This window comes from Lithobates pipiens, unplaced genomic scaffold (genome assembly GCF_037356315.1).
Source record: "Lithobates pipiens isolate NorthernLeopardFrog02 unplaced genomic scaffold, aLitPip1_a1.2 Scaffold_18, whole genome shotgun sequence".
NCBI classification, from domain to species: Eukaryota; Metazoa; Chordata; class Amphibia; order Anura; family Ranidae; genus Lithobates; species Lithobates pipiens.
In genome coordinates this window covers 524,506,403-524,650,581 of record NW_027507758.1, presented here as the reverse complement: position 1 = coordinate 524,650,581, position 144,179 = coordinate 524,506,403, and the positions used below count along the sequence as shown (strand labels likewise).

Below are 144,179 nucleotides of genomic sequence, written 5' to 3'. Positions count from 1 at the left end.
TGATTTTTTTTTTTTTGCATCTTTTTTTGTTTGTTTAGCAAAAAATAAAACTCCGAGCTGTAATTAAATACCACCAAAAGAAAGCTCTATTTGTGGGAAAAAAATGATAAAAGTTTCATTTGGGTACAGTGTTGTATGCCTGCGCAATTGTCATTCAAAGTGCATCAGCACTGAAAGCTGAAAATTGGTCTGGCCAGGAGGGGGGTTTAAGTGCCCAGTAAGCAAGTGGTTAAAGAGGAAGTAGACCCTGATGTGTTTTACTTCCTGCAAAGGTAAAGCATAATGGGCTACTATGCATTGCATAATAGCCCATTATGTGTCACTTACCTGAAACCGAAGCCCACAATGTCACCATTGTTTCCACTAGCAAGGAGTGTCCATCTTCACCCCTCTTCCTTCTGCGTCAGCGAACTCCAGCTCTGTGACTGGCCTGAGTCCTGTGACGTCACTCCCGCGCTTGCGCACAGGAGCCGCCAGTCACGGCATGACCCCTATTAGAAACGGCACTATGTGCCCTTTCTAAAGTTTGCATGTGCCAATGACATCAGCGAATGTGCCATAGTCATCGATGCTCGGCTCTTTGGTAAATATCTTCTAAACTGTGGAGTAAGGATGAGCTGAACACCCCTGGTTTGGTTTGCACCAGAACCTGCGAACAGACCTAAACTTCATGTGAACTTTAGAACCCTATTAAAGTCTATGGGACTCGAACGTTCAAAATCTAAAGTGCTAATTTTAAAGACTAATATGCAAGTTATTGTCCTAAAAAGTGTTTGGGGACCAGGGGTCATGTATCAATGCAAAAAAAAGTTTAAAAAACGCCAGTGTTTTTGGGAGCAATGATTTTAATAATGCTTAAAGTGAAACAATAAAAGTGTAATAATCCTTTAAATTTCGTACCTGGGGGGGTGTGCCTGTAAAGGGGCGCATGTTTCCCGTGCTTAGAACTGTCCATGCACAAAGTGTCATTTCTGCAGGAAAAAAAGTCATTTAAAATCACTCGCGGCTATAATGAATTGTCGGCTCCCATTATACAGAGAACAGCTGTTGAAAGTCATTAATAAAAATAAAAAAAAAGCGTGGAGTTCCCCCAAATTCAATTACCAGGCCCTTCAGGTCTGGTATGGATATTATGGGGAACCCTGCATCAAATAAAAAAAAAATGACGTGGGGTTCCCCCTAAATATCCATACCAGACCCTTTAGGTCTGGTATGGATTTCCCCCTAAAAATCCATACCAGACCCTTTATCCGAGCACGCAACCTGGCAGGCCCCAGGAAAAGAGGGGGGATGAGAGAGCACCCCCCCCTCCTGAACCGTACCAGGCCACATGCCCTCAACATTGGGAGGATGCTTTGGGGGTCACAGACCCCTCAAAGCACCCTGTCCCTATGTTTATGAGGACAAGGGCCTCACCCCCACAACCCTGGCTGGTGATTGTGGGGGTTTGCAGGCGGGGGGCTTATCAGAATCTGGAAGTCCCCTTTTTTAACAAGGGGACTTTGTTAACAAAACCAGTGTCATGACGTTCCTCCCTCCCCTCTCTGTATCGATCAGTACAGTGTGAGAGGAGAGGGGGAGAGATGGCAGCAGTGCTGTGGGCTGGATGTGAAGTGCCCACAGCGCTGCTCAAGTGACAATCCTCTGCCCATACTCTTGCCCATACTCTGCAACACTGTGCAATACTTTGCCAATACTCTGAAACACTGTGCAATACTCTCCCAATACTTTGCAACACTGTGCAATACTCTGCAACACTGCAATACTCTGCCAATACTCTGCAACACTGCAATACTCTGCAATAATCTGCCAATACTCTGCAATAAATTTTAAAAGAAACTGAATTTTTATTTTATTTTTTTACCAAATTTTCAGTCTTTTTTGATTAATAGCGCAAAAAAAAAAAAACCCAGTGGTGATTAAAATTGGTCTGGTTAGGAAGGGGGTTTAAGTGCCCAGTGGTCAAGTGGTTAAGCATTATTAAGATCACTAGTCCTGAAAAAACTGCCTTTTTTACATCGATACATGTCCCCTGGGGCAGTACTCAGGTCCCCATACACTGACAATAACGTGCATATAAGCCTTTAAAATTAGCACTTTTGATTTTTCATGTTCGTGTCCCATAGATTTCAATAGGGCTGGCACAATTTTTTTTGCCTGTTCGCATGTTCTGGTGCAAACTGAACTGGGGGGTGTTCAGCCCATCCCTAGTGATTAGTCTGGTCATCTCAGTGCAGTTCCATACATATCTAGTCATGCTTGTTTTGCAGGATACCCACACCCGGGGTCCTGACAGACAGCATTAGTCTGGTCATCTCACTGCAATTCCATACATATCTGGTCATGCTTGTTTTGCAGGATACCAACACCCGGTGTCCTGACAGACAGCATTGTTGTGTACACCCATGTTAGAACATCAGAGAAGTTTCAGTTCACAAAAGTTCACTTTTGTGAGAAAGATATGATTGCGCCTCTGCATTAATTATACATTCCTTGTGATGGTGAATTGGAGTAACTGGTTTAAAGAGCTGGAGGCCAGACACCTGTAGAGAGCATTCACAGAAGGGGAGATATTAAGAAGTATTCATCTCCTAGGATTGGTAATATAAGATATATTATTGGCTGGTTGAGATATATTTGGTTTCTGCTGCATATTATGACATGCTGGTTCTTACTATGTTGTTTGAATTTATTGCATTTTGATGGCTTTATCATGTAGAACACCAACAGCCCAGCAACAAAGAACAACAGATCCTTTGTTGGAAGTACATTTTGTGCTATCTGAGGGGCTTCTTTTTCATCGTACAACCACCTTGGGAGCAAAGCTGAGGCCCTCTTTGCATGAAACACCATCTTACATGCCTGTCTTCTCCTTTACAGTTTCTTGCATTCTTCATTAATTGGGCTTGTAACTCCGAGAGAATGAATAGCTTTATCTTTGACTTTAGCTTTCTTGAGGAAGGATTTACTGCCCGGGACATCCTGGAACAGAAAATCAATGCTGTTTCCTTCTCTGTAAGTATCTCAAGTAATGTTGTATAGAGGCTTGGTTGCAGATGTAATGACTGTCAAAATGTCTAACCTTAGTAAATGGCTTGGATTTTTCCAGGATGACAAGGATGCCTTTTATGTAGCTGATCTTGGTGACATTGTAAAGAAACATATCCGGTGGCTTAAAGCACTTCCACGTGTAACTCCATTTTATGCTGTTAAATGTAATGACAGCAAAGCCATTGTGAAGACAATAGCCATTTTGGGGGTAGGATTTGATTGTGCCAGCAAGGTGTGTAATAGAACACGAGCCAAGAGAAAAATCTATATACAGTTTTTTCTTTTAATAAATGCCATATGTGTTCCAATGTCTCCATTTCTCCTCAGGCTGAAATTCAGCTTATCCAGAGCATTGGTGTCCAACCAGAGAAAATCATTTATGCCAACCCATGTAAACAAATTTCAGACATAAAATACGCAGCAAGCTGTGGTGTTGAGAAGATGACATTTGATAGCGAGGGGGAACTAATGAAAGTGGCCAAGAATCACCCCAATGCCAAGTAAGGTCTAAATTATATAAATGCTTTAAAAAAACATTCTGTCTATTGAGAAGCCTTGTATTCTACATTTGTACATGTTATTTACCTACAAACTCATTGTATGATACCTTGTATTATATATATGTTTTCTCAATAAAATATTTGAACAAGGAAAAAAAACATTCTGTATATACCTGTATTATATAATACAAATAAATGGCATCTTAATCTATTGAAAACTTAAAGTTTTGTCTTTAGCATATGAAATGTTTAGAACCTATGCCACTACTTATTGTCTGTTTAGAAAGATTTACCTTACAGTATTAAAGTGGTTGTAAACCTTTACAAACCACTTTGACCTACACGTAAGCCTAGATTAAGGCTTACCTGTAGGTCCAAGAAATATCTCCTAAACCTACACGGTTTAGGAGATATTTAGTAAAAAACAGTGACAGCTGTCTACGGCGCATGCGCCGTAGACAGCGGCATGCAGGTGCACTATCGCCGTTAGCAACATGCCGCTGCTAACGGCGATATGCCCTTAGTGGCGGCTCCCGTGCGCATGCGCGGGAGTGACGTCATCGCTGCTCCGGCGCTGTGAGTGGCCGGAGCAGCGATACCCGGAAGAAGATGAATGCTCTGGACTTCAGGGGACAGCGGTGACATCGCTGGCTCCTGTGTCAGGTAAGTGACACATAATGGGCTACTATGCGATGCATAGTAGCCCATTATGCTTTACCTTTGCAGGGGGACAAAGAGGAAGTAAACCCATCAGGGTTTACTTCCTCTTTAAGTTCACCCTTTAACAGAAAAATGAATGAAAATGAGAACTAACAGCTTACATTCTCCACAACCCTCAGTCCACACTGCACTTACCTTTTGTGGATGATTAGCTGTCGGTGCCCACACAGCCAGTGTAGTTGTTTGGGAATATGAAATCCCCCACTCTCCCTCCCCCTTGAGATTCTAGAATGGATCAGAGTCATTCTGATTGGTCAGTGCTGAAATGTTAATGCTTTGACCAATTTGAATCGGTCTGGTCCGTCCCAGAAGCTCTACAGAAAGGAGGGGAAGAAGTGGGGGGATTTCAAATCTTCAGACCACTACACCAGCTGTCTGGGCAGTGACAGCTAATGTGTAGGGTGTAGAGGTCGTAGGATGTTCTTTTTTTTTGTAAAAAGGTGAACTTACACTTTAACTCCTGTCCTGTGTAGACCATCAGGAAGCGAGAGGATATATGATGTAAATTCAGCTGTCAACAGAACGCACTTCCCTGACATGTCCAAAATTACAAAAGTGTTTGCTTTATAATGATTTTATTACATTTTCCAGTAGTTGCTTTGGGAATGTCAATGTATACACTTATTTGGCACAGGCCTGATCTCCTGTGGTATGCTACACTGTTATGTTGGCAAATGGCTGGGGAAATACTACTAAATTCCTGAAGAATTTATGTTGTAACACAACGAGTCAATTTTATTTTATTTGGATCAAAAGCCTAAAAGTGGGATGTTTAACAGTTTTTCTGTGGCTATTAGGGATGAGCTTCGAGTTCGAGTCAAACTCATGTTCGACTCGAACATTGCCTGTTCGCCTGTTCAGCGAACAGTGAACAATTTGGGCTGTTCATGGCAAATTCGAAAAGCCGCAACACCCTATACAAGTCTATGGGAGAAATCTAAAGTGCTAATTTTAAAGGCTAATATGCAAGTTACTGTCCTAAAAAGTGTTTGGGGACCCGGGTCCTGCCCCAGGGCACATGGATCAATGCAAAAAAAAGTTTTAAAAACGGCAGTTTTTTCAGGAGCAGTGATTTTAATAAAGATTAAAGTGAAACAATAAAAGTGTAATCTTCCTTTAAATTTCGTACCTGGGGGGTGTCTATAGTATGCCTGTGAAGGGGCACATGTTTCCCGTGCTTTGAACTGTCCCTGCACAAAGTGTCATTTCGCAAGGAAAAAAAGTCTTTTAAAATCCCTTTCCATTGTCGGCTCCCGTAATACAGAGAACACTCAATGAGTGTTCTCTGTATTAGCCGACAATTCATTCATTGATAAAAATTTTTTAAAAAAAGCGTGGGGGTTCCCCTAAATTCAATTACCAGGCCCTTCAGGTCTGGTATGGATATTAAGGGGAACCCCCGTGTCAAATAAAAAAAAAATGACGTGGGGGTCCCCCTAAATATCCATACCAGACCCTTTATCCGAGCACGCAACCTGGCAGGCCGCAGGAAAAGAGGGGGGGCGAGAGAGCGCCTCCCCTCCTGAACCGTACCAGGCCACATGCCCTCAACATTGGGAGGATGCTTTGGGGGTCTGTGACCCCTCAAAGCACCATGTCCCCATGTTGATGTGGACAAGGGCCTCATCCCCACAACCCTGGCCGGTGGTTGTGGGAGTCTGCGGGCAGGGGGCTTATCAGAATCTGGAAGCTCCCTTTAACAAGGGAACCCCCAGATCCCGGCCCCCCCCCCCTGTTTGAAATTGTAAGGGGGTACAAAAGTACCCCTACCATTTCACAAAGAAAGTGTAAAAAGGGTTAAATAAGACAAACACACTTTTGAAAAATTCCTTTATTAAAAATAAAAAAGATAAAAAAAAAGATTCCAGCGGTGCTAATCCACTCTTGCTATCCAGCGACGGATGATCACCTCTCTGGGGTCCAGCGATGGCTGATCTGATCCAGCGACGGGGGATCTCACAGTCCAGCGCTGTCCATAAATGCATCCGCATGCAGGTGCGTTACATCAGAGGGGGCGGGGTCACCCATACGTCACTGGGGAACCCCATGGCTTCCCTCACCAGCGTCAGAGGGGGCGGGGTCAGGTGATGGGTGGCCCCGCCCTCCTAATATAAGAAACATCAGCGCTGGGATCCCCGCAGTGTCTCCGCAGTGGAGACAGAAGACGGATGCATGTATGGACAGCGCTGGACTGAAAATCACCCGTCGCTGGATCATATCAGCCATCGCTGTACCCCGGAGAGATGATCATCCATCGCTGGATAGCAAGAGTGGATTACCACCGCTGGAGTCTTTTTTTTAATTTTTTAAATTTTTAATAAAGGAATTTTTCAAAAGTGTGTTTGTCTTATTTAACCCTTTTTACACTTTCTTTGTGAAATGGTAGGGGTACTTTTGTACCCCCTTACCATTTCAAACAGGGGGGGCGGGATCTGGGGGTCCCCTTGTTAAAGGGGGCTTCCAGATTCTGATTATGACCCCCGCCCGCAGACCCCCACAACCACCGGCCAGGGTTGTGGGGATGAGGCCCTTGTCCACATCAACATGGGGACATGGTGCTTTGAGGGGTCACAGACCCCCAAAGCATCCTCCCAATGTTGAGGGCATGTGGCCTGGTACGGTTCAGGAGGGGGGGCGCTCTCTCACCCCCCCCTCTTTTCCTGCGGCCTGCCAGGTTGCGTGCTCGGATAAAGGGTCTGGTATGGATTTTTAGGGGGACCCCTACGTCAAATTTTTTTTTATTTGATGCAGGGTTCCCCTTAATATCCATACCAGACCTGAAGGGTCTGGTATGGATATTTAGGGGGACCCCCACATCAATTTTTTTTTTAATTTTACACGAGGTTCCCCTTAATATCCATACCAGACCTGAAGGGCCTGGTAATTGAATTTAGGGGAACCCCCACGCTTTTTTTTTTTTTTTTAATCAATGAATGAATTGTCGGCTAATACAGAGAACACTCATTGAGTGTTCTCTGTATTACGGGAGCCGACAATGCAAAGGGATTTTAAAAGACTTTTTTTCCTTGCGAAATGACACTTTGTGCAGGGACAGTTCTAAGCACGGGAAACATGCGCCCCTTCACAGGCATACTATAGACACCCCCCCAGGTACGAAATTTAAAGGAATATAACACTTTTATTGTTTCACTTTAATCATTATTAAAATCACTGCTTCTGAAAAAACTGCAGTTTTTAAAACTTTTTTTTGCATTGATCCATGTCCTCTGGTCCCCAAACACTTTTTAGGACAGTAACTTGCATATTAGCCTTTAAAATTAGCACTTTAGATTGTGAACGTTCGAGTCCCATAGACTTTAATAGGGTTCTAAAGTTCACACGAAGTTTAGGTCTGTTTGCAGGTTCTGGTGTGAACCGAACAGGGGGGGTGTTCGGCTCATCCTTAGTGGCTATAATGGAAGAAGAAAATTTCTCTGCCTTTTTGTTTTTCAGACTTGTTTTTCAGACTCCAAGTCTATGTGTCGGCTAAGTGTGAAGTTTGGTGCCACTCTTAAAACAAGCAGGTTGCTTCTGCAGCGTGCTAAAGAATTGAACATTGATGTCATTGGCGTAAGGTATGGATTTGTCAGTCGCTCTTTAATTTAACCACACACAGATAAAAAAACTTAATTAATATAAAATGGTAAGGTCCGATAATACTTTAGGACAGTGATGGTGAACCTTGGCACGCCAGATGTTTTGGAACTACATTTCCCATGATGCTCAACTACAATGCAGAGTGCAAGAGCATTATGGGAAATGTAATTCCAAAACATCTGGGGTGCCGAGGTTCGCCAGCACTGCTTTAGGACATAAGATGTTGTACAGATGGCTCTGGACTATTATGAGTTCAAAGTCTTATGACAGGGGTACTGAATTAAAATTCACAGTGTCCGCTCAGTATCATTTTCTTCTTGCAGGTGTCCCATTTTTCCAATCCCATTTTTGTTCTATCACTCAGATCTTTCACATCACAGTCCCTCCTCCCTTTACATGACAGCCCCCTCTGCATCAGTGACCTCAGTACCTCTTTGCCCTTGTACACACGGTCGGAGATTCCGACATCCAAATCCGTCAGAGTAATTCTGGCGGATTAATTCCGGAAGAGGTCCGTAAGTGATGTTGCATACACACGCTCGGACTAAGTTGTCGGAAAGTCCGATTGTACATAACGTGATGACGTTATTTTGTTACGACGGGACTACGTTCAGGCTAGTAGCCAATAGCTTTGGTCTAGGAATTTGATCTGAGCATGCGTGGCACTTTGTCCATCGGAGTAGGCTACACATGATCAGAGTATGTCCGATAGGAGCATTTTGTCTGAAAATTTTACCGGCAAGTTGGAAAATTGGGTCCGTCGGATATTCCGACGGAAACAGTCCAATGCAAACCACACACAGTCGGAATATCCGACAAAACGGTCCGATAGGAAACATTCCGTCGGAATCTCCGACCGTGTGTACAAGGGCTTTCACATCACAGACCCTCCCTGCTCACATCACAGACCCTCCCTGCTCACATCACAGACCCCACTTTCAACCACAGATCCTCCCTCACATCACAGCAGAGCCCTGTCACGCCCTACTTTACATCATATCTCCTTTTACATCGGTGCCCTTGGCCCCCTCTTTCACATCAGGCCCCCCCTCCTCAAATCATAGCTTCCCTTTACATCACAGCCACCTTTGCAATTATAGCCCTCCTTCTCACATCACAATCCCTCTTGCAATCACAACTCCCCCTCGTATCACAGATCCCCCCCCCACATCACAGACTCCCCCAAACACATCTTCCTTACTATCACAGCCCCCCATTAAATCACAGTCCCCAGTGCAGTTACAGCTCTTCCTATTAACAGTCCTACCTTAAACAAAACAGGGCACAGGGTGGGAGGCACAGCAGGATGGACTCCTCTTCTGTATGTACTTGCCTACCTGCCGTTGCCCTTGCTGCTATTAAACTTGCAGCAGGGCAGATGGCAGGAAATATAGAAGGTCTGCACTGAGGGTGGAAGCTGCCCAACTCTTCTTGCAAACAAGCAAGTGATTGGTTGCTAGGAACGTCTAGCTTCCTAGCAACCCTTCACCCACTTGTAAGTTTGAAAGGTAGGGCAGCTCCCGCTCCACATGTAGACCTTCTGTATCCCCCACTCCCCTGCTGCGAGTTTAACAGCAACGGCAGTGGCAGGCGGGCAAGCATACACAGCAGAGGAGTCCACTGAGGCTGCTAAGTGATACAGCAGCGGATTGTCACTCGATCCTTGTCTGGCCCACGATCCACCATTTAGCAACACTTGTCTTATGATATCCCTTTTCTTTATTTAGCTTCCATGTTGGCAGTGGCAGCAAAGATCCACAAACCTTTGTACAAGCTATATCTGATGCTCGCTGTGTCTTTGATATGGGAGCTGAACTTGGATTCAACATTCACTTACTTGACATTGGTGGAGGCTTCCCTGGATCCAAGAATTTCATTCTTAAATTTGAAGAGGTAAAACTACTCTTTATTGTCATTCTTAGCCTGAATAGAAGGGGAGTGTGTGATGATAGAAGATGCATGTAACCCCAAATGGGAGCTTGGATCAGTGGGACCACTAGTGCAGAAAATCACTGTCATAGTCCAGACAGAAGATAGTCCTGAGTCAGTAGTTTGGTAATAAAGCCAGGTGGTCAGTATTTCCAATCTCAATGTGAGTCCACACCTGTAGGAGCTTCAGAGAGATAGACACACATCCAGTCGATCAAAGAATCCTGTGTGCAGACAGCTGCTACCTGAATGCTTAAGGGGGAGGGAGAGCCGACACCCAACGTAATGTGACCATAGGTCCACTCGGAACAGGCCTGCAGCGATTTCCCCCAGGATACGATCTGAGAAAACAGGAACTGTGTGATGTTGGAAGATTGGTGTACTTCCAAATGGAAACTTGGATCAGTGGGACCACTGTATAGTGCAGAAAATCACTGCACCCACATGGTTCAAACTGAAGATAGTCCTGAGTCAGTAGTTTGGTATTGAAGTCAGGTGGTCAGTATTTCCCAGCTCAAAATCATAGAGTATCTATCTCTCTGAACAGGTGTGGACTCTTTTTGAGCTTGGAAATACTGAAAATACAGTGGTCCCACTGATCCAAGTTCCCATTTGGGGTTACATCTATCATCACACAGTCTCCTGTCTCTTCAGACTGCATCCTGGGGGAATCTCTGTGGGCCTGTTCCGTGTGTTTGCATCGGGCTGGGTGTCACGTTCTTAAGCTTCACAATATGATTTATCACTCAAAATTTTAGAATGTTGTCTGTACTCTATATTGAAGACACCGCCTGAAGGAGTCCCAAAACGCGTTAGGTGTCTGTAATTAATCTTTCCAATATTCATATACGGTTGTCATACACCATTTTCACTTAATGTTTTGTATAAGTACAGTTTGTAATAAAATGTGATATTTTTATAATTCTTACTACTACTTAGATTAAAGTTAACCAGTGCCGCTGTAGTCCCACCCCTTGGGGGATTTCTCCATTTCTTTATTAGGGATGATGGCACTCAACCACTGCAGCCAAATTCCACATTTGGTAAAGTAGATATGAACCTTCTTATTTTGTTCCACATATGTTGTAATTCTGTGGTCTGTGCTATTGTCAGGGCTGGGCTCAGCCTTTCCTTCTCTGAGCTAGCCACTCAGCTGTTGGCTAATTGCCAGCTCCCATCTCTCGCCACAGTTACTCAGCTGTTGTTGATATCCTGCTCATCAGCTCTGCCTACTTAAACCATCCAGTCCAGAGGCGCTCTGGCTTCTCCTTGGTCACCATCACAAGAAACATCGCCTGCATTCCTGTTTAAATACTGGCTTTGCTGACATCCCTTCTGACTCTGGATCTTGCTTGCTGTTCCACTACTTTGATCCCTGACTTACGGCTTGGCTGACTATCCGTTCCGGTTACTGAACGTTGGCTATGTTTTGACTACATTTGTTCTTTTTACTTTTATTATTAAACAAGTGTGATTTAACTGTACTTATGTCTCGGTCTGATTTCATGGCTTCTGACAGTAGATGAAGGCCATTAATTCAGAAGATGCAGTCAATCCACTAGTTGGTAATATTTTTTCAGATTGGATGAATTGGATCACCATATGGATCAGTTCGCCATGGCGTTACAAATGCTCCTGAGTCGCACAGCTCACCTGGAGTCTCCCACTGTGGCTAGCCCCGATGCAACCTATGTTGCAGGCAGACCCTGCTGTTGCTCCAGTCTCTGCAGGCACCCACCTCAAGTATTACCTCTATAAGAGGTATGTCTGGTTCCGTCCTACTTCCCCAGCGATTTGGGGGGCGATCCAGTCCAATGTAGAGGGTTTCTCAAACCAGGTTGAGTTATACTTTACAACCAGGCGTTTCCCACAGATAGAAGCAAAGTAGGTTTCATGATATCTTTGCTTTTTGAGAGAGCCTTGAGCCTGGGCAAACCCTCTATGGGAGACACAAAAACCTGTTGTCTTGAGTTACCCTGAATTTGTGGCTTTGTTTAAAAGGGTATCCTTATGTATACTAAATGGCTTTTGGAAAGAGTCAGTTAGAGGGGTTTCTGAATTTTGCATGGAGTAGTTTTTATCATGTTGAAGAAAATGCGTCTATCAGTATGGTTATATTTACTTTCAATTGCCTCTTAAGCAATTTACAGTGGCTATAAAGGATACATTTGTTCAATCAAAATAATAAACAAGTTATGCTTACCTGCTCTGTGCCGCTTGTTATGGGGGCACACCTGCAGGTTAATTTCCAAGCCTGGCTATGTGCATCCATAGACACACACAGCAGGGTTGGCCTTCCTCCTTTCACTCCCTCCTCACAGGATTTGTCTGCTGCTGCAGACATGCACAGTGCTGGATCGGGATAGGAACGTATATAGGAAGGTGGTGGGTGGGGGGAGGGGGAGGGGGGAACAAAAAAACACTGGGACATTTTTTTTACCTTAATGCAGGGAATGTATAAACGCAGTGCTTATTTTATTTAATTCTCTTTAGGTGACATCAGTGATAAATTCAGCATTAGATAAATATTTCCCTGCTAGCTCGGGTGTGCAAATTATTGCAGAGCCTGGGAGATACTATGTGGCATCCGCATTTACACTGGCTGTCAATATTATCGCTAAGAAAGTCATGCTGACTGAACAGACGGGCTCTGATGGTATGTAATGTACACAGATACAACTTGCTGGTGTCATCCTGAGCATGCTTTAAGTCTTATTGCTGTCTCCCACACTCTTGTTTAATAGGTTAATTTTTTTTCTTCTTAGATGAAGATGATGCTTCCAAAAAAACACTCATGTACTATGTAAATGATGGCATCCATGGCTCCTTCAACTTAATCTCAATGTCTAAGACGGAACTGTGCATAGTAAGAAAAAAGGTATGCTTTTACAAGTGTAGCGCCCCCCTGACCCCCAGCATCAGGGACGGCTAACATTTTAACTCAGGGTTCTGGTTCTTCAGCATGATGGGTGCGGACAGTTGCAGAAAATATGGACGCTAGTCACTTTTTGAATGGGAAAAAAAAGTGAGTTTATTGCTCACAACAATAAAATATAGAAAGAGAGAGTTAGGGCACAGATCACACTAAGACAGTAGGTAGACAAATCAACAAACTCCCGAAAACAAAACAGCCAGGTAGCCAGCAATGCAGAACAATAGCCTTAGGTCTACACCTGATGTTCTGTACCTATGTAGCAACAGCGGTCTCCTATAGCAACAAAAACCCACAACACCATGCAGGGTTTGCGGTCTCTCCACAGTCCCCGGCTCATGAAGAGTAACCTGTTACTTCATCTCCGAACTCCATCCTTTTCCTAAAGCCTCCAGGCAACAAGAGGCTCTCTGGCAGAACCTCTCCCATGCCCCCAGGCAGCAAACAGGCACTCTGGCAGAGCCTCGAGCACATGGCCAGGCCTTAGACACCAGGCCTCATCCAACGCAGCTGTTCCTCATACATACACTCCAGACCAAGGTCTGGGTGGGAGAGCCTCAATCGCCTGATTTACTCCAAATATATACTCTCTTCCAGCATGCTCAGTGGCCTAGAACATCTACCGATTGGCTGAAAGAGATATGCATATTCATAACTCTCACTGCAGCACATCATACTAATGCCAAGGGCACCAGTGCCACCTATTGACAGAAGGGTGGAACCACAGTTAAACCAGGCTTAGGAGAAAACCCAAATGATCACAAAGACTACAAATCAGCCAGGTTAGTTACCACCCAGCACAGCTAAATTTACCAGTAGCCTCTGTTTAAGACAAATTGTGGAGTAAATGTAGCAAATTGTAGAGCAAGTCCTTAAACTCTTGGCACAAAGCTGGGGGGTGTGTCAGTATCCCTCCTGGAATAGGGGGGGGGGGTGTCCTGTATGAATAGGGTGGTCAATGGCTTCAGTGAATCCATAATCTTCATGGCTGGTGGCTAGCACCAATAAGTGTTTTTCCAACAGCTGATGAAGCAGTCCCTGTTGAGGTCACATGCAGTAGAGACAGTAGACTGCACCTGCCTACAACCCTTTAGTCCAGTTAAATGTAAAACTAAACATGGTAGAGGAAAGATGATTGGATATCCAGATTCCTGCATAAACCCAGAGACCTCCCTTTTTTTTCTTAATTGCAGAAATCAAAATCAGATGAGAGATTCTATTCTAGCAGCATTTGGGGACCAACCTGTGATGGGCGGGATTGCATTATTGAACAATGTGACCTACCAGAGCTGCAGGTGGGGGACTGGATACTGTTTAAGAACATGGGAGCCTACACCATGGTTGCATCTTCTGGTTTCAATGGCTTTCAGCGACCAACTCTCTCTTACGTTATGTCAAGAGCACACTGGTAAGAAAAGTCACGCTCTAAAGAGACTATTGGAGGAAAGCTGGTATGGGAGTATAAAATTGAAAATGTATTTTCTTTCCTCATAGGAAATTAATGCATACTATCCAAGAACTTGGTATTATTCCTGAGGTGCCGGAGTTGAATGATGTCCCTGTTTCATGTGTCACAAAGAATAGAATCAAGCTGAATTCCATTGCTTGTGCTATGTAGTTGTAATTGTCCAGTGTTATAGTTGGCACAAAACGACCGACGCAGCTCCAGGTCGGTTGACCACTATATATCTCGTACATTCTCTTTCAATACAGGTGCCAGCCCAGGTCACAAAATATCCTGGCTTTGAGTACTTAGACAGGCGTGATAAACCTTCATACCTTCAGCCCCCCACTACTGTTGCTGTGCTGTTGCTATGCTGTTGCTGTTCATTTTTAAGAATATGCTAAAATAAAGGTGGCTTTTATGATCAGAGTGCAGCTATCTGGATTATCCTCCCTTGTTATAGTTATTAGCAGTTATTGTGCTTGAATTAAGTTTTAGGACTGTTTTTACTTAGATTTAGACTCCAAATGTTGAGCTCAAAATAGGCCTGTAATCATCCTAAGGTGCATGGGCACATAGGGGTTGATTCACTAAAGCCATGCTCCATCAGTAGAGGCGCATGGCGAGGCGCAAAGCACATTTCCATATTTGTGACACTGTGTGTCTGTAACAGAGATCAAACTCTTAATTTACTATTGCGGTCTCAGCACACGGGAGGATGCAATCTGCACCCATATATGGGAATGGTGCACGGCATCTCCTATTTAATATTAACAGAAGTTAAGTAACAACTGCATAAGTAACAGACATTCTCAAAATAGAATGAGAAAGTAACTTTTGCAGAGATAACCTGCTGCGCCTGGAAGTACATTTAGAAGTACGTGAGGTTCATATAAGCATTGTGCATGCGCAAGCAGCTCTTGCACACATTCACATGAGATTTTACATTGAGCACCCGAAATCTTAGTAAATGTTAGGCAGTGTACATGCAGTTGCATTAATAGTGAAGACGCACCTATAATCTTAATAGAAATGCGTAACTCTGATTTTTTTTTTAAGCCAGTTCACCTTTCATCTTTTTTTTTCTCTGAGATTTGCACCCGGGTCACCAACATGTGACGTACTTTTGTTCAAATTATGTAAAGAAAACCCTGCTCCTGTAGCTCCTTTTTTAAGACCTAAAAGGGAATGGGCTCCCCCCTCTAATCCATATTATTTCCTTTTGGCTAGCTATTGCTTTTAACCACTTTAGCTCCGGAAGAATTTACCCCCTTCCTGACCAGAGCATTTTTTGCGATTCGGCACTGTGTGGCTTTAGCTGACAATTGCGCGGTCGTGCCCAAACAAAACTGATGTCCTTTCTTTTGGTGGTATTTGATCACCTCTATGGTTTTTATTTTTTGCGATATAAACAAAAAAAAAGCGACGATTTTACAATAATAAATATCCTTGAAAAATATAGAAAAAAACTAATTTCTTCCACAGTTTAGGCCGATATGTAGTCTTCTACATATTTTTGGTATAAAAATAAAATTGCAATAAGTGTATATTGATTGGTTTGCGCAAAAGTTATAGCGTCTACAAAATAAAGGATAAATTTATGGCATTTTTATTCTACATTTTTTTTTACCTAGTATTGGCGGAAATCTGCGATTTTTAAATCGGGACTGTGACAATATGGCAGACAGATCGGAGACTTTCGACACTATTTTGGGACCATTGACATTTATACGGTGATCGGAGCTACAAATAGCCACTGGTGATTACTCACTTCACAAGGTTGCTAGCCTGGCTATCACTGCTTTTGTCTCAGACTGGATCTCCTGGACCTTGGTCTGAGGAAGAGAAACACCACCCTGATCCGTGTGGAATTGCACTCCTAAATACTCCAACATTTGTGTAGGATGCATCAGACTCTTCCGAAAGTTGAACAACCGAAACGAGCTAGTGTTTTGCAGGTGAAATTCCCATGAAGTAGAAGGAGCTTATTTGACAGACGGAGAAGTAGCATGTTGTCTAGATAATGGAATATTTGCACTCCCTTGACCCTGAGAGTCGCGATGACAGCAGACAGTAGCTTTGAGAACATTCTCAGAGTTGCGCAGAGACCAAATGGGGGACATTAAAATTGAAAATGAGAGCCTTATAATGAAAACCTGAGAAATCGATGGTGAGATGCGTCTATGGAAACATGAAGATACGCATCCGCCAGATCGATGGAAACCATCCAGTCTCCTGAGTCCAAACCAAAATGATCGTTTCCAATGACTCCATTTTGAATGGTGGAACTTTCATGTAAGAATTCAGGACTTTGAGGTCAAAAACTGGTCCGAAATCCCCTGAAGCCTCTAGGAGCAAAAACAGAGGGGAACATACTCTTTGCCCCAATTCGTGCCTTGGAATTCGAAGGATGGCCCTTGCTGCCAACAGCTCCCCTATATATCCTCTCGAACATCTGTAGGAAGCCCAGTTCCTATGAACAAGGTCTGAGGCGGCCTTGTTCTGAACTCGAGATAACGTGATGGAATGACGGCTACAATCCAGGCATTCTGTAATGTGTCTGCCCAAACCACCCCCCCCCCCCCGAATTGGGCTAGTCTTGCTCCCACTTGAGAGGGTTAAGCGGAGACACCTTCAGAAGGACTTATTGGCCCTGGGCTTGGAAGGTTGAACCAGCTCCCTTCCACTGTCTGTAAGCACTGGCCTCTCTGAATCCTTCTTTGGATCTCTTGTTAAACCAAAAGGGCTGCTGTTGTCTTTTTCTCTTCTGCATGATTAGGCTGGATCAGCCGCTGGAAACCCGCTAAATTGCTGATTCTAAGTGTTCCCGAAGAGTAACTTCCCGTCGAATGGAACCGAACATAGACTGTGCTTAGAAGCCTTATTGGCCAACCAATGCTTCAACCATCAGGCTCTGCGGGCTGTGACGGAATGAGCCATTATCTTTGCTGTCATCTTGACCTGGTCGACAGCCACTACAGCCACAAACTCTACAGCAGTCTTGAAAACTGCAAAAGAGAATAACTGCCACTTCCCAGATTTTCATCTGAACATCCATCTACCAGCTCCAGCTAAGGGCAAGGGAGATCTGGAATGCTATGACAACAGGCGTCTATCCAGCTGCATGCGACTCTGCGATTTGTCATGTCTAGTCCCTTTTTACTCCTTCAGGGCTGGAATGCTGATTTTGAACCTCTTTGTGGGCATTTAGCTCACACTGGGCCCTTCTCTCTGTAAAACACAGAGGCTGTGCTCTTTTAAAAAAAAAAATTAAAATAAAAAAAAAATTAAAATAAACTTCTCCATCCGAATCTTCGGTGCTAAGGCAGCTAGGCAGGCAGGCAAAACTCCCCAGAGCTATAAAGGCACAGGATAATAAAAACACTCTGACAGACAAGTAACACAGCAGTAAGTAATGAGAGTCCTGGAAGAAGGCTTAGCAGAGCAGAGCAGATTGGTCAACTGGAGGCTGAGATTAGCCTAGAGGACCGAGCCTGCTGCAAATCAGCAGTGAGCATTCTGGTGTTTGCTGGGCAATCCAAGAGGAAGCTACCTCTGACCTCACCTGTTCAACTCTGAGCTTCCTGAAAGGGATACATGTGGAGGTGATGAACTACAGGATGGATGTGGATGGAGAAAAATAAAAATAAAAAAAATAAATTAACCACTTTCAGACCGGACCATTTTGCTGGTAAATGACCAGAGGTCTTTTTACAATTTGTCACTGCGCTGCTTTAACTGGTAATTGCGCGGTCATGCAATGTTGTACCCAAACAAAATTTGCGTCCTTTTCTTCCCACAAATAGAGCTTTCTTTTGTTGGTATTTGATTGCCTCTGCGATTTTTATTTTTTGCGATATAAACGTAAAAAGACTGCAAATTTTGAAAAAAAATGATATTTTCTACTTTTTGTTATTAGAAAAATCCAATAAACTCAATTTTAGTCATACATTTAGGCCAAAATGTATTCAGCCACATGTCTTTGGTAAAAAAAAAGTCAATAACTGTATATTTATTGGTTTGCGCAAAAGTTGTCACATCTACAAACTAAGGTACGTTTTCTGGAATTTACGCAGCTTTTAGTTTACGACTGCCTATCTCATTTCTTGAGGTGCTAAAATGGCAGGGCAGTACAAAACCCCCCCAAATGACCCCATTTTGGAAAGTAGACCCCCTAAGGAAATTGATAAGTGGCATGTTGAGCCCATTGAATATTTTATTTTTTTGCCTCAAGCAATTGAATAATGACAAAAAAAAAAAATTTTTTTTTTTTTACACAAAGTTGTAACTAAATGATATATTGCTCACACATGCTATGGGCATATGTGAAATGACACCCCAAAATAAATTCTGCTGCTTCTCCTGAGTACGGGGATACCACATATGTGGGACTTTTTGGGAGCCTAGCCACGTACGGGGCCCCGAAAACCAAGCACCGCCTTCAGGCTTTCTAAGGGCGTAAATTTTTGATTTCACTTCTCACTACCTATTACAGTTTTGAAGGCCATAAAATGCCAAGATGGCACAAAACCCCCACAAATGACCCCATTTTAGAAAGTAGACACCCCAAGCTATTTGCTGAGAGGCATGTTGAGTCCATGGAATATTTCATATTTTGCCACAAGTTGCGGGAAAATTACAAACTTTAATTTTTTTTTATTTTTTTTTCACAAAGTTGTCACTAAATGATATATTGCTCACACATGCCATGGGCATATGTGAAATGACACCCCAAAATAAATTCTGCTGCTTCTCCTGAGTACGGGGATACCACATGTGTGGGATTTTTTGGGAGCCTAGCCGCCTACGGGGCCCCGAAAGCCAAGAACCGCCTTCAGGTTTTCTAAGGGCGTAAATATTTGACTTCACTCCTCACTACCTATTACAGTTTTGAAGGGCATAAAATGCCAAGATGGCACAAAACCCCCACAAATGACCCCATTTTAGAAAGTAGACACCCCAAGCTATTTGCTGAGAGGCATGTTGAGTCCATGGAATATTTTGTATTTTGCCACAAGTTGCGGAAAAATTACAAACTTTTTTTTTTTTATTTATTTTTTTCACAAAGTTGTCACTAAATGCTATATTGCTCACGCATGCCACGGGCATATGTGAAATGACACCCCAAAATAAATTCTGCTGCTTCTCCTGAGTACGGGGATACCACATATGTGGGACTTTTTGGGAGCCTAGCCGCGTACGGGGCCCCCGAAAACCAAGCACCGCCTTCAGGCTTTCTAAGGGCGTTACAGTTTTGAAGGCCATAAAATGCCAAGATGGCACAAACCCCCCCAAATTGGGAAATTCAGCTTCTAGGACCACCCAGATAGGTTCAGGTAATGCAGGAAGACTTCCGTAGACCCCCAGGCCCGGAGATATCAATAAGTGACACAGGAAACTGGTTTGCAACCGTTCACTTGTAATATCTGTTTAATCACTTCAGAAGTTGCGCTTATATGCCGTCTAGGGATAACAAGGGAGGAGTTTCTGAAGTGTTACACGTATACAGAAGAAATAGCTTCAGTCAATATTTTACTTATTAGCTGATGCCATGAGCCAAATTTTTACATCATCTTTACTACAAAATATATGTATTCTTGAACAGATGTCGTTATCTTATCTAAAACAAACGTAAGCCTGAGCTAAGTCAAACTCCACAGTCTTAATATATATGTCAAAACGACCTCGAGAACATTTCCATAGATAACACTTTAAACATGTGTGAGTTTCATATCTGAATTCAAGAGTTGTAATAGTAACACATAAAATCTAATACAAAATGGAGTCTATCTTGCTATCGTTCCTTACAGACACCCCTAAATTTAGGGGTACACTAGTGAGACTAGGTAATAAATGGCGGGTGCCCTGAAACTATAAAAAAAATAACTAACCAACCAGCGTCACCTGTAACAGTTATATGGTGATCACTGGTGAAAGGGTTAACTAGGGGGCAATCAGGGGGCTTTATGCGGTAGTATATGGGGGTCCCTGGCGCTATAAAAAGCTGCGGCGAACCTAAATACCTACCTGCCTAACTAGCGTCACCTGTGACACTAATACAGCGATCAGAAAAACGATCGCTTATTAGGCTGGGTTCACACTGGAGCGATGCCGGAACGCCACGAATCCGCGGCGGGTTCCCGCATCGCATGCCTCCCGGCGGCAGTTCACACTGCCCTATGCGAACTGCTGGGAGTGTCAGTGAAATGTTAATGACACCCCCAGATCAGTTCGCATATCGCAGTGCGATCTGCAAACTCGGATCGCATGGGTGTTCACACCATGCGATCCGAGTTTGCAGATCGCACTGCGATTCTGCTGCGGACCAAAAAAAGGGTCCCGTGCGAATTTGCGGCGGGTGCGGCGCGAATTCAGCCATACTATCTGTATGGCTGAACTCGAATCGCACAGAGATCGGATGTGATTTGCACTGCAGTGCGGTGCGAATCACATTCGTTCTCATAAACCGCTGCAATGTGAACCCAGCCTTAGTGACACTGGTGACGGGGGGTGATCACGGGGTTAAACCTTTATCGGGGAGGTTAGGGGGGTACATTAGAACTAAAGGGGGCTAACCCTAACTGCCCTAACAGTTATTACAGTCACAAATGACACCAATGCAAAAAAAAAAAATGCAATTGGTGTCACTGTGACTGGGGGGGCAGGGGTAATTGGGGGGGTGATCGGGGGGTGAAGGGGGGGTGTGAGTGTGCCTGGCATGTTCTACTGTGTAGTGTCGTGTTGGTGCAACTCACCGATCCTCTCTCCTCGGTGCCGTAACGAAAAATACCGACACGGAGGAGAGATTACATCACTTCCTCTCCTGTGTTTACATTACAGGAGAGGAAGTGATGTCACTGAGCATTTCTATTCGTCGGGAGCGATCGCGAGGGGGTGGCCATGAATGAATGGCCGCCCCCTCATCCCGGATTGCTCCCGAACGAATGCCGACCGCCGCAGGCACCGGGGGGGGGGCCCGATAGGGCCCCCCACCCGCGGGAAGGCAGGGACGTATATATACGCCCATATGCCTGCCCGTGCCATTCTGTCGACGTATATCGTCGTGCGGCGGTCGGCAAGTGGTTAAAATAAACTTTAAAAAGCGTCCGGAGCGAGGATGAAAAAAGAACACTAGTGTGAGCAGACAGTCGCCATTTATGGGCTAAGAAAAAGATGACCCTGGAGGGGTCAGAGGGGGCGGACATGGGGAGGTCCAGGAAAGGAAAATTACATAGAGGTAAGTATTTAATTTTCCATTTTAGAGCAGTGGTTCTCAGCTTCAATCTTCAAGTACCCCTGACAGGACCTGTTTTGGGATTTTATCTTAGCTAAAATAGCTGTCCAAAATATAAAGCCATTGACTGTGATTTAAATTCCCCTGTCAAGATGAAAGATAACCTGCAAACCTGGCCTGTTGGGGGGCACTTGAGGAGAGGGCTGAGAATAGAGTTACCACCTCATCCCTTTAAACCCAAACATATATGAATTACACAGGTTATGAGATTAAATTTAATGCAGATAAAGCACCAAGTGAGCTTAATTACCACCTTAATCAGCCACAGAACCAGTGTAATTAATATGTGTTCAGTTTAAAGGGATGGGGTGGCAAACGCTGATTTAGGGCACTGAGCTAAAATCTAGCTCAAGACAATCCTATTCTAATTGTGGGCATTTAAGGGAAACCAAGTGAGTGTTAGAACGCCTGCTTGTCTTTTTTTAGGGTGGGCTTTGTGTCCCTTTTCTGAAAATTGGCTTCACTTCCTGTCACAGGAAATGAGGGTAAAACCCTACCAATGTCTTTCCTTGGGGACACACAGGTCAATCTAACTAGTGTTCCCATTAGGCAAATTGCATTCTAGCACTTTGTACACCTCAAATTATTAGGTGTTTTGTAGTTTAAAAAAGGCAAATTCACTCTGCAATACAAATGTACTCACTGTAAATCTGAGGGAAAGCACTGGTGATTTTCTCATCCAATCATGTAGAAGCAAAGATGCTGTTTTTTTATTCTCCTTGCATGTCCCCCTCGGATCTCCAGCAACTGCACTTCCAAGTGCACTTGTAGTGCAAAGTGGATTTGTCTTTGTGAATAAACACCAAAATTCAAGGTACCTAATAATTTAGGGTGTACAGAGCAAAATACTAGAGTGAAATTTACCTAATAGGGAAACTATTTAGATTAAGGTGACCAGATTTTTAAAATGAAATCCGGGTGTGTAAGCTAAAAGCCCAACACCAAGCCCCTGCACAGCACAAACTCTACGACGCGTACGTAGACGAAAAATGGCTTGAAACGGTCAGCTGGTCAGAACGGACAACAGAAGGCACCGATAAACAGCAAGGCCTGAAAGAACGAACTGTAAACCAGAAACGAGCGGACAATAAGCACTGAAAATCAAAGCGTACTATATACCAAGATATAGTCCACAATGACCAACAAATGCTAACTGACTACACGCACTGATAAGCAGATATGCACCGACAAGCACAAGCTGAAGAGCAGTAACGATCTGAAGCACAAATCTGAAAAGCACGAATCACCTCTAACCAAACTTCTACTAACACGCGATAAACACAAGATCAGCAGAATGAGCCGAAGTCCCGTCGTACACGGCTTACGTCACCGCGTTCGTGGCAACCGGAAATTCCGACAACTTTTTACAACCGCGTGTATGCAACACCACTTCTGGACCACTTCCGGACTAAATCCGTCGGAATTTATCTGACGGATTTTGTTGTCGGAATGTCCGACCGTGTATACAAGGGCTAAGAGTTAATATGGGAAAAAAGGTGTCTCCACTGATGCTTTATCACCAATCCTTGTTTCCCTAATAACCCAACATTTTCAAAGTCTAGTTGTCATTGAGACAGAAAGTGAAGTGAAATCTTCTGGACAGGGGCACAGACAGCAAAACGAATGTTACAGGGGTGATGATAACCCTTCCCTATGCTATCCAAAAAGCTTAAAAATAGATTTTTTGGCTGGAGCTACACTTAAAAAATGTACCTGTTCCATCTTACAAACAGATTCAATTTAAGAACAAACCTACAGTCCCTGTCTTGTTTGTAAACCGGGGACTGCCTGTATTCTTGGAATCTTGCTTTAAATGTGTATACATGTCGAGTGTTTAGATGTCCAAACCAAACACCCACTCCACACATTAACAAAGTATGTAGTGTCTTAACATTAGCATGGAGAAGGAACAGGTGGAAGGAGCTGGCAGTGTTGCTAGGTCCCTGAATTTGGGAGACCCAGGCACCAGGGCCAAGATTACAGAGTAGTTGTAGTGTGCATTCCTAGTAGTGTAGGTGTCTGAAGGACAAGCAGGTTGCAAGCAACAATAGACTGGGTAGGTAAGTATTTCCTTAATTTGACTAGTAACTTGACCATAACTCACTATGCAGGGCCTCGACCACTTGACCATCGTTCCCTTAATACTTTTTACTCTTACTGGGTCATGATCTTCCACAATTTACTATTGGCAGAATGAGTGCAGACTTTTACCTGGTCTGAAGTTTATGGTTCCACTTGTCGGCTCCCGTTTGCCCTTACTAATTTTCATGTTTTTATGACTTTTAAATGTGAAAGTTTAGGGACAGAACTTCACTCCTCTAGGTGCACCACCAAGTCCTGTTTTCTAGATTTTCCTCAGTCTATAAACAGTGAAAATGACAACATCACCTGTGCCAAATTCAAGAAATCTTGAAAACATGACCTGCGTTTGCATCTTGAGGAGAGTTGCAAAACACTGCCCTAACTAATGTGAATTGTAATGTTTATGTTTTTTAGAATCTAAAACCCCAATTTTTAAGGTGCCCCCAAATTGGGCCTTAATATTCTTATTTCCACACGATCCCCTGCCTAAAATGTATGTAGTTCCATACATCTATTTTTCAAAAACCCCAAAACACACAGTGTCAACATGTGCTATCTCCCATCACAGGGTATCAATGGATACATTTTGGGGGTGCAACCCCTTCCTCATAACTAAATTAGCTCTGAGGAAGGGGTTGCACCCCCGAAACGCATCCAATGTACCCCATGATGGGAGATAGCACATGTTGACACACTGTGTGTTTTGGAGTGTTGAAAAATAGATGTTTGTAATTACACACATTGTTAGGCCTCTACATGTACATGGCTTAAAATGTTGACTTTTATAGGGGTGAGATCACCCCATCTGAGGAAGGCAACATCCACACGGTCTTGGGATACTAATGTCTCGTTTGGCCTTCACTTTACCTTACTTGAACTTTGTAAGTTGCTGAGTTTTGGATGTGTATCTAATGGTTTAGAACATGCCTGTTTAGCCACAAAAAAGGAGGAATAATGCAAAACATACTTGTTATACACCAAGATGTTGGTTTGTATTAAAACCTTAAAACGCACATGTGAATGTGCTTTGAGTAAAATGTTTTTTACTAAACAATGTGTGGCTTATTATTTCATTGCTCAATACCAGTGTATTTCGTAAGTTGTTGTAGTTACAATGTGCTCTTAAATGTGGACAACGCCTTAAATTTTTAGACCTCCAAAAAATTAACCGGTTCCGGACCAGCCACCACAGGGCAAACACAGCATGGGAACTGATGCCTTTTCGTTCCAGAGAGAGGAGAGAGGACATCTCACAGTAAGTGCACCAACACTACACTGATATCAGTTCACATAGGTACACTTGCCACCCCCGATCACCCCCCCCCCCAGTTAACCCCTTCAACCCCTGTCACTGTGTTACCCAGTGCAATGTTCATATATATTTTTTGATCACTGTACTCTTGTCAAAAAATCAGCATTAGGGTACTTAGTGTAGGCCCAGATAGGTCTAGGGACCCCCCTCCCTAATAAAGGTTTAACCCCTTGATCACCCCTTGTCACCAGAGATCACTGTATAAGCGTCACGGGTGACGCTGGTTAGCTTGTTTATTTTTTATAGCATCAGGCCACCCCCCATATTTTTCCTAAATGCTGCTCTATGGTGAGGTTTCTCATAGGCAACAGCTTCATCAGATGTTCCCCCAGAGCAAATGATTCATCTGCCAGCAAAACAAAATTGAGGCCCTCAACATTCTTGTCATAAACCAGATGTGACCAGAACTGTGTGAATGTGTGACTGCGACAGAGTGAATCAGACATAAATAGGTGTAAATGTATTATTAAAGTAAATGCATATAAATGTGAACATCCCACCAATACAAACAGAGTGAACAAACTGAACAACCAAATAGTGATAATAAACCAACCAGCATATATAGCAAAAGGGAGTACCAGAATCATAGTCAAGCCAGGCCAGGGTCATAAACAGGAGATCAGCAGATGGGGGGGCCAGGAGTAAACAGACAGGGAAACAAGATGGAAGGAATCAGGCTACAGGGCAAGAATCCAGGGCTTCAGGAACAGATACAAACAGGTTCAGGATACAGGATACAGAAATCAAGGTTCAGGATCAGGCTGACAGATAAACAGGCTGCAGGTCAGGGCACAAGGACAATACCAGGGCAAGGTGTGTGCGCACTTGCCGGATATTTATACTATAGCTGCTATCAAAGTCATGTGATACTTGATTGCAGAAGGTAATACCTGCTCCACACTGCCAGGATCCCTTCGCTTGTGGATGCCAGTACTGCGGCCCAAAGATGACATAATTCCAGCAGGGAAAAGTTCTTCTGACAGCTCCAAACTGAAGGTGTCCAGGAGACACCTGCTGATGGATCTCAGTACTGCACGCCAAAATGATCGATAATACCAGAGGAGGGAACCTTTCCTGACAATTCTCTTCGTCAGGTGGCAAGTGTGGCAGCACGCAGGTAAAGTCACCTGGTTGTATCCAGGATGGGAAATGTGTGTGCCCTAGATTCAGGCTTTATGCAGACTTTTACAATTAGAGGGGAAGAGTTAATGAGCCCAGCTGAAGTAAGTGGGCTCATTAAGACCTCTACAAAAAACCCCAGCATGCTTAGGGAGATGCTCCATCCTGGAACCAGTTTTGTGTTTGTATAGACTGGGGAGTGTGATACCTGTTCTGTGCGGTGAGTTAACGCCTGTGTGGCAAACCTCTACAACAGAGACAGGGACTGGTGCAGCACAAGGCTGCACTCAGTTGTTAGACAGGGAGTCTAAGTGTGTAATTAGAGGTCAAGCTGACCAGGATTTATTTTCATGTTTTATTTTGGTTTGGCTGTTATATGTTTCACTGCATGTAGCATAAATAAACTGCATCTTTTGTTTTTTTGCACCTACAACGCTGTCTGCTGTGCCTAATTTTGTGTTGTGAACCTATCCAGGGGGTCACACACACCCGCTTCCGAGCTAACCCCCTCACACAAGATTAAGGTGTCATTCTGGAGCTACTTGTAGAACTCTGTCTGCATAATTACTCCTCTGTAGTGATGAGCTTTGTGTTCGAATCGAACGTATCGAACGTACTACAGGCATCTACAGGCATCTGCAGTAGTTAGTGAGTGTTGTGTGCCTCCAGCACAGTATACACCTGTATCTACCCTTTATTGCTGGTGTTCTCTCATACAGGCACCTGCAGGAGTTAGTGGGTGTTGTGTGCCTACAGCACAGTATACACCTGTATCTACCCTTTATTGATGGTGTTCTCTCATACAGGCATCTGCAGTAGTTAGTGGGTGTTGTGTGCCTCCACCACAGCACAGTATACACCTGTATCTACCCTTTATTGCTGGTATTCTATCATGCAGGCACCTGCAGGAGTTAGTGGGTGTTGTGTGCCTACAGCACAGCACAGTATACACCTGTATCTACCCTTTATTGCTGGTGTTCTATCATATAGGCATCTGCAGTAGTTAGTGGGTGTTGTGTGCCCACAGCACAGTATACACCTGTATCTACTCTTTATTGCTGGTGTTCTCTCATACAGGAATCTGCAGTAGTTAGTGGGTGTTGTGTGCCTACAGCACAGCACAGTATACACCTGTATCTACCCTTATTGCTGGTGTTCTCTCATACAGGATCTGCAGGAGTTAGGGAGGGTTGTGTGCCTACAGCACAGCACAGTATACATCTGTATCTACCCTTTATTGCTGGTGTTCTCTCATACAGGCATCTGCAGGAGTTAGTGGGTGTTGTGTGCCTACAGCACAGTATACACCTGTATCTACCCTTTATTGTTGGTGTTCTCTCATACAGGCATCTGCAGTAGTTAGTTGGTGGTGTGTGCCTCCAGCACAGCACAGTATACACCTGTATCTACCCTTTATTGCTGGTGTTCTCTCATACAGGCATCTGCAGTAGTTAGTGGGTGTTGTGTGCCACCACCACAGCACAGTATACACCTGTATCTACCCTTTATTGCTGGTGTTCTCTCATACAGGTATCTACAGTAGTTAGTGGGTGTTGTGTGCCTACAGCACAGCACAGTATACACCTGTATCTACCCTTTATTGCTGGTGTTCTCTCATACAGGCATCTGCAGTAGTTAGTGGGTGTTGTGTGCCACCACCACAGCACAGTATACACCTGTATCTACCCTTTATTGCTGGTTTTCTTTCATACAGGCATCTACAGTAGTTAGTGGGTGTTGTGTGCCTACAGCACAGCACAGTATACACCTGTATCTACCCTTTATTGCTGGTGTTCTCTCATACAGGCATCTGCGGTAGTTAGTGGGTGTTGTGTGCCTACAGCACAGCACAGTATACACCTGTATCTACCCTTTATTGCTGGTGTTCTCTCATACAGGCATCTGCAGTAGTTAGTGGGTGTTGTGTGCCTACAGCACAGTATACACCTGTATCTACCCTTTATTGCTGGTGTTCTCTCATACAGGCATCTGCAGTAGTTAGTTGGTGTTGTGTGCCTACAGCACAGCACAGTATACACCTGTATCTACCCTTTATTGCTGGTATTCTATCATGCAGGCACCTGCAGGAGTTAGTGGGTGTTGTGTGCCTACAGCACAGCACAGTATACACCTGTATCTACCCTTTATTGCTGGTGTTCTATCATATAGGCATCTGCAGTAGTTAGTGGGTGTTGTGTGCCCACAGCACAGTATACACCTGTATCTACTCTTTATTGCTGGTGTTCTCTCATACAGGAATCTGCAGTAGTTAGTGGGTGTTGTGTGCCTACAGCACAGCACAGTATACACCTGTATCTACCCTTATTGCTGGTGTTCTCTCATACAGGATCTGCAGGAGTTAGTGGGTGTTGTGTGCCTCCACCACAGCACAGTATACACCTGTATCTACCCTTTATTGCTGGTATTCTATCATGCAGGCACCTGCAGGAGTTAGTGGGTGTTGTGTGCCTACAGCACAGCACAGTATACACCTGTATCTACCCTTTATTGCTGGTGTTCTATCATATAGGCATCTGCAGTAGTTAGTGGGTGTTGTGTGCCCACAGCACAGTATACACCTGTATCTACTCTTTATTGCTGGTGTTCTCTCATACAGGAATCTGCAGTAGTTAGTGGGTGTTGTGTGCCTACAGCACAGCACAGTATACACCTGTATCTACCCTTATTGCTGGTGTTCTCTCATACAGGATCTGCAGGAGTTAGGGAGGGTTGTGTGCCTACAGCACAGCACAGTATACATCTGTATCTACCCTTTATTGCTGGTGTTCTCTCATACAGGCATCTGCAGGAGTTAGTGGGTGTTGTGTGCCTACAGCACAGTATACACCTGTATCTACCCTTTATTGTTGGTGTTCTCTCATACAGGCATCTGCAGTAGTTAGTTGGTGTTGTGTGCCTCCAGCACAGCACAGTATACACCTGTATCTACCCTTTATTGCTGGTGTTCTCTCATACAGGCATCTGCAGTAGTTAGTGGGTGTTGTGTGCCACCACCACAGCACAGTATACACCTGTATCTACCCTTTATTGCTGGTGTTCTCTCATACAGGTATCTACAGTAGTTAGTGGGTGTTGTGTGCCTACAGCACAGCACAGTATACACCTGTATCTACCCTTTATTGCTGGTGTTCTCTCATACAGGCATCTGCAGTAGTTAGTGGGTGTTGTGTGCCACCACCACAGCACAGTATACACCTGTATCTACCCTTTATTGCTGGTTTTCTTTCATACAGGCATCTACAGTAGTTAGTGGGTGTTGTGTGCCTACAGCACAGCACAGTATACACCTGTATCTACCCTTTATTGCTGGTGTTCTCTCATACAGGCATCTGCGGTAGTTAGTGGGTGTTGTGTGCCTACAGCACAGCACAGTATACACCTGTATCTACCCTTTATTGCTGGTGTTCTCTCATACAGGCATCTGCAGTAGTTAGTGGGTGTTGTGTGCCTACAGCACAGTATACACCTGTATCTACCCTTTATTGCTGGTGTTCTCTCATACAGGCATCTGCAGTAGTTAGTTGGTGTTGTGTGCCTACAGCACAGCACAGTATACACCTGTATCTACTCTTTATTGCTGGTGTTCTCTCATACAGGCATCTGCAGTAGTTAGTGGGTGTTGTGTGCCTACAGCACAGTATACACCTGTATCTACCCTTATTGCTGGTGTTCTCTCATACAGGCATATGCAGTAGTTAGTGTGTGTTGTGTGCCTACAGCACAGCACAGTATACACCTGTATCTACCCTATTGCTGGTGTTCTCTCATACAGAAATCTGCAGGAGTTAGGGGGTGTTGTGTGCCTACAGCACAGCACAGTATACATCTGTATCTACCCTTTATTGCTGGTGTTCTCTCATATAGGCATCTGCAGTAGTTAGTGGGTGTTGTGTGCCTACAGCACAGCACAGTATACACCTGTATCTACCCTTATTGCTGGTGTTCTCTCATATAGGAATCTGCAGGAGTTAGGGAGTGTTGTGTGCCTACAGCACAGCACAGTATGCATCTGTATCTACCCTTTATTGCTGGTGTTCTCTCATACAGGCATCTGCAGTAGTTAGTGGGTGTTGTGTGCCTACAGCACAGTATACACCTGTATCTACCCTTTATTGCTGGTGTTCTCTCATACAGGCATCTGCAGTAGTTAGTGGGTGTTGTGTGCCTACAGCACAGCATACACCTGTATCTACCCTTTATTGCTGGTGTTCTCTCATACAGGTATCTGCAGGAGTTAGTGGCTGTTGTGTGCCTCCAGACATTGACCCCCCCACCCCTTCAACCTCTGCAGCAATGCTGGCAGAACTCATATGTATATTTCCCATAGACAACCTCTGGATATGATGCTGAGCACATGCACTCAACTCACAGTATTGACTCAGTGACGTCTCGGGTGGGCAAATATATAGATCACTATCTACAACCCCTTGTCCAAACAGTTCCTTCTTATGTTAAAGACACCAAACAGATTATTAATATACTATCTGAGATTACACCCAAGAGGGGACTTTGGCTTCTGACTGCGGATGTCACCTGTCTGTATACCATCATTTGGGTTTGGAGGCAATTAGATTATATTTGGAGAGGGGATCAAATCTAGCCTGAATACAAATAGAATACATTATGGAACTGTTGGAGTTTGCCACAGGGCACAATTACTTTTGGTTTGACCATCAGTTCTATCGCTAGGACAGGGGTGTGGCCTTGGAGGTGAAGTATGCCCCCAGTCTGGCCATCCTGTTCATGGCCAAATGGGAGGAGGATTTCATCGATGTTCCTAGGAGGCCGGAAGTGGTCTTGTGGGCCGGATATATCGATGATGTCCTCCTCCTATGGGATGGTACTGATCCGGATCTACATGCCTTTATGACACTTTTGAATGAAAACGACAGGGGTATCAGGTTTAACTTTGAGGCGAGCTTAGAGCAGATTAATTTCTTTGCTTTGAATATTAAAGTGGTCAATGATAAATTCATAACATCCACTTTTTTTAAGACAACAGATAGAAACTCATTTATTCCCTTAGACAGTTCTCACTTTGAGCCATGGCTGAAGGCAGTCCCTTTGGGACAGTTCATGTGGCTCAGACGCAACTGTACGGAAGTCGAAACATTCGACAATCAAGTAGCCCTACTTTCCGGCAGGTTTGCTGAGAAGGTTTTTGACCCTGTTATGCTTTCCGAAGCACCTAATACTGCTAAAAATAAGGATAGAGCATTACTATTAGCGGATAGGCGTCCCAGTAATACGAACAATCAAGTAAATTTACTTTTATCACCACTTTTTCTGTGCAGCACTGTAGCATCAAGAGCCTGATTCAGAGGCACTGGCATTTATTGACCAGTGACCAGGTCCTTGGTGCAGTGTTGCCCGAAAAACCACGGGCTGTCTTTAAGGGAGTCTTCGTTAGGCAGTAGGATTGCCCCTAGTGTACAAGATCCACCTAAGGTCAATAGATGTTTTTTTTCAAAACTTGACAGGCTATTATATATATATTAAATGCTTACATTTTATTTTATTTTTATGCCCTACAGTAATTTATTTGGGTGTGTGTGTGTGTGCCTGTTAGTCAAGGGACACACACCGGGATCCAAAGTAGAGGAGAATGTTTCTTTCTTCTTTTTGAACTGGATGCCCATTCAGCTTTTTGTAGATATTTAGTTATATAATTTGGGGTTGCAGTTGTCCCCATTATTGGTCTCCGACCTTTATAGCCCGGGGTCCGGGGATTTCTCTTGTAAAATGTTATGAAAACTTTTGTTATGTTTTCTGGTTGGTGAATGGGCTGTTTCTGGGATGACATGGCTGTCCCCGAGATTGGTGTCCTTTTCACTTCCGGTGGTTGAACTATGAGTCACCACCGTGGAGAAATATATTAATGTCTGGATAGCCGTTTTTGGGGGTAGCCTTGATACCTAGATTAGGATATACATATAGGGCATTTTTATGTTGAATATTTTATTGGCATGTATGCCGTCTGGCAGATGCTTGGATGGATCTCGCGTGAGCAAGATCCTATGATTAACATCCGTTCTGATAATGTATTCAGAATGAGGCCTGGTTGAGTGGTGAAGTGAGGCTTGGACAGAGGATGGCAGTGGATCTTGCGAGAGCGAGATTCATGGATCAACTTCCGCGATGTGTGTCCAGAGCGAGGTTTGGACAGAGAGCGCAGTGACTCGCTGACGTCACCTTGTGGTTTGTGTTTATGATCTGGGGAGGACGGGTTTGTGAGGGTGTGCGTCCGGCCTGCGCAACCCACTTAAGGCCTGCTGGTTTCTTCAAGTTTGTAAGTGTGCATTTTTTCTTTTTTAATCATAATAAATTGGGATTTTACACTATTTGGAGCCATTCTGTTTTTTATGCATGGATTTTACACTATTTGGAGCCATTCTGTTTTTTATGCATGGATACCCACCTATGAGTCACTGTTAATGGGAGAGCCATTTGGAAGACAGTTACAGTTGATGTATACATTGGAGACCATTTATAACGGTGGAGGAATGTGATGGTTGGAGAAGCTGCCATAACTTTCATAAGCCAATTCTGACCCTTTGGGGTCTGAATGTTCCGATAAGAAGCCAATTCTCACATAGGTGGTGGTGGATTCTACACGGCTCATAATATTAGAAGATTTTGTGGATGGACTTTTATTCATTTATTTATTTATTTGAATTTTTCATACTTATGGTCACAAGTGCTACACATATCTTTTGTTGGCCTCCCATTTTAGAGGACTTTAATATGTGTTGCTAGTCACGTTTTTTTTCATTTACAGGTTCGGAGTAATGTATACACATCATTTATTGCACTATAGTTTTGGTCACAAATTCATCTTTTTGAGATATTTGATCAGTGTTTATTTTTCACTTTATGATATTAATGCTTTTCATTAATTACCACTGTATTTTGTTCAAAGCAAGTATAGTTGGTGGGGGGGGGGGGGGGGGAGTGTGGCCCCAATTAGTGAAGTTATTTCTCAACCTAATATTACTTTATCACGGGTTAGCGCAGTTCTCATAATTTTTCTGTAGTCAGGATAACCCATCACTGGAGGATGAGTTAACACCTCAATAAGCCAGTTCAGCACTACCTGATGGTGGTCCATCCAGACTATAGACCGATGGGAGGGTAGTTGACCTCTTAGCTTCGGTGATGTCTTCTTCTTCTTCTTCTTCTTGGACTGGCTAGTCTGTGCTGATGTTGTGGCAGGTGCTGTGTCCGCTGACAGTAATGAGCAGGATGAGCACATGTATGTAAACAATAATAGCGCCACACATGTATGGTATCGTCGGGAACATCAGAGTGAGAGCAATTCTAGAGCTATAATTTTGTAAAATGCGTTTTATTTTTTTATTTCTTTATCATACATCACGGGACACAGAGGCTCATTGTAATTACTAAGTGGTTTATATCTCACCTTCAGGTGCCGGACACTGGTGTAATCAATTAGACAGGAAGTTTCCTCCCTATATAACCCCTTCCCTACAGGGAGTACTTCCGTTTTTTCGCCAGTGTCTAAGGTGTTGGTCACGGTTATTGAGTGCTCCCAGATGGCCTGAACAGGGTCAGGGAGCTACACTATCGGATCCATTCAAAGAGCCAAAACAAAAGCTAAAGTGGATGGTACCCAAATGGCTCAATACCGAAGAACAAGGTTTTGCCTGTGACGCTTCTCTTAGGAGAGCTGGGCCCTGAGATCCAGCACTTTGGACACATTGCTATACCACAGGTGTGCTCTGACAGTGGATCCTACGTACAAAGGGGACCCTGTCCTTGAAGGTCTGGCATGACACCAACCCGCCATGATGGGTGAAGATTGGGTCGTTGTGATATTCCAGCAGCGAGTAATGATGAGTTTTCACAAAGCCTTACAATCACAAAATGCAATGGTCTGTCTATTAAAGCGCACATGTTAAAGAATTGGGGCTTTCAGGTTCAGTGGTAACTGCCCTGATTAATGCAAGAAAGCGGGCCTCTAGGACCATTTATTATAAGGTCTGGAGGGTCTATGTTTCCTAGTGTGAAACCAAAAGATGGCATCCTCAGAGGTATGTCATAGATAGAATTCTTGCCTTCCTACAGTTGGGGGTAAAATTGAAGCTAGCCTTGAATACCATCAAGGGTCAGATCTCTGCCTTTGTCATTGTTTTTCAAAGGCGGCTTGCTTTGCATTCTTTGATCTGGGCCTTTTATACAAGAGACAACACGTATAAATCCACCAGTTAGGTCGCACTTGTGCCTGTAGGGCTGAGTCTAGTTTTGTGGGCGTACAAGGACAGCTCCTTGGGCCGATGCACCATATTCCTTTGAAGCTCCTAATGGGGGAATTGGTGCTCTCTGTTACGGTAGCCTCCGCAAGAGAGTTTCAGTGTTTTCAGCTTTCTTTTGTATAGTGCCATACCTAACTATTCCTAGGGATAGGATGATGTTAAATCCTCACCCAGCCTTTTTCTTTTTTCCTAAAATGATCTAGTTGTCATTTGAATCAACACATTTCTTACCTTCCTTTTTACCAGAACCTTGTTCTACGGAAGGAAAGTTATTAATTCCTCTCAATACAGTGAGAGCAGTTAAAGGTATATCTGAATGTTTCACATTCTGACATTTGTTGTGCTGCCAGAGGACCCTAAGCCCCTGTACACACGGTCGGAGCATTCTGGAAACCAAATCCGCTGGATTTTGTCCGACGGATTGTGTCCGAAACTGTTGCATACACACGGTCGGACCAAGTTGTCGGAAAATCCGATCATTCAGAACGCGATGACGTTATTTTGATACGACGGGACTACGTTCAGGCTAGTAGCCAATAGCTTTGGTGTAGGAATTTGATCTGAGCATGCGTGGCACTTTGTCCGATCGGAATTCTATACACATGATCGGAGTATGTCCGATCGGACCAGTTTGTCGGCAAATATTTCAAACAAGTTGGAAAATTGGGTCCAACGGATATTCCGACGGAATCAGTCCGATGCATACCACACACAGTCGGATTATCCGACAACACTGTCCGATAGGACACATTCCGACGGATTCTCCGACCGTGTGTACAAGGGCTAAGAATGGGCAGGTAGCATTCAAATCAGATATTAAATGGTTACACTCTCTCGTTGTAGTGAGAGCAATAAAGGCCTATCTGAAGCAACTGCCCCGGGACACCCCTGGAAGTTCCCCAGAGGCAGGTGATACAGTCCCCTTTGAGGATGAAGAAGGAGTGTCAGCAGCATGGCGCGCAGTGAGTACCCCTAGAGATAATAACATGCCTGAGACACAGATCATCATCTCTAATGCATCTGAAGGAGAGCCTACACTGAGGGACATATTTACTGCTGTTACATCTTGTAATCAGTCCATTACTGCTCTCTCAGAGGATATCAAGGGTTTTTTTCTACAAGATAATATAGACTCGGCCCCAATAGGCACGGTATGGGATGCAGCTAAGGCATTCCTCAGGGGACAATTTATCACTGCCATTAACGGTATTAAAACAAACACTAAGGCCTGGGAAGTCGAGGTATGCAGAGCACTTAGAAAATCGGAGTTGGCCTATATCACCAACCCCTCGGAGGATACTAAAAGGGCCTGGTTGGGGGCGCAGTCTATGTCTAGACAAGTATCATTACAACTAGCAGAGAATAAGGTTTTTTTTTACAACAAATGCACTTTGAGGAGGAAGAGTCGACAGGCCATATGCTGGCTCTGCTGGCAAGGGCTCAGGGATCTGCCCCTATGGTCTCTACCTTATGCAACTCGCAGGGGATGGCCCATACGGACACGTCCAAGATTCTACAGATTTTTCAGTCCTTTTATGCAGACTTATACTCATCTAAGGTACAACCAAGTGACGGGGATATTGTAGACTTCCTGGACGGATGTGTACTTCCATGCCTGTCTGCCTCGGATGGGGAGATGCTGAATGCCCCCATAACAGAGGACGAATTGGCTTCGGCACTGGAACACACTCATAACAACAAAGCCCCAGGGGCTGATGGTCTTCCATCCAAGGTATACAAGCGATACACTGCTGTTTTATTGCCCTCTCTCTTAAAAGTATTAATAATGCCTTGGAGACGGGTGCCCTACCTGACTCCATGAATGAAGCGGTTATAATAGTACTTCTAAAACCAGGCAAAGTAGCGACATCCCCTGACTCCTATAGGCCCATCTCTTTACTCACGATGGATGTTAAGCTGCTTGCAAGAGTATTGGCAACAAGAATGTCCCAGGTAATACAAAAATTGATTCACAGAGATCAATCTGGGTTTATTCCCACACGTTCTACTGCCCAAAATATTCAATGTCTATTTCTAAATATCCAGGTTCCCATGGACAACCCCGGTAATCAGGCCATCCTCTCGCTGGATGCGGCTAAGGCCTTCGACAGTGTTGAGTGGCTTTACCTGTGGAAGGTCATGGAGAGAATGGGGCTAGGTACTACATTTATCCGTTGGGTTAAACTGCTATACGCTAAACCAACGGCCTGAATCCAAGCTAATGCAGAACTGTTTGAGTCATTCCTGCAGTTTAGGGGCACGAGGCAGGGGTGCCCTTTGTCGCACCACTGGCGAACCTCTAGCTCGAACCACTGGCGGCTAGAATGAGAACGGATCGGGAGATTGTTGGATTTAGAAGGCCCACTAGTGCAGATGTGGTGTCATTGTATGCAGATGACACACTTATCTATTTAGGTGATACTCAGGGCTCCCTGACAGCGACCATGCACCTGATTAAACTGTTTGGAACGTTATCCGGCTTCTTAATAAACTGTGACAAGTCAGTACTATTGCCCTTGACCCCACTGACGGTACCTCTTCCTGCATGCGCGACCATGATTCAAACAGTCACGTCCTTCAGATACCTAGGGGTGCTGGTATCTCCCAAGGTCACAAACTATGCCACTCTGAATCTCCTTCCTCTATTGCTTAAATTCAGGGAGAAATGTAAAACATGGTATAAGCTACCGCTCTCTGTTGTGGGAAGGGCGAACCTTATAAAAATGGTGTGGGTTCCGCAACTACTTTATATCTGCCATAATTCCTTGACCTGGATTCCTAAACGGTGGTTTGATAAAATTGACTCCCAGTTTAGGGAATTAATATGGTGTAGAAAGACAGCCAGACTTAGTCTACATACGCTGCAATATAAGAAAGACGAGGGGGGTTTGACAGTACCGCATGCCAGAACGTATTTTCTGGCTTCGCAGCTACAGCAACTGGGTGGCTGGGGATTGGATGATCCCCTGGATCTGGTTCGTAGGATGCTTGACAACTTTGACGATCCGGACACAGCATTAGCTAAGCTAGAAGCAGGTTACACACACACATGGACAGGAGTTCCCCAACTATCATCATGCTAAATACCCTATGGTCCTATGTTAAACGGCTGCTACAGATACGTGTTTTTTTAAGACTCACCCCTATCTGGAGAAATGCTAATTATGGTGAACTATTTAAACTTAGGGGCTTTGGCTCATGGAGGGTGAGAGGTCTTCGGTACCTTCCACAATTGTACAGTGGACAGGTGCTGAAGTCCTTTATGGAACTGCAGGCTGAATTCGGCATACCGCGCAGAGACTTCTTTAAATATTTACAGTTGCGCCATGCACTACAAGTGCAATCCCGTAGTGTGCCACTTCGCCTGACGGACCATGCTGTGGTACAAGGGATACTAATGGAAACTCAAAGAAAGGGTATGATATCTAGAGGGTATGACATTCTCCTTAATGCAATGCAAGACTCGGCAAATCTCCCATGTCGGCGGAAATGGGAGGCGGACCTGGGACCGATGGACGTGGAGACTTGGAATCTTTGCCTGTCCTCCACCCCCTTGGTGTCGGTTTCGGCCTCCCATAAACTATCACATCTCTATCTACTACATAGGGTTTATAGGACACCAGTTAAATTACATAACTGGGGTGTCCGGGATACACCCCTGTGTCCTAAATGCATGAGGAACCATGGTGATCTCCTGCACATGTTCTGGAGGTGCGTGCCCAAAACTAAAGCGATACTGGGATGGGATCCTCGAGACTATCTCTTCTGTATTTTCGGTTAACATTCCAAGGAATCCTTTGGTCTGCCTGTTGGGTGCCCTAGATGAAGAGTTGTTGACACCAACCGCTCATATGGCAATTATCCGGTTATTATATGTAGCCAGAAAACTAATAGCACGATTGTGGATCACACACAGGGTTCCCACCAGGCAGCAGTGGATTGACCAAGTGAATCACATGCTAATCAGGGAAAAACTAACCTACCAGCATAGGAATGCACCACACAAATTCTAGAGGTGGCTAAAGGTTCCAGGGCTAGCTCCTCATCAACTAGTACAGGACAGATTATTAAAGGGTTGAACATGAGTAACTGGTCCTATGCACTGAGGAAATTAGAAAGTAATAAGTAAATAGTATTGTTATTTTTTTTTTCTCTCCCAATGACTGTACATGGGAAGAGCAGAGACTGGTATAGCTGGGTTTTGAGAGTCGAGGGATTTGTCTGATTCTATACATATATGTTATATGTAAAGCATGATGTGGACTCAGAGGGAATATTATTTCTTTTTTTTTCTCTTTTTTGTTCTGTTTTTCTCGTTTAGCCTGCACTCCTTTTGGTTTTTGCTGCTGTTGGATACATTATATGTGCTGTATTGCCATTGTTGCTGATTTTATGTACAACTGTCCCAAGTGGCCTTATGGTCAATGTTTGGCAGAGGAATCAGCATTATTATACTACTACACTCATTGTCTATGTATGGCTTGTACCATTTTATTTTGTAATAAAAACGTATTTGATTTAAAAAAAAAAAAAAAAGTTATGAAAACCTTCATTAAATGGACCATTGTTGCACTTTCCTTAATGTAAAATAATTTTTCTTTATTTTCTATAATAAACATTTATTATGTGTATAAAGAAGTGCAGCGCTGAATATAAATGAAAAAAGTTGCTATGGGCAACTTAAAAAAAATGTGCAAAAACTTGTGACCAGAAAAATGCAGTGCTGAATGAAGAAAGTTGCTACGGGCAATTTACTAAGAAATGTGCAAAACTTATGAGCAAAAAGTTTAAAAAAGTAGTGAACAACACTCCTATAAATACCAAAAAGCTATATGCTTCCATATAACAAACAAAATATCATAAAATTGCATACATTAAAGTGCAAACAAATACAAAGTAATATAGTGACCACAAATGTTTTGTCAAAAAAAAAAAAGTCTTTAAAGTGACAGTGATCTTCATATAAAAGATGTGACTTGCTGTGAATACTTGACCTTGTGAGACCCATCACCGCTAAGAAGATTGAAGGCTTACCAAATCGCCTGTGACCCCCCTTACTCAGGGAGGTCAAGAAGAGCAGATTGGGTCACAGATCCCCACCATGAAACTCTGGGTCTCCTGGACTTCCTGGATCTCCCGGGTATCTTTCGTTAGTAGCCTTTGTGTCACATGTGGTCCGTCACGGCCAGTGTCTCAAGTCTTCGCAAATCATGCAAAAAGATATAATGCTCCAAAAAGTGTATTACCAAACGATTTATTGAGGTAAAATCAGTTACTATACTATTTGAGAGCTTCCACAAGTCACTATTTGCATAAAATGGGTTAAAAGCAATGAATTGCTAGCGAGAAATAAAAAAAGCTGTATAAAGACGTCTAAAAAGCTGTGGTGCATGCGCAAAGTGCGTGGGCATGGCTAACCGACGATCGTTTCGTAAAAAAATGACGTCATCAGGGGTACACCCACATGCTAGCTGACACTCTAAATAAGTTGCTGGCAGAACAAAGAAGCACTGATATAGGTTCAACCACAATATATGCAGATTATGTTGATTGGATACAGAGCAATGGTGGATTCCAATCAATCACAGCTGAAGGCATTATACTTAATGCAATAGCTTTAGCCAACATCTGACCGTATTGCCCAAAGCATAGATCGTCTTTAAATCCACATACATCGCCATCTTGTGGAGAAAAAAACAACTACAATAATCATTTTAAAATAAAGTCTTTCTGGAAATTTTAAAAAAGCCTGCTTCTATGTTTTACCAGCTCAACAATACACAGTTAGTGTTATTGCTAAATCTAAGAAAACCACACAGATAAATGTACAACATTCCCTAAACCGCCAAAGGTAAATAAAGAGGATCATAACACAATCCCATATGCAATCCCCATTCGTTGATCAAATGTGGCATAATCTAGCTTTATATTCTTTTAACAAAATCAGTAAATTATATGAAGGGACATCAACTGTTATTAATAAAACAGTTGATGTCCCTTTCAACGTTCAAGCCCCCAGGTATATGGGACCCCAAACGGAAAATCCAGTTGGTCTCTGCCCTTGAGATGTTTCCATTGTTTTCCATTACTGCCTCTCCAGTGGGGTACATATTTCTCTAGAGCCATAAAGGTAGTTCCCCTGGGATATCGTCCATGTTTTAAGTAATAGTGCCTTGAAACGTTATGTTAATCGAAACCCGCTTTTGATATTGGCTATATGTTAACTCAGCCTAATATGTAGCATGCGTATAGTACAACCAACATATTCCAGGCCACAAGGACACCGGAGTAGGTAGACTACACATTTAGTGGTACACATAATAAATGTTTTTATAGGATACGTAACCCCTGTGCCTGATGAGGTAAATTCTGTTAACCTTCTACCCCAATAGGAGTTACATAGGAGTCTTACAGCCCTGACATTTACCACAGGGATATCCCTTTAGATCTCCAAAAAAAGATTGGTCTCTTAGGGGGGTCAGGGACATTTGGTGCTATGGTGTTTCTCAGGTTTGGTGCTCCCCTAAAGATAACATTCAGTCGATCAGACAGTAGGGGGCCCAGTATCCGATAATTTTACATAATTGACCAGTGCTTCCTAATGATCCTTTTAATTGCAAGTGTTGACTGGAAAAGGTCATAAGGAAAGCCAGACCATAGTCACTTCTGTTGGTCTCCCGAGCCACCCTGTCCCTTAAGAGCTCCTGACGATCCTTCTTGTAAATCTCCACTATAAGTGAATCCATAGCTGAACTGTCACATCCTTTTGTTAGAAACCTTCTTTTTAAGACCAAGGCCTCCCTAAGGAATTCATCTGAGTTGGTACAGTTCCTCTTTAGTCGCAAAAACTGACCCTTAGGTACCACCATCAACCATGACTGGTGATGGCAGGAATCCAAGGGGATAAAACCATTACGGTCAGTCTTTTTAAAAAAAGTGGAAGTAATTATCCTTCCTTCAGATATAAATATCCTAAGATCAAAAAAAATGGATCTCTGTGGGGCTAATCTCATGGATGAGAGTGATTCCTCTATTATTATTATTCAAGTCCGATAAGAAAGTCTGCACTGATTCGACATCCCCATTCCAGATGAACAAAATGTTATCTATGAATCTTTTCCAGATTATAAGTTCTGAACGTTTATTCTGTAAAATCACATCCTCCTCCCACTTTGCCATGAAGACGTTGACCATGCTTGGAGCAAATTTGGCTCATATGGCCACCCCCTTCTTTTGCAAAAAATAGGTACCATTATGCCAGAAATGGTTATGAGTCATTGCAAAATTCAACAACTCTAAAACGTAGTTACCCTGACTCGTTGAAATGGTAGGGTCCTAACGCAAAAAATATTGTACAGCCTCATACCCCAATTGGTGCAGAATTGACGTATACAATGATCGTATAAAAACGTATAAAACGTCTGCCGTCACCAATAGGTAAGTGGACTGCCAATCAATATCATTCAAAATATTAATGACATGCTTAGTGTCTTTTATAAATGAAAGAGTAGCCATCACCAGTGGCTGTAGATAAAAATCTAGGATTGGAGAGGGTTTTGTGAATCTTGGGGAGTGAATGGATAAATCAGTGGGGCCAAAGGCACCGAGTGCTCTTTATGGTGGGAACCCCTCATAATGATAAATTCATCATAACAAAAATTCGTAATTGTTACGAAAAGTTAATGAACCTAAAAGTTAAAACCCCAGGAAGTCAGCACAGGGATGGTGGGAACACTATGGGAATTTCTATGCTTACGAATTTAATACAAAATCCGAAATTTCGTTAACGAATTTGGGAATTTCGGATCCAAATGAACAGAAACATGACTGTTGTTTTGTTCACCAATCAGAGGAAGTCAGCACAGCACACGGATGGTGGGAACCCCTGAGAATGGGCACAGCGGGTGTACACTCAGACCCGGGAACTCAGCACAGAGATGGTGGGAACCCCTCATAATGGACACACAGAAGGTGTACAGACCTGGGAACTCAGCACAGGGATGGTGGGAACCCTATGGGAATTTCTATGCTTACGAATTTCATACAAAATACGAAATTTCGTTAACGAATTTTGGATCCAAATTAACAGAAACATGACTGGTGTTTTGTTCACCAATCAGAGGAAGTCAGCACAGCACAGGGATGGTGGGAACCCCTCATAATGATAAATTCATCATAACGAACATTCGTTATTTTAACAAAAAGTTTACGAATCTGACATTGACCCGCCCCACCCCTTCAACCTCTGCAGCAATGCTGGCAGCACTCATACGTATATTTCCCAAAGACAATCTATGGATATGACGCTGAGCATGTGCACTCAGCTTCTTTAGTAGACCATGGTAAGGCCTGTTCTGAGTGTAACCTTTCCTGTTAAATGGCTGTATGGTCTTAGCCATCGTGCTGCAGCTCAGTTTCAGGGTCTTGGCAATCTAGCCTAGACCAGTGATGGCGAACCTTGGCACCCCAGATGTTTTGGAACTACATTTCCCATGATCCTCAACTATACTGCAGAGTGCATGAGCATCATGGGAAATGTAGTTCCAAAACATCTGGGGTGCCAAGGTTCGCCATCACTGGCCTAGACCATCTTCATGTAGAACCACAATTCTTTTTTTCAGATCCTCAGAGAGCTCTTTGCCATGAGGTGCCATGTTTACCTTTTAGTGACCAGTATGAGAGAGTGAGCGTGATAACACCAAATTTAACACACCTGCTCCCTATTCACACCTGAGACCTTGTAACATTTACGAGTCACATGACAGCAGGATGGGAAAATGGCTAATCAAGATCAATTTTGGACATTTTCACTTAGGGGTGTACTCACATTTGTTGCCAGCAGTTTAGACATTAATGGCTGTGTGTTGAGTTATTTTGAGGGGACAGCAAAATTGCACTGTTATTCAAGCTGTACTCTCACTACTTTACAGTGTAGCAAAGTGTAATTTCTTCAGTGTTGTCACATGAAAAGATATAATAAATTATTTACACAAATGTGAGGGGTGTACTTTTTTGAGATATATATATATATATATATATATCTATATATATATATATATATATATCTATATATATATATATATATATATATATATATATATATATATATATATATATATATATATATATATATATTTTTTTTTTTTTTACTGTATAAGATGATACCCTAATGAGTAAAATCAAAAACCAGAAAACAAAACAAGCGAAAAACTATTGCATGTGTCCTACAAAATAATAAAATTTATATATATATATATATATTTATATATATATATATATATATATATATATATATAGCGCGCGACCATAACCCTTGCAGGACGGCCTTGACTTATTGGGCTTACCAGTTACCTCTTCTTGGTCTGCTCTTTCACGTCTAGGGGTTCCCAGGTTTGATACCCAACAACTTAAACACTAACACAAATAAAGTGCTTTTGAAAGGTTTTATTTTGCAGTAATAATATCCAATAACACAGTCTCTCGTGGCAACAGAGGGCATGGGTGAAGAACTCAAAAACAGAAAAAGAACAGATCTCTAGCCAGAGACCATGGCAGTCAGCACATTGACTCAAAACTTGAAACAATCCTATGAATGAAGTTGCAACTAAGGCCGCGTACACACAAGAGGATTGTCCGTCCAACTAAGTCCGTCAGACAATCCGACAGACAGTCCGTCCTACTTTTGAATGAACGGACTTGACCACACACGATGAACAGACAGTCCGCTGAAAGCTTGCGCGATGACGTGTACAGCACGTACGACGGGACTAGAAATACGACGTCCAATACACTGCAATGCAACCTTCGGCCGTGTAAATCCTTTCTGAGCATGCGCCATACTTAGTCCGTCCAACTAGCCTACTCACGAGCGGACTGTCCGCTGAAACCAAAATTGGACGGACTGTATTATGGAAATTCCGAAAGACTTAGTCCGCCAGACTGTCCGCTGAAAAAGTCCGCTGAAGCCCACACACGAGCGGACTGTCCGCTGAAACACGTTTCAGCGGACTAAGTTGGACGGACAATCCTCTCGTGTGTACGCGGCCTAAGGGTGAACAGGAACCTTTTGCTCAATACCTGGAACGTTCTCTGTCTCCTCAATGGTACTGGAAAAACTTGAATTCGTCAATGTCCTTCCCAACTCAGTAACCAGGCACTTCCCAGGATGCCACTTACCGGCCCTCCTCCGAAGAGTCCTCCCCGGTCACTTCCATGAGCTGTGGAGCCTCTCCAAGCTGAGAGCACACCCGGACACCTTGAATCCTCCCTCAGTTACTGTGCCTTGGACCAGCAGGTTCCGAGACTAGGGAACAGACGGATCCCTACCCCCAGACCAGGCAGGTTTATTAGGGGCCTCCAACAGGAACATCTTGCGGGATGTTGAACACCCCGTGACCGGGACCCCTCTCGGGGCTACCCCGGTCCTGGAACCAGAACAGACCACACGGGCCTCACAAACTCCTCTCCCTCAAACACGTGACCCACACATCTTAAGTACCCCTTCCCAGACTCCCCAGCGGGGCCTGGCACTCCCACTGATTGGTTCCGGGAAGGTTGATACTCAAAAACATCCAGCCAGGCCTGGTTCTGACCTATCATGTGCACCTAACTGCTCACATGACCAGGCAGAACTTTCAACACAGCCCGGCCAGACTGATGTCAAGACCAACCTACGTAATTAACCCTCAGAACCCCTACTGTTCTGAAGCAAAAACTAAATTTACATGCGTATGACATTTTGTCCAAAATGTCATCTGCTACACATCCCCCCAGTCATTTAGACGATGTCCTCATCGTCTATGTAACAACTAGGGTAAAAATCCTACACACAAAAACTTAGTAGTGCCTGAGTTCTTGTTTTGGGTGCTGGGGAAGGGAAAGAAGTTCTGAAGCAAAAACTAAATTTACATGTGTATGAAATTTTGTCCAAAATGTCATCCGCTACATATACATTATATATATATATATATATATACACACACACACACACCCCAAAAATGTATGTTTTAAGTTTCCCACATGTATCCCCAAGCAAGATAAATGGGTCAAAATGCTCAGAAATTTGTTGCTGTAAGTCTACCAAAAAGGTTAAACGAGATGGGTTTTTATTGTGTACGAGTCTGAAGTGGTTCAATACACTATGCGATCTTATCCCCTTTTTTATATTGTTCATATGTTCGTTAATACATTGATAGACACATCTCGTCATATGTTCTACATATTTTAACCACTTCAGGCCCAACGTATAGTCAGTTGATAACTGGGTGGGACTCTTGTCGATCCAAATGGACTCTGTATGATGTCCTCCCGGATTGCGCCACAGCGTGGCACCACCACCGGACATAGCCAATGACTGATCACTGTATGGCCCACTGCTGGTACCATGTGACCTCTGTAACCAATCACAGCAGGTAACATGATAGTTGTAAACAATGGATGGCTTCCTTTCAAGCCATACATTGTGTACAATTGTGTCGCTAGCTGTGATTGTTCACAGTGATCACATGGTACAGACTGGGCCTATCACAGCCCATCTGTGCCATGTGATCATTTGTGGCAAATCACAGCTAATCACAACAAGACAAACTGAATGAATTGATTTCATTCAGTAACATGGTTGCTAATAACAATGGAATTCACTGCTATAAACAAGCATAATGTGTAGAAAAAATACTGATCACTTCCCCAGAGTAGGACAATGTTGCTATGGTAACATTATACTGCTCTGGTCAAAGCGTGTTTAACAAAAAAAAAAATTGTAAATACAAAATAAAATACAAAATAGATTTTTTTTTTTCATACTGTCAGCAGTCAGCTATAGTTGTGTGAACAAAATGATAAAGATTTAGTTTGGGTACAGCGTTGCATGACTGTGCAATTGTCATTCAAAGCGTGACAGCGCTGAAAGCTGAAAATTGGCCTGGACGGAAGGGGGTAAAAGTGTCCAGTATTGAAGTGGTTAAAGTTATACTAAAGCCTTGCTTTTTGTTTAAAAATCATAAACATGTCATACTTACCTGCTCTGTGCAATGGTTTTGCACAGAGCAGCCCGGATCCTCCTCTTCTTGGGCCCCTTACTGGCACTTACATAGATACATAGTTAGCAAGGTTGAATAAGGACACCAGTCCATCCAGGTCAACCTGAGTGGGTGTCTACAATTGTCCCTATCCCTGTACATTGCACACTCACATCGGTCCCTGCCCTCACGGATCCAACAATACAAGGTCCCCATTCATATACTAGGGCCAATTTGGGACAGAAGCCAATTAATCTACCTGCATGTCTTTGGAGTGTGGGAGGAAACCGGAGTACCCAGGGGAAACCCACACAGGCACAGGGAGAACATACAAACTCCAGGGAGGTAGTGTCGTGGGTTGGGATTCAAACCAGCGACCCTTTTTACTGCTAGGTGAGAGTGCTAACCACTACACCACTGCGCCGTGGCCCTTCCCTCCGGCTGAGTGCCCCCACAGCAAGCAGCTTGCTATGGGGGCACCTGAGCAGAGCTGCTCCTCTGTGTGTCCATTTAGACACTGAGCCATGGCTTGGCCCTGCTCCCTCTCTCTCCTCATTGGCTCACTGATTGACATCAGTAGGAGCCAACGCGCCCGCTGTGTTTCTCAGCCAATCAGGAGAGAGAATCCCGAACAGCTGAGTCTCTCGTGCAACATCGCTGAATCGAGATGGGGATCAGGAAAGTATTAGGGGGGACTGAGGCGGCTGCTGCACACAGAAGGTTTTTATCTTAATGCATAGAATGCATTAAGATAAAAAACCTTCTGCCTTTAGAGCCACTTTAAACCACAGGGACACGTTAAAAGGTAAGTTACACACTTGGTCCCACAAGTCATTTATTTCTTTATTTTATACTCTTTACTGTTGGTGGAGTAAAAGGATTCTATTTTTTTTCTTTTGATCCTTTGTGGTCTTGCACGAAATGCATCTCCCACGCTTATAGCATCCCACCCTATCTAAGAAGGCGGTGCTTCTACTGGGTAGGCCAACCATGTTTTTGGCAATTCTGTTCCTCAACCCCCAGGGCTTTCCTATATATGAAGGAAATTTTGTTTGGAAGAATATCCTTAAAGTTATTTTCTTTTCTTTTTTTTCTATTTTTCTTAAATCTTTTTTATTGAATTGTTCATGTACTGACAGTACATACAACTAAAAACAATAGATCGTTGTTGTGTTATCCACGCAGGGCCATATAATAGATGGTGTAACCATAACTTTCACATAAGCATGAGTAACATTGAGATGATTTTGGTTCAACTTCTTGGGGAAAACATACATAAAATATAACATTAGGAGGAGGAGAGCGAAGGCGTTTCATATATTATCAAACAGAAAAAAACAACAAAGAACAACAAAGAAACAAAGGCTCTAAAAAAGGCTCCTGTATGTCCACGGGCTTCGGTGGTTATACCGGGAGGATGCTTGCAGCTATAGGCATCGTCCTGTTATCATTCTTTTCAGCCGGTGATTCTGTTTCAGGCATAAGTTATCTGACTGGCTAATTAGCCATTCAATCACTTCTGCGCGTGGAAAGAACAGGGTTCCACCCCCTGCCGCCTCTCCCAGGTTCTCTTGTCCCATCATGGAAGACAGCGGCAATGGCTGCCCTGTACAGAGAGAGGAACTGACGTCATTCCTGCTCTCTGTAACCCTGGAAACCAGGAACAACGAGTAGTTTGTCAGGCCTGTTTCCGCACCTTTGTTTACTTGGCCACCAGCGGCCAGGAAAGCAGCCGATCAGACTGTCTGATCGGCTGCATGGGGGGCCAGGAGAGATTTGGGGTCTACTAGACTTGAAATCTCTCCATAAAGAGGACCTGTCATTGGCCAATGCAGTCACAACGCATGTTGTTCATCCTTTGTGATAGCAATAAAGTTAGTACAAAAAAAGTGTAGAAAAAAAATAATTTTGTATAAAATAAATAAATAAATAATAACAAAAAATGTAAAGCGCCCCATACTTACGCGTGAATGCGAACGCATAGGTTACTCCCGCACACACATGTAAATGGTGATCACACCACACTTGTTAGGTATTGTCGCGGACATCAGAGCGAGAGCAATAATTCTAGCACCAGACCTCCTGTTGAATTCTAAACTGGTAACCTGTAAAGGAGTTTAAAGCACCACCTAAGGTCACCACTGGAGGCAGTGGAAGGATCTGACAATCATCCAGACCACACTTTATCATATTTAGTTGGGCAGCCACGGTTGGTATAAGTATCTTTTATAAAGTGGAAGGATATTGTTCATTAATTGTTTCCAAAAGGAACTAGAAGGGGGTGCCCCTTTTCCAATGTAAGGCAATAACCTTCTTAGCATAAGAAAGAAGGAGACTGACCATGGGCGTCCGCAGGTAGGGGCAAGGGGGGTCAAGTGCCCCCCCCCCGGAATCAGGGATCGGATCTTAAATTCAGCACAGTTGCGTCGCTATTGGGGTGCGGGCAGCCCGCACCCGGGTGACACCCGCCAGTGGGGTGACACCATCAAGGTGCTGTCAAGCCCCCCCATCAGTGTAGTGTGACCTCTTTTACCTACTCAGTCCAGCAGAGAACTCGTCGGTGCTGTGACAGGAGAAAGGCAGGCTGCAGGTTTCCCCCCGCTTGCACCCCCCTTTCTCCTGTCAGGGAGAAGAGACAGCGGGTCTCACCAGGTTCTCTGCCCAGCTTCCTGCCCACTCCATTCCTTCCCTATTGTTCATAACTGTGGGCCAATCAAAGGAGACTAGGAGATGAGAGCATCATGGGACATGTAGTCCCAAAGATTGGCCCCATTTTCCACAGGGAGGAGGCTACAGGTCAATCAAGAGAGATATTGAGAGGGAGAGAGAGCTACAGGACAAAGAATAAGGAGTGTGCTGGGAGGAAGCCAGAGAGAGTGCCATGCTGCCCAGCGCCACCAGAGAGCAACGCTGCCCAGCAGCACCAGAGAGAGAAACACTGAGCCACTACCAGGGTACAGGCATGCTACACTACTGACTAGAGTTGCCCGCGGGGAACCCAGAGTGAGCAATCGTCCTGTTGGAGGGATCACTGCTGTCGTTTCGCTGGGTCTGGTAGGAGGGCCTGTTGGCCATTATCCATTACTCATCCTAGGGACTGTACTACGTCTTCAGTCTCTGACCATGATAATGTGATAATGACATTGTCGAAAAGGGGTGGTGCATGGGTGACCCTAAAATGATGCCCCCCCCTGAAAAAAGTTCTGCGGATGCCCATGAGACTGACCAAGGTCTTTCCCTCCCTAGTAGGGATAAGGTTATCTACTAGGCCCAATAGGTAGACTTCAATAGCCAGTGGGCCTGGGGTCTGAACTAACTCACTAATAATGTATAGTACTTCTGTCCAGAACTCAACAATAAGTGGACAGGTCCAGAACATATGGTGTGAAATTGCCCTGAGGTTGGCCGAATCTCCAGCATTCCGGGAAGTGAGATGTGTGCTTCTTATGGATTCTGGAACGGGGTAAAGTAAGCTCTGTGTACTATTTTAAATTGCACCATTCTATCATGCAGACATGATGATTGGGATGATGTCCCAGACATTATCCCAATCATCATTATCTAATTGCCAGATATCCCATTGCCACTGGGCCTAAGGGATTCTAGGGGAGGCAAGGAATTCAAGGTCAAGTGGGCATAAATGTGTGAAGTAGGTTTTGTATCACACTCTGTCCTAAGTACCTTTTCCATCTCCGACTGCTGCATCTGGATGGGAGTTTTGAGAAACTGGCTAGTGAAAGCTTGGGAGAGATGTAAATTATAATAATGGTATGCAGGGGGAGGGGGGTGTATGTTGAAATCAGTGCATAGGTGAGTCAAAGGTTGCAATGGACCCTGTGTTAAAACTTGGTGAATATATTTAATTTTGTGTTAAGGTATTTTCTTTTAAAATTTTAGGCCAAAGCGTATTCATGATCTTTCCCCCACTATATTATACATTATACCCCATAATAAAAACCATATCTATTTTTCTTTCTCTCCTTGTTTTTTGTTGGCGTACCTTATCCCGTTTAAGTCTTTTAACCTCATCTCGAATTCTCACCAAATCTTTTTTCTACAAATGTTTGTATTATCATTAGGGATGAGCCGAACAAAAATGGCAGTTTTTTTCAGGAGCAGTGATTTTAACCACTTGCCGCCCGCCCTATAACAAATGGCAAAGTGGTTGCATAATCCTGACCGGACGTCATATGACGTGATCAGGATTATGAGTCGCTGCGCGCCCCCGGGGGCGCGCATCGTGGCGATCGCTGTTGCGGGGTGTCAGTCTGACACCCGGCAACTACGATCTCGGTAAAGAGTCTCCGACGGAGACTCTTTACCACGTGATCAGCCGTGTCCAATCACGGCTGATCACAGTGTAAATAGGAAAAGCCGGTGATCGGCTTTTCCTCACTCGCGTCTGTCAGACGCGAGTAGAGGAGAGCCGATCGGCTGCTCCTCTGACGGGGGGGTCTGTGCTGATCGATTATCAGCACAGCCCCCCCGAGGATGCCCACACTGGACCACCAGGGAAGCCACCAGACCACCAGGGATGCCCAGGACAAGGTATGCCACCCTAGACCACCAGGGATTCCAGTCAGTGCCACAATGGATGCCAATCAGTGCCCATAATGGATGCCAATCAGTGCCCACAATGGGCATCACTGATTGGCATGCATTATTGATTGGCACTGATTGGCATTGATTGATTATAATACAATGCCGCCTATCAGTTCCCATCTGTGCCGCCTATCAGTGCCCATCCATGCCACCTATCAGTGCCCATCCATGCCCACATGTGCCGCCTACCCATGCCCACCTGTGCCGCCTACCCATGCCCACCTGTGCCGACTAACCCATGCCCACCTGTGCCACCTATCCATGCCCATCCATGCCAATCCGTGCCAGCTATCAGTGCCAATTTGTGCCACCTATCAGTGCCCATCCGTGTTGCCCATCAGTTCCACCCATCAGTACCGCCTATCAGTGCCACATATCGGTGTCCATCAATGCCACCTCATCAGTGCCACTTCATTGGTGCCACCTCATCGGTGCCCATCAGTGCCGCCTTATCATTGCCCATCAGTGTAACCCCATCAGTGCCCATCAGTGAAGGAGAAAACTTACTTATTTGCAAAGTTTTGAAACTGAAACAAAAAAAAACATTTTTTTTTTCAAAATTTTCGGTATTTTTTATTTGTTTAGCAAAAAATAAAAACCGCAGAGGTGATCAAATACCACCAAAAGAAAGCTCTATTTGTGGGAAAAAAATGATAAAAATTTCATTTGGGTACAGTGTAGCATGACCGCGCAATTGTCATTCAAAGTGCGACAGTGCTGAAAGCTCAAAATTGGTCTGGGCAGGAAGGTGTTTAAGTGCCTGGTATTGAAGTGGTTAATGATGCTTAAAGTGAAAAAATAAAAGTGAAAAATCCCTTTAAATATTGTACCTGGGGTCTATATAGCATGCCTGTAAAGTGGCACGTGTTTCCTCTGTTTAGAACAGTCCCCGTACAAAATGACATTTCTAAAGGAATAAAAGTGATTTAAAACTGCTTGCGGCTGTAATGTAATGTCGGGTTCCGGCAATATGGATGAAAATTATTGAGAAAAACGGCATGGGTAACCCCCCAGCCCATTACCAGACCCTTTGGATCTTGTATGGATATTAAGGGGAACCCAGCACCCAAATTAAAAAAATAAAAGGTGTGGGGCCCCCAGGCCCTATATACTCTAAGCAGCAGTATACAGGCAGTCCAAAGAAAGACAGGGACTGTAGGTTTGTTTTTAACCACTTGCCGCCCGCCCTATAGGCAATTGACGGCTGCAAAGTGGTTTCATAGTCCTGACCGGACGTCATATGACGTGATCAGGATTATGAGCCGCTGCGCGCCCCCGGGGGCGCGCATCGCGGCGATCGTTGCTGCAGGGTGTCAGTCTGACACCCGGCAACTACGATCTCGGTAAAGAGTCTCCGACGGAGACTCTTTACCACGTGACCAGCCGTGTCCAATCACGGCTGATCACAGTGTAAATGGGAAGAGCCGGTGATCGTCTTTCCCTCACTCGCGTCTGTCAGACGCGAGTAGAGGAGAGCCGATCGGCTGCTCCTCTGACAGGGGGGGTCTGTGCTGATCGATTATCAGCACAGCCCCCCCGAGGATGCCCACACTGGACCACCAGGGACGCCACCAGACCACCAGGGAAAAGGTAATCCTCCCTAGACCACCAGGGATGCCAGTCAGCACAATGGATGCCAATCAGTGCCCATAATGGATGCCAATCAGTGCCCACAATGGGCATCACTGATTGGTATGCATTATTGTTTGGCACTGATTGGCATCCATTACTATAGTATAACACCAATGCCGCCTATGAGTGCCCACCTGTGCCGCCTATGAGTGCCCACCTGTGCCGCCTATCAGTGCCCACCTGTGCCGCCTATCAGTGCCCACTCATGCCCAACTGTGCCGCCTATCCATGCCCATCTGTGCCGCCTATCCATGCCCATCTGTGCCGCCCATCCATGCCAATCCGTGCCAGCTATCAGTGCCAATTTGTGCCACCTATCAGTGTCCGTCCGTGTCGCCCATCCGTGTCGCCCATCAGTGCCGCCCATCAGTGCCGCCTATCAGTGCCACATATCAGTGTCCATCAATGACACCTCATCAGTGCCACTTCATTGGTGCCACATTGGTGCCCATCAGTGCCGCCTTATCAGTGCCCATCAGTGTAGCCCCATCAGTGCCCATCAGTGAAGGAGAAAACGTACTTATTTACAAAGTTTTGAAACTGAAACAAAAAAAAACATTTTTTTTTTCAAAATTTTCGGTATTTTTTTATTTGTAGCGCAAAAAATAAACACCGTAGAGGTGATCAAATACCACCAAAAGAAAGCTCTATTTGTGGGAAAAAAATGATAAAAATTTCATTTGGGTAAAGTGTAGCATGACCGCGCAATTGTCATTCAAAGTGCGACAGCGCCGAAAGCTCAAAATTGGTCTGGGCAGGAAGGTGTTTAAGTGCCTGGTATTGAAGTGGTTAAGTTGAATCTGTTTGTAATTTGGAATTTACATTTTGTAAGTGTAGCTCCAGCCAAAAAATCTATTTTTAAGCTTTTTGGAAAATATAGGGAAGGGTTATCATCACCCCTGTAACATTTGTTTTTCTGTCTGTGCCCCTATTCAGATTCCACCTCCCTTTCTGTCCCAATGTCAATTGGATTTAGAAAACTTGGGGTTTTTAGGGAAACAAGGATTGGTGATAAAGCATCAGTGGAGGAGACACCCTTTTCCCATATTAACTCTTACAGGAGAGAATTTCCCTTCCTGGGGGTAGATTTCCTCTCACTTCCTGTTGTCTCCCTCCATTTGTAAGTAAGAGTCGTTTGTAAATCGGATGTTTGAAAGTAGGAGCCTGCCCTATATACTCAGCAGAAATTTGGGCCTTAGGTGTTGGTGGTGCCAGAACACTGTGAGCCCTCACAGTTACTCTTGGTGGACGCTGGAACGGGCCTTGCTGTGAAATATTATATCAAGAATTGTAATTACATGCCCCTGTTGAACAGGGTCAGAAAAATTGGACCTTTGGTGGTGGTGTTGCCACAACACTGTAAGCCCTCACAGTTACTCTTGGTGGGCGCAGGAACAGGCCCTGCTGTGAAATATTAGATCAAAAATTGTAATTACACACCACTGTTGAATAGAGGCAGAAAAATTGGACTTTAAGCACTGGTGCTGGTGCCACAACACTGCAACCCCTTACAGATACTCTAGTTGAACGCAGGAACAAGCTTTGCAGCAAAATATTACAGCAGAAAATTTAATTACACGCCCCTGTTGAACAGAGGCAGAAAAATTGGGCCTTAGCCACTGGTGGTGGTGCCCAGAACCAAAAATGTTCTTATAAGCTATCAACATGAACATTGAGGAGGAAGAGGATAGTCACTCAGCATAAGAGGATAGTCACTCAGCATCAGCATAGTCAGTCTTGAAGGGATCTCACATTCATCAAAAAATTATTTGGTTACATCAGCATCAGGTGCTTGGCAGCTGGTGATCCAAGACTTATTCATTTTTATTAAGGTGAGCCAATCAACCGAGTGGGTGGACAGGCGCACTCTGTGATTGGTTACAAAGCCTCCAGCAGCACTGAATGTGCGTTTCGAAAGAACGATGGATGCAGGACAGGCCAGTAGCTCAATTGCATACTGTGCAAGCTCTGGCCAGTGATCCATCTTCAAGCCCTAGTAACCCAAGGGATTTTCGGTTGGAAAGGTCTCCAAGTCTGATCTTGCCCCTAGGTATTCCTGCACCATGTAAATCAGACGCTGGCGATGGTTGCTAGAATCGATCAGACCTTGGGGCTGCAGACTAAAAAATTGTCAGAACGCATCTGTCAGACGGCCACCTTCTCCACCGCTCCTTCTGTGACTGACCAAAGCCGCAGCAACACGTTGTCCAGGACCAGGAATTTGTAACCTCCCAGGCTTTGGAAACACGTTTCTGAAAGGCCTCCCAAAGATGTTTCATCCTCTGCTCCCTCTGCGATGGGAGCAGAGGATGACCCTGACCTGACCCTGTCCTGGTGCCATAGTCGCACAGGTACTCATTGATGGCCCTCTGCTGCATGTGCAGCCGCTGCAGCATGGCCAACGTTGAGTTCCATCTGGTGGGAATGCCACAGATTAGGCAGTTCTTGGGCAGGTTGTATTCTTTTTGAAGGTCATCCAGCCGAGCACTGCCATTATATGACTGGTGAAAATGCACACAGACTTTCCTGGCCTGCCTCAGGAGATCCTGTAAGCCCAGGTACCTGCACAAGAACCGCTGCACCATCAAATTAAGGACATGAGCCAATCAGGGAACATGGGTGAAGTGTCCCTGTCGAAGGGCGGAGAGGAGGTTGGTGCCATTGTCGCAAACCACCATTCCTGCCTGAAGCTGGCATGGTATCAACCACCTCTGAGCCTGCCGCTTCAGAGCTGACAGAATCTCTGCCCCAGTGGGGCTCCTGTCCCTTAAGCATACCAGCTCAAAAACTGCATGGTATCTTTTTGCCTGAGTGCTTGCATAGCCCCTTGAACGCTTACAGAGTACCGCCGGTTCCGAGGACAAATCTATAGAGAAAGAGGCCATGGAGGAAAAAGAAGAGGAGGGGATGGAGCAGAGAGGTGTCAGAATCACCACTAGTAGCATTTTGGAGACATGGCGGCAGAACAAGCTCCAACAATACTGCACCCTGTCCTGTATCCTTCCCAGCTACCAGCAGGGTCACCCAGTGTGCCATGAAAGATAGGTAATGTCCCTGTCCATGCCTGCTGGACCATGAGTCAGCGGTAATATGCACCTTACCACTGACCGCCCTGACCAGTGAGGCCAAGACATTGCCTTCTACATGCTGGTAGAGAGCCAGAATCACCTTCTGGGAAAAAAAGTAGCATTTGGGAACCTGCCACTGAGGTACCACACATTCCACAAATTCACGAAAGGAGGCAGAGTCTACCAGCTGAAAAGGCAGCAGTTGGAGTGCTAGCAATTTAGCCAAGCTAGCATTCAGCCACTGGGCATATGGATGGCTGGGACTGAATTTCTTTCACCGGTTTAGCAACTGGGGTAGGGAAATTTGCCTGCTACAATTGGAAGTAGGTGTAGCGATAGCAGATTGCCCGCAAGTACTTGGCACACCAAATTCTACACCTTCATTACTCTCAGTGCAGGTTTCTGAGAGAACTGAAGGTATAGTGGGGTTGGAGATCCCAGCTGATGAGGAGCAAGGAGAGGTCCACCTTGTTCTTTGGTGTGGGTCTTTTAAGTACGCTTGCCAATGGACTGCATGGGAGTTCGACATATGTTTGTTCAAGCATGTGGTGCCCAAACGGCTGCTGATTTGGCCACGCTTGATACGCTTCAGACATATGTTGCAAATAGCAATGGTGCAATCTGCTGCACGTCCCAAAAAAGGCCCACACCAAAGAACTTTTGGAAAAGCGTGTGGAGTCAGCAGCGTCCTGCACATGCGCAGCTCTGCAGTGTGAACATGATTGCCAGTTTGTTGTCCTTCTTGGGCACCCCCTCTCTCTGAGCTCACATTACTGCCTTCCTCAATCTGGGTATCATTATCGGAGCCTTCAAAACGCTGTGCATCCTCCTGCAGCATGTACCCAACATTGTGGTCGAACAGTTCGGGGGACTCCTCAGGGCATGATGGTGGGGCTGGGGAAGCAGTGACTGATGACATTAAGCTGATGGAAGAGGCCACTTTGGCAGCTGCATTGGCAGCCAAAGTACTCTGAGCCTGGGTTGAGGAGGATGAGGACGGCTTGGTCATCCACTCTACCAACTCTTCTGCATGTTGTAGCTCAACATGGCCAGCTGCTGAAAAAGAGGACAAGCATGCCCCACGGCCACATGCTGAAGATGTACCATGTCCAAGACCAGCAATGTTGGCTGTAGACACAGAGCCTGCTTGCCTGCTTTTAGTGGCCTGCGAGCATCTGCCTCTCCTTGTTGGCCTTGCAGACATACTGTATTTGTACTGTATTTGAATAGGTACACCAGGAATAGCCTGCAGTGAGATGTAGCTGCACAAAGCTGGGATGTATATATATATATATATATATATATATATATATATATATATATATATATACTGATTCTGAATATACTGTAGCTAACTGAACCAACTGACTGCCTGTAGTGTATTAGAAAAAGAAAAAACAGGAACTGTCTGCAGTGAGATCTAGCTGCACAGGATACAGTACTGATTATACTGCAGCTAACTGAATCAACTGCCTGCCCGCAGTATATGAGGAAGAGAACAGTAGGAAAGGTCTGCATGAGATCTAGCTGCACATGATGCAGTACTCAATATATACTGCAGCTAGCTGAATGAACTGCCTGCCTGTAGTATATTAGGAAGAGAACAACAGGAATGGTCTGCAGCGAGATCTAGCTAAACTAGATACAGTACTGAATATACTGCAGCTAACTGAATGAACTGCCTGCCTGTAGTATATTAGGAAGAGAACAACAGGAACGGTCTGGAGTGAGATCTAGCTGCGCAGCATACATTACGCAATATATACTGCAGCTAACTGAATGAACTGCCTGCCTGTAGTATATTAGGAACAGAACAACAGGAACAGTCTGCAGCGAGATCTAGCTGCACAGGATACAGTACTGAATATACTGCAGCTAACTGAATGAACTGCCTGTGTCAGGATTAGCGGCTAGGGAGACCAGACACATAGCTACACAAGGGAATTGAGACCAAACAAAGGATATATATATTAAAGTGATATTTATTTATAGTGAAACACAGCAAACCATTAACACAGCAAGCACAGCACATAGTAAACGTGAACATAAACAAACCCCAAAAGACAAATAACAAAGGAACCTAACTACTAACTATATACAAAAACCATCTAAAGCACAAGGGTACAGAGAATGCAAGGTTGCAAGGAAGGGGACTCTCAACAGGGTACTCAAATAGAAACAAGGCAGGAACAAGGCAGAGAGGTACAGACTGGATCAAGCTAGGCACAGCCAGCAAGGAAGGGACCAGAATCATGCCGGACTGGGGGGAAGGGAGGAGAAGCCTAAAGTAGCCCCCAGGCAGCTGAACAATAATTAGCTTGATTACACCAGCCTGCTGGCTCCTGGGTGACACCTGCTGGTGGACACTGGAACTGCAGCAAACAGCCCAGAGCAGGATGGTGCCACCAGCAGGCGAACTTAATCCTAACAGCCTGCCTGTAGTGTATTAGGAACAGAACAACAGGAATGGTCTGCAGTGAGATATAGCTGCACAGGATACAGTACTAAATATACTGCAGCTAACTGAATGAACTGCCTGCCTGTAGTATATTAGGAACAGAACAACAGGAATGGTCTGCAGTGAGATCTAGCTGCACAGGATACAGTACTGAATATACTGCAGCTAACTGAATGAACTGCCTGCCTGTAGTCTTTTAGGAACAGAACAACAGGAATGGTCTGCAGTGAATGGCCTGCCTGAATCAGATTACAAATAGTACAGCAGGAAAGGTCTGCAGTGAGATCTAGCTAAACTGGATCAACTGCCTGCCTGAAGTAGATTCAGCAGGAATGGTCTGCAGTGAGATCTATTTAAACTGGATCAACTGCCTGCCTGAAGTAGAATAGAAGCAGTACAGCATTAACGTTCTGCAGTGAGATCTAGCTAAACTGGATCAACTGCCTGCCTGAAGTAGATTACAAATAGTACAGCAGGAACAGGCTGCAGTGAGATCAAGCTAAACTGGATCAACTGCCTGCCTGAAGTAGATTAGAAACAGTAGAGTACGAACAGTCTGCAGTGAGATCTAGCTAAACGGGATCAAATGCCTGCTTGAAGTAGATTAGAAATAGTACAGCAGGAATGGTCTGCAGTGAGATCTAGTTAAACTGGATCAACTGCCTTCCTGAAGTACCGTATTTATCGGTGTATAACACGCACCCCAAGTATAGGAGGGAATTTTAAAGAAAAAAACTTTTAGGAGGGAAGTTTAAGGAAAAAAATCTTACATTTAAATGCCCATCAATGCAGCCCTGTCAGTGTCATTTGCAGCCTTACATTGCAGCCTTGTCAGTCATTTGCAGTCTTGTCAGTCATTTGAAGCCTTCCATTGCAGCCTTGCATGTCATTTGCAGCCTTCCATTGCAGCCTTGCATGTCATTTGCAGCCTTCCATTGCAGCCTTGCATGTCATTTGCAGCCTTGTCAGTTTCTTTTGCAGGCTTTCCGTTTAAAAATGGCGCTGCTAAGATACAGAGCGGATGTCTTGTGTATCTCGGCGGCACTCGGTAGCTCTCGGCCGTTCTCGGCTATTTTCGTCTATTTTCGGCCGCACTTGCCCATTCTCGGTGGCTTCCGAAAGCCGCCGAGAACGGCCGAAAATATCTGAAAGCTGCCGAGAACGGCAGAAAAGCTAGCAATCGGGGGATCGGCATATAACACGCACCCACGTTTTGCCCCTGATTTTAAGGGGAAAAAGTGCGTGTTATACGCCGATAAATATGGTAGATTAGAAACAGTACAACAGGAACGGTCTGCAGTGAGATCTAGCTAAACAGGATCAAATGCCTGCCTGAAGTAGATTAGAAACAGTACAGCAGGAACGGTCTGCAGTGAGATCTAGCTAACTGAATAAACTGCCTGCTCAAAGTAAATGAAATTACACACTCTCTCTCTCTATCTCTCTCTCTATAATGCCAGCAACACACTACACAGGGCCGACGTGCAGGCGGCATTATATAGTGTGGGGCGTGTAATTAACCCCCTGAGCCATAATTGGCGAAAGGCACCCTGTCTTTGGCCAATTATGGCTCTGTTTGCTTACAGCACTGATTGTCCAAAGCATGCGGGTCATAGTGCATGCTTGGCCAATCATCAGCCAGCAAACTACTGCGATGACGCCGTGCCGTGACGCTCAAATTTGGCATGAGCGGCCCATAATTTTCAATCTTCGACGAGCGGTCGAACAGCCGATGTTCGAGTCGAACTTATGTTCGACTCCAACTTGAAGCTCATCCCTAATTAGCATGTCAGTTTGTGTTATAAAATCTACGTCATAATCACAGATTTTAGTAGAAATATATCATTTTTTGTTTACATCTTTAAATAGAAGCTGTCCTACAAAGTGAAGCACACTAAAAGATCTAAAAAAGCAACGTATTATGCCCTGATCTAAAGAAATTCAAGAACAGATCAGAAACAAAATCATTGATTTTTATCAGTTTGGAAAGGATTACAAACCCATTTCTAAGGCTTTGGGATGCCAGCAAACCATGGTGAGAGCCATTATCCACAAATGGAGAAGTTTGTAACTTCAAGCTCAAGTGCCCTTGTGTTTTGCAACAGGACAATAATCAGAAACACAACAGCAAGTCCACCTACAAATAGTTCAAACAAAGCGCAATTTAAGTTTTAGACAAAGCCTGGACTTAAATCCAATTGAGATGCTGTATTATGACCTTACACAGGCCATTCATGCTGGAAAACCCTCCAATGTGGCTGAAATAAACAATTCTGCAAAGAAGAGTGGGTCAGAATTGCTCCACAGCAATGTGAAAACTCATTGCCAGTTATCGCAAATGCTTGATTGCAGTTGTTGCCGCCAAGGGTGGCACAATCAGTTATTAGGTTTAGGGGTAGTTAATTTTTCACATAAAGCCAGGCAGGCTTGGACAGCTTTTTTGCATTAATAAATGAAACCATCATTTAAAAACTGCATTTTGTATTTACTCAGGTTTGTCTAATAATAAAATTTGTATGATGATCTGAGTCATTTAAGTGTGACAAATATGCAATAAAAAATCAAAAATCAAAAAGGGGGCAAATGCTTTATAACAGCATTGTAAGTACTGCTGCCAAGATTTCTCTTAGGCCGCGTACACACGCGCGGACTGTTCGCCCAACTTTGTCCGTCCAACAGTTTCGGCAAACAGTCCGCTCAAAATTAGCATGGACGGACATGGCCACACACGACGAACGAACAGTTTGCTGAAACCGTGCGCGATGACGTGAACGGCACGTACGACGGGACGAAAAATACGACGTCCTATACACTGCATTATAACTTTCGGCGTGAAAATCCTTTCTGAGCATGCGCGCAACTTTGTTTGACGAACAAGCCTACACACGAGCGGACTGTTCGCTGAAACAAGGTTTCAGCGGACAGTTTTACGGAATTTCCGAAAAACCTTGTCCGTCAAACTGTCCGCTGAAACTGTCCGCTGAAAGCCCACACACGAGCGGACTGTCCGCCCAAACACTGTTCAGCGGACAAAGTTGGGCGAACAGTCCGCGCGTGTGTACGCGGCCTGAATGTTGGGTTAGAGGTGTCAGTCTTTAGCGTATCAGGAGTAGGGATGAGCCGAACACCCCCCTGTTCGGTTCACATCCAGAACATGCGAGCAGGCAAAAAATTAGTTCGAACACGCAAACACCGTTAAAGTCTATGGGACTCGAATGTGAAAAATTAAGTGTTCATTTTTAAAGGCTAATATGCAAGTTATTGTCATAAAAAGGGTTTGGGGACCTGGGTCCTGCACCGGGGACATGTATCAATGCAAACGTTTTAAAAATGGCTGTTTTTTTTGGATCAGTGATTTTAATATTGCTTAAAGTGAAACAATAAAAGTGAAATATTCCTTTAAATTTCATACCTGGGGGGTGTCTATAGTATGCCTGTAAAGTGGTGCATGTTTCCCGTGTTTAGGACAGTCCCTGCACAAAATGTAATTTCTAGAAGGAAAAAAAAGTAATTTAAAAGTACTCGCAGCTATAATGAATTGTCGGGTCTTGGCAATACAGATGAAAGTCATTTAAAAAAAGGGCATGGGGATTCCTCCCAGTCCATTACCAGGCCCTTTGGGTCTGGTATGAATATTAAGGGGAACCCCGAACCAATATTTAAAAAAAAAATATGCGTGGGGGTCCCCCCAAATTTCATTACCAGGCACTTCAGGCCTGGTATGGATATTAAGGGGAACCCCACACCAAATGTAAAAAAAAAATGACGTACGGGTCCCCCTCAAAAGCCATACCAGACCTGAAGGTCTGGTATGGATTTTAAGGGGAACCCCGCACCAAAATTATAAAAAAAATGGCATGGGGTTCCCCCCAAAAATCCATACCAGACTCTTATCCGAGCATGCAACCTGGCAGGCCGCAGGAAAAGGGGGGACGAGAGAGTGCCCCCCCTGAGCCGTACAGGCCACATGCCCTCAACATTGGGAGGGTGCTTTGAGGTAGCCCCCCAAAGCACCTTGTCCCCATGTTGATTGGAAGAAGGGCCTCATCCCCACAACCCTTGCCCGGTGGTTGTGGGGGTCTGTGGGCCGGGGGCTTATAAGAATCTGGAAGCCCCCTTTAACAAAGGGGACTTACAGATCCTGCCCCCCCCGTGTGAAATGGTAATGGGGTACATTGTACTCCTGCCATTTCACCAAAAAAAGTGACAAAAAAAGTAAAAAATAACACACACCCAGCTTAGCACAAATCCTTTAATAAAAACAAAACAAAAAAATTCCATCGATTTAATCCTTCTATGGTCCATGAACGATACAGCCTCCTCCGTAGGAGCAGAATGATGCACGACTCGGACGACCCGGCATTCCCCCCTTGCGTCAGAGGGGGCGGGGGTCACCCATCCACACGTCATGGGTGGCCCCCGTCCTTGGTTATGTATAAACTATCATCCGAGTCGTGCGTCATTCTGCCGGGTAGTTCCTAAGGAGGAACTCTGTATCATTCATGGATCATAGAAGGATTACATCACTGGAATTTTTTTGTTTTGTTTTTATTAAAGGGTTTGTGCCAAGCTGTATGTGTGTTTTTTTACCTTTTTTGTCACTTTTTGGGGTAAAATGGTAGGAGTACAATGTACCCCATTACCCTTTTATAAGGGGGGCGGGATCTGCGAGTCCCCTTTGTTAAATGGGGCTTCCAGATTCTGATAAGCCCCTCACCCGCAGACCCCCACAACCACCGGGCAAGGGTTGTGGGGACAAGGCCCTGCTCCCCATCAACATGGGGACAAGGTGCTTTGGGGGGCTACCTCAAAGCACCCTCCCAATGTTGAGAGCATGGGGCCTGGTATGGTTCAGGAGGGCAGGGCGCTCTCTTGTCCCCCCTCTTTTCCTGCAGCCTGCCAGGTTGCATGCTCAGATAAGGGTCTGGTATGGATTTTTGGTGGGAACCTCGCGCCAGTTAAAATTTTTTTTTTTCGTGGGGTTCCCCTTAAAATCCATACCAGACCTGAAGGGCCTGGTAATGGAATGGGGGGGGGGGGCATGCCGTTTTTTTTAATGACTTTTATCTGTATTGCCAAGACCCGACAATTCATTATAGCCTCGAGTACTTTTAAATTACTTTTTTTTCCTTTAGAAATTACATTTTGTGCAGCGACTTTTGTAAACACGGCAAACATGTGCCACTTTACAGGCATACTATAGACACCCCCTAGGTACGAAATTTAAAGGAATATTGCACCTTTATTGTTTCACTTTAAGCATTATTAAAATCACTGCTCCTGAAAAAACTGCAGTTTTTGAAACTTTTTTTCTGCATTGATACATGTCCCCTGGGGCAGGACCCGGGTCCCCAAACACTTTTTATGATAATAACTTGAATATTAGCCTTTAAAATTTGCATTTTTGGAAGAGAACAACAGGAATAGTCTGCAGCGAGATCTAGCTAAACTAGATACAGTACTGAATATACTGCAGCTAACTAAATGAACTGCCTGCCTGCAGTATATTATGAAGAGAACAACAGGAACGGTCTGGAGTGAGATCTAACTGCGCAGCATACATTACGCAATATATACTGCAGCTAACTGAATGAACTGCCTGTGTCAGGATTAGCACTTAGGGAGACCAGACACATAGCTACACAAGGGAACTGAGACCAAACAAAAGATATATATATTAAAGTGATATTTATTTATAGTGAAACACAGCAAACCATTAACACAGCAAGCACAGCACATAGTAAACGTGAACATAAACAAACCCCAAAAGACAAATAACAAAGGAACCTAACTACTAACTATATACAAAAACCATCTAAAGCACAAGGGTACAGAGAATGCAAGGTTGCAAGGAAGGGGGCTCTCAACAGGGTACTCAAATAGAAACAAGGCAGGAACAAGGCAGAGAGGTACAGACTGGATCAAGCTAGGCACAGCCAGCAAGGAAGGGACCAGAATCAGGACGGACTGGGGGGAAGGGAGGAGAAGCCTAAAGTAGCCCCCAGGCAGCTGAACAATAATTAGCCTGATTACACCTGCTGGTGGACACTGGAACTGCAGCAAACAGCCCAGAGCAGGATGGTGCCACCAGCAGGCGAACTTAATCCTAACAGCCTGCCTGTAGTATATTAGGAACAGAACAACAGGAATGGTCTGCAGTGAGATCTAGCTGCACAGGATACAGTACTAAATATACTGCAGCTAACTGAATGAACTGCCTGCCTGTAGTATATTAGGAACAGAACAACAGGAATGGTCTGCAGCGAGATCTAGCTGCACAGGATACAGTACTGAATATATATTGATTACTCCCATAGATATTTAAAGGGTGTTCTGCGGCTTTGGAACACCCCAAATTGTTCGCTATTCAGTGAACGGGCAAACAGCCAATGTTCAAGTCTAATTCATGTTCGACTCGAACAGACAGCCTGTCAGGAAATGTTCCATCCGCTGATAATATCTATCTTTTGGCGTGCAGTACTGTGGTCCACCAGCAGGTGTCTCCTGTCAGTTTTGAGCTGTCAGGAGAGCTTTTCCCTGCTGATGTTATATCATCTTTGGGCTGCAGTACTGGTGTCCTCCAGCGGATGGATCCTGGCAGTATGGAGCAGGCAGCACCTCCTGCAATCAGGTGTGACTTGAGGCCAATCACGGGCCTATAAATAGCTGGCAAGCACTCCTATGTTTGCCCTGGTATTGTTCCTTGTGCCCTGACCTCCTGCTCCTGCTCCTGCTCCTGCTCCTGCTCCTGCTCCTGCTCCTGAACCTGTTCCTGTTCCTGTTCCTGCGCCCTGAACCTGTGACCCGTGGTTCTGATCCTGTTTCCCTGTCCTGGTCCCTACCCTGTCCCACCTGTTACCATTATCCCTGACCTGCAGTCTGATCCGTCCTTCCTCTCCCTGTCCTGTGTTCCTTACCCCATCTGCTGATCTCCCCGTGTATGACCCTGGCCTGCCTATCGTTTACGATCCTGGTATTTCCCATTTATTGTACATATCTGTCTGTTGTTGTTTGGGGGTCTCTGTTGGTTGATTTATTGCACTGTGTGGTTGTATTTATATTATTCACTTTCCTTAATAAATCATTATATTTCACTTATACACGTTTGAGTTTCCTCTGTTGCAGTCCACACAGTTCTGGTCTTATCTGATATGTGACAGAATACCAGGGCCATCCCTGACCAGAAGTGGCTACACAGAGGAACCATCTTGGTTCAGGTTGCCTACTGAAATGAATTTAGAGGTGATTCGTTATTATGCTTTGCTGGCGTCTGAGAGTGGAGACTATCTCCGCCAGACACTGAAAGAGTGGACCAGTGATCAGCTGTTGGGAACCATTCGTTTAGCTCACTCCTGGGTTGATCAGGGCTGTATGCTGTTTGGGGATGTTCAGCCGTTAATTCAAATCTGCACAGAGCTGGCCCTGCCCTGCATCCCAGGGGGCCATGATGATTTTTCTCCCCCTTTCAGTATTAATCAAGTCACATCTCTGGTATGGCTTCTGGAAGATGATTCCCCTTACTTTTTTGAGCATTACACAGCCTGTTCCCAACAGATGATAATAGAATGTGTTGATTCCGTACAATCCCTTGTTAGACGGGCAGTATGTAACCCGCAGTTTGTACAACCACTACTTTTAGCATGGTCTGGTATTTTGCAATCAGCCACAGCCAGCCCACAACAAACCATCTCTGCTACCAAACACCTGCCTGCCCAAGAGTCTCTTCCTCCATCACCTATGGCAACCTCAGTTTAAGCCCAATATACTCTACTCCCCACCAAATATCAATACCCTGTTTCTTCCTGCTGCACATATCCTGCCTTTAATCCAACTGCCTCTTTCCCGTTGCCCACTATCTCTCAAGAACTTCCCCCAGCCACTGTTACCTCTTCCCTGCCATATTCCAACCCTTCTCTCCAGTCTGCTTCATCCCCTACCTATAGATCTGCAGCTACCTACAGGACTTCAGTAGCTAAATCTAAAAAGAGACGGAAGTTCTTTCCTACCCATTTGATCCTGCCAGTAACACAACCTGCCTCCACACCAACCAACCTGCTCCAGTCTGCCTGCATGCCAGCTGAACCTGATCACCCACCTGATTCTGCCAAACATCTGCCTGCTATCCAGCCATTGTCTCCGCCTGATGTTCCTGTGCTCCAGTCTGACGCCTTCCAGCCTTATGTCCCGGCCTTCCAGCCTGACGCCTTCCAGCCTGATGTCCCGGCCTTCCAGCCTGATGTCCTGGCCTTCCAGCCTGACGCCTTCCAGCCTGATGTCCCGGCCTTCCAGCCTGACGACTTCCAGCCCGATGTCCCGGCCTTGCAGCCTGATGCCTTCCAGCCTGATGCCTTGCAGCCTGATGCTTTGCAGCCTGATGTCCCGGCCTTGCAGCCTGATGCCTTGCAGTCTGATGTCCCGGCCTTGCAGCCTGATGCCTTGCAGTCTGATGTCCCGGCCTTGCAGCCTGATGCCTTCCAGCCTGATGCCTTGCAGCCTGATGCTTTGCAGCCTGATGTCCCGGCCTTGCAGCCTGATGCCTTCCAGCCTGATGTCCCGGCCTTCCAGCCTGACGCCTTCCAGCCTGACGCCTTCCAGCCTGATGTCCCGGCCTTCCAGCCTGATGTCCTGGCCTTCCAACCTGACGCCTTCCAGCCTGATGTCCCGGCCTTCCATCCTGACGACTTCCAGCCCAATGTCTCGGCCTTCCAGCCCGATGTCCCAGCCTTGCAGCCTGATGCCTTCCAGCCTGATGTCCCGGCCTTGCAGCCTGATGCCTTGCAGTCTGATGTCCCGGCCTTGCAGCCTGATGCCTTGCAGTCTGATGTCCCGGACTTGCAGCCTGATGCCTTGCAGTCTGATGTCCTGGCCTTGCAGCCTGATGCCTTCCAGCCTGATGCCTTGCAGCCTGATGCTTTGCAGCCTGATGTCCCGGCCTTGCAGCCTGATGCCTTGCAGTCTGATGTCCCGGCCTTGCAGCCTGATGCCTTGCAGTCTGATGTCCCGGCCTTGCAGCCTGATGCCTTGCAGTCTGATGTCCCAGCCTTGCAGCCTGATGCCTTGCAGTCTGATGTCCCGGCCTTGCAGCCTGATGCCTTGCAGTCTGATGTCCCGGCATTGCAGCCTGATGCCTTGCAGTCTGATGTCCCGGCCTTGCAGCCTGATGCCTTGCAGTCTGATGTCCCGGCCTTGCAGTCTGATGGCCCGGCCTTCCAGTCTGATGTCTTGCAGTCTGATGTCCCGGCCTTCCAGTCTGATGTCTTGCAGTCTGATGTCCCGGCCTTCCAGTCTGATGTCTTGCAGTCTGATGTCCCGGCCTTCCAGTCTGATGTCCCGGCCTTCCAGTCTGATGTCTTGCAGTCTGATGTCCCGGCCTTCCAGTCTGATGTCTTGCAGTCTGATGTCCCGGCCTTCCAGTCTGACGCCTTCCAGTCTGAGGCCCCGGCCTTCCAGTCTGATGCCTTCCAGTCTGAGGCCCCCGGCCTTCCAGTCCGACGCCTTTCAGTCTGATGTCCCGGCCTTCCAGTCTGAGGCCCCGGCCTTCCAGTCTGATGCCTTCCAGTCTGAGGCCCGGCCTTCCAGTCTGATGTCCCGGCCTTCCAGTCTGATGCCTTCCAGTCTGATGTCCCGGCCTTCCAGTCTGATGCCTTCCAGTCTGAGGCCCCGGCCTTCCAGTCTGATGCCTTCCAGTCTGAGGCCCCGGCCTTCCAGTCTGATGCCTTCCAGTCTGAGGCCCCGGCCTTCCAGTCTGATGCCTTCCAGTCTGAGGCCCCGGCCTTCCAGTCTGATGCCTTCCAGTCTGATGCCTTCCAGTCTGATGCCCTGGCCTTCCAGTCTGATGCCTTCCAGTCTGATGTCCCGGCCTTCCAGTCTGATGCCTTCCAGTCTGATGTCCCGGCCTTCCAGTCTGATGCCTTCCAGTCTGATGTCCCGGCTTTCCAGTCTGACGCCTTCCAGTCTGATGTCCTGGCCTTCCAGTCTGATGTCCCAGCCTTCCAGTCTGACGCCTTCCAGTCTGATGTCCCGGCCTTCCAGTCTGATGTCCCGGCCTTCCAGTCCGATGCCTTTCAGTCTGATGTCCCGGCCTTCCAGTCTGAGGCCCCGGCCTTCCAGTCTGATGTCTTCCAGTCTGAGGCCCCGGCCTTCCAGTCTGATGTCCCGGCCTTCCAGTCTGATGCCTTCCAGTCTGATGTCCCGGCCTTCCAGTCTGAGGCCCCGGCTTTCCAGTCTGATGCCTTCCAGTCTGAGGCCCCGGCCTTCCAGTCTGATGTCCCGGCCTTCCAGTCTGATGCCTTCCAGTCTGATGTCCCGGCCTTCCAGTCTGATGCCTTCCAGTCTGAGGCCCCGGCCTTCCAGTCTGATGCCTTCCAGTCTGAGGCCCCGGCCTTCCAGTCTGATGCCTTCCAGTCTGAGGCCCCGGCCTTCCAGTCTGATGCCTTCCAGTCTGAGGCCCCGGCCTTCCAGTCTGATGCCTTCCAGTCTGATGTCCCGGCCTTCCAGTCTGATGCCTTCCAGTCTGATGTCCCGGCCTTGAAGTCTGATGCCTTCCAGTCTGATGTCCCGGCCTTCCAGTCTGATGTCCCGGCCTTCCAGTTTGACGCCTTCCAGTCTGATGTCCCGGCCTTCCAGTCTGATGTCCCGGCCTTCTAGTCCGATGCCTTACAGTCTGTCCCGGCCTTCCAGTCTGATGCCTTCCAGTCTGAGGCCCCGGCCTTCCAGTCTGATGCCTTCCAGTCTGAGGCCCCGGCCTTCCAGTCTGATGCCTTCCAGTCTGATGCCCTGGCCTTCCAGTCTGATGCCTTCCAGTCTGATGTCCCGGCCTTCCAGTCTGATGCCTTCCAGTCTGAGGCCCCGGCCTTCCAGTCTGATGCCTTCCAGTCTGAGGCCCCGGCCTTCCAGTCTGACGCCTTCCAGTCTGAGGCCCCGGCCTTCCAGTCTGATGCCTTCCAGTCTGATGTCCCGGCCTTCCAGTCTGACGCCTTCCAGTCTGATGTCCCGGCCTTCCAGTCTGACGCCTTCCAGTCTGATGTCCCGGCCTTCCAGTCTGACGCCTTCCAGTCTGATGTCCCGGCCTTCCAGTCTGACGCCTTCCAGTCTGATGTCCCGGCCTTCCAGTCTGACGCCTTCCAGTCTGATGTCCCGGCCTTCCAGTCTGACGCCTTCCAGTCTGATGTCCCGGCCTTCCAGTCTGACGCCTTCCAGTCTGATGTCCCGGCCTTCCAGTCTGATGTCCCGGCCTTCCAGTCTGATGCCTTCCAGTCTGATGTCCCGGCCTTCCAGTCTGACGCCTTCCAGTCTGATGTCCCGGCCTTCCAGTCTGACGCCTTCCAGTCTGATGTCCTGGCCTTCCAGCCCGATGCCTTTCAGTCTGAGGCCTTCCAGTCTGATGTGCCTGCCTTCCAGCCTGCTGTTCCGGTGCCTGCCTTGCAGCCTCCCGGTCTGATGTGCCAGCCTCCCGGCCTGAGGTGTTCCTGTCCGCTGTCCAGCCTGAAGTGCTGGTGCCCACTGTTCAGCCTGAAGTGCCGGGGCCTGCTGTCCAGCCTGCGGTGCCCACTGCACCAGCTTGATGTGCCTGTGCCGGCTGCCCAGCCTGATGTGCCAGTTGCACAGTTCAAGGTGACTGCTACCCAGTCCTACAATCTGGACCCTGCCGATGACCTGGAGCCTGCCACCCAACCCAACGACCTGAAGCCTGCCGCCCAGTTTGATGTGCCTGCTGCTAAACCTGTTATGACTCCGCCTGCTGCCCAGCTTGATGCCATGGACTTGTCCCAGCAGCAGCTAGTTGGAGCGTCCGGAGGCCGCTCCTTTGAGGGGGGGTACTGTCAGGAAATGTTCCATCCGCTGATAATATCTATCTTTTGGCATGCATTACTGTGGTCCACCAGCAGGTGTCTCCTGTCAGTTTTGAGCTGTCAGGAGAGCTTTTCCCTGCTGATGTTATATCATCTTTGGGCTGTAGTACTGGCGTCCACCAGCGGATGGATCCTGGCAGTATGGAGCAGGCAGCACCTCCTGCAATCAGGTGTGACTTGAGGCCAATCACAGGCCTATAAATAGCTGGCAAGCACTCCTATGTTTGCCCTGGTATTGTTCCTTGTGCCCTGACCTGCTGCTTGTAATCCTGAGCCTGAGCCTGAGCCTGAGCCTGAGCCTGAGCCTGAGCCTGAGCCTGATTCTGAACCTGTTCCTGTTCCTGCGCCCTGAACCTGTGACCCGTGGTTCTGATCCTGTTTCCCTGTCCTGGTCCCACCTGTTACCATTATCCCTGACCTGCAGTCTGATCCGTCCTTCCTCTCCCTGTCCTGTGTTCCTTACCCCATCTGCTGATCTCCCCGTGTATGACCCTGGCCTGCCTATAGTTTACGATCCTGGTATTTCCCATTTATTGTACATATCTGTCTGTTGTTGTTTGGGGGTCTCTGTTGGTTGATTTATTGCACTGTGTGGTTGTATTTATATTATTCACTTTCCTTAATAAATCATTATATTTCACTTATACACGTTTGGGTTTCCTCTGTTGCAGTCCACACAGTTCTGGTCTTATCTGATATGTGACACAGCCCATCCCTAATCAGGAGTGACACCCATACTTAACAAGGGCTGCTGTCCTCTACCTCCTGTGTTAACAGTGGAGGAAGATGCCGTGGGTGACAAATCTCTGGTACTGGTCTGGAACAAAACCATTTCTGCCAGGTTCTGCAGCTGCTGAGAAGCTTAAGAAAAAGATGAGGCAAGTAGAGTAGACTTCAAGGATGATTTCTTCTTACTTGAAGTTCTAAGAGTATGAGCAACCATACTCATTCTAGCCATTGCCGCTTTCAGGTTTTTTTTCCCATTTCTGTGAGGATGGCATTGCTCCATGCTGTGACTGCCAATCAGTTGTTTTTACACCTTCCTTTTTTTCTGGTCCATGCTCCAAAGCCTTTGATGACCAGCAGGCGGAGACAGTACAACATGTTCACTATAGCCAAGGAGCTCTGATAGCCGACCAACCCTGCAGAAACCTCAGACTAGCAACGAGGGCCAGTGAAGGAAGCAGGAGACACATCCAGATCCACATGCGTCACCCTCTGACTCCAGAACCAGCAGGAGCACAGCACCCCCCAGATCCACAGCACGAGAGGTAACATTGCAGATTTTTTTTTTTTTTTTGCTCATTTATATTTTATTACCTATTAATATGTAAACTTTTTTTTTTTTGTTTTTGAGTGTTATTTTTTTTTTTTTTAACTGTCATATTTAAAGAAGCACAACATTGAAAACAAAAAAAACAACTTTATTTCATTTGTAAATAACTTTTCAATGCTTTGTACCAGAATCATAATTTTAAACAGGATAAATTACAGAATAAGGCTGGGTTAAGACTGTTGTGTGGAGCAGGGATTAGCTTCATCCCTGTTCCCTGTCCCCCATTCGTTTCAGGTCCACTTTTTTTGCCTGAATTTGGACCTGAAATGTACCAGAAGACGCACAGGACTCTACAAACCGCTCCATTGACAGCCAGTCACAGTCTTCTGACATGCAAATTGAATGCGGGGAAACCCTCATCTAATTAGCAATAGTGTGAACCCAGCCTAAAATGTATATCTTTTATCCAAAGTAATGTTATTTATTTTTAAACTAAAAAAGTGCATTTTATTTAGTTTTATTATGTTTGTTTATTTGTCTAAGGATTGCAAAATAATCGTTTTTGCATTAAAAAAAGAAAAAAAATATTTGTTTGTCCTTAAACTAATCCTCCACATATATTATTTTTTATCTTAAGTGATGATAAAGTAAACAGGTCCATAGCAAAAATATAAAAACTGTTCTGGAGGTGAACAGATAAGAGGGGAAATGGTTATAATATACAAAAAAAAAGTAGACTTCTTATTTTATTCATAGAAATAAGTTGGTCCACACTATCCCAGAAACACATTACTATTATAGGTACCTCATCCCCTAATGATTCTGCAAATATTGTATCCTAAAAATAGGAAGGAAGGGAAGCAGGGGATTTTTATACGGTACAATTTATAAAGAAACAGAGATTTCCTATAAAAGAATTCATAGCTTTAATATTTAGAAATGTATTAAAAATATTTTGTAAAGACAAAAATAGCAAATACACTCATTATACAAACATTGCATGACATAGAGTATAGGGGATCCTGAAAGTGTTAGTTGCTGAGACTGATCGTATTTCCTCCCGACATGTTTCGCATTTGTGCTTCTTCAGGGGAGTATGCAACTAGCAATAACATAAAGAAAAGGTTTAGGAGTACAGAATGTACATATATGCCGTACAATTAAATGCACATATAATACAGGACATTTTAATATGAAATTAGTCTCAATGTGCTTAGTCCAAGGAGGTACAATGCTTACCCAGGTGTATACATTCCCAGCATCGCAACACACAAGCCAATAGATGGTGGAATAGGTGGCAAGAATTGTGGGACAGGATCAAGTGCTAAAAACACCCTAGCCCAATGAGGGGCATAGATGGAGGTAGACAAGCGCTACAAAGATCAAAAACAAAATCAGAGATAAATACTAAGTTTGCAAATCCAACACAGACATTGAAAAGTGTTACATTGTAACAGAGAAGGTAAACGATATCATTCCCTCAATTATAGGAGGGGATTGGGGCTGGAAAGAATGCCTCCATATTAAGACAAAAAAATACTAATTATTAAGGGAATAAAACAATTGATTGTAATTATAATTAGGATTAAGCCTGATTGATATATGAGTTGTAAATAGTAACTGTTTGGGATATATAACTAACTAATACGCTGTGAAGGAAAGTAAGAATTGTTTTTACCTGCAGTAATAGTCAGAGATGAAAGGATTAATTCCATGTAATAATATTGATGCAGTACAAGTGCAACAAATCACAATGAAAAAATCAATCGATTCGTTATAGTGTTTTGTAAGCTACAGAGTGCAGCGCTATGCTGCCACTCTAGGCTTGCTGAACCTACAAGCAAATGAAAGGTAAGGATGAGTAAGTATATATGGGTAAGAAAAGGTATTGCAGCAGTATAGAGTTCAACTAAGAAAGTATATTTACCAAACAGGAAGAATCAGCGTAGCGACAATGTCTGTGTTGAACCTGCAGTACAGGTGAAATCACAGCGCTGCCTTTTAAATCCCCCATCCAACGAGCCGGCGTCTGACGTCACCGGCTCGATGCGGACAGCCATAGGTGGAAACAGTGAGCATGTGCAAAGCCTGTCGAATCGACATTTGAACTACCAACCCCATAATGCCTCAGTGCTGACACGAGGTCCGTTTGAATGAATGCTGATGTAAGTGGGGCTGCGCTGGCTCACCGCCCTGGAAGGGGCGGGAAGAAAAAGGCTAGCACAGGGGCAGATAAAGCGGCGATTGTCATGGCTTCTAACCCAAAGGGGATTACATGCCCATGTTCACCTCGAATCGGGAGCCGCTTGGGGAAATAACCCAGCGGCACCCTTGGGTGTCCATATGCTCCTACATACTAAGGGCCAGGGGAGAAGAAAGCAAAGGATCAAGTCCCATACCACAGAATAGTAAGGCTTAGGAATGCGGTGCAGGGAAGAAGGGAAAAAGCAAAGCTCCTCAATGTGGATGGGACTCATAGAGAGCAACAGAGATCCCTAAATGCGCAAACCATGATGTCCATCGTGGGCCAAGCAAAGCGAGACATCAAGAAACATATAGTACACATGAAACAATAATAATTAGAATTAGCATTTGTTGATATACAAAAATATTTTTAAATATGACATAGACATGGCAATAAAGAAAATAAAAAAGAATAATAAAGCATAACGAATTAGGAATGGGTTAAAGGAGGGGAAGAAACGGGAAGGGAGTGGGGAAGGATGGACAAAAAAGGGGAAGGATATCACTTCTCTATCTTGAAACCAGGCTCCACGGGGGCTCACAGCTGAGGAGGGAGGGTCCATGAAAAAGACAAACAAAAGTTAGCTATAAAAAGGATCTATAGCTTATATTTTCATTAAAACCAGGATATTTTGTAGCTTTTAGGGTAAAGATCCACTTGGCTTCAGTTTGTAAAAGAAGCTTATCCACTGAGCCACCTCGTGAGTTTAGAGGTATGTGGGCCAGGGCTGTAAATCGGATCCAGTTGGGGTCGAATGCATGATGAATGCCGATATGCCTGCTTATGGCTGTGATTATTTTTTTATTGAGAATAGGTTTGATGTGGTCTTTTATACGAATAGAGAATAGTCTTTTGGTTTTACCAACGTAAAATCCCCCACAGCGGCATTGGGCTAAGTATACAACGCCTGGAGTGGAACATGTGACGTGGAATTTTGGAACAAAAAAACTGCCATTTGGTAGTCTGATCTTTCGAGAATTGTATATATAGGGACACATGTCACATTGCCCGTATGAATAAGTACCAGGCTGTTTAGGTTTAGTTTCCCCTGAAGAGTCCTGAAAGTGGCTTCTAACTAAGCTGTCCTTGAGTGATTGAGGTCTCTTATAAGTGATTGATGGTACATCATTTATATACTGGTTGACAATAGGGTCAGCTTTTAGAAGCGGCCAAAACTTTTGAATTATAGCACGGAAAGACTGATGTTGGTTAGAGTATTTTGTTATAATACGTACTTTGTTATCCAAATTTTTCTGATTATTAGAAAAGAGAAGGGAAGTCCTGTCTTTATTTTTTACTCTATTATATGACTTTTTCAAAGATACATGACTGTATCCACGTGCTCTAAGTCTTTTATATAAGTCATTGGCTGCGAACTTGAAGTCCGAGTCAGTACTGCAATTGCGTTTGGCCCTTAAATATTGACTATAAGGGATGCTCTTAAGGAGAGGTTTTGGGTGAAAACTTGTCGCATGCAAGACCGTGTTGCCAGCAGTGGGCTTTCTATATAGGGCAGAATATAAATGTCCGGTGGCATCGATTTTAATAGTCAGGTCCAAAAATTCTATAGAATTTTGACTGTAATTTAACGTGAACTTTAGATTGAATGGATTCACTGAGAGTAAATCAAAGAAAAACAATAGATCTGATTCTGATCCTGACCAAAAAAATAAAATGTCGTCGATATACCTGTACCAGGCTGTGATGTTGTTTAGGAAAGGAACAAGGTCTTCACGCGCGAAGGTGTCTTTTTCCCACCCCCCCAGGTACAGGTTGGCATACGATGGGGCACATTTAGTCCCCATCGCAACCCCCTGTACCTGGAGGTAGTGGGATTGATTGAATTGGAACACATTATGCTTTAAAATAAAATCCAATAGCTTCATGACAAATTCGTTATAAGCAAAGAACACCAGCATCACTAACACCAACGACATCATTATTTCTCCTAGTGGTGCTCCCCTACCGGCGGACCTCCAAATCGCCCCTATTTTTTTAGGGAAAGTATCTCCCCAACCACCCAATATTTAACTCAATCTGCTTCTACTAACCCAGAATCTAGCTCAGGGACTGAATTGTCCATTGTCAATTTATCGTCTTATGCCCTTACTAGTCATGAACTTGATGTTTTGAAACTTGGACTAACCTTCTGTCCCGATTCAAGTTCGGACAAATTTTCTCTGATAAAGGATATACATTTATTCGCACGAAAATTGATATTTAGAACCCTTTTTCATAAGCCTAATCAATCCACTGTACAAACAAATACATCAAAACTCACCAATGAGGCAAATATTGCTGACCAACAAGCTCTTTCCAATTTGATGGATTTATGGGAAGAGGGCCAAGTACCCCCTGATGATGAGATGATTACCCCCCCTACTGGCTTGTCGGCACAGTCAGTTTCTTTTCCCCCTCTAGAAACGTTTAAACCTAAGTCAACAAACTTTCCACTCCTAAACACAAATCCCAATATTTGGGCTTTTACCCAACAAGTATGTCAGGCAATCGAACAGATTCATTTCCCATCGACCAAGAAACATAATTTAACGCAAAACCAATTGACGGCATTAAAACAACTCAAAACTAATCCAAATATAGTTATAAAACCTGCGGATAAAGGCGGAAACATCGTAATTATGAATACCTCACAATATCTCACTATGTGCAATAAGATTCTTCAAAATTCTGATTGGTATCGACCAATTTCTGTGTCTCTAATTTCTCATTTTGATACACAATATCGTTCGATCATCTTTAATGCATATAAATCAGGTACCATAGATAAAGGCACATGGAACTTTTTAAATATTAAAGATCCAAAAGTTGCTACTTTCTATGCCCTTCCTAAGGTGCACAAATCACTAACTGACCCTCCAGGACGCCCTATCATTTCCAGCTGTGATAGTTTGACAGAAAATGCGAGCAGTCTTGTAGATAAACACCTCACACCGCATGTCATTTCCCTTTTTTCTTATGTGAAAGATACCATCGATCTTCTAAAGATACTCGAGGGTATCAGCTTACCGGCACAGTCTTGGCTGGTCTCCATCGACGTGGAATGCTTGTATAATGCTATACCACATACCAAAGGTTTACAAATAATACGCTCCTATCTGCAAGAAAGAGGCTCAAACTTCTTTGCTTATAACGAATTTGTCATGAAGCTATTGGATTTTATTTTAAAGCATAATGTGTTCCAATTCAATCAATCCCACTACCTCCAGGTACAGGGGGTTGCGATGGGGACTAAATGTGCCCCATCGTATGCCAACCTGTACCTGGGGGGGTGGGAAAAAGACACCTTCGCGCGTGAAGACCTTGTTCCTTTCCTAAACAACATCACAGCCTGGTACAGGTATATCGACGACATTTTATTTTTTTGGTCAGGATCAGAATCAGATCTATTGTTTTTCTTTGATTTACTCTCAGTGAATCCATTCAATCTAAAGTTCACGTTAAATTACAGTCAAAATTCTATAGAATTTTTGGACCTGACTATTAAAATCGATGCCACCGGACATTTATATTCTGCCCTATATAGAAAGCCCACTGCTGGCAACACGGTCTTGCATGCGACAAGTTTTCACCCAAAACCTCTCCTTAAGAGCATCCCTTATAGTCAATATTTAAGGGCCAAACGCAATTGCAGTACTGACTCGGACTTCAAGTTCGCAGCCAATGACTTATATAAAAGACTTAGAGCACGTGGATACAGTCATGTATCTTTGAAAAAGTCATATAATAGAGTAAAAAATAAAGACAGGACTTCCCTTCTCTTTTCTAATAATCAGAAAAATTTGGATAACAAAGTACGTATTATAACAAAATACTCTAACCAACATCAGTCTTTCCGTGCTATAATTCAAAAGTTTTGGCCGCTTCTAAAAGCTGACCCTATTGTCAACCAGTATATAAATGATGTACCATCAATCACTTATAAGAGACCTCAATCACTCAAGGACAGCTTAGTTAGAAGCCACTTTCAGGACTCTTCAGGGGAAACTAAACCTAAACAGCCTGGTACTTATTCATACGGGCAATGTGACATGTGTCCCTATATATACAATTCTCGAAAGATCAGACTACCAAATGGCAGTTTTTTTGTTCCGAAATTCCACGTCACATGTTCCACTCCAGGCGTTGTATACTTAGCCCAATGCCGCTGTGGGGGATTTTACGTTGGTAAAACCAAAAGACTATTCTCTATTCGTATAAAAGACCACATCAAACCTATTCTCAATAAAAAAATAATCACAGCCATAAGCAGGCATATCGGCATTCATCATGCATTCGACCCCAACTGGATCCGATTTACAGCCCTGGCCCACATACCTCTAAACTCACGAGGTGGCTCAGTGGATAAGCTTCTTTTACAAACTGAAGCCAAGTGGATCTTTACCCTAAAAGCTACAAAATATCCTGGTTTTAATGAAAATATAAGCTATAGATCCTTTTTATAGCTAACTTTTGTTTGTCTTTTTCATGGACCCTCCCTCCTCAGCTGTGAGCCCCCGTGGAGCCTGGTTTCAAGATAGAGAAGTGATATCCTTCCCCTTTTTTGTCCATCCTTCCCCACTCCCTTCCCGTTTCTTCCCCTCCTTTACCCCATTCCTAATTCGTTATGCTTTATTATTCTTTTTTATTTTCTTTATTGCCATGTCTATGTCATATTTAAAAATATTTTTGTATATCAACAAATGCTAATTCTAATTATTATTGTTTCATGTGTACTATATGTTTCTTGATGTCTCGCTTTGCTTGGCCCACGATGGACATCATGGTTTGCGCATTTAGGGATCTCTGTTGCTCTCTATGAGTCCCATCCACATTGAGGAGCTTTGCTTTTTCCCTTCTTCCCTGCACCGCATTCCTAAGCCTTACTATTCTGTGGTATGGGACTTGATCCTTTGCTTTCTTCTCCCCTGGCCCTTAGTATGTAGGAGCATATGGACACCCAAGGGCGCCGCTGGGTTATTTCCCCAAGCGGCTCCCGATTCGAGGTGAACATGGGCATGTAATCCCCTTTGGGTTAGAAGCCATGACAATCGCCGCTTTATCTGCCCCTGTGCTAGCCTTTTTCTTCCCGCCCCTTCCAGGGCGGTGAGCCAGCGCAGCCCCACTTACATCAGCATTCATTCAAACGGACCTCGTGTCAGCACTGAGGCATTATGGGGTTGGTAGTTCAAATGTCGATTCGACAGGCTTTGCACATGCTCACTGTTTCCACCTATGGCTGTCCGCATCGAGCCGGTGACGTCAGACGCAGGCTCGTTGGATGGGGGATTTAAAAGGCAGCGCTGTGATTTCACCTGTACTGCAGGTTCAACACAGACATTGTCGCTACGCTGATTCTTCCTGTTTGGTAAATATACTTTCTTAGTTGAACTCTATACTGCTGCAATACCTTTTCTTACCCATATATACTTACTCATCCTTACCTTTCATTTGCTTGTAGGTTCAGCAAGCCTAGAGTGGCAGCATAGCGCTGCACTCTGTAGCTTACAAAACACTATAACGAATCGATTGATTTTTTCATTGTGATTTGTTGCACTTGTACTGCATCAATATTATTACATGGAATTAATCCTTTCATCTCTGACTATTACTGCAGGTAAAAACAATTCTTACTTTCCTTCACAGCGTATTAGTTACCGTAGTTATATATCCCAAACAGTTACTATTTACAACTCATATATCAATCAGGCTTAATCCTAATTATAATTACAATCAATTGTTTTATTCCCTTAATAATTAGTATTTTTTTGTCTTAATATGGAGGCATTCTTTCCAGCCCCAATCCCCTCCTATAATTGAGGGAATGATATCGTTTACCTTCTCTGTTACAATGTAACACTTTTCAATGTCTGTGTTGGATTTGCAAACTTAGTATTTATCTCTGATTTTGTTTTTGATCTTTGTAGCGCTTGTCTACCTCCATCTATGCCCCTCATTGGGCTAGGGTGTTTTTAGCACTTGATCCTGTCCCACAATTCTTGCCACCTATTCCACCATCTATTGGCTTGTGTGTTGCGATGCTGGGAATGTATACATCTGGGTAAGCATTGTACCTCCTTGGACTAAGCACATTGAGACTAATTTCATATTAAAATGTCCTGTATTATATGTGCATTTAATTGTACGGCATATATGTACATTCTGTACTCCTAAACCTTCTCTTTATGTTATTGCTAGTTGCATACTCCCCTGAAGAAGCACAAATGCGAAACATGTCGGGAGGAAATACGATCAGTCTCAGCAACTAACACTTTCAGGATCCCCTATACTCTATGTCATGCAATGTTTGTATAATGAGTGTATTTGCTATTTTTGTCTTTACAAAATATTTTTAATACATTTCTAAATATTAAAGCTATGAATTCTTTTATAGGAAATCTCTGTTTCTTTATAAATCGTACCGTATAAAAATCCCCTGCTTCCCTGCCTTCCTATTTTTAGGATACAATATTTGCATTATTTTATTCATAGTTTTCTCTATTTTTTCATTTTAAAAATGTTATCTTCATTTTAAAAGTATTTTTCATTTCGCATATTTGTGTTGTGTGTGTGTTTTTTTTTTTTTTTTTTTTATGTGCAATGCTTATGAGCTCTTAAAGCAGCAATTAACCCAAAAGCAAACATTTATTATATTTCAGCTTAACAATTCTTAAATGTGATGGCTGCATTTGTTTCCTTTTTTTTTTTTTTTAGGCTTTCTTTCTTCTATAATCTATATTCAACTGGTGATCCAGCCAACAGGTCTATTGTTTTTCAGAGCACAAACTCTCCAGCAGACTGTCTCAGTTTACTTGGATGAGACAAACCACTTAACATGGGCAGGGGTGATTAAAATTATGAACTTTTATTTATTCATGCAAAACCTTTATTCCAAAAGGAAAAAAATGTTTACTGTAACTGCTTATAAAGTGTGAGCCGGAGTTTGGCTTCCCCTCTTTCCCCAGACTTACAGTGCTGCTGTCTGTTGTGCCTAGTATTCTCATTCCTCCAGAGTTGTGTCTTATTAATACAAGAAGTCAGGGGAGTAACTAGAAATCACAGGGCCCCATAGCAAAATGTTGTATGGGCCCCCCCCCCCTCACCAGGGCCGCTGTTAGAAATCACGGGGCCCCCTACAACCTACCTGACAGGGCCCCCGGGAAATCAAATCGCTAAAATGCCATGATCACAATGGTATGCTTTGCAGCCATTGCAGAAATAAGAGCCTTGCTACTGCTGCCTCATGGCACCTGTTGTTTTTATTTTACATTTTTACATTGTGAGACCGCATTGCAGCTGTAAGCCAAGTATTTGGCTTGAAGATGCAGAGCAGCCCCATTGAACTCAATGGGAAGTTTGACAGGTGGTGCTGCCTGTCAAATTCTGCAGCCTGCAGTACAAATGCCTCAGCTCTGAAGTAAAGCGTTGCAGCCATGGCATGTATACAGCCCGGTATGACAGCTGGCTTTTGTCGAAGGGGCTTGATCAAAAAAGGGATGCTGAGCATCTCCCTGACCGGAGTGTTCTGCTGGGGCGTCCCCTTGTCAGAACACAATAGAATAGCAGGGGAGATCACTGTACTAACATTAAATTGTTAGTACAGAGGCTCTGACCTGAGGTGTCAGGGTTTTTTTTCGTTCAGCCTGTGGGGTTTAGCAAAAGTAAACTAGCAGTGTATATGAGACATTAGGCCACATTCACGTTGGAGGTTACCTGAATGTGTGACAAGTGCACAAGTAATGGGCAATTTGCAGTGCATTTTGGAAATGCGCTGCACATGCGCATAGAACTTGTGGTGCACAATAATTGTTAATGTCACCCCAAATGCAATGAGAAGACATGCGTTTTGTCATGTGGCAACACTGCATGCCTTAAAAGTTTCTTAAGCCTCTATGTGTTTGTCACATATATGGCAGCCCATTCAAGTGAATGGGTTACCCTATGTGTGAAAAACAAGAAAAAAAAAAAAGAAAATGTGAGCAGGAATGTTTGTTACTGCTATATGAAGTATAAAGGGACCTTAGGGATGGTATATAGAAATGGTTGGGCAGAGATGCCTGGCAGCTGGAGAGAGAGATGTGCCCACTGGGTTCTTGCTCAGCACTGCATTGACAGCTATCTGCAGTTCTAGGCTGGCTTCATATTCACCCTCTCTCCAAAATCCTAAAGTTTTGTGACTTTGTTCCAGCAGCAACCCCCCCCCTCACCCCCTCCAGCAGAAGCACTACTCCATCCAAACCCTGGAGTTCAGTGAGCACAGAGCAGTGAGAGCAGATCTGGAGGGGGGTGAGAGGTCAGCACTCAGGGAGGAGGTGAAGCAATTGTCCTGCTCATGCTGACCAGAGATAACATTGACGAGGGGGAGTTTCAGTACCCGGCAGAGACACAGGCAGACTGAGACTGCAGCTGTCTTCTGCTCCAGATCGGGACACTTTACCAATTGCCAGTAGGAAGAACTGAGCTGCCAGAGGGAGAAAGCTGCCAGCGCTGCTAGGAGATCTACAAATGTCAGAAGGCAGTTCGGCTAGCTCTCCTGCTCTGCAGGTTCCCGGGCCCCTCTTCTGAAGTGGCAGAGCTCGGGCCCCCTACAGGAAGGCTGGCTGTACTGCCCTATCAGCGGCCCTGCCCCTCACCCAGGGGCGGATCCAGAGTCTAGTCTCGGGAGGGGCACTGATAGAAAATACTTTTTGGGGGGGGCAATTTATTGGGGCAATGGCTGATATTGGCGCTTCAATTATCACGGCACCATTTGTGTTATGGTGTCAGGATGATTGAAACACATTATTTCTATTATTACATTGTTATAGAAAATTAAATAGTTCAACTCACCATAATGCAGAATCAGTGGGAGCCCCGAGTGTGTCACCTGCCACCAGGTGCAGATTGTCACTTGTCACAAGTTGCAGATTGTCCACCTGTCATCCATTGTGGATTGTCCACTTGCCACGTCACCTGCCACTAATTTCAGATTGTCCACTTGCCACACGTTGCAAATTGTCCACTTTCCACGTCACCCGACACCCATTGTGGATTGTCCACTTGCCACATCACCTGCCACACATTGCGGATTGTCCACTTGCCACGTCACCTGCCACGCATTGCGGATTGTCCACTTGCCACGTCACCTGCCACCCATTGCTGATTGTCCACTTGCCACGTCACCTGCCACCCATTGCTGATTGTCCACTTGCCACGTCACCTGCCACCCATTGCGGATTGTCCATTTGCCACGGCGCCTGCCACCCATTGCGGATTGTCCATTTGCCACGTCACCATCCATCCATTGCGGATTGTCCACTTGCCACGTCACCTGCCACCCATTGCGGATTGTCTATTTGCCACGTCACCTGCCACCCATTGCAGATTGTCCATTTGCCACGTCACCTGCCACAAGTTTCAGATTGTCCACTTGCCACGTCACCTGCTTCACATTGCGGATTGTCCACTTGCCACGTCACCTGCCACACATTGCAGATTGTCACTTTCCTGCTAAGGTGGGGAATGGGATTGTCACGTCTGTTTGCCAGTCTGAGTCAGGCAGCAGAGAGATGATGTAATATCTCTGCTGCCTGCACAGTGAGTGAGGGCGGAGCTGGTAATTTGCAGGGCTGGCTCCGGGCATGAGAGATGATGTAATCTCTCTGCCCCGCCACCTGCTGATTGGCCACTCACCGAGCCTCCCCGCTGGTGGTAGTTCCACCACTGGGTTTTGGGTTTAACACCACTATATAACTAATTTCCCAGTGCCTTTATCGGCTAGCCAAAAAAAGTCCAATGTGTCCCAATGACAAATGGTTTTGTTCATACACACCTTGCTAAAAGCTAGTTATAAATTGGCTTGCTTGTCATTTTTGTTTAGCTTGCTGGAATGGGGACACATTGGATGCTTTTAGCTGCCAATGTATTTTGCTGGGCCACTAGTGTGTCCTTGCACCTTGAGGCTGGGTTCACACATGTGCGGTGCGAATTCCAGCTCCATTTTCTTTGCGAAGAGAAAAAGCAGCTGTTCAGCGGTGCCTCTCCGTTGTATCTGCGGATCATCTGAACAGGGAGAGGGGGGTGTAGTGAGGAGGGAGGGGGAGAGAATGCCTGTTCACAACGGGAACACATCTGCAAATCAGTTGCTTTCCTATAGAAGATTGTGCCTGCAATTCGCACCGCACTGCCTAGAAAACGCACACTTTTTTGGGCAATGTGGAGTGCAAATGCAACGCACATATGTCAACCAAACTGACTGAAACTAATAGATTTGAAAATGTTCTGACATTTTAAAATATGTTCCTTTGATTGAGGCTGGTTCACATATGTGCGTTGCATTCGCACTCCGCATTGCCCAAAAAACGTAATTAAATTAGTAAAGATATGAGTGAAACAAAAAGGTGCATAGCCTTACATATTTATCCTTGGTAATTAATGCTAAAGGTAATAAATATACTCACAAGCCTGACACTATCACTGTTGGTCAGCAGCAGGGGGTGAGAGTACTCTAGTATGATTCAAAACATGCAGGCATAGCAGTAGGTTGCAGATAGCTATGTGCAGCTAATGAGCCGAAAAGTGGCATAACAAAGTACTATAGAGTAATGTCCGGAGATGCTATAGCTGCAGGATCTCAGCTGTCTGGTTCAATGAATAACCAGAACAGTAAACAAGTGGCCAGTGTACAAAAAGATAATGTCTAGTAAAAAAGAAAAGAAATAAACCGTAATCAGCAACAGCGCAAACATGCCTGAGTATAACAGTATGAAGTTGGGGGTGTAACAGCAAATGGTATACTAACCTGAAACTGGAGTGCATCTTGGAGACAATCCTTGGTGGCGTGCAACCCACGGCGTGCTGACTACCATGAGTGCGGGCCTCCACAGCTGAGGCCATTTGAGACGGACTGGTGCACCGATTGGCTGCCCCCAGTCCAGGTAGAGAGATCCCAAATGAGGCGGTGTGGGGCGGGACCCCGCCCACGAATGGGCGGGAACGCGTCCCATGTTGTGAAGTCACCAACACGCGGGACTCCCGGCTGCCTGTGCTCCAGAGTGGAGCGCAAAAAGGTAGAGCGCAGGAAGTCTCCCGCTCTAGACGGGCAAAGAAGCCACAGGCACCCCATGAGTATCATGGGGGCGTGTGGGTCTCCCACGCGCGCCGGGCAGCACATACACAAAGTCTGGACAGCCTGATGAAACATAAAACAAAAATTGGGGATAAAAATGTATAAAGGGGAAAAAATTACATATAAACACCTGGTGGTGAGCAAGGGGAAGTGCAGGCTTGGATACTGGAGCGGTACAACTCTGAAAATGACAGGCAGACATTAAAGGTTATAGTGGTACAGCAAAGTGCAGAAGTCAAAACAAAAATTACATATAGTCATAACATTTGTGTAATGAGCACTGGGTAACATTTAGATCATAATGATGCAAGAACAAAATATACTGTAGTATACCTAATGAAGCACAAGACTGTAAATAGTGTCAAAAAAGATATGAATGTTATGAATCAAGTTCACAGACCCCGGATTGGAAACCATCAAGGAAAGGCTTGAAATTAAATGACACAAGACAGTTTACTAACCTCTCGGATGAGGGTGGAGATGTCCATCCAGTAGATACCCATGGAAGCATATTCCCACCAAACATGAAAGATATGACCATCCATGTCACAGTTACTCCAGCACTTTCTGGACTGAGTAGGGAAAATGCGAGCCAATTTCACGTTGGGTGTAGTACCATTTGTACATAATTTTCATTACAGTCTCCCAGTGGGAGATGTTTTTGGAGAAGGCAGTGGGTAAACGAATAGCCCGGTACCAGAGTGATGGGGGAATTTGAATTTGTAGTTTGGACTCCCAGTAAGTTATCGCTGGGAGGGTTTTCTTCTTGAGACAGTTTCGTTTGGAGTCCGTAGAGGTAAGAGATGCCGCGGATTTTGTTAGTGGGTGAACTGAAAAACTGTATAATGTCTTTGGTCCAGGTACTATTGGAGGTTGAGATGGAGGCGAGGATATGGCGTATTCTCAAGTAGATATAGAAATCCTTGTTAGGGATGAGAGTTCTTGAAAAGAGAGAAGTTGGTTGTGTTGGAAGAGGTCTCCAAGAATTCGGATGCCCTGTGAGGACCATCTTTGTATCAGTAAGTCTGGGGAGAGAAAAGAAATAGATGCAAATGGGAGTTGATAAAGAGCTTGGAGGTGTATTCCACCTGAGGTTTGCAGAATCGATTTCCAGGTGTTTAGAGCTGCATTAACCGTTGGTAAAAAGGAACGTGTGGGGTGGAGTCCCATCCATACGGCCGCTAAGAGATGCGAGGGGGGGTGTGTGTCAAATTTGCGGCTTCAATTAGAGTCCAGGGTTGTAGTGAGGACATATCCTATAGCCTTCTGGTTTGATCCAGTATGGTGGCTTTATAGTATGATCTAAGGTTGGGGACTCCCAGACCAGCATATCACGTAGGTGTGTTGAGCAAGGAGGCCTTAATACGTGGTTTGCGAGCTGCCCATATGAAATTGTTGATGATTCCTTGGAGTCCAGCAATGTCTGAGTGCAGCATTGGTATTGGTAGAGTCCTGAAAAGGTATAGGACGTGCGGTAAGAGGAACATCTTGGTCAGGGCTATTCGGCCGGACCAGGAGGCTTTCACAGACAGGAGTGAATTGGCAATACCCTGTAGCTTCTAGTTAAGCCTAGAGATGTTAGTGCGTAAAAGTGGAGTAGCGGGGGAAGTCAACTGAATACCCAAGTAGGTCATAGATGAGCTGGGGGCCCAGGAAAAAGGGGACACTGAGGAAATGTTTGTTCTGAGTTGTGGGGATAAGGATATCCCTAACATAGCGGATTTGAAGTGATTTAATTTATATAAAGAAATCTGGCCGAATTGTTGTAAAAGGTCACAGAGCGGGGGCAGGGATCGTAGAGGGTCGGTGAGCCATATGATGATGTCGGCGTCTAGGCCGATCTTATGGGAGCTTTGGTCAACCCCAAGACCAGCTATGTCTGGGTGTGTTCTAATTGCTTGTGCCAGTGGTTCAATCACTAACGCAAAAATTAACGGTCACAGCGGACAGCCCTGCCAGGTCCCGTTAGTGATGGAAAAAGGGGAGGATAACAATCCCCAGGTGAGGACTCTTGCGCTTGGGGCAGAATAGAGGCCTAGGATGGCTTGTCGGAATGGGCCGTGTATACCAAATTTTTGTAGGACTAGGTCTAAATATAGCCAATTAACCCTATTGAATGCCTTCTCTGCATCCAACGAGATCAGCAGAGAAGGCACTCGACGGCGCTCTGACCAGTAGATCATGTCGATAAGTCTGCGGGTACCATCCGGGGCTTGTCTGGAGGGAGTGAAACTCACTTGATCTGGGTGAACTAGGTTGAGAATATATGAGGCCAAACAGGTGGCTAGCAATTTTGCATAAAGCTTAGTGTCTGTGTTAAGTAGTGAAATGAGATGATAACTGGCCGGGTCGTGGGAAGGTTTTCCAGGTTTGTGTATGGTAGTTATCACTGCCTCAAGGGATTCTGGTGGGATCTCTCCAGTGTTTAAGAATCTATTGAAGGAGTTGCATAAGTGGGGTATGATTTGGTCTGTGTATGTTTTGTAATATTAATTTATGTAACCATCCGGTCCTGGGGCTTTATGAAGGGGGAGCTCTTTTATGGCTTTGAGGATCTCTTGGTGAGAGAATGGCTGGGCTATGGCATCAAGTTGTGAGGGGGATAACGAGGGGAGCTGAAGAGGGTTAAGGAAATCTCGTATTAGTTGTGTGGTGGGGTGCGGTTCCGACATCAATAGGGAGAAGTTGTTTAATTTTGAATAGAGGGTGCCAAATTAATTTGCAATGTCCTTTTGGGTTTGACAGTTTGTGGCCTTTCTGGGTTAATAGAAATTGGATTCTATACTGTGCTGCTTTCCTTTTGTATTGCTGGGCTAGGTGTTTCCCAGCTTTATTGCCCTGAGAGTCCTAAGTAAGGCGAAGGCGCTTGAGGTAAAAAGCATGACCTTTTTGGAGGAAAGAGCTAAGGTCATTCCTTAGGATACTGAGTTGTTTTGCATTAGCCAGAGTGGGGTTTTGTTTATGGATTCAATCGCCTGGATACGTTGTAGAAAGGAGTTTATCGTGAGCATTTTCTTTTTCTTTTCCTGGACATCCAGCTGTAGGAAAATTCCCAGAATGACCGACTTGTGCGCATTCCAGAGTGTAGTTGGATTGGAGACAGAGCCAGTATTGGTGGCAAAACAGAAGATATCTCGGATCGGATCTGTTCCCGGGTCTCCGTCGCTCCGTCCGTAGTGCAGCATTCAAACGCCATGGTTATGGATACTGGGGCGTGATCCGACCATGTAATAAGGCCAATGGTTGCTAAAGTAATTTTTTGGAGTAGAGACTTGGAAACCAAGAACAAATCGATCCGAGAATATGATCTTTGGGTATGCGAGTAAAAGGAGCAGTCTCTCTCGGTACTGTGCAGACACCTCCATGGGTCATGGAGGTCTTCCAGGGAAATTATTGAGGATAGAGCTGTGGACAGCCTGCGTTTTGGGTTGGAGGAGTCCATCTGGGTATTTAGGATCTCATTAAAATCACTGCATATTATTATTTTGTCCTTGGGGTAGTGTTGGATCTTATGCATCCTTTTATAGAAGGATTTTTGACGGACATTGAGGGCATAAATATTTACTATGATAAGGGATTGGTTGTTGAATGTGGCCGACAGAATTAGGTATCTACCTGCGGGGTCATAGTCTACGTGGTTGAGGGTAAAAGATACTGAAGAGCGAACTGCTATCATTACTCCCCTTGTTTTTTTTTGTCGACATGTGCATGAAAACAGTGGGGGAATAGTCTGAGTGCATTGTGGGGGATTGCGCTCTGGAAAGTGTGTTTCCTGGGCGCATAATATGTCCACTTTTTGAGTTAACTTTAAGCGACATACCGTCAAGTGAGGGGAGTCAAATATTTGGTAGCTGCACAGTATCGGGGGGGCGGCTCGAACAGAACGGGCCCAATCTGAACACACAATAACAGGACAGTGCAGATACTAGAGCAGACTAATAACGTAAACTATATATCAACACGCAGATAACACGTTTTGAAACGTAGGAATTTAAACCAATAGATGTGCTTAGCACATCAAAAGTTGTGGCGCGTGGAAGGGAAAACATAGGTGCTTCCACTCCTCCACATAACCATTACATTTGAAAAACATGACAGTGTGTAACCAGCATCAAACATTTATTGTTCCTGGGAGAGTCCATGCTACATGGTACAGGAGGGCGACTTGTGGTTAAGTCAGAGCGTGCGAATCCCAAGTGTTAGAGAATTTGGAGGATGGCCTCACGTTAGGGGTGGGAGGTGGTACTTGGGTGATTAAGCCCCAATTGAGGAGTTGTTTGAGACCTTCCTTAGGTGACATGATAGCCACTTGTTTGTTGCGGTGGGTCACGAGGAGCTTTACGGGGTGACCCCATTTATAGACAATTTTGCGTTCAGTCAGTATAGAAGTAACCGGGGCAAAAGCTCTGCGAGCCTGGGAGGTTGCAGCTGATATATCATTATAGAGCGTCGCTCTATTAAAGGGATCTGGTAGCAAACGCAAGGATCTTGCTGTGCGCATAATTTCTTCCTGAACATGGAAAAAGTGTACACTTGCCAAAATGTCTCTGGGGACGGAGGCTGGGAGATGTTGCGGTTTGTGGATTCTATGCACATGGTCAATGAGCATGTCCTGTGTTAGTGATGGCACAAGTTTGCAGAACAATTGGCGCAGATACGGTATTATTTCCGTGGTTGCTAGGGATTCAGAGACCCCTCTCACTTTGATGTTTTTCCGTCTCGAGCGATCCTCGAGATCTGCGATTTTTAAGCGAAGCTGGGTAACCATAGCAGCCTGTTCATCTTGTATATCTACCATGGTGTTGTGTGCCTTAGTGGCTTCAGATAGGTGTTGCTCAATATGGTCTGTACGTTGCTCTAAGGAGTTAACCTTCTCCTGTATTTGGTTCACTGAGATTTTGAGCTCTCTATGCAATTCCACCTGTAGGGACATCAGCATGGCCTTGAGGGAATGCTCAGAGGCTGGGTTGTCTGTGGTAGGGTAAGCAGCTTTGGTTGTGAGGCCGTTTGAGCTCTGGTGGGACTACGGGTCCCAGCGCCATGTTGCTTCTTAGTGGGAGGCTGCTTATCTGGGGACTGTGCTGGGAACTCTGCTAGCCTCTTACCTCTGTCTCCTGGGGAGATGGACTGCTCATTCGTTTGGTCCATGCTGTCTTCCAGCTCATGGTGTGGAGAGGGGGCCACCGCATGGCTGTTTAGCGGCTGTTCTGGTTTCCCAGGTCCCGGCCAGCGCCATTTTGCGAGTCCTGCTGTGCAGGCTTCATATAGAAGTCCAGGAGTCTGCGGGGTCCCTTGAGCTTTGATTTCTTTCTGGACATAGTGCGGAGGACGTCCTGTGGACGACCGTCCGTTCAGCAGGGTGCCTGATGAGCGGATGGCGGCTGGCTGTGCTCGGCTGCAGTGTGGAGGAGCGGAGCGGTGGAATCAAGTGGCCATTTCCATCAGCGGCCAGGCCCCCCCCCCCCCCTTATACATTTTTATCCCCAATTTTTGTATTATGTTTCATCAGGCTGTCCGGACTTTGTCTATGTGCTGCCCGGCGCGCGGGAGACCAACACGCCCCCATGATACTCATGGGGTGCCTGGGGCTTCTTTGACCGTCTAGTGTGGGAGACTCCCAGTCCAACTAGAGAGATCCTTGACAAGGTGGCGTGGGGCCCCACCCAGAAATGGGTGTGAATGCGTCCCGCGTCGTGACGTCACCGACGTGCGTGACACCTGGCTGCCTGCGCTCTTCCTGTTTGCGTTCCACTCTGGAGCGCAGGCAGCCAGGTGTCACGCACGTCGGTGACGTCACGACGCGGGACGCATTCACACCCATTTCTGGGTGGGGCCCCACGCCACCTTGTCAAGGATCTCTCTAGTTGGACTGGGGGCAGCCAATCGGCGCCTGTCCACAGCTGATTGCAATAACCCTTCTGGGTTATTTAAAGGCCTGCACTCATGGCGGTCAGCACGCCGTGGGTTGCACGCCACCAAGGATTAAACTAAAGATATGTTGGTATTGCACTGCCCCTATATTAAATAACCCTCCGAGGGTGATAAGTATAATGCCTAGTTACATAAATCAATAGTGTAATATAAAAAAAAAAAATATATATATATATATATATATATATATATATATATTATATATATATATATGTCTACTGAATAATATCAAAAAGTGCAAAGTGCTACATTAAATAAAATAAAATAAACACACCACAGAGGAGATAGAATCCAAATAGATGAAAATCAAGTGAACTTGATTTTCATCTATTTGGATTCTATCACCTCTGTGGTGTGTTTTATTTTATTTAATGTAGCACTTTTTGATATTATTCAGTAGTAGGGATGAGCCGAACACCCCCCCCCCCCCGGTTCGGTTCGCACCAGAACTTTTGAACGGACCCCATATTCGTACGAACGTTAGAACCCCATTGAAGTCTATGGGACTCGAACGTTCGAAATTAAAAGTGCTAATTTTAACGGCTAATATGCAAGATACTGTCCTAAAAAGGGTTTGGGGACCTGGCTCCTGCCCCAGGGGACATGGGTCAATGCAAAAAAAAGTTTTAAAAACGTCCGTTTTGGCGGGAGCACTGATTTTAATGACGATTAAAGTGGAAAAAAAAAGTGAAAAATTCCTTTAAATATGGTGGCTGGGGGGTGTCTGTAGTATGCCTGTGAAGTGCCACATGTTTCCCGTGTTTAGAACAGTCCCTGCACAAAATGACATTTAACGGAAATAACGTCATTTAAAGCTGCTTGCGGTTTTAATGTTATATCTGGTTCCTGCAATATGGTTGAAAATCATTGAGAAAAATGGCATGGGTAGCCCTCCCTGCCCATTACCAGCCCCTTTGGGTCTTGTACGCATATTAAGGGGAACCCCGTGCCCATATTAAAAAAAGGAAATGCGTGTGGCCCCCAGGCCCTATATACTCAGAACAGCAGTATACAGGCGGTGCAAACAAGACAGGGACTGTGTAGGTTTGTTGTGTTAAGTTGAATCTGTTTGTAATTTTCCACTGGTACATTTTTAAAGTGTAGCTCCAGTCCAAAAAAACATTTTTAAGCTTTTTGGAAAACCTAGGGAAGGGTTATCACCCCTGTATAATTTTTTTTGTCGTCCATCTTTTTTTCATCTCACTTGCTGTTGTCTCCTTCCGTTTGCAAGTAGGAGATGTTTGTAAGTTGGATGTTTGAAAGTAGGGGCCTGCCCTATATGCTCTGCAGAAATGGCAGAACAAGGTGTTGGTTTTGCCACAACATTGTAAGCCCTCAAAGTGACTCTTGGTGGGCGCTGGAGCGCCCTGCTGTGAACGATTATATCAAGAATTGTAATTACATGCCATTGTTGAACAGTGGTAGAAAAATTGACCTTTGGTGGTTGTGGTGCTGGTGCCACAACACTATAAGTCCTCACCGTTACTCTGGGTGGGCACAGGAAGGGGCCCTCCTGTGAAATATTATATCAAGAATTGTAATTACATGTCCCTGTTAAACAGGGGCAGAAAAATTGGGCCTTTGGTGCTGATGCCATGACACTGCAACCTCTCCCATATACTCTAGTTTTATTGCAGGAATAAGCCCTGCTGCAAAGCATTGCATCAAAAATTGTAATTAAACGCTCCTGTTAAACAGGGGCAGAAAAATTGGGCTGATGGCATCACCCAGAAACAGAAATGTTCTTCCAACATATCATCGGAGGAGGAAGAGGATAGACAATCAACATAACAGGACAGTCACTCAGCATCAGCATAGGCAGTCTTGAAGGGATGTGATATTTCAAAAAAAATTATTCGGTTACATCAGCTTCAGGTGCTTGGTAGCTGTGGGTGATCCAAGACTGATTCATCTTGATGAAGGTCAGTCGATCAACTGATTCGGTAGACAGCCGCACCCTGTGATCGGTAACAAAGCCACCAGCAGCACTGAAGGTGCGTTCCGAAAGAACGCTGGATGCAGGACAGGCCAGTAGCTCAATTGCATACTTTGCAAGCTCTGGCCAGTGATCCATCCTCAAGACCCAGTAAGCCAGAGGATTTTCAGTGGGAAAGGTGTCCAAGTCTGGCCTTGCCCCTAGGTATTCCTGCACCATGTAAATCAGACGCTGGCGATGGTTGCTGGAACCGATCATACCTTGGGGCTGCGGATTAAAAAATTGTCTGAAAGCATCAGTCAGACGGCCACCTTCTCCACCGCTCCCTCTGACCGATGCCTCAGCAACACGTTGTCCAGGACCAGGAGTTTGTAACCTCCCAGTCTCTGGGAACGCGTTGCACAGACCTTTCTGCAAGGCCTCCCGGAGATGTCTCATCCTCTGCTCCCTCTGCGATGGCAAGATAAGGTCGGCAACCTTACCCTTGTACCGTGGATCAAGGAGAGTGGCCAGCCAGTAATGGTCCCTCTCCTTGATCCGAAGAATACAAGGATCCTTCCGCAGGCTTTGCAGGATCAGGGAGGCCATGCAGCGTAGGTTAGCTGAGGCATTCAGTCCTCTGGGTCACTAAGGACAACATGATCCGCAGCTACCTCCTCCCAGCCACGTACAAGTCCACGTGTTTCTTGGGACTGTAAATCATCCCTACAAGACTGCTGCTGCTGATGCTGAGTGCCAGCCTCCACCTCCATGCTGACACAATCATCCTCCTCCTCTTCCTCCTCCTCATCCTCTTCCTGTGTGATGGGTGGCACAGCAGGAACACTGTCTGGATAAAGGGGGCCTTGAGAGGCAAGGAAGTCCTCCTCTTCCTGCCTCTGTTCAGCCTCAAGTGCCCTGTCCATTATTCCACGCAGCGTATGCTCCAAGAGGTGGACAAGAAGTGCAGTGTCACTGATGCATGCACTGTCACTGCTCACCATCCTTGTGGCCTCCTCAAACGGTGACAGGACAGTGCATGCATCCCTGATCATGCCCCACTGGCGTGGTGAGAAAAATCCGAGCTCCCCTGACCCTGTCCTGGTGCCGTAGTTGCACAGGTACTCATTGATGGCCCTCTGCTGTGTGTGCAGCCGCTGCAGCATGGCCAACGTTGAGTTCCACCTGGTGGGCATGTCACATATAAGGCGGTTCTTGGGCAGGTTCAACTCCTTTTGGAGCTCAGCCAGCCGAGCACAGGCATTAAATGATCGGCGGAAATGCACACAGACTTTCCTGGCCTGCTTCAGGACATCCTGTAAGCCTGGGTACCTGCCCAAGAACCGCTGCGCCACCAGGTTAAGGACGTGAGCTACACAGGGCACATGGGTCAGTTGTCCCTGTCGGAGGGCGGAGAGGAGGTTGGTGCCATTGTCGCAAACCACCATTCCTGGCTTAAGCTGGCGTGGCGTCAACCACCTCTCGGCCTGCCCCTGCAGAGCTGACAAAACATCCGCCCCAGTGTGGCTCCTGTCCCCCAAACAAACCAGCGCAAGCACGGCATGGCATTGTTTTGCCTGCGTACTTGCGTAGCCCCTGGAACGCCTACGGAGCACCGCTGGTTCTGAGGACAGAGCACTGGAAGAGGCCATGGAGGAAGAAGAGAAGGGGGTGGAGGAGAGAGGTGTGTCACAACCAATAGTAGCATTTTGGAGGCATGGTGGCGGAACAACCTCCAACACTACTGCACCTTGTCCTGCATCCTTCCCAGCTGCCAGAAGAGTGACCCAATGGGCCGTGAAAGACGGGTAACGTCCCTGTCCATGCCTGCTGGACCATGAGTCAGCGGTAATATGCACCTTACGGCTGACCGCCCTGTCCAGCCAGGCAAGGACATTCCCTTCCACATGCCGGTAGAGAGCCGGAATCGCCTTCCGTGAGAAAAAGTGCCGTTTGGGGACCTGCCACTGAGGAACTGCACATTGTACAAACTCACGGAAGGGGGCCGAGTCTACCAACTGAAAAGGCAGCAGTTGAAGTGCTAGCAATTTAGCCAAGCTAGCATTCAACCGCTGGGCATGTGGATGGCTGGGAGTGAACTTCTTTCGCCGGTCCAGCAGCTGGGGCAGGGACATTTGCCTGCTATAATCGGACGTGGGTGTACTGCTAGCAGAGTGCATTTGGCTGTGACACACCTAATTCTACACCTTCATTCCTCTCAGAGCAGGTTTCAGAGAGGACTGAAGGTCTAGTGGGGTTGGAGATGCCAGCTGATGAGGAGCAAGGAGAGGTCCGCTTTGTTCTTTGGTGTGGGTCTTTGAGGTACGCTTGCCAACGAGCTGCATGGCAGGTCAACATATGTCTGGTCAAGCATGTGGTGCCCAAGCGGCTGATGTCTTGGCCATGCGAGATACGCTTGAGACATATGTTGCAAATAGCAGCAGTGCGATCTGATGCACTCGTCTCAAAAAAGGCCCACACCAAAGAACTTTTAGCATAACGTGCAGAGGCAGCGCCCTGCACAGGCGGAGCTCTGCGGTGTGATTCAGTCAGTGTGCTGCCCCTAAGCTGGCCCCCGGAGGGCATCCTGCCTCGTTGGACATGTGCCTCCTCCTCCTCCTCCTCCCTCCTACCAGGCACCCACGTGGAGTCAGTGCCCTCATCATCCCCTCCCTCTTCATCATACTGCGGTCAGGGCACGCAGACAACAACCACTACACAACAGCAAGATCGAAAATCGTCCGAAAACGATCGGTGTGTACTGTGTTGAAGGTACACAGAACACCCACTAACTCCTGCAGATGCCTTTATTATTGAACACCAGAGATAAAGGGGTATATACAGATGTATACTGTGCTGTGCTGGAGGCACACACAACTTCCAATAACTCCTGCCGATGGCAAGTGGGCTCAAATAGAGAAGAGCTATGTAGGTGGATATAGTGGTATGTACTGGGTACAGAGCACGCAGACAGCACGCACAAGCTCCTAACACTACTGACTGCAAGCTCTATTATAAAAGATAGATCACTAGCTATATAGGTGAGGTGAATATAGCGGTGTATACTGCGGTCAGGGCACGCAGACAACAACCACTACACAACAGCAAGATCGAAAATCGGCCAAAAACGATCGGTGTGTACTGTGTTGAAGGTACACAGAACACCCACTGCTTCAGACGCCAACACACTACACAAGGCCGAAGCGCTGGCGGCCTTATATAGTGTGGGGCATGCACTACACAGCCTGAGCTATGATTGGCCACAGGCATCCTGCCTGTGGCCAATCATGGCTCTCCTCGCTGCTGGCGTTGCGATTGACCAAGCATGTGGGTTCACAGTGCATGCTTGGCCAATCATGAGCCAGCAATGCACTGCGCCATCGCAGTGCATTGTGGGCCGTGAGCGCCACACGAATTTGGCGCGAACGGACCAAAATGTTCGGACTTCGCCGAACGGACGAACAGCCGATGTTCGAGTCGAACGTATGTTCGACTCGAACACGAAGCTCATCCCTATTCAGTAGACATTTTATATATATATATTACACTATTGATTTATGTAACTAGGCATTATACTTATCACCCTCGGAGGGTTATTTAATATAGGGGCAGCGCAATACCAACATATCTTTAGTTTCATATTAAGTGGATACGGTGTGATCCATTCTGGTAGTAGCAGCAGCCCCTGACATTTGATAGATCACCAGTGGTAGCGCAGGAATAAAACACTATCACGCCACCAAGGATTGTCTCCAAGACTCACTCCAGTTTCAGGTTAGCATACCATTTGCTGTTATACCCCCAGCTTCATACTCTTATACTCAGGCATGTTTGTGCTGTTGCTGATTAAGGTGTATTTCTTTTCTTTTTTTACTAGACATTATCTTTTTGGACACTGGCCGCTTGTTTACTGTTCTGGTTATTCATTGAACCAGACAGCTGAGATCCTGCAGCTATAGCATTTCCTGACATTACTCTATAGTACTTTGTTCCGACACTTTTTGGCTCATTAGCTGCACATAGCTATCTGCAACCTACTGCTATACCTGCATGTTTTGAATCATACTAGAGTACTCTCACCACCTGCTGCTGACCATCGGTGATAGTGTCAGGCTTGTGAGTATATTTATTCCCTTTAGCATTAATTACCAAGGATAAATATGTAGAGCTATGCACCTTTTTGTTTCGCTCATATCTGTACGAATTTAATTACGCTTATATTTTAGACTATTTGTATATGGGATGTTTGTTATGCCTAAGAAAAAGGACTGATAGTCTGAAACATGTCGGCATCATTCTCCATACTACATATGTTTCTTTCTTTTTTTTAATTCTTTATTTCTTTGCATGAATACATAACATAGGTTATTAGTAATATTTACATTTAATTACATATAAAAAAAACACTTTCTAACCACAGCATATTCTATTGGACAGCAACGAAAAGAAACAACATAATGTATTCCTGCCAATTTTATAGACAAACGAAAAACATTATCAATTCCCCATAGCAACCTTTTTCCTTCTTTTTTTTCCTTTCTCCTCCCTTTAAAAAGTGAGAGAGGGGGGAAAAAAAGGAAAAAGATAGGGAAGGAGGAGAAAAGAGAGGTACGTCTCCCTTACCCGCCAAAGAGTAAGATTCACATCACACGACCAATTAGTCTAATCCTCAAATTCCTCTCCAATCAACCTCTTCCCTTCTTCCGACTGTAAAAATATTTCCCAGGGAGCCCAAACTTGCAATATAGATTCCCTTTCCTCTGGAGGCATAGGGATCAGTTTTTCCATAATCCCAATTCTTCTTACTTTGCTTAACCATTGCGAAATTCGAGGTGCCCCTCTTTCTTTCCAACAAATGGTGATGCAGCTTTTAGCTGCATTCACCAGATGACATAGCATTGAATTCTTATATCTCTCTAGTGGGATATGTGTACATTGTAGTAGAAAAAAGGCCGGATCTTCCATAACATGATATTCAGTGAATAGTTGAGAGATTCTCTGAACTTCTTCCCAAAACTGTCTAATTACTGGGCAATACCAAAAAAAACATAAACTTTGTAAAAACTGTTCGGATTTTACTAAAAAAAGGCCAGTGGGATCAGGATCGGTAACGCCTAGAACAAATAGAGAAATTTAGGAACTATATTCATTTTCAAAATATTACTTCTCCCAAACCAAGAGTGTGAGGATTTACTCCATTCATCCTACAATATACTAATTTTCCTTAGTAAAGGTGGAAAATGTAATGCATATGCATCTGTTAGGTTAGGTGGGATCTGTATCCCTAAGTAGTTCAGCGCCGTAGCTGTCCATTTAAACTTAAAATTATTCTCCAGATTCTTTTGAGTGGAACACTCCAGTGATATCCCCATCGCCTCTGACTTGCTATAGTTTATTTGAAAATTAGACAGAGCTCCGTAACACTCTATTTCCCTTAATAAATTGGGTAATGATATTTGTGGACTAGAGAGTGAAAATAATAGATCGTCCGCGTATGCTGAAAGTTTGTATTCCTGATCCCCTAAGGGGATACCTTTTAATATCGGGGTTCTTTCTAATTCTATTTAACAAAGGTTCCAATGACAGCGCAAATAAAAGAGGCGACAAGGGGCATCCCTGACGCGTCCCATTGGATATTGGGAAGTTTTCAGAGTTTATCCCATTAACCTTCACCAAGGCTTGTGGCTTTGAATATACCCCTGCTATCCAGTCCAACACTACATATGTTTCAAGCCTTCTTCAAGCATGTTTGATACGTGTTATACCAACTTACCTTAGGTTTTTCTAATAAAAAAATATATATATATTTTTTAACTACAGACTGGTCCATCTTATTTAAACATCCCCAGGGGTATATGCCATGCCTAGTTCACCGGGCTCTTTTTTTCTTGTCGCTCTAAATCTAAGGGGTAGATCTGAAATGAGTGGAAGCTCTGCTGATTTTATCATCCAATCATGTGCAAGCTAAATTGCTGTTTTTTTATTTTCCTTGCATGTCCCCCCTCGGATCTAAAGTGACTTTGCACTGCAAGTTCACTGAAAGTGCACTTGGAAGTAAAGTGGATTTGCCTTTAGTAAATAACCCCCTATGTGTGGTGGAAAACTAACAGTGCACATCACCCTGAACACACCATGAAACAACCACTGTGAAACATGGTGGTGGCAGCATCATATTGTAGGGATGCTTCTCTTCAGCAGAGACAGGAAAGCTGGTCAGAGTTGATAGGAAGATGGATGGAGCCAAATACAGGTCATTTTTAGAAGAAAACCTGTTAGAGTCTGAAAAAGACTTGAGACTGGGGAGGAGGTTCACCTTCCAGCAGTACAACGATCCTAAACATACATCCAGAGCTACAATGGAATGGTTTTGATTAAAGCTTATTCATGTGTTAGAATGACCCAGTCAATGTCTAGACCTAAATCCAATTGACAATCTGTGGCAAGACTTTAAAATTGCTGTTCACAGACGCTCTCCATCCAATCTGACACAGCTTGCGCTATTTTGCAAACAAAAATGGGCAAAAATGTCATTCTCTAGGTGTGCAACGCTGGTAGAGACATCCCCAAAAAGACTTGCAGCTGTAATTTCAGCGAAAGATGGTTCTACAAAGTATTGAAACAGAGGGCTGAGTACAAAGAGACACCACATTTTTTAGATATTTATGTAGCGGCGGCTCTTGACGAGCACGCGCTATGCATTTTTTTAAAGTTATGCCTGAACTGCAGTTTGGTTTGGGTACAATTGTCTAAATTAGACTTCGACATCAGTCTGACTGGACTGTGAGATGTTTAGCCTGGCCACAGGGGGGTGCTGTTTGTTTTGGCAGGCATGGAACTATGGTTTGGTGCTTAAGTTGCTCTCTCTCAGAGCCCGCCCAGTGAGAGTGGTGCTCTCGCTGTGCTTTCTGGGAGAGGGTATTTAAGATGCAGACGTCACATGGTTCAGGGTTTCTGATCAAGAATGATATACTGACTTCATGGTCCTGGTCTTCCTGACCAGCCCTCAGGAAGGCTATGGCCTGGAGTGCGGATCCACCCGATTTTGATGTCTCGGGGCTGGCTAGCCCGAGGCAAGGAAACTAAAGGAGGATTCTCAGGTGGTTGGGTGCTGTCTCCAGTTTGGGAGAGACCCAGTAATTCAAGCATTCCAGGGGAGGACTCTTCACAAGAAGACAACGTACGGGTTGGTTTCTTAGTAAGAGCCTGGACTGGCTGAAGTACCCAAGAGAATCCGTTCTTGTGGATATCGCCAAGCTGGCTGAAAGATTCAGGTATCCTACGAGTGTTCTTCAAGTTAGTTTTCCTACGTGTTCTACAACAACGTCTGTGGCAGAGACATTATCTTGTACACTCTACAACAACGTCTGTGGCAGAGACTTGTTCCTGAGTAAGCACCTTGTTGGCTGCTAGGCCTTGTGAGAGATGGACTGTCCAACTTGAGTGAACATCCAGTTGCGAATGGCTATTCTCTGGATGCAGTCAAAGTAAGCAAGTTCTTCAATATTTTGACTTTGACACTGAGAGTACCTGAACTTCCTTTCCAACCCTCTGATCCCAATTTAAGAGACTGTTCATTGTCTATGTTTTGCAAATAAAATCCATTCAAGTGGATCTGTTATCGGTCTCTCAAGTTACTGGGCCATCTACCATGAGAAACCCATGGACGTGAAACGAGGAGAACAGAAGGTAATGGTAAGCCCAAATCTAACCAGCAGCTCCTTCGAGGGTAGTGCTACATTTATTTGTGAAAATTTTTGAAAACCATTTTTCATTTTCCTTCCACTTCACAATTATGTGCCACTTTGTGTTGGTCTATCACATAAAATCCCAATAAAATACATTTACGTTTTTGATTGTAACCTGTGGAAAATTTCAAGGGGTATGAATACTATTTCAAGGCACTGTTCATTGTACATTCACGTCAATCCCTGCCAGAGTAGATTTGCTTTTAAATCAAGTTGATTTACATCACTAGTAAAAATGCTTGATTTAAATCATAATTTTTAAAGAGCGACTCATCTCTGTCCTCCTCTGACCCGCTGTTGACTCACCGACAGTCCCATTCACTTTAATGGGATGGCTGGTGATGCGGCAGTGACACAACAAGGTGAGGGATGAGGCGGCAGCAGGTGAGTGGGTGCCCACTTACAGGCGCTGCCATGATGGATCTGAAATGACAGGCGCTCTTTAAATTTTAAGGACTTATTCTTGCTGGTAGTTAGAATCTTTAATATTTGCAAACAAAATGAAGGTTTCCTATTTAGAATAAGCTGTCAGGTTAGTAAAACAGCGATATCAGAACCGGTTTTGGTTTATAGGTTAAATACACATAGTTGGAGAACTACTAAAATTATTTTATTTCATTAAAACGGTAACATTAGGTACAGGGAGAACATGCAAACTCCAGGCAGGTAGTGTCATGGTCGGGATTTGAACCAGCAACCATTTTGCTGCTAGGTGAAAGTTTTGTTAACCATTACACCACTGTGCTGCACTGCATAACATGTCAGTATTTAGCCTTCCTATGACAAGATAGTTTGTATATTGTATGTTTTTTATATTTTATATTATATTTTAGCCCCTGATAAAAAGAAGTATGGATATTTTATAAAAGCGTCTCCTTGAACTTTTCTCAGAGGTGCTGTAAGTGTCTCTACATAGGATGATTGATAAACAGTGCCATAATAAGCTCCTGTAGCATCAGTAAAAATCATCATCCATTCGAGAATGAACATTAGACAGGTTCTAGATTAAAGTGATACTAAAGGTCTAATTCTTTCTTTTTAAATAACAAACATGTTATATTTACCTGTTCTGTGCAAGAGTTTTGAACAGAGCAACCCTGATCCTCCTCATTTTGGGTCCCTACCGGCGCTCTTCTCCCCTGCTGAGTACCTCCATAGCAAGCCCCTTGCTCTGGGGGCATTGGCACGTGCTCGCTCCCGAACACCACTTTGTGAGTACAAAAGACACACAGAACTGGGCTTGGCTTTGCACTCACTCTCTCCTAGCTGTCTGTGATTGACAGCATCGGGAGTCAATGGCTCCCGCTGCTCTTGCCGAGACAGCAGCCACTCTCGTGCACATCTTGGCTCTGGTAAGTATTTGGGGGGTGCAGGGGGAGTTGAATACTGAAGGTTTTTTTTACCTTTGTGCATAGAATGCATGAAGGTAACAGCATGACGCCTCCTTCGCTGGCCCCGGCTACCTGGAGCCGCGCTCAAAATGAGCGGACTTTTCTCCGGGTGGGATATTTCGAAAGTACGGCGAGTCAGACAGATTGGAGTGCAAAACTACTTTCTTAGTCCGCCGGACTTTTGGGTACGTCATGCTACTAAAATAGCTTACTTATATTGGACAATAGCAGTGGTTGTAGATCTAGGTGCCCTTGTTTTAACCCATTGTTCTCTACATACTATCTCGGTCTATATGTGTCTCCTGTGGCCACATGGCACCCTTTCTCCACTTTGGTGTTGACAGTTAAATGGGAGTCTATTGGTAATTGCTTGGTTTAATAAGTAGTAGTGGTCTTCAAACCTCTGAAGTAGCCATTATTTGTGCAACATGTCGAGATCAGACACCACATTACGAGCATCTACTTAACACATTATTGTAACTATATAACAGGCGTGTGTAATATATTCCTTTTTAGAGTGTTATTAAACTCACAAGAGTAAAATCAGTCTGTATATGCAGCATAGCATGCGTGTTATACTCCCTGTGGAACTTAGGGGGTTAATCCTCTGTATTGTGCAAAAAGGCTGTTTTATCTTGTATGCACAGATCCTTCCCTCCTGCACTGTCTATCTAGGGAAAGCTAGCTAACACAGGAAGGGTAGCCAACCTGCACATGCCCAGTTATGCCTTTTATGCTTGAGAAAACATTTACTTGTTCTCAGAGTTAGCCAGGTCACATGATATTGACATCACACGTGTGGTGAAACTGTGCTGTTTTTATTATTTAACTGTGGTATACAGATCAGCAAAAAAAGGTATATAGTGGCAATATTTTAATGTAAAAAGAAGCTGTGAGCACTGTGGGGGGGGTGAACTATTTTCATATTACTGGGTTTAGTAACACTTTAATGATCATGTTTTAATTATGTATTTAAGAAAAAAAAATAATCTTTTTCAAAATGTTGGCACTTCTATAATCCCATCACATATCCATTCCTTATAATGTAATACACTACTCACTAACACAAAGCAGTCATAGTATATCATATCTCTCAGCTGATCACTAGCAGCACAGTTGGCTATTCCACACACACCCCTAGTCAGTCAGTGTGCCAGTAATCCAGCTCTCACCTAAACATCGGAGTCATGGAGACACCTCCAAGATAGTGTGTTGAGTTAATGTGGATTGCCACGTGGCTGTGCCATGACGCAGCATTTTGTCCACTGATTTTTTTTTTTCAAAAGGCTAAGCCACATGGCACGGCAGAGAAGAAAGGTGACGCACAAGAATGATGCTAAACTAGGAAAGGCTGCTCAGGTCGATGATGAACAGGAAAGGGGTGTGTCATCTTTCTTCTCTGCTGTGTCCCTTGTATGCAGCCTAGTCCACTGAAGTATCCTCCGTGTTTGCTGGAGTCTGAACCCTTAGAAGTATCTATCTGGTTCTGGGACTGAGCTCCGTGATTGGCATCCATTGGTTACCTTCCTTTGACATGCTTTTTGTGCTTGCGATTCGGTAAGCCTCCAATTCTTAAAGTGGAGGGCCACCCTGAAAAAACAAAAATACATTAAAATTTAGAAAAAAATCTGAAAAAAAAAAATGAAAAAAATATTTTTTTTAACTTACCAGAAATGCCTGTTGCTAGGCACATCGTCCTAATCTGCCTCTTCCTCCTCCGCGGTGATCTTCTGTCTTCTCTCCTCCGCGCGGCGTCTTCCGGGTAATGGGTCGCGCTGTGTTCTGGGAACTGTGTGTCCCAGAACACAGCGCGCCCCATTCACAAAGCGCTGCACGTTTTGCGCATGCGCAGTAGGAAACAGGCAGTGAAGCCGCAAGGCTCCACTGCCTGTTTCCCTTAGCTAAAATGGCGGCGCCGGGACCCAAGAGCTGAGGGACGGGTCAGCCTCGGGCGGCCGACATCGCGAGTGCCTTGGACAGGTAAGTCTGTTTATTAAAAGTCAGCAGCTACAGTGTTTGCAGCTGCTGACTTTAAAAATTTTTTTTTTTTAAACTGGCCCTCCTCTTTAAGGTGGTTGCATGTGGTGTTGGATCTCACTTGGAATCACTGTGTGCCTCTTTGTGTATGGTTTTTTTTGAAGGGAAGAATCTGTCATCAATTCCTCTTCTGAGTTTACACTCACCAAAGACTTTTATTTACTTATAATCACTATTTTTTGCATGGATTCACTTCTATAGATTTTTAAATTTTTATGATATTTTGTCACTATAATCAATTTCTATATGGCGTGAATAATTGTTAATTTTGCAATTAGCACTCAATATTTATTTACTTATTTTTTTAAGCACTACTACATATGTTTTTCCTGTTTCTACTGTATGTATCCTACCTCTAGCAGCTGCTTTTTTATATCTAGATTTTTAGTTTGTAATGTTTTTAGTTTAGTGCAGTATATATACACATATTTTTTATATTCAAAAATCATTGATAAAAACATTAATGTCGAGTTCCACATTGAGCCCTACTGGACTGAGAGACCTCAATGTATAGATCCATTTAATGTCCCTCCTGGAGAGGTCCCAGACAGATCCCCTTCTGGAAATAAATACCACTAAAAGAAAGCTCTATCTGTCTAAAAAAAATGATAAAAATTGTGCAATGCATAATCGTGCAATTGTCATTTAAAGTGTGACAGCACTGAAAGTGCATGGAAAGTGCCCAATAGGCAAGTGGTTAAAGAACTGGAGGCCAGACACATGTAGGGATCAGTCGCAGAGAGGGGCAGATACTACTGTTCACCTCCTAGGATTGGTAATAAGGGATATATTGTTGGATGGTTGAAATATATATTGGTTTCTACTGCATATTATGACATACTGGTTATTACTATATTGAGGGAATTTATTGCATTTTGCTGGCTTTATCATGCAGAGCACCAACAGCCCAGCATCAAAGAACAGATCCTTTGTTGGAAGTATGTCTTGTACTATCTGAGGGGCTTCCATTTCACCGTACAACCACCTTTGGGGCAAAGTTGAGGCTCTTTTTGCAATAAACACCATCTCCTACCTAGCTGTCTTCACTTTTACAGTTTGTTGCATTCTTCATTATTTGGGCTTGTAACTCGGACAAAATGAACAGCTTTGACTTTAGCTTCCTTGAGGAAGGATTCACTGCCCAGGATATCCTGGAACAGAAAATCAATGAAGTTTCCTTGTCTGTAAGTATCTCAAGTAATGTTATATAGCGGCTTGGTTGCAGATGTAATGACTGTTGAAATGTCTAACTTTAGTAAATCCCTTTGATTTTTCCAGGATGACAAGGGTGCTTTTTATGTAGCTGATCTTGGTGACATTGTAAAGAAACATATCCGGTGGCTTAAGGCAATTCCTCGTGTAACACCATTTTATGCTGTTAAATGTAACGACGGCAAAGCCATTGTGACGACAATAGCCAATTTGGGGGCAGGATTTGATTGTGCCAGCAAGGTGTGTAATAGAACATGAGCCAAGAGAAAAATCTATCTACAGTTTTCTTTTATAAATGCCATATGTGTTCCAATGTCTCCATTTCGCCTCAGGCTGAAATTCAGTTTGTCCAGAGCATTGGTGTCCAACCAGAGAGAATCATTTATGCCAACCCATGTAAACAAATTTCTGAGATAAAATACGCAGCAAGCTGTGGTGTTGAGAAGATGACATTTGATAGCGAGGGGGAACTAATTAAAGTGGCCAAGAATCATCCCAATGCCAAGTAAGGAACTAAATGATATAAATGCTTTATAAAACATTATGCATATACAGGTACCTGTATTATATAATACAAATAAATGGCAACTTAATCTATGCAAAATCTAAAGTTTTGTCTTTGGCATATGAAAAGTATAGAACATATGCCACTACTTATTGTCTTTTTAGAGAAATTTCCCTTAAAGTATTAGGGTCACCTATTTAAAAAAAAATAATAATACAAATGTGAACTAACACCTTACATCCCCCCCCCCCCCAAGTCCCCGCTGCACTTACCTTTGCAGGTGATTAGCTGACAGTGTAGTTGTTTGGGGATATGAAATCACCCACTCTTCCTCCCTCTAGTGATTCCAGGATGGATCATAATGATTTTGATTGGCCAATGCCGGCAGGTTAATGCTTTGACCAGTTGGAGCCACTCTGGTCTGTCCCAGTATCCCTACAGAAGGGGAATAAGAGGGGGGACCCCTATACCAGCTGTCTGGGCAGTGACAGCTTATCACCCGCAAAGGTAAGTGCAGCAGGAACCAGGGGGTGTGAAGGGTGAAAGATTTTCATCTTTTAATTTTTTTTAGAAGAGGTGAACGTACACTATAACTTCTGTCCTGTGTAGACCATCAGGAAGCGAGAGGATATCTGATGTAAATACAGCTGTAACCAGAACATACTTCCCTGCCCTGTCCAAAACTACAAACATGTTTGCTATATAATGATTTTAATAAAATGGCAGCAGCTGCATTGGAATGTATACACTTATTTGGCACAGGCCTGATCTCCTATGATCCGCTAGAGCTGTTATGTTGGCAAATGTTTTTTCTTGGAGAAATATTACTAAATGCCCCAAGAATTTATGTTGTACCAAAATCAGTCAATTTTACTTTATTCAAATCAAAAGCCTAAAGGTAGGATGCCCAACAATTTTTCTGCGGCTATAATGGTAGAACTCAAGTTCTCTGCCTTTGTCTTTCAGACTTGTGTTGCGAATAGCCACAGATGACCCCAAGGCTATGTGTCAGCTAAGTGTGAAGTTTGGTGCCACTCTTAAAACAAGCAGGATGCTTCTTGAGCGTGCTAAAGAATTGAACATCAATGTCATTGGTGTAAGGTATGGATATTTGAGAAAGTCCCTCTTTATTACTTTAAAACCACACACAGATAAAAAAAAAACTTAACCAAAAATCTGTTAATATCAAATGGTAAAGTCCAAATAATAATTGAGGACATTTTATGGAGAAGGAATAAATATACTGTATTTGCCCATGGTGTAATAGTTTAACCACTTCAGTCCCGGAAGGATTTGCCCCATTAATGACCAGGCCATTTTTTGCAATTGCCTGGTCGTGCAGCATTCTACCCAAACAAAATTGATGTTTTGGTGGTATTTGATCACCTCTGCTGTTTTATTTTCTTTAGCGCTATAAACAAAAAAAGAATGACAATAAAAAAAAAAAAAAGAAAAACATGTATTCATCAGTTTAGGCAGATATATTCTTCTACATATTTTTGGTTAAAAAAAAATCTCAATAGGCGTATATTGATTGGTTTGTGCAAAAGTTATTGCATCTACAAACTACGGGATAGATTTAGGGACTTTAAATTTTTTTTTTATTGTTTTTACTGGTTATGGCTGCGATCTATGATTTTTAGCAGGACTGCGTCATTGCGGCCAACAACTCTGACCTCAAGTGACCACAGATGACAATTTTTGGGAACCAGTGACATTATTACAGTGATCAGTGCTATAAAAATGCACTGATCAATGTAAAAATGACACTGGCAGGGAAGGGCTCAACACTAGGGGGCGACCAAGGCGTTAAGTGTGTTACCTAGGTGTGTTCTAACTGTAGGGAGGTGGGCCTACTGGAACATGACTGAGATCACTGTTGCCGATTACTGCGGACAGTAGATCTCTGTCATGTCACTAGGCAGAACGGGGAATCACCTTGTTTACATAGGCAGTTCCCCGTTCTGCCTCTCCTCAGCATGATTGCGGGTCACCGGCGTACATCAATTCTGAAGGCATGCTCCCTCCTTGCACGGACCGATGTACAGGTACTTTGATTCGTGCAGGAGAGCCAACCTGCCACAGTATACCTTTTTTCCAATAAGCCTAGGCAGTTTTGACAAATCATTGTTTAAGAAGTTGTTCAAATGGGTCTGGAGCAGGGGCGTAACTATAGGGGGTGCAGCAGTCACGACCGCAACTGGGCCCTGTGATGCAGGGGGCCCATGCAGCCCCCTCTACATATGGCCAGCAGCAGCATAGGGAGCTAAGGGTACCAGTGCACCATGCACACGGGTGGCTGGAGGTGGAGGATGACTAGCAGAGCTCCATGCTCGACTATCGCACTGGCTGCTCTTTAGTTGTGCATTCCCCGCATGACCTGTGTCCTCGGCCGGCTCCTCAGAGTACCCCTCTCCTGCTTCATGCATTGCCGCTCAGTCCGATGTCTGTTCTCCCCAGCCAGAGTCCCGCCCCCCCCCTGAGTCCGGCCCACACTGCACTGCATACTTCTCCCGGGTAAACAAACTTTAAGCACACAGATGCAGTGCAGCCCTAATGAGAGCCCCCCGGAGGACACTGCAGGCTTGTCTGCCAGCCCCCCTCCTCCCCCGTCATACACAGATGATGAAAGGTCTTTCTGGGAGATATACTGATCGCTCGTCCCGCACACTGGATGGAGCCCAGGCCAACATGGATGAGTGCACGGCCTACAGCTTGGTCATGGTGAGTGAGAGGACCCCCACACACTATTACATACCCCCTCCATCTCCCCCTGGGGACAGGGACCCCTTCTGACGTGGGGACAGGGACTCCCACCTCCCCTGGGGACAGGAACCCCTTCTCACCTGGGGGCAGTAACTTCATCTGCCCTGGAGAAAAGGACCTCATCTCTTCTGGGGATGGGGACCCCATCCTGCCTAGGGACAGTCCCCCAATGGGGGCCCCTAAAAATGTAAAAAAAAATAAAAAAAACAATACCGATACCAGTGGTGGAACTACAGAAAAAAACACTGATACCAGTGGTGGAACTACAGGGCTCACAAAGGTCATACCTGTGACCACGCCCTGGAGTTCCACCGCCGGACTCGGAGGGAAGGGCCCTGGCTGGGGTTCGGGGGGCCCTTCATGGTTTCTTGCATCGGGGCCCTGAAGGTTCTAGTTACGCCACTGGTCTGGAGTATTATGAGTTCAAAGTCTTATGATATCCCTTTTCTTTATTTAGCTTTCATGTTGGCAGTGACAGCGAAGACACACAAACATTTGTCCAAGCTATATCTGATGCTCGCTGTGTCTTTGATATGGGAGTTGAACTTGGCTTCAACATGCACTTACTTGACATTGGTGGAGGCTTCCCTGGATCCAAGAATTCCAGGCTGAACTTCGAGGAGGTAATGCATGCTCTTTATTGTGATTCTTAGCTAGGGGCAACATGGACCGATATTATTATTGACAGTTAAATAGCTAAGTATATGTTTGAACTTAGGATTACAGGGTTTGCTAAATTAATTAAAGTTTACATACATATAAACCATCTGCTTCATTTGTTCCATATGCTGTATGTTGTAATTCTGTGGTCTGCACTACTACCTAACCTCATAAGCGCAATAGGGAGAATTGTATTCTCATTCAGCCTTTTTGAGCCCCTTTCGCACTGCCGCGACTTGAAAGTCACACGATTTGATGCGATTTTGCAGCTGCAATTTTGACACGATTTCAGGAAATGCCTGTGTAAACTTGAGGTCCATGGACCTCAACTCGCATCAAAGTCAGTATGACTTGAAGTCACACAGATATAAATGGTTATCATTGGGAATCATGGGGTACGACTTTACATGTGACTCTGATGTCCAAAGTCGCAAGAAAAGACGCACAAGTGTGAAAGGGGCCTAACACTTTATGGTGTGTCCTTATTAAACTCAAAACTTAAGCACATAGGGAACACCTAAAGTGCAAAAGTTGGGCATGCAAGCTGGTTAACCAAAGGATTCCATCTTATGTGTTTGTGATTTAGGATTAGGGCCATAAATCCAGTGTAACTGGAAATATATTTCACATACACTCCAATATTAAGAAAAGAAGTGAGCTGAAGCAGTGGCCTAGCGTGAGTCGTCAGCAAGGCAATTTATTTGCGCCCCCTAATCTGTGGACTTTTAGCGCCCCCTGAGTCCCTTCCACTAGTACTGTATTGAACCTGTTATGGTACATTTTAGGATTAATCATACATATACTATATATATATATATATATATATATATATATATATATATATATATATATATATATATATATATATATACAGTATTTATTATTATTTAAGGAATATACTATCGAAAGCATATATATTATATTGGCGGTCCTTACCAAAGAATGTAGGTTTAGAGACTGTTATGCCTGTTTTGCTGCTGCATACATGAGTCCTTCAGTGCACCCACTTTTATTTTAACAATCTTACAACTTAATATATGAAAATGAAATGTGTATTCCAAGTCATTAATGCTTTCAAGATTTAACAGTAAGGAATTATATTTTGGCTAAAGAGCAGCAAAGAGACAGCCCCACATATTCAGCAAAGAGACAGCCCAATCCAGCAAAGAGACAGCCCAATCCAATAATGAGACATATAACAAGGAGACAGCCCCACATATTCAGCAAAGAGACAGCCCATTCCAGCAAAGAGACAGCCCAATCCAATAATGAGACATATAACAAGGAGACATCCCCATATAGCAAAGAGATGAGAGGCAGGCTGCAACCTGGACACATTACTCAAAACCTGCACTGTCTGGATGAATCTTGAACAGATGGCAACACTAGGTGTCACTCATGCCCTTCATAATACAGTGGGTCCCTATAGAGACCCCCATTAGATAATTTTAGGGTTCTCTAAGGGGGTGGGAGGTGCTGATATAAGGGCACTCTGATCTAATGGGGGTCTCTAAGGAGGGGTTCTGATATAAGGGGGCTGTGATCTAATGTTGGGAGGGGTCTCTAAAGGGAAGTGCTAATATAAAGGGACTCTGATCTAATGGGGGTTCTCTAAGGGGGGTTGCTGACTGCTGATTTAATGGTTGGTCACCAACCATTATATAAGCAGTCAGCACTCCACCTTAGAGAGCCCCCATTCACTCAGAGTCACCTTATATCAGTGTCCCCCTCCCCCCCTTACAGAAGCGATTTGTTCAGAGTCCTTTTATATTAGCACCCCCACCCTTTAAAGACTCCAATTAAATCCCACTTACAAAATCAATTAGGTCAAGTCCTCTCATATCAGTGCCGCCTTCCCCTGAAGACCCCGATCAGCCTGCCCGAGAGCCGCTGCGACCAAGGAAGTGTGGTATCTGGATTTTGGGGGCAGAGCTGGGAAGGTGGAGCAGCTCTACTGTAGTATTCTTTTCCTCTCACTGTGAGGGGGGAGGAGGGGGAGTCCCAACTGGTGCCTTAGTGCACTTTGAGCAGAGCACTCAGGACTTGTTTCAGCACTGTGATGGGACGGTTGTACTGGAGATATCAGTGTCCAGGTTTCAGGTGGAATGAAACCTGGTCACCCAGCACAACTGGGATGGGGTGGGACTAATTTCGGTGCCCCTCTAAATGTTGCACCCAGGGTGACTGCACCGGTGCTCCCCCCCCCCCCCCCCCCCCACGCTATGCCACTGAGTTTGAGTGAGCAGTCTATTTTGTGCCATAAAGTAGACTGCTTCCTACCTTCCTGCCTAGCTTAGGTTTGCAATGAACACAACATATTTTGCCATGATGGACCTTAAAGTTGCAACCAATTGTAATATGGAATATGATGATTAAGCCTTTTATTTATGCACAATGGTTGCTCTTTCAATATGGATGGCGCCATTTAAAGCCTAATCCTCTAGCTCCTAATCCTGTCAGTAGAAATAGGGCATCAACTTTCCAAGTGTGTCTAATTTCAAATTCATGTAGCAAATCAAAGGAGAAGGCCTTCAAAAAATACAAGGTTGAGGGATCATCATCAGTATTCAGACCTTATAAAGAATGCAAGAAGAAATTTAAGGGTGCAATTAGGGCAGCTAAGATAGAACACGAAAGACACATAACGGAGGAGAGCAAAAAAAATCCCAAGAAATTCTTTAAGTATGTAAACAGTAAAAAAGGGAGGACAGACCACATCTGGTTACAAAGTATAGGGAAGATGGCGAAGTTATTGAATTTATTCTTCTCCTCCGTCTTCATGAGGGAATTGAGGGGCTTCAGCAACCAAAACTGCAGTGTTTATCCTTATGACACATCACAGGAAGCACCTCCATGGTTAAGACTTGGGAAATTTAACATTAATAAATCACTGGGACCAGGTGGCTTGCATCTGAGTGTACTTAGGGAACTCAGTCAAGTAATTGCCAGACCATTGTTCCTAATTTTTACTGACAATTTACTGACTGGAATGGTACCAGCTGATTGGAAAAAAATCCAATGTAGTACCAATATATAAAAGAAGGCCAAAAATACATCCCTGGGAATTACAGACCAGTTAGCTTAACATCAATAGTATGTAAACTCTTGGAGGGAGTGATAAGGGACTATATACAAGATTTTAGTAATGAGAAGGGTATCATTAGCAGTAATCAGCATGTATTCATGAAGAATCGTTCTTGCCAAACCAATCTATTAATCTTCTATGAGGAGGTGAGTTGCCATCTAGATAAACGATGGCCCGTAGTTGTGGTGTATCTGGATTTTGCAAAAGCATTTGACATAGTTCCCCATAAACGTTTACAGCCCAATATAAGGTCCGTTGGCATGAATTATAGGGTGAGTACATGGATTGAAAACTGTCTACAAGGGCGAGTTCAGAGGGTGGCGATATTGGTGGGAGTACTCGGAATGGTCAGGGGTGGGTAGTGGGGTCCTCCAGGGTTCTGTGCTGGGGCCAATCCTATTTATTTTTGTTCATAAATTACCTGGAGGATGGGGTAAACAGTTCAATCTTTGTATTTGCGGAAGACACTAAGCTAAACAGGGCGATAACTTCTCCGCAGGATGTGGAAACCTTGCAAAAAGATTTGAACAAATTAATGGGATGGGCAACTACATGGCAAATGAGGTGTAATGTAGAAAAATGTAAAATAATGCATTTGGTTAGCAAAAATATGAATGCAATCTATAAACTGGGGGGGGGGGGGGTAACCTCTGAGGGAATCTAGGCTGGAATAGGACCTGGGGGTCCTAGTAGATGACAGGCTCAGCAAGCTGCTGCTAACAAAGCAAAAAGAATATTGGCATGCATTAAAAAGGAAATCAAACCTTCAGTGATAAAACAATAATTCTCCTGCTCTACAAGACTCTGGTTTGGCCACACCTAGAGTATGCTGTCAAGTTCTGGGCACTAGTTCTCAGGAAGGATGTACTGGAAATGGAGCGAGTACAAAGAAGGGAAAAAAAGCTAATAAAGGGTCTGGAGGATATTAGTTATGAGGAAAGGTTGCGAGCACTGAACTTGTTCTCTTTGGAGAAGAGACGCTTGAGAGGGGATATGATTTCAATTTACAAATACCATACTGGTGACCCCACAATAGGAATAAAACTTTTTTGTGGAAGGGAGTTTAAGATGACACGTGGCCACTCATTAAAATTAGAAGTAAAGTGGTTTAACATTAAACTACATAAAGGGTTCTTTACTGTAAGAGCGGCAAGGATGTGGAATTCCCTCCCACAATTGGTGGTCAGTTTAAAAAAAAAACTATTAGCTAAGCAATAATATTGACATAATCACATATATAGGTTTGACGTGATGGACTTGTGTCTTTCTTCAACATCACCTACAATATGTAAATCCTTGTGTAAACCAAATTACTTTTGGAAATAGTCAACTAGAGGGGTTTCTGCATTTTGCTAGGAGTAGTTTTTAACATGTTGAAGAAAATGCTTTCATATCAGTATGGTTACATTTATTTTAAATTGCCCCCTAAGCAGCTTAGAGTGGTTATAAAAAATAAAACATTTTGGTATACAACTACTGGGATGTTTTTTACCTTAATGCAGGGACTGCATTAAGGTAAAAATTGTCTAGCTTTGAACTACACCTTGTTTAAATGTATAAAAGCAATGCTCCATTTTTTTTTTAATTCTCTTTAGGTGATGTCAGTGATAAATCTAACCTTGGATAAATATTTCCCTGCAAACTCAGGTGTGCAAATCATTGCAGAGCCTGGAAGATACTATGTGGCATCTGCGTTAAAATTGGCTGTCAATGTTATTGCTAAGAAAGTCATGCTGACTGAACAGACGGGCTCTCATGGTATGTAGTGCAAATGGATACAACTTGCTGGTTTCACCCTAAGCATGCTTTAAGGCTAAAGTCACATGTCTGATGCAAATTTCCCCTCAGTTTTCACTGTGAATTTCAGAAATTTTCAGCAGTTCAGATGCAGTTCAGATGCAAATTCTTGGAGCCAGCGGCCACCAGCATCTTTAACATTAGCTGGTTAGTATGGAGCAGGCTGAGAAGCCAGCCATCGAGTCCTTAACAACGAATGACTCATCAGCTGTCAGCGGGCTTCACCGATGACAAATGAAAGTAAAAAGAAACATTGCCAGCAATAAAAAAGTGTGAAAAAAAACAGCATGGGATTTCCCCCATCCATACCAGGCCCTTTTGGGTCTGGTACAGATTTTAAGGAGAACCCCACGCCAAAAATCTAAAATGGAGTTGGGTCCTCCCAAATCCATAGCAGGCCCTTAGGTCTGCTATGGATTTTAAGGGGGGGACCCCTTGCCAATTTTTTATCTTTTTTTAATTGGCATGCAGCCTGGCAGGCCAGGAAAAGGGGGGGGCGAGCAACCTCCCACCCCCCCACCCCCCCCCCCCCGAACCATACCAGGCCACATGCCCTCAACATAAGGTGGGTGCTTTGGGGCAGGGAGGTTGATAACTGAATGTAAAAAGAAACATTTTTTAAATTATTGTAAAAAGCCGCTCTTAGGTAAGCAATCTCAGTTGTCTCAGTTGCAGCCTCCCCTAAAAATAAAGCTCTCTTTTTTTGTTTTTCACAAAAAGTTTTTTACGTGCGTTTGCACGTTAGTCACTGTATTGTTTGGTTATGTTGCACTGCATATTATTTACATGATATGTGTAGTACGCCCTGATAGGGATTGAGTACCTTCTCATTTGATGACTAACTGACCCCATGATTAAATTATCATCCTAAGCCGGTATTTAATACCATATAGTATTGGGGACATTTAGTCAGCATATGTATTAATATAAGCACTAACATGTAGTATAGCACACGTATTTTTATGTATATAGAGTGTAGTCTCTTTTTTATATCACTGCTGTTTGATACCTTCTAAATTTCTCTGTAATAGGCACTCTTGGTGTATATGGTGTGGTTCTCTCTCTTTTTTTTTATATATCACTGCATGTTTAATACTCCCTAATTCTCTCTGCAATAGGCATACTAGCTCTATGCAGCTCATATGAAAATATTCAGGGTACAACAGTAGTATATATGCCCGTATAAAAGGTAGCACCACCGACCCCATTTTTAGTATAAACCTAAAAAGAAACATTGTCAGCAATAAAAAAAAGTGTGAAAAAACAGCGTAGGGTTTCCACCCATCCATACCATGCCCTTTTGGGTCTGGTTAATATTTTATGGGGAGGCCCACACCAAAATTTAAAATGGAGTGGGGTCCCCCCAAATCCATACCAGATCCTTAAGTTGTTTTTATTATTATTATTGTTATTGGTTTTGTTTTTTTGTTTTTTAATAACGGAATTGTCAAAAACTGTCTCTGTGTTTTTATTTCTGTAGCAAGGCCAGGGACAGCTGACATCCTTTTGTATGTAGTAGTTTGTGAGGCATGGTGGGCTTATAGTTGCTAAAGTTATTGAGCACCAGACACTTCTTGGATGCAAAAGAAAGTTTATTTCTCTTAACAAACCTTTTTTTTTGGGGGGGGGGGGGATTGGGGCCAGGACACCCTTAGGTAGTTGCAACTTCAATTGGCAGACTCCGAGACTTCAATAGGAAGACAGCCATGCAGCGAAAGGCCCAAGCAAGAAGCCACATCTGCATGTGTAGGAATGCTGTCTCCTATGGTAACAGTCTTTAACAGTTCCAAACACAGGCTTAACAGTTCCTTTACTTTCACTACAATCACTCCTTGTAGTTCTACAGCACGCTCTCACTAGACCCACTGATTCACTGCCACTGAATCCTATGAGCTCCTCCAATCTTTGCGGTGGTATCTTCACACAAGCGTCGCCCCAGCTTCTCTGCTGGGTCCCTAGCACTCTAGATACCTCTCAAGCTTCACCCACGCTGGCCTGCTCGGTCCCTAGCTTGACCTACTCTGACTGGGTCTCTGGCTTTATTCCCACTGAAGTTTCCAGATTCTTCACCATCCCCGCTTGGTGAGAATACTGCTCTGGTACTTGCTTCAGTTACTCACTGTGGTCCCTGGTAATAAGGAGGACAGTCATTAACTGGCAACAGCTTCTCCTCTACCTCTGACCATGACAGGTTCTCTGGTCGGCAGAACAACAACTTCTAGTTGGACTGCAAGCCACAGTCCCAACCCTGCGTTGCTCTCGTGCTTCTGGATAGGCCCTCAGACAGCCTAGCAGCCAGATGTGCTCTGGATAGGCCCCATTTACGGCCTAGCAGTCCGGGCAATACAACACACGTCCACCCAGACAGGCTTCCAGGTGGCACAGAACACAGATCATCTGACCTCACCCAAATATATAGGCTTTCCAAATATATAGGCTTTCCCAGCAGGCCAGGGGATTCAAGAAAACCCCTGCCCATTGGCTGAGATACCCCATATACCCATAACCTGACCTTGCGTTGCCCTTCTCATATCTAGTACCACCAAGTACCCAGACACCTAGTGGTAGAAGAGAAAAGTGTAACAAGGCCAAACAGGGAGAAATCAATAGATCTCTAGCAATCAACCAGGATAACTACTTCTGGCAAGAAAATTTGTGAGGATCAACCCTGCCTCAACTCCAGGGTGCTACATTTATTTTTGACACTTTTTTATAAATTTCTTTACACTTTTTTTTCATTCCCTGGGGGCAGGGGGGTGGAGATGTGGGGGCCCCCTTGTTGGATCCCTTTCACACTGGAGGCGTGTAAAGCGCCTGAAAAATACCTCATCTGCAATCCCAGTGTGAAAGTCCAAATGCTTTCACACTGGGGCGCTGCGCTGGCAGGACGTCTAAAAAAGTCCTGCAAGCAACTTCTTTGAGGCACTTTAGGAGGGGTGCATACAATGGGTAGCGCCACCAAAGCGCCTGCAACGTGCTTCGGCAGCGGACGAAAAGTGCCTCTATAATATGACGGTAAAGCGCTGCTAAAACTAGCAGCACTTTTCCGCCCATGCCCCTGCACTTTCAGTGTGAAAGGGCTCTTAAAGGGGGCTTTCAGATTCCGATAAGCCCCCTGCAGATTCCCACAACCACCGGCCAGGGCTGTGGGGAAGAGGCACTTGTCCCCATCAGCATGGGGATAAGGTGCTTTAGGGTAGGTGGTGGGACAGGATGTGGCCTGGTATGGTTCAGGAAGGGGGGTGCTCGCTCACTCCACCCTTTACTGCCAAGCTGCATACTTGGATAAGGGTCTGGTATAGATTTTAGGTGGATCGCACTTTTTTTTTTTTTTTTATTTGGAGTGTTGTTCCCTTTAAAAATCAGTAACAAACCCATAAGAGCCTGGTATGGATTGGAGGGGACCCCCATGCTGTTCTTTTTTTTCCACCTCAAATTCATGTTCAAAACTGTGCAATTAAAATGCTTTTCTATAGAAGAACTCTTTTTTACATTTGCAGCAAATTCCCACTGCTGCTGCACTGCATATATGTAAACTGGCTCCATAGAAAGCCGGTTTGATTCACATGTCATGCAAATCGGATGCGGTTCAAAAGGCATCCAATTCGCATATATGTGAGCAAAGCCTAACACCACGTACACACGATCAGACTATCAGACTTTGCAGCGGAGGTTTCTTTCCTAACGTGCGGACTTGCCCACACATGGAGTAAAGTCCGTTCATTTTGAACGCGACTTCAGGTACGATGGAACTAGTGAAGGAAGTCAATGACGCTGCCTCCATTGGGGAGATTGACACCTTGCTAGCCCCGTCGCCTGGTATAGATTTTAAGGGGGACCCCTACGCCAAAAAAATGGTCCGAGCACACAGCCCGGCCGGTCAGGAAAGGGGGTGGGGACGAGCGAGCGCCCCCCCCTCCTCCTGAACCGTAACAGGCCCTGTACCCTCAACATGGGGGGATGTGTGCTTTGGGGAAGGGGGGCACCCTGCAGCCCCCCCACCCCATAGCACCTTGTCCCCATGTGTATGAGGACAAGGGCCTCTTCCCGACAACCCCCGGCTGTTGGTTGTTGGGGTCTGCGGGCGGGGGGCTTATCGGAATCTGGGAGCCCCCTTTAATAAGGGGGCCCCGAGATCCCAGACCCTCACCCTATGTGAATGAGTATGGGGTACATCTTACCCCTACCCATTCACCTGGGGGGAAAAAATGTAAATAAAAAAACACACAACACAGGTTTTTAAAGTAGTTTATTAGGCAGCTCTGGGGATCTTCTGCTAGCGGAGCCCGGCTTTCTTGTTCATCATCGTCACTGTCCGGGGGTCTTCGTCCGACTTCTCCACGCTTTCTGGTTCTTCTGCCGGGCTCCTCCGCTATTTTCTTCCAGATCTTTTACTAGCATTGGTCTTCTTCTTCTTCCTTCTTCTTCTTTCTTCGTCTTTCTTCCTTCTTCCTTCCTTCTTCTTCTTCGCCAATGCTAGTAAAAGAGCTGGAAGAAGATAGCGGAGGAGCCCGGCAGAAGAACCGAAGAGTGGAAGAAGAAGCGGAAAGCGCAAAGAAAAGGGAAGAAGACCCTCAAAGTCTGAAGAAGAGCCCGGATGGCAACGATGACTAACAAGAAAGCCGGGCTCCTCCGCTAGCAAAAAAGCAGCAGAAGATAGCGGAGGAGCCCGGCGAGAAGACCCCCGAAGTCGGAATAAGAACCCCGGAGCTGCCTAATAAACTACTTTAAAAGCCTGTGTTATGAGTTTTTTTATTTACACATTTTTTGCCCCAGGTGAATGGGTAGGGGTACAATGTACAACATACTCATTCACATAGGGTAGGGGGCCAGGGTCTGGGGGCCCCCTTATTAAAGGGGACTCCCAGATTTCGATAAGCCCCCTGCCGCAGACCCCGACAACCAATTTGCTTGGGTTGTCGGGAAGAGGCCCTTGTCCTCATCAACATGGGGACAAGGTGCTTTGGGGTGGAGGGGGGGCCGCAGGCGACCCATTTCCCCAAAGCACCCACCCCCCATGTTGAGGGCACGTGGCCTGGTACAGTTCAGGGGGGGGGGCGCTCGCTCGTCCCCACCCCCTTTCCTGACCGGCCAGGCTGCGTGCTCGGATAAGGGTCTGGTATGGACTTTGGGGGGACCCTCACGCCGTTTTTTCGGCGTAGGTGTGCCCCTTAAAATCCATACCAGACGACTGGGCTAGCTAGGTGTCAATCTCGCCGATGGAGGCAGCGACATTGACTTCCTTCGCTAGTCCTGTCGTACCTGAAGTCACGTTCAAAATGAACAGACTTTACTCTGTGTGTGGGCAAGTCCATTCATTTGAAAAGTCCGGCGGTCTAGCACACAGGCGAGCAGATTGTCCACCGGAAAACCAAGTCTGGTGGACAATTTTCAGTCAAGTCTTCTTTCAAAGTCCGCCAGACTTTCGTAAAGAAAAAGTCAGCCGGAGCCCACAAACAGGCGAATTGTCTGGCGGACTAACTAAACTAAGTCCGCCAGATAGTCCGATCGCGTGTACACGGCATAAGTATTACTTGATTTCTCCCATGCACTTGTTAACAGATTCATTTGTTTCTTCTTAGATGAAGATGATGCTTCCAAAAAAACACTCATGTACTATGTAAATGATGGAATCCATGGCTCCTTCAACTTAATCTCAAAGTTTAGGATGGAAATGGGCATAGTCACCAAAAAGGTGTGTTTAAAGAAGGACAACCCATTCCTCAAAAGGGAGATCTAGAAGTTATATTCTACTGGTTTTGAAAGTTTTTTTCCCTGAACATTTATGTACTGATCCACCAAACATTCTGTTTAAAAGCAAACTGTCAGGCTTTAAATATGGGGAGAGTCGGGGGTCTGAGCGCATGCTGTTGTCTTACCACATGGCCTCCTATGTTATGAGTGTTTGCGGTCTTAACAGGTAGCAGCTGCTAGGCTTCTGGCAGCCTATGACCTATGACTTAGGCTGATGTCCAGTTAAATGTAAAACTAAACATGAGAGAGGAAATATGATTGGATATTCAGATTTCTGCATAAGCCCAGGGACCTTTCCTTATTTATTTTTCATTGCAGAAATCCAAACCAGATGAGAAACTCTACTCTAGCAGCATTTGGGGACCCACTTGTGATTCAGATGATCGGATTATTGAACAATGTGACCTACCAGAGCTGCAGGTGGGGGACTGGATACTGTTTGAGAACATGGGTGCCTACACTGTGGTTGGATTTTCTACATTCAATGGATTTCAGCGACCAACTCTCCATTATGTCATGTCAAGACCACACTGGTAAGAAAAGTCACACTCCAAAGAGACTATTAAATGAAAGCTGGCATGCGAAGTATAAATCTGAAAATGTATTTTCTATTCTCATAGGCAATTAATGCATACTATCCAAGGACATGGTACTCTTCCTGAGGTGCCAGAGCTGAATGATGTTGATGTTTCCTGTGTCTCAAAGAATAGAATGGAGCTGAATTCCATTGCTTGTACTGTGTAATTGTCATTGTCTGGTGTGTTTAATATTAGTACCACAAAATAATCAATGCTTCTCCAGGTTGGTTCACCATCATATACCTGACACTAGTGATGGACGAACTTCCGACGGGACGTTTCGCGAACGCGAAACGCGAACGGACACAAACGTTCGCGAAAACGACCGTTCGCCGCGGGCTCCATTGACTTCAATGGGAGGCGAATTTCGCAAACCTTTAGGTCGAATTTGCGGCCACGGGGTAATTATTAGGGGGTAGCACGTAGTCCCACCACCTGGACAATAGCATAATACATGTATGAGGTGAATTTGGGATCGATAACTACAAGCATTTTTTTTTTATTTGGGAAATTGTTCTGACAATTCAGGACTATGGAGCTAATGAAGGCAATGGAGGAGAGGGAAGGTCAGGGACCAGGGTAGGCAAACAAGAGGGTGCAGGAGATACAGAGCACTGACAGCAGCACCGTAATACAGAGCACTGACATCAGCACCGTGACATACAGCGCTGACAGCAGCTCCGTGACATACAGCGCTGACAGCAGCTCCGTGACATACAGCGCTGACAGCAGCTCCGTGACATACAGCGCTGACAGCAGCTCCGTGACATACAGCGCTGACAGCAGCTCCGTGACATACAGCGCTGACAGCAGCACCGTGACATACAGCGCTGACAGCAGCTCCGTGACATACAGCGCTGACAGCAGCTCCGTGACATACAGCGCTGACAGCAGCTCCGTGACATACAGCACTGACAGCAGCTCCGTGACATACAGCGCTGACAGCAGCTCCGTGACATACAGCGCTGACAGCAGCACCGTGACATACAGCGCTGACAGCAGCTCCGTGACATACAGCGCTGACAGCAGCTCCGTGACATACAGCGCTGACAGCAGCTCCGTGACATACAGCGCTGACAGCAGCTCCGTGACATACAGCGCTGACAGCAGCTCCGTGACATACAGCGCTGACAGCAGCTCCGTGACATACAGCGCTGACAGCAGCTCCGTGACATACAGCGCTGACAGCAGCTCCGTGACATACAGCGCTGACAGCAGCTCCGTGACATACAGCGCTGACAGCAGCTCCGTGACATACAGCGCTGACAGCAGCTCCGTGACATACAGCGCTGACAGCAGCTCCGTGACATACAGCGCTGACAGCAGCACCGTGACATACAGCGCTGACAGCAGCTCCGTGACATACAGCGCTGACAGCAGCTCCGTGACATACAGCGCTGACAGCAGCTCCGTGACATACAGCACTGACAGCAGCTCCGTGACATACAGCGCTGACAGCAGCTCCGTGACATACAGCGCTGACAGCAGCACCGTGACATACAGCGCTGACAGCAGCTCCGTGACATACAGCGCTGACAGCAGCTCCGTGACATACAGCGCTGACAGCAGCTCCGTGACATACAGCGCTGACAGCAGCTCCGTGACATACAGCGCTGACAGCAGCTCCGTGACATACAGCGCTGACAGCAGCTCCGTGACATACAGCGCTGACAGCAGCTCCGTGACATACAGCGCTGACAGCAGCTCCGTGACATACAGCGCTGACAGCAGCTCCGTGACATACAGCGCTGACAGCAGCTCCGTGACATACAGCGCTGACAGCAGCACCGTAAGCAGCCCCAGGAGGAAGTCAGCACAGCACAGGGATGGTGTGATCCCCTCATAATAAGAACCCCCAGGAGGAAGTCAGCACAGCACAGGGATGGTGGGAGCCCCTCATAATAAGAACACCCAGGAGGAAGTCAGCACAGCACAGGGATGGTGGGAACCCCTCATAATAAGCAGCCCCAGTAGAAATATGACACCGCTCAACCTCTTCAAAGAGGAGGGTAGGGGCATATAGTACGGTGTGCTTTTTTGGGTCAGGGAAGTGAGCCAAATGAATTAAGAAGGTCTGTGTGCTTGATTCCAAAAATTGTTTATAGACATATACATGGTCTACTGATCACATGTGTTGAATTCCTCCGAGATCCATGCCTCATTCATTTTTAGAAATGTGAGGTAGTTAACACTGTGGTGAGCTAGGCGAGTACGCTTATCGGTCACAATCCCCCCTGCTGCGCTGAACGTCCTTTCGGACAGGACACTGGATGAGGGGCAAGCCAACAGTTCGATTGCAAATTGGGCAAGCTCTGGCCAGAGGTCAAGCCTGCCCACCCAGTAGTCTAGGGGTTCATCACTCCTCAGAGCGTCCACATCGGCCGTTAACCCAATGTAGTCGGACACCTGACGGTCTAGGCGTTCCCTGATGCTGGATCCGGATGACACCTGTCGATGGGTCGGCTGAAAGAATGACCTCATATCCGAAGTCACCAACACATCTTCAAACCGGCCTCTTCTTGCAGGCGCTGTTGGATTGGTACCCGCAAATCCTTCTCTGGGAGTGGGAATTGCTCCTCTGCCAGCGCACGCAAAAGCAGAATGCAGCATTTCTCGAAGCAAGGCCTGGAAGTGCTGCATTCTGACAGCCCTCTGCGACGGCGGTAACATTTCCGCCATTTTGTGTTTGTACCGGGGGTCTAAGTACGTTGCCACCCAGTACTGGTCCTTGACCCTCATGCTTTTTATACGGGGGTCCCTATTAAAACACTGGAGCATGAAGGCCCCCATTTGCACTAAAGTGGAAGCGGTGTGGTGGCCTGGCTCCTGCTCATCATCCAGGATAATGTCGTCCTCTTCATTCTCCTCTCCCCATCCTCGCACAACAGGGATCCCAGAAAGGTTTAAAGCATGCTCTTCTTGCTCCTGCTCATCCGCCCCGGCACCATCCTCCTCTGACTCCTCATCAGACTCCTGTTGTTGACTTGTCTCAGATAGAGTAGCCCCCCCTGGGAATTCATCCAGCATTGCGACTTCCTCATCTTCCCGCTCCTGCTCCTCCACAGCCTGATCAATGACACGACGCAATGCACGCTCCAGAAAGAAGGCATAAGGTACCATGTCACTGATGGCGCCATGGCTGCGACTGACCAGTTTGGTGATCTCCTCAAATGGCCGCAGAAGTCTGCATGTGTCGCGCATGAGCAGCCACTGGCGCGGTGAAAAAAAACCCAGCTCCCCAGAACCGTTTCTTTCGCAGAGTTCATACAGGTAGACGTTAACTGCACGTTTCTGCTGGAGCAGCCTATCAAGCATATAGAAGGTTGAGTTCCATCGCGTCGGGCAATCGCAAATAAGACGTCTGACCGGCAGATGGTGTCGCCGCTGAATGTCAGCAAGGCGAGCCATGGCCGTGTAAGATCTTCTGAAATGGGCCGAGATTTTCCTTGCCTGCCGCAAGATGTCCTGGACCCCAGGGTATTTGACAAGGAATCGCTGCACGACCAAGTTTAAGACGTGTGCCATGCACGGCACGTGCGTGATTTTGCCCTGTTTCAATGCGCTAAGCAGATTGGCACCGTTGTCACACACCACTTTACCAACTGTCAAATTGAGCGGTGTTAGCCACTCATCTGCCTGTGAACGCAAAGCTGAAAGGAGTGCCGGGCCAGTGTGGCTCTTTGCTTCCAGGCACAACAGACGCAGCACGGCATGGCAACGTCTCACCTGGCATGTGGAATAGGTTCTGGGGAGCTTGGGCGGTGCAGTGGAAGAGACGCTAGCAGCGGAAAAGGAGGAGGCAGCTGAGGAGGAGAGGGAGGAGGATGGAGTAGGAGGAGGAGAAGAAGAGTCAGGCCTGCATGCAATCCGTGGCGGTAAAACCAAATCTACACGGGTGCCACGGGTTACATGCTTGACGGCCGTCAGAAGGTTCACCCAGTGGGCAGTAAAACTGATATACCTTCCCTGCCCGTGTTTGCTAGACCACGTGTCTGTGGTCAGATGTATCTTGGCACCGACACTGTGTGCCAGAGATACATTCACTTGCCGCTGAACATGGCCATATAGCTCTGGGATGCCCTTCTCTGAGAAATACTTCCTTCCTGGGACCTTCCATTGTGGTGTTCCAATGGCCACAAATTTGCGAAAGGCCTCCGAGTCCACCAGTTTATATGGCAGTAGTTGGCGGGCTATGAGTTCTGACAAGCCAGCCGCCAACCGTTGGGCAAGAGGGTTATCCGGCGTCATCATTTTTTTACGCTCAAACATTAGGCCCACGGAAGCCTGCCTTTTTGCAGAAAAATGTGAGCTTGGCGTGATGGAAGGTGGAGTGGAGGACAATTGTGAGGAGAGAGGAGAAGGAGAAGTAGAAGACGAGGCTGGACGGTGAGAGCCTGCAGTGTGGCTTTGTGTGTTCCGTTGCTCCCACTGGGCTCGGTGATGGCTGCTCATGTGCCTTCTTAAGGCGGTCGTCCCTAGGTGAGTATTGGGCTTACCGCGACTAACGCGTTGACTGCAAAGATTGCAGATGGCAACGCTATTGTCAGCAGCGGACACGTTAAAAAAAGCCCACACTGCGGAGCCATGTGCCGGTGTCCTGGGAGCGCCAGATGTGACCGTACATGGTCGATGACTCGCTCCTGATACATTTGCAGTCTGCTTTGTCCCTGCTGTGCAATGTAAGTCATTGCTGCTTCTCCTCCCTATCTGCTGGTCCATATCTCCCTCTGAACTCCCCTCCTCTTCCTCTCTTGTGGGCACCCACGTGACATCACTAGACACGTCATCATCAACGTCACCTTCCCCACCGCTATAAGTAGAGTAGGCAGCAACACCGGGGACCAACCTCCTCCTTGGGCTGATCTGGGTACTGGCGTCAGACTGCTGAGTAGCGCTTGTTGCTACCTCCTCTTCCTGATCCAATACCAAGAGTGGCTGCGCATCAGAAATGTCCTCTTGATATGGATCGGAAAATAATTCCAGTGACTCAAGCGGAAGGTATGTGGTGGTGGTGGTGGTGGTCGTGTTGTTGGTGGTAGTGTCTTTGGGGGTGCACATAGCAGAGAGTGAAGAAGAGGGTGCAGATCGAGAGGATGAGGAGGGTGCAGAAGAGTAAGGCTGAGCGAGCCACTCAACCAAGTCTGGTGCATCCTTTAAAGTAATTGAACGCACCTTCTGCAACTTCCCACTTTGGCTCAAGCCTGTTGCTCCTGCCCTACCCCTACCACCCCTGCGGAAGGGCCTGCCTCTTCCTCTGCATGTCATTTTTTAAATGACCCTGTGACAAAACTCTTAGTCCCTATACCGCTGAAGGACTGCTGCAGTATAGGTGAGCGGTCAGCAGTGGTGCACGTCAACCCTATCTATTGTGGACCTATAGCGGTCCTTACAGAACAGCAGACTGTACCGCACTCAAGCCTATGTACCGTAGCACCCTATACCAAGTTACCAGTCCTTATAAGAACTTTTGTGGACCAAGCAGGTTGTGTATTAGTGTTTAGCAGACTGTACGTCAGTCCCTATACCGCTGAAGGACTGCTGCAGTATAGGGCAGCGGTCAGCAGTGGTGCACGTCAACCCTATCTATTGTGGACCGATAGCGGTCCTTACAGAACAGCAGACTGTACCGCACTCAAGCCTATGTACCGTAGCACCCTATACCAAGTTACCAGTCCTTATAAGAACTTTTGTGGACCAAGCAGGTTGTGTGTTAGTGTTTAGCAGACTGTGCGTCAGTCCCTATACCGCTGAAGGACTGCTGCAGTATAGGGCAGCGGTCAGCAGTAGTGCACGGCAACCCTATGTATTGTGGACCGATAGCGGTCCTTACAGAACAGCAGACTGTAACGCACTCAGGCCTATGTACCGTAGCACCCTATACCAAGTTACCAGTCCTTATAAGAACTTTTGTGGACCAAGCAGGTTGTGTGTTAGTGATTAGCAGACTGTACGTCAGTCCCTATACCAATGAAGGACTGCTGCAGTATAGGGCAGCGGTCAGCAGTAGTGCACGGCAACCCTATGTATTGTGGACCGATAGCGGTCCTTACAGAACAGCAGACTGTAACGCACTCAGGCCTATGTACCGTAGCACCCTATACCAAGTTACCAGTCCTTATAAAAACTTTTGTGGACCAAGCAGGTTGTGTGTTAGTGTTTAGCAGACTGTGCGTCAGTCCCTATACCGCTGAAGGACTGCTGCAGTATAGGGCAGCGGTCAGCAGTGGTGCACGTCAACCCTATCTATTGTGGACCGATAGCGGTCCTTACAGAACAGCAGACTGTACCGCACTCAAGCCTATGTACCGTAGCACCCTATACCAAGTTACCAGTCCTTATAAGAACTTTTGTGGACCAAGCAGGTTGTGTATTAGTGTTTAGCAGACTGTACGTCAGTCCCTATACCGCTGAAGGACTGCTGCAGTATAGGGCAGCGGTCAGCAGTGGTGCACGTCAACCCTATCTATTGTGGACCGATAGCGGTCCTTACAGAACAGCAGACTGTACCGCACTCAAGCCTATGTACCGTAGCACCCTATACCAAGTTACCAGTCCTTATAAGAACTTTTGTGGAACAAGCAGGTTGTGTGTTAGTGATTAGCAGACTGTACGTCAGTCCCTATACCAATGAAGGACTGCTGCAGTATAGGGCAGCGGTCAGCAGTAGTGCACGGCAACCCTATGTATTGTGGACCGATAGCGGTCCTTACAGAACAGCAGACTGTACTGCACTCAGGCCTATGTACCGTAGCACCCTATACCAAGTTACCAGTCCTTATAAGAACTTTTGTGGACCAAGCAGGTTGTGTGTTAGTGTTTAGCAGACTGTGCGTCAGTCCCTATACCGCTGAAGGACTGCTGCAGTATAGGGCAGCGGTCAGCAGTAGTGCACGGCAACCCTATGTATTGTGGACCGATAGCGGTCCTTACAGAACAGCAGACTGTAACGCACTCAGGCCTATGTACCGTAGCACCCTATACCAAGTTACCAGTCCTTATAAGAACTTTTGTGGACCAAGCAGGTTGTGTGTTAGTGATTAGCAGACTGTACGTCAGTCCCTATACCAATGAAGGACTGCTGCAGTATAGGGCAGCGGTCAGCAGTAGTGCACGGCAACCCTATGTATTGTGGACCGATAGCGGTCCTTACAGAACAGCAGACTGTAACGCACTCAGGCCTATGTACCGTAGCACCCTATACCAAGTTACCAGTCCTTATAAAAACTTTTGTGGACCAAGCAGGTTGTGTGTTAGTGTTTAGCAGACTGTGCGTCAGTCCCTATACCGCTGAAGGACTGCTGCAGTATAGGGCAGCGGTCAGCAGTGGTGCACGTCAACCCTATCTATTGTGGACCGATAGCGGTCCTTACAGAACAGCAGACTGTACCGCACTCAAGCCTATGTACCGTAGCACCCTATACCAAGTTACCAGTCCTTATAAGAACTTTTGTGGACCAAGCAGGTTGTGTATTAGTGTTTAGCAGACTGTACGTCAGTCCCTATACCGCTGAAGGACTGCTGCAGTATAGGGCAGCGGTCAGCAGTGGTGCACGTCAACCCTATCTATTGTGGACCGATAGCGGTCCTTACAGAACAGCAGACTGTACCGCACTCAAGCCTATGTACCGTAGCACCCTATACCAAGTTACCAGTCCTTATAAGAACTTTTGTGGAACAAGCAGGTTGTGTGTTAGTGATTAGCAGACTGTACGTCAGTCCCTATACCAATGAAGGACTGCTGCAGTATAGGGCAGCGGTCAGCAGTAGTGCACGGCAACCCTATGTATTGTGGACCGATAGCGGTCCTTACAGAACAGCAGACTGTAACGCACTCAGGCCTATGTACCGTAGCACCCTATACCAAGTTACCAGTCCTTATAAGAACTTTTGTGGACCAAGCAGGTTGTGTGTTAGTGATTAGCAGACTGTACGTCAGTCCCTATACCAATGAAGGACTGCTGCAGTATAGGGCAGCGGTCAGCAGTAGTGCACGGCAACCCTATGTATTGTGGACCGATAGCGGTCCTTACAGAACAGCAGACTGTACTGCACTCAGGCCTATGTACCGTAGCACCCTATACCAAGTTACCAGTCCTTATAAAAACTTTTGTGGACCAAGCAGGTTGTGTGTTAGTGTTTAGCAGACTGTGCGTCAGTCCCTATACCGCTGAAGGACTGCTGCAGTATAGGGCAGCGGTCAGCAGTAGTGCACGGCAACCCTATGTATTGTGGACCGATAGCGGTCCTTACAGAACAGCAGACTGTAACGCACTCAGGCCTATGTACCGTAGCACCCTATACCAAGTTACCAGTCCTTATAAGAACTTTTGTGGACCAAGCAGGTTGTGTGTTAGTGATTAGCAGACTGTACGTCAGTCCCTATACCAATGAAGGACTGCTGCAGTATAGGGCAGCGGTCAGCAGTAGTGCACGGCAACCCTATGTATTGTGGACCGATAGCGGTCCTTACAGAACAGCAGACTGTACCGCACCCAAGCCTATGTACCGTAGCACCCTAGACAGACCAAGTTACCAGTCCTGATAAAGAGCTTTGTGGAACAAGTGAGTTGTGAATGATTAGCAGACTGCAGCAGAAGGGCAGCAGTCAAGTATAATATTCTTTCTATATTTGGAAGAAAGAATATTATACGTGTACAAGCCTATTACCGTACCACTGATACCAGTCCTGAAAAGAACCTTTGTGGAACTAATAGTAACAGCAAGTCTTTAAAATTATCCTCACTGCCTGACACACTGCTTCCTGCCTGTCCCTATACAAATTGGCAAAAAAGAGTAGGCTGGAACGATTAGCTGGAACAGCTCTTTTGTGGACCTGATAGTAACAGCTAATGATGATGATGATGATGATGATGAAGAAAGACTAATCTGGCTGAGCTGTCCCTAAAATAGCAGCATACAGCGCTCTGTCCCTTTATCTAAACTGACAAAAGAAACTCAGGCTGCTGACCTAACACCTATACCAGTCCTGAAAAGAACTTTTGTGTACCAAATAGCTAGCGTTTTCTCTGTCCCTACTCCACACAGGATCCTTTCCCTACAGTGACAGAAGAAAGAATGTAAAATGGCCACCGGATCGGGTGTATTTATAGGTTAGGGGGAATGTCCAAGTGTCCATGAGCTGTCATGTCTCAATTGGTTGTCCTGTAACACATGATAAACGTGTCACGAAAGGTTAAAGTTCTTGTATACATTAAACACGTAAGTCCGCCGGGGCGAACGACGGAAAAAGGCGTTCGAACCCGCGGACGGCGAAAGTCGGAAATTCGCCGCGAAACGACCGCCGGGCGAACCGTTCGGCCATCACTACCTGACACACTTTCTTTCAATACAGGTGCCAGCCCACCTCACACAACATCCTGGATTTGATTAAGCACTTACCCTAGGTTCACGCCAATGCATTTTTAGTCCATTTAACATGGTTTCCTATGGTACAAGTTCACACCTATGTGTTTTGTGGCCGGTGCATTTTTAGAAAGGTTCGGGGACTTTTTTCCTTTGTTTTGCATGTAATAGACTTCAATGGAACAGCACCAGAAACGCAAGTGTTCTGTTTGTGATGCGATTTTTGATGTGTTTTGCGGTTCTTATTTTAACACTGTATATAGCTGGTCGCTAAGCAAGGGCGGGCCCCCAAAATCCATACTAAACCCTTATCCAAGCATGCAGCCCGGCAGGTCAGGAAAGGGAGGTGACGAGCGAGCGCCCCTTTCTGAACCATACCAGGACACATGCCCTCAACATGGGGGGATTGGTGCTTTGGGGAGGTTCTGCTCCCCCCAAAGCAATTTTCCCCATGTTGATGGAGACAAGGGCCTCTTCTCAACCACCCTAGCAGGTGGTTGTCTGGGTCTGCGGGCGGGGGGCTTATCGGAATCTGGAAGCCCCTTTTAAGAAAGGGGGCCCCAGATCCCATCGACCCTATGTAAATATTTATCAGGTACATTGTACCTGCTACACATTCACCTAAAAACGCAGTGAAATGTAAAAAAAAACAATAATCCTTTAATGAAAAAATAGCTTGGAGCTGTCTTCTCCCCGAGCTGTCTTTTCCCGCTGTCGTCTCTCCTGGTGCCAACTTCTCTCATGTCAAAAAAAAATAAAAAAAAATAAAAAAAAAAGACACTGTTCTTATGTGGCTATCTTCTTCCTTTGTGTTGTCGCCTACCATCTGGCTTCTCTTGTATAGTTATGGGGTGTGCCCATCCGATGACATCACCCAAGGAGCCCATCCCTTGTGACATCACAGCGGGTAACTGGCTGTGAGGAAGAAGACAGCGGCAGGAGAAGATGGCTCAGGGAGAAGACGGCTCAGGGAGAAGACGGCCCAGAGCTATTTTTTAATAAAGGACTTGTCAAAAACCGGCTCTTGTTTTTTTTGTACATTTCACTGCTTTTTGAGGTGAATAGGTAGGGCTACAATGTACCCATTACCCATTCCTGATGTACCCAATACCCATTCACATAGGAAGGGGGGGCCACGGAATATGGGGGCTCACTCGTCCCCTCCCTTTCCCGACCTGCTGGCTGCATGCTCGGATAAGTGTTTGGCATGGATTCTGCGGGGGGGGGGCCCAGGAATTTTTTTTTAAATTTAGCATGAGGGTGTCCCCTCCAAATCCACAATAGGCCCAAAGGGCCTGGTATTGACCTAGGGGGGACACTACGCCATTTTTTTTGCGATTTGTTTTGCCGGCAATTTTTTTTTTACATTCAGCTGTCAGTGGACATGGCGTCCAGCTTCCCGGCCCCCTGCTTAGCAACCAGCTATATACAGTGTGTATACAGTATGTTTAAAGTGAAAACAAAAAAAAAGTAAAATGCATGAAAACTGCATGAAAAAACACATAAAAAACAAGGGTATAAAAAATGCAAAACGTGTCTGAAAAACTCACCTAGTGCAGCCGCATAAATGTGAACCTAGACAGACATGAATAGCATCAACCTTCAGCCCCCCAATTGCTGAATCGGTGCTGTTTCTGGTCATTTTAAGGATATGCTAAAATAAAGGTGGCTTTTATGATCAGATTGCACTTTTTGCTTTTATTCTTTTTTTTAAATTGTATTATAGATGGTATAAGATGTGCAGCTGTTCCTCAAGCATTTGTAATTAGTGCACTAGTAGGAAGTAATCTGACCTGTTTTTATATAGTAAGTTATGTGAAAAACTATGTGCTGGCTCAAGGCTGTGGGTTTACATACCTTTCAAAAATGTCAAAGGTATAGGTTACAGTATGTGGTTTACAACAAGTACATATATGAGGTACCAGTATTGGGCTTGGTTATGTATTGTGTACCCACAGGGTTTCATTGGTAAAATCAGGTGTGTTCTTTTGCTTATTGTGAAACGTGCAACATACTGCCACATACCAATCCATTTCCTACTGGCTGAATTCCATGTATTCCATGCTTGTATTTTGTAGTTGTCATTGTCTAGTGTATTTGATGTTAGCAGTTATAGTTATTAGCACAAAACTAATAATGCCGCTCCATCTGTTGGTTCACCATTATATACCTCACACACTCTTTCAATACAGGTGCCAGCCCAGTTCACAAAACATCCTCGATTTTGATTAAGCACCTAGATAGGCATGATACGCATCAATCTACAAACCCCCCCACCCCACTACTGTTTCTGGTCATTTTGAGGATATGCTAAAATAAAGGTGGCTTTTATAATCAGAATGCATCTGGATTATCCTTCCTGGTTATAGTCATCTGCAGTTTTTGTACTTGGCCTGTTTTCAGTTTTACTTTTATGCCGTGTACACACGGTCGTACATTACAACCACAAAATACGTTGGATTTTTTCCAACGGATTTTGTCCGAAACTGGTGTTGCATACACACGGTCGGACAAAGTTGTCAGAAAATGCAATCGTTCGGAACGAGGTGACATTCGTTGCGTACAACGGGACTTCGTAGAGGCTAGTAGCCAATAGCTTTGGTCTCGTAATTTGATCTGAGCATGCGTGGCACTTTGTCCGTCGGAATTCTCTACAAACGATCGGAAAAAGTCTGATTGGATTTTTTTTATCTGAAAATTTTAGATCTTGCTCTCAATTTTTTTCTGGCGGAATTTCCGACTGAAAAAGTCCGATAGAGCCCACACACGATCGGATTTTCTGACAATATAATCTAATCTGACCTTTTCTGTCAGAATTTCTGACCGCGTGTACAGGACATTAGAGTAAATTTTCATCATTATTGCAACAATACGTATGACTGAGATGGGGTCACATTTATCTGCGTTCCTATGAAAACTGTATTGGAGTTTACATTTAATTTTTTTTCATTTCTTTTATTTATTTTTATTTTTAATCATATTATAGATGGTATGACAGTGTTTTTCAACCTTTTTTTCAGTCAAGACACCCTTTAAAATTTTGTATGATCTCAAGGCACCTCATTCTAAAATGTAACAAACTAAACAAATAGTTTTACATAATGCAGCAGCATCCATACACATAGGACACCCAACATTAGAGGTGATTTAATCTTACAAAGCAATATACCTTTGCACACTGGTACTGATTAATATTCCAGGCTTTCTTTCCATCACTCAACATGACCCCAGTGCTGACAGGGTGTGACAGAGGAGGGGCAAGTGAGGATGCTGTGCAGGCACCTGATGTCTTCCTTATCAACAAATGACATCACTGGTTGCTAGGATGCCAGCGACTGGACCACACGGTGCCCAAGGGTGCAATGCTGCAAAATGAAATCTATGGTTTTCCGTAACAAAATGGTGGGAATGATCCACCCACTGCCTTGTACACAATTTTTGAGCAATTTTAGGAACTTTGCCAAGGCACCCATGAGGAACGCAGAAGGCACCCCAGGATGCCTAGGCACACTGGTTGAAAAACCAGCAAGTACATATATGAGGTACCAGTATTGAGCTTTGTTAATGTGCTCAATAAGGTATTAAGTACACACAGAATTTCACTGGTAAAATGAGTAGTGTACTTTTGCTACAATTTTACGTATGAAACATGCAACATGCTGCCATTTCCAATCGAAGCACCCTCCTAGGAATGTGGATACATAACTGTTATTTTTGGTATTGGACCCCATTGTAGAGTTGACTGGCAATATGCCTTAACCGCTTCCCAGCTGGCCACTGCACATATGGCACTGGGACAAGTGTCGTTCTGTGAGGATGCACCAGTATGTCTTCCCACTTCTGGTGTGCATGAGCGGCATGAGTCTACCCAACAGTGTGATCCATGACTGTTGTATCCACCAGGCACACTGGATCACAGATTTGGGTACCATGGGATTGCTGTGACCAATCACAGTCATAATGTCATTGCTTACTACTGTGATCTCTGTGATTAGTCACAGTGATCACAGGGTACTGGGCCAATCACGATGACCCCGTAGCTGTGGCCAATTATTGCAATCATAATATTAAACAATGGCATCATAAATGGATGCCAAACACAGTTAACCACTTGCTGAATGTGTTGTAGCTGAAAGATGGCTACAGCACAGTCGTCCAGTTCTAGGAGGACATCTGTTGATGTCCTCCCTGAACCCAGCCACCCTATACACCCACAGGACATGCAACGGGCGTGCTCTGCAATTATTGTGTCCTTCTGACTCAGCTGATCATATATCGAGGTAAAAGGCTAATCACAGCAGCCCTTTACCAGGTGAGCAGCTGTGTCTAATCACAGCTTATCTCATGTAAAGAAATTTCAGTTATCTGCATTTCCTTTCTTCAGCGCTGTCACTATGTGAGGAAAGGAAAACTGATAATCAGCAACCTAATTAGGTCACTTCTGAAGGAAATTGGTTCCATTAGATTTTAGTTAGGGGTATCAGAGTAAAGGGGACTGAATACTTGAAAACATATAATAAAATATTTATTTATTTATGTAACAACACTGAAGAAATGACACTTTGCTACAATGTAAAGTAGTGAGTGTACAGCTTGCATAACAGTCATCTTAGAGGTGTTTTTGGGGTCGTTATGTTAGAATAGTGCCCTGCAGCCCAGTCTCCAAAGGCAAGGGATCATACTCTGCTTTAGTATGTCACAGCACATGTCGGCATTCATGGTTCCCTTAGTGAACTGTAGCTCCCCAATGCCAGCAGCACTCATGCCGCCCCAGACCATGACACTCCCACCACCATGCTTGACTGTAGGCAAGACACACTTGTCTTTGTACTCCTCACCTAGTTGCTGCCCCACACGCTTGACACCATCTGAACTAAATAAGTTTATCTTGGTCTCATCAGATCACAAGACATGGTTCCAGTATTCCATGTCCTTAGTCTGCTTGTCTTCAGCAAACTGTTTGTGAGCCTTCTTGTGCATCATCTTTAGAAGAGACTTCCTTCTTTTAATGCAGTGTGTGGCGTATGGTCTGAGTACTGACAGGCTGACCCCCCCACCCCTCCAACCTCTGCATCAATGCTGGCAGAACTCATTCATCTATTTCCCAAAGGCAACCTCTGGATATGATGCTGAGTACATGCACTTAACTTCTTTGGTCGACCATGGTGAGGCCTGTTCTAAGTGGAACCTGTCCTGCTAACCCACTGTATTATCTTGGCTACCATGCTGCAATTCAGTTTCAGGGTCTTGGCAATCTTCCTATAGCCTAGGCCATCTTTATGTAGAGCAACAATTCTTTTTTTCAGAGTTCCGTGCCACTAGGTGCCATATTGAATCTCCAGTAAGCAGTGTGAGAGAGTGAAAGCGATAACACCAAATTTAACACACCGGCTCCCCAGTCACACCTGAGACAGTCACATGACACTGGGGAGGGAAAATGTCTAATTGGGCCCAATTTGGACACTCACTTTTGTTGCCAGTGGTTTAGATATTAATGGTTGTGTGTTGAGTTATTTTGAGGGGGCAGCAAATTTACACTGTTATACAAGCTGTACACTCACTACTGTACATTGTAGCAAAGTGTAATTTCTTCAGTGTTGACACATGAAAATATTTACCAAAATTTGAGGGGTGTACTTACTTTTGTGAGATACTGTACATGGATTTGGATGATATTGGTAGGGAGCATTAGCAAGCTGAAAGGCAATCTGATCAAGGAATTCTGACAACTATTACATTCTAGTGAACTACAAGGATGGGGCTCTGTGTGCATAAAATTTTCTTCTAAATGAAAACAGCTTCCATGGCCTCTAGATTTTGTGGCTTGAGCTTGTTCTTAGCTCCTATTTATTTGCAGAGATAACATGACCTTTACCTTTTGTATGCACACATAACGTGTATCAGTGATCTATTGCATAACACATAAGTCATTAGTATTGGTCTTGTGATCTTTAGTGACTGACACATTAGCCTTTTTCCCAGAAAAATCCATTAACTTCTAGTTACCTTTAGCACCTGAGCTTATCTTGCAGTCCTACCCAGGGCCTGTCAAGTCATGTGATCAGCGACATCTTCAGAGATTGATGTTCAGTTAGAGAATGAAATAGGAGGGCTTAAGGCTTTGAGCCCGACAGCATGGGAATGCGGTCGCCCCTCCCTTTATTAATAAGAGAATAGAAGCAATAATGTAAATATTTAGGGCTATATACAGGTTAATGGATTTGGGTTAATGTCCCTTTAAGAGAATGGCAAATTGGGCTGGGGGCGGGGTTAAGGGTTGCAAGGCTATTGGTGATATCCCAAATGGTCATGTGACCCATGGGGAATGTTCTGGAAAAGGGCTTATTATATATAGGAATCTCTCACAGGTGCACTCACACCTGTTCCCAGCCAAGCAGTGAAGGTGCAACAAGCTTTGCAACAAGCTCAGTGAAGGTGAAAACAGGCTCCTGAAGTACTTCATTCATGGCTATGAAAACCTTAATGAGGCAAGTGTTGGAGAAAAGCTGGGGATAAAGGTGGAGAAGAAGGACTTAGAAAATGACTGGCTTCGGCAGAGAATGATAATGAGCAAAGTGCTTTGGTTGAGGTAAATTCAGTACAGTATCCTGTGGTATTCCCCTGTAGTCAGAGGTAGAACAGCTGTTAATGACATTCAAAACCGCCGGACCCGCTGCCATAAACCGTCTCCGCAGCTGCTGGTGTCACAGGACAGAGAAGACAGCAGCACAGCATGGCTGGAAAAACCAGCAGCCACTATGCAGCATCAGGTCAGCTTGAGAGAAAAGAAATAGAGGAGGGTCCGGTCCCCATCGCCGCCCAGAGGCAGTGCTGGGTGGGCTAGAGGAGCGTCAGCTATACAGAGGACAGAGGCAGTGTCTGCGGTTGTGAGGAGAGACAAACCCTGCCCAGTATTATTACCACAGCATGCGGCTGCAAGCAGTGTGAGTATCACAGACATCCCGCAGATGGCCACTGGAGGCAACAGAGAGCAGCATTATGCTGCTTCAGATATAACAAATGCTCCAGCGCCCCCTGGCGGTATAGGTAAGTTAGCACACACTTAATAGCATTATGGAATCCATTAACAGATTAGCTGACACTATGAATACACCTGCAATTTAAACTAGTAATTATTGTAATGTATGGTCTAATCAAAATAGACATTCTGTCAGCTTAAGCAATATAGGTAATGTTAATAACAATCAGTCAGCTAATGTTAATTCACAATATCTATTACCAGCTGAGATTAATATATCTAGCGCATCGGTACCAGAAGTGTGCTTTAAAGAGACATTACCATGTGAGATCTCGCCATTAGGTTACCACCTTACTCCTCAGACTAAGGAAAAAAATATGGAAAGGTCAATTCGTACATATTCTGTCGTTTAAAAAAAAAAAAAGGAATTTGTCAACAGAAATTATAAAAAAAAAAAAAAAAAAAAAAAAAAAAAAAAATCAGATGAGAAAGATATGGGTGATAGGAGAAGACCTGTGGCGAGGTCTTTTAATAATTGGTGTCAGTCATTTGCAATATACTCCAATGTGCTAGGTGAAAAGCACCTGGAGTATTGCAGCGAGCTGTTTCAACACATGGAGCATGTGCTAGAAGCGTATAAAGTTTTGTGGGTTTAGAATGGTTTCAATATGATGAGTTCTGGGCCCCACCCTTTGATCAGGTGTTTCAAAAAGGAATTCCAATATTCAAAGCTCCCAGAGGGATATTTATGCAAAAAGCTCACACCCCAGTGAAACTAGCAAGTGTGCAGCAATGGTTGGACATATATCCAGACCAGGAGACAGCCAAGTTCCTAATTGAAGGTTTCTCCAAAGGTTTCCCTTTACCAGTATTTCAGGGTGAAGGGTGTGAGCCAGTTAAAAAATGTAAAGTCAGTGGATACTTACGCACACAGTGTTAAAGAGAAGTTAATTAAGGAAGGTAGGATAGCAGGTTCATTTGATTCCCCTCTTTTCTCACCGTTTAGCATATCGCCGTTAGGCATCATACCCAAAAAAAGAGAGCCAAATACCTTTCGCCTAATCCACCATTTATCATTCCCAAAAAGTAGCTTGTTAAATGATGAAATAGATGCTGGCATGTCATCAGTATCATATTGTACATTTGAAGAGGCTATTCAGCAAATTAGGAAGTTTAGGAAAGGTGCGTTGCTTGCGAAAGCAGACATAAAGGCGGCCTTCAGGCTGCTACCGATTGGCAGTAGCTTTCAACTCATTGGGTATGTATTTTTAGGGCAAATACTACTTTGATATGTGCCTCCCTATGGGATGTGCCATATCTTGTGCATAATTTGAAAAATTTGCAACCTTTCTCCAATGGATTGTGGCTTTTCAATCTGGCTACCAAGGTATATTACATTACCTGGACAACTTTTTATTCATTGGTCCAGCGCAATTTCCTGTCTGTTATTTTATGTTCCATCTGTTTAGTGCGATAGCGCATCATTTCAGTATCCCACTAGCTAGCAAGAAAACAGTTTTTCCTTCCTCAATTATAGCATTCCTAGGTGTCAAGATTGACACTGTTAGTCTGATATTTCAGTTACCTGAATCTAAAATCTTTAATTTCAGTGTTGATAAGGCGTAAAAAAGTGTTATTAAAAGAACTCCAATCTTTATTAGGCCTTCTGGCATTCGCGACAAGGATTATGGCAGTTGGTAGAATCTTCTCGTGGCTCTTGTACTTGGCCATGTCAGGAATGAAATCACCATTTTCCCACATCAGATTGACAGTTGACCTCAAGGAGGACCTGTCAGTTTGGTTTAAATCCTTTGATATATTATTATTATTATTATTCAGGATTTATATAGCGCCAGCAATTTACGCAGTGCTTTACAATATAAAAGGGAGACAATACAGTTACAATACAATTAAATACAAGAGGATTAAGAGGACCCTGCTCAGAAGAGCTTACAATCTAAAATACAATGGCAGATCATTTTTTCAGGAACAATTTGTGTCCTCATCCGGCCTTGAGCTATATACAGATGCTGCAGGCTCATATGGATTTGCAGCTATTTGGAAGACTCACTGGTGCTGTGGTAAGTGGCCTGTGAGTTGGGAGACGAATAAAGTCACCAAAAGCATAGTAGTGTGGGAGCTTTTCCCTTTAGTGGTTGCGATAGAAATGTGGGGTGAGCAATTTGCAAATAAAAGAATCCTGATTAATTTGGATAATAAAGGGGTCATATATGCTGTGAATTTGTTTGTCAGCCAAATCTACACAAGTGGTCAAATTACTAAGATTCTTAGTGTTTCTTTGTCTTAAATTTAATATTTGGTTAAAGGCCAGGCACGTCCCAGGGAAGGAGAATCAAATTGCGGATGCATTATCTCGATTTCAGGTATACCGGTTTCACCAACTCCTGCAGAATGCGGACAAGGAAGGTAATGTGTGTCCAGAAAATCTGTGGAGCCTAATTTAGAGGTTCTTACAAATGCGATAAGACACTCTGTGGCAGAAAATACATGAGTTGAGTACTCAACCGCATGGAATGGGTGGTATAATTTTGCTATGGAAATGGATTTACAATTTGAGTCACATTTCCAAAATCATGGCGGGTTTATCTTTTTTCTTCAAATTAAAAATATTTTAAATTAAAAAATTACGGCTATATTATTTAATACTGCATTTGTACTAGCCTTTCTGGGGCTCTCAGAATATCTGAGTTGCTGCCAAAAAACAAAAAAGTAATGGTGGGTTTACTAAAAAAGAATGTGATTGTCTCGGTCAAATTGTTCATCCCTGTGTCAAAAAACAGATAGGTTAGGAAAAGGCAGTTGGGTACCTTTAAGTCGATGTGGAGATGAGGATATATGTCCAGTTAGAGTCATAAATGGTTACCTGGCGGTTAGGCCAATAGGAGAGGGGAATTTATTTATTTATTTATTTATTTATTTTTTGGTAGATGCTGATGGGTCCCCTCTTACTCAGTATCAATTCAATTACATATTAAAGGCTTGCTTGAGAAAATTGAATTTGCATCAATTTAAATTTACTTCTCATTCTTTCAGGATCGGGGCAGCTATGGAAGCTGATAGGATGGGATTGGGTGATGCAATAATCAAACGGTTGGGGAGATGGGAATCTCATCGTTTTCAGATTTATGTCAGATCTGCTCTTTTTCTTTAAATTCTAGGTAATAGAAGATATGTTTGGATCCTGAGCCACTCTTTTGTATACTGGGCTAATAAAAGAGCCAAGAAGCGCTACTATATGTCCAATTTGTCTATGGATTCTGGAGAAATTTCATGAATTTCCAGAATTTTCTGGAAAGTAATTAAAGGGTCTTAAATGGGCTAATTTATTTATTTATTTTTATGTCTCTAGATTGATTGAGTCATGGCCAGTTCCAGATGCATTAACAGTACACCTAGGGGGAAATGATGTGGGGAAAGTTAGAACTCTGGACCTCATGTCGTTTTTTAGACGTGAGCTAATTAAGGTTAAGTTATCTTTTCCGAATACCAGAATTATCTTTTCGGAGATAATCCCTCGGCAAGTATGGCTCCAAAAAGTACATTTAAAAATTTTTGAAGAAAATTAGGAAGAGATTGAACAGGTTTATGGAAAAATTTATGCTGCGCATTTGGTTAAAAGATTTATGTATGCTCGAGTCCTTTAAGACTGAGCTGTTTTGAAGTTGATCGTTTGCAATATAAGAATTTTATGAGGCAATAAAATTATCTGAATATGGTTATTAATTATGCGCATTGGAGGTTTCTCATATAGACACATTAATATAGAGGGTGGTTTCCCTGGATTATATAGAGCAGATGGAGTTCATCTGTCCGATATAGGTTTAGATATATTTAATGTAGGATTGCAAAACTGCATTGAATTGGCCGCGGTTGTGGGGTAGGCCGGGCTTGAAATTCTCAAACCCGGCATGTGGGGACTTTGGTTAAAAGATTTATGTATGCTCGAGTCCTTTAAGACTGAGCTGTTTTTGAAGTTGATCGTTTGAGATATAAGAATTTTATGATGCAATAAAATTATCAGAATATGGTTATTATTTATTTATTGATTTGAATATACCAATAAATGTGCAGCGGCCAATTCTTTGCCAATAAGTGTGTTGAGTATTATTTAAATAGGCTAGATAAGTTTTGGTATTCGGGGAGGGTAGGTGCGGCCTGCATTCCCATGGTGGAAAGTACAAGCTCTGTCCTAAGGACTGTATGGTGCTTTATGGTTTCTGAGCGGAAGAAGGTTTATCGGTCAACAGGGCTTAGTAGTATGTAGGAATGCTCATTAGTTTCCACAGCAATGACATCAGTATGGTCTCCCTTTTGCTTTTAGAAACTGGGTTACTTTTTATTTGTAACACGTGCAAAAGTGGACGTTTTTTTTATCACTTAATGATGCTAAAAGATTCAACCACAAAAAAAGTGTTTCGTTTATGGACAGGACACTGGTGAACTAAATCATTGGGTGGCTTCTGGGCAGATAATTACACCATTTATTTTAATTCAGAATCATTAAATGTGTTTTGGGTTCCTTGGCCATCAACTGGTGCAGCCCTGACCTACATGAGGTCTGCATTTCCATAAATCCTTGTTAGGGGTCTCCTGGTATGTCCTGAACCACATTTGTGTCCCCATTCACACCTGTGTGATTTTAAACGTGCATTGGCCAATGCATGACAATGCTAAACAAGAGGATTATAACTATTTTTTATGGGGCTCATTTACACCTGGGTGTTTCTCTTCCATGCATCCTGGGGGGGGGGGGGGGGGGGGTACAGGTCCTTTTTTGGTGCAAAAGTAAGATGTTTTGATTCCATAGACTTTAACCACTTGCCTACTGGGCACTTAAACACCCCCTCCTGCCCAGACCAATTTTCAGCTTTCGGTGCTCTCACACTTTGAATGACAATTACTTAGTCGTGCAACACTGTACCCAAATGAAATTTTTTTTCCTTTTTTTCCCACAAATAGAGCTTTCTTTTGGTGGTATTTGATCACCTCTGGATTTTTAATTTTTTGCGCTATAAATGAAAAAAGACCAAAAATTTTGAAAAAAAAACATTTTCTTTGTTTCTGTGATAAAATTTTTCAAATGATTAATTTTTCTTCATACATTTTGGCCACAATTTATACTGCTACATATCTTTGGTAAAGATAACCCAAATTAGTGGACATTATTTGGTCTTTGTGAAAGTTAGAGAGTCTACAAGCTGTGGTGCGAATCATACAAAATTGATCACATCTGATGTACTGGTGGCCTATCTCATTTCTTCTTCCGAACAAGCCAGGAAAGTAAAAATACCCCCCAAATGACCCCTTTTTTGAAAGTAGACATTCCAAGGTATTTAGTAAGAGGCATGGTGAGCTTTTTGATGTTGTAATTTTTTCCCACAATTATTTGCAAAATGAAGATTTTTTATTTTATTTTAATTTTTTTCACAAAATTGTCATTGTAATAGGTTATTTCTCTCATGTGGCATGTGTATACCACAAATAATGCCCCAAAATAAATTCTGCTACTCCTCCTGAGCATTACAATACCACATGTGTGGGACTTTTCCACAGCCTGGCCACATAGAGAGACTCAAAATGCAGGGAGCGCCGTCACGTGTTCTAGGAACATAAATTACACATCTAACTTGTTGACTACCTATTACACTTTTGAAGGCCCTGGAGCACCAGGACAATGACACGTGACACTGACGTGGCACTGATGACAGATGGCACTGATACTTGGCACTGATACATGGCACTGATGACAGATGCCACTAATACGTGGCACTGATGACACGTGACACTGACAGATGGCACTAATATGTGGCACTGATGACAGATGGCACTGATGACACGTGGCACTAATACATGGCACTGATGACACTGATGACAGATGGCACTGATACCTGGCATTGATGACACATGACACTGATAACAGATGGCACGTGACACTGACAGGTGACACTGATGTCAGATGGCACTAATATGTGGCACTGATGACACGTGACACTGTTGTGGCACTGATGACAGCTGGCACTATGTGGCACTGATGACAGGTGGCCCTATGTGGCACTGATGGCATTGTGGCACTGATGACAGGTGACACTTATACGTGGCACTGGGGACAGATGGCACTGATGACAGGTGGCACTGGGGACAGATTGCACTGAAAACAGGTGGCACTGGGGACAGATGGCACTGAAGACAGGTGGCACTGGGGACAGATGGCACTGATGACAGATGGCACTGATGACAGGTGGCAGTGGGGGCAGATGGCACTGACAGGTGACAGTGGGGACAGGTGGCAGTGGGGAAAGATGGGCACTTTATTTTCCCTTTTTTTTTTTTTTTTTTTACACTAACGCTGTCTATGTGAGGAGGGAGAGCAGCGATGAGAGATGATCTCATATGTTTACATATGAGATCATCTCTCATTGGGCACGCTGATCGCGCTGTAAACGGCCACTGTGATTGGCCGTTTACAGCGATCTGTGACTGGCTGTGTCCGGGGGACACGGCCAGCACAGAACTTCCTCGATGCGCACCCGCGGCGGCGCGCAGAGGTGAAGTAAACAGGAGGACATCCAGGGATGGCCTCCCGGCAGATAGCATCCGCGCTGTAGCCGTCTTTTGGCTATAGCATGGGGGTGAAGCGGTTAATGAGTGCGCATGAAAAACAATTAAAATGCACAAAACATTAATGAAACTGCACAAGCCTAGCCTCATCTATCTAACCTCCGGAAGATTTACCCCCCTTCATGACCAGGCCATTTCTTGCGATATGGCACTGCCTTACTTTAACTGACAAATTACACGGTCGTGCGATGTTGTACCCAAATAAATCTCCTTTTTTCCCCACAAATAGAGCTTACTTTTGGTTGTATTTGATCACCTCTGTGGTTTTTATTTTTTTGCGCTATAAACAAAAAATACTTTTGAGGGGAAAAAAAAGGGATTTTTATAACAGTTTACCTGTAAAAATCCTTTTCTTGGAGTACATCATGGGACACAGAACCTTAAGTAATTACTTAATGGGTTATATGCTATCTTCAGGTGATGGACAATGGTATAACCAATCCAAGAAGTTCACTCCCTATATAACCCCTCCTCCTTCCAGGAGCACATCAGTTTTTGTAGCAAAGCAATATACTTAAAGCGGGATTCCACTGAACTATCGTTTTTTTTTTTCTGTGTCATTGAAATGCGTTCTTAATGTAAGTCTAGTATTCACTTCTTGTGGTTTTATTATCCCTGGCTTGCCGATTTCCTGCGCAAGTATAACTTAAAATTTCCTCCCGGCTGTTTCCATTTGGCTTGTGGCATTTAGTTCCAGGATGCAGTGAATGCTGCTCGATCCCGCACATGCTCATTGATACCAGCGAGCAGCGCCGTAAAATTTCTGGTTGCCATCACAACGGGCAGCGCCGTCGGAAGTTCCCGCCCCGTTGTGATGGCAACCAAATATTTACAAAGAAGAGAACACTGAACAGCACACTAGGAACCAGCATCGAGCAAGGTAAGGAAAACGAGGCACTCATTCACAGAAAAAATGTAATCCACATTTTAAATCAATCTATTAAATTTATAAACAAAGACAAAATGCTATTACTAATGAACTTTTAATTCATTATTTAAAAAAATAATAAAATATTAAAATATATTTATAATTGATTTTTTTATTTTATATATTTTCTAGGGAACTGCTCAAACTAATCTCTCTGCACCTCAATATATAGATATACCGTATTTTTCGGACCATAAGACGCACTTTTTTTCCCCAGAAATATGGGGGAAAATGTGCCTGCGTCTTATGGTGCGAATATACGCTTAGCACCGCCCCCTGCCGCGCTCCGGAGCGCTCCGCGGCCTCGGCCTTAGGAAAGGCCGCGGCTTCGGCCTAGCTCAGAAGCGGCGGCCATCTTGGTGCACC

The 144,179-nt window shown here is 44.9% G+C and overlaps 2 protein-coding genes across 6 annotated transcripts; both read left to right on the top strand.

Moving 5' to 3' along the window:
• Nucleotides 1-2,293: 2,293 nt before the first annotated feature.
• LOC143988872 (ornithine decarboxylase 1-like) lies at nucleotides 2,294-14,602 on the top strand. The gene is made up of 10 exons (XM_077488779.1): nucleotides 2,294-2,600; nucleotides 2,881-3,015; nucleotides 3,110-3,283; nucleotides 3,379-3,551; nucleotides 7,697-7,846; nucleotides 9,596-9,761; nucleotides 12,291-12,453; nucleotides 12,563-12,675; nucleotides 13,923-14,137; nucleotides 14,224-14,602. Exons 2-10 carry the CDS (start codon nucleotides 2,923-2,925, stop codon nucleotides 14,345-14,347), a joined length of 1,371 nt encoding a protein of 456 aa, XP_077344905.1. The 5' UTR covers nucleotides 2,294-2,600; nucleotides 2,881-2,922; the 3' UTR covers nucleotides 14,348-14,602.
• A 56,421-nt stretch (nucleotides 14,603-71,023) lies between these two features.
• LOC143988871 (ornithine decarboxylase 1-like) lies at nucleotides 71,024-130,948 on the top strand. 5 transcript variants are annotated; one of them, XM_077488775.1, is made up of 11 exons: nucleotides 71,024-71,174; nucleotides 104,443-104,731; nucleotides 104,826-104,999; nucleotides 105,092-105,264; nucleotides 106,231-106,365; nucleotides 108,488-108,653; nucleotides 113,371-113,533; nucleotides 119,155-119,267; nucleotides 119,645-119,859; nucleotides 119,947-120,147; nucleotides 129,233-130,948. In XM_077488775.1, the coding sequence occupies exons 2-10, from the start codon at nucleotides 104,645-104,647 to the stop codon at nucleotides 120,068-120,070; spliced, it is 1,350 nt and encodes a 449-aa protein (XP_077344901.1). In that variant the 5' UTR covers nucleotides 71,024-71,174; nucleotides 104,443-104,644; the 3' UTR covers nucleotides 120,071-120,147; nucleotides 129,233-130,948. The 5 variants fall into 5 exon arrangements, with proteins under 5 accessions (XP_077344901.1, XP_077344904.1, XP_077344902.1 ...); XM_077488778.1 differs by having other exon boundaries at nucleotides 71,061-71,174; nucleotides 104,603-104,731; XM_077488776.1 differs by lacking the exon at nucleotides 71,024-71,174 and adding an exon at nucleotides 80,246-80,266.
• The last annotated feature ends 13,231 nt before the right edge of the window (nucleotides 130,949-144,179 follow it).

What these genes read in the sequence shown, in the direction of transcription:
- LOC143988872 (XM_077488779.1), top strand. Translation starts at nt 2,923, where the DNA reads ATGAATAGCTTTATCTTTGACTTTAGCTTTCTTGAGGAAGGATTTACT. An exon ending in TGTGCATAGTAAGAAAAAAG is followed by an intron (nt 12,676 to 13,922) that starts GTATGCTTTTAC and finishes TCTTAATTGCAG; the next exon opens with AAATCAAAATCAGATGAGAG. An exon ending in GTTATGTCAAGAGCACACTG is followed by an intron (nt 14,138 to 14,223) that starts GTAAGAAAAGTC and finishes CTTTCCTCATAG; the next exon opens with GAAATTAATGCATACTATCC.
- LOC143988871 (XM_077488775.1), top strand. Translation starts at nt 104,645, where the DNA reads ATGAACAGCTTTGACTTTAGCTTCCTTGAGGAAGGATTCACTGCCCAG. An exon ending in CCAGGCTGAACTTCGAGGAG is followed by an intron (nt 108,654 to 113,370) that starts GTAATGCATGCT and finishes AATTCTCTTTAG; the next exon opens with GTGATGTCAGTGATAAATCT. An exon ending in TGAACAGACGGGCTCTCATG is followed by an intron (nt 113,534 to 119,154) that starts GTATGTAGTGCA and finishes GTTTCTTCTTAG; the next exon opens with ATGAAGATGATGCTTCCAAA.